This window comes from Capricornis sumatraensis, chromosome 11 (genome assembly GCF_032405125.1).
Source record: "Capricornis sumatraensis isolate serow.1 chromosome 11, serow.2, whole genome shotgun sequence".
In the NCBI taxonomy this organism is placed as follows: Eukaryota; Metazoa; Chordata; class Mammalia; order Artiodactyla; family Bovidae; genus Capricornis; species Capricornis sumatraensis.
Window position 1 is genome coordinate 85,321,508 of NC_091079.1, and position 144,179 is coordinate 85,465,686.

The 144,179-nt window shown below is 40.6% G+C and overlaps 1 protein-coding gene and 1 pseudogene across 5 annotated transcripts; both read right to left on the bottom strand.

The window, feature by feature from the left end:
- Positions 1-34,138: 34,138 nt before the first annotated feature.
- MTDH (metadherin) lies at positions 34,139-91,358 on the bottom strand. Of its 5 annotated transcripts, XM_068983257.1 has the most exons (13): positions 90,975-91,358; positions 75,214-75,315; positions 61,532-61,616; positions 60,659-60,835; positions 59,179-59,244; positions 57,481-57,717; positions 54,929-55,018; positions 52,886-52,984; positions 46,622-46,746; positions 43,487-43,594; positions 41,116-41,256; positions 39,124-39,280; positions 34,139-38,445 (listed from the first exon to the last, which is right to left on the bottom strand). In XM_068983257.1, exons 1-13 carry the CDS (start codon positions 91,356-91,358, stop codon positions 38,375-38,377), a joined length of 1,842 nt encoding a protein of 613 aa, XP_068839358.1. In that variant the 3' UTR covers positions 34,139-38,374. The 5 variants fall into 5 exon arrangements, with proteins under 5 accessions (XP_068839358.1, XP_068839359.1, XP_068839360.1 ...); XM_068983258.1 differs by lacking the exon at positions 54,929-55,018; XM_068983259.1 differs by lacking the exons at positions 54,929-55,018; positions 59,179-59,244.
- Positions 91,359-94,974: 3,616 nt separating this feature from the next.
- LOC138088349 (small ribosomal subunit protein uS11-like) lies at positions 94,975-95,459 on the bottom strand (annotated as a pseudogene).
- Positions 95,460-144,179: the final 48,720 nt, after the last annotated feature.

A 144,179-nucleotide genomic window follows, 5' to 3' on the forward strand; every position in this document is an offset into this window, starting at 1 on the left:
CCAAATTCAAGTTTTGTACCAGCTTACTTTAAAATTCGTCACCTCATTCGAAGAGTTGACTCATTGGAAAAAAACCCTGATGCTGGGAGGGATTGGGGGCAGGAGGAGAAGGGGACAACAGAGGATAAGATGGTTGGATGGCATCACCGACTTGATGGACATGAGTTTGGGTAAACTCCGGGAGTTGGTGGTGGACAGGGAGGCCTGGCGTACTGTGATTCATGGGGTTGCAAAGAGTCGGACATGACTGAGCGACTGAACTGAACTGGACTGAAACATAAACTTAATTAAATTTACTTCAGACTTAGTCCGTCCTAACCATGCACAACGGAGAAGGCAATGGCACCCCACTCCAGTACTCTTGCCTGGAAAATTCCATGAACGGAGGAGCCTGGTAGGCTGCAGTCCATGGGGTCGCTGAGGGTTGGACACAACTGAGCGACTTCACTTTGACTTTTCACTTTCATGCATTGGCGAAGGAAATGGCAACCCACTCCAGTGTTCTTGCCTGGAGAATCCCAGGGACGGGGGAGCCTGGTGGGCTGCCGTCTATGGGGTCGCACAGAGTCGGACACGACTGAAGTGACTTAGCAGCAACCATGCACAAAACTCTTTTTCCAGGGTCCACAAACCTCATCACTTTCTGTACCCATCTTGAAACAGCCACTGTAAGTCAGAGCTCCTTTCTTTTCCCTTCATAAAATGGAATTCCATTTCTCATAACTTCTTTACTGAAAACACACATCTTACTTTCCCTAAGCAACCAAGAACTGACCTTTATATTAGCATTCAATATAATGGTGAGATAAATACCAGTGATAATTTCTAAAAACATTTGCTTTCTTATAAAGAACATCTCAGGTGATACCAAACATAATAATATTCTCAAATACTTTTTTTTTTTTTAGTAATCTTTTAAATAAATAAGCTTCTATCACTTAACTTAAATTGGCAGAGCTTTAGAATTTTAAGTTATCAAACATCTGGACAATCCTATTAATTAGACATTTCTAAAATATGATTACGGGCGGTCCTAAGATGGCAGAGGAATAGGACAGGGAGACCACTTTCTCCCTCACAAATTCGTCAAAAGAACATTTCAACGTTGAGCAAACTCCACAAAACAACTTCTGAATGGAGGCAGAGGACATCAGGCACCCAGAAAAACAGATCATTGACTTCAAAAACAGCTGAGAGGCAGAATGTCAGCACTGATGACACCACCCCTGAGGGGCTGGGGGCAGAGGAATTTGGAGCCGAGAAAGGAGAGGAGTGAGAAGGGAATCACACGCTTTAGCAAATCCCAGGAGAACAAGGAGGCCCGGCAGCTGTGAGCCAGAAGGCTTCCTTGCCCAGGGCTCTGAGAAGCAGTCGGGTTTGCCTGAGTCAGCAATCAGGGGTCCCCAGAGACAGGAGAAGGGCCTCGGGGAACTGGTGGACACAGATGCACCCAGGGACCAGGAGAAACCCAGGTCAGTAGGCCGACGGGGTGGGAGTGGGAGGGAGAAGGTGGTAAGACGAAAATGTTGACATAGCAAGACTTCCCCCCAAATAGCTCTCCTGTCAAGTACAATTTTGCTTATAAACCTTTAGCAGCTTTTTGGTTCCTTCATAATAGTGGTCTTAAGTTGGCAAAAATAAAATAAAATACGATTAAAGTTTTATCCCAAAGTTTTTATCACATTTACTTTTATCTTGAAGTTTCATCATGTCCAGAGATTCTCTTGCAAAAGATTAGTAAGGTCTTATTTATTAAACCTAAGTACAATAAAGTATTATACTTAATTCTGTGACTCTTAGTGACCTATATATTAATTTGTATCAACAAAATTAAACATTGATATCAGGTATCAATGGTGTTGGAGAAGACTCTTGAAAGTCCCTTGGACTGCAGGGAGATCCAACCAGTCCATCTTAAAGGAAATCAGTCCTGAATGTTCTTTGGAAGGACTAATGTTGAAGCTGAAACTCCAATACTTTGGCCACCTGATGTGAAGAACTGACTCACTGGAAAAGACCCTGATGCTGGGAAAGATTGAAGGCAGAAGGAGAAGGGGACAATAGTGGATGAGATGGTTGATGGCATCACCGACTCAATGGACATGAGTTTAAGCAAACTCCGGGAGTTGGTGATGGACAGGGAGGCCTGGTGTGCTGCAGTCCATAGGGTCACAAAGAGTTGGACACGACTGAGTGACTGAACTGAACTGAACTGATCAACTTAATATTGAATATTTCCCAGTTCACTCGAACCTGAAAGTCGTCTTGGCCAGTTTTCTTTAAATGTCATCGCTTTTTATTAAAATTAAATAGAGCTCTTTGTAACTCCAATGCTAAAAATACCTTTTAGAATTAGAGATATCTCATATGTATAATGTGTACACGGACATAAACAAGCTAGCGATCTCATGTCTTTATTAAAAGCTTAGATATGAACTAGGTATTACAATATTAATATAAACTTACTAGCTGACAAACAGTTGGAATACCTTAAAGTTGCTTGCTCAGATGATTAAGGCTTACTATCTATCTATAAAGTTTGGCCATGGGAACCTTTTAAGGTTGATTTAAAACTGCTACTTTCTTTTTTCTTGGTTTTTCAGGTCTTGCCTTCTTAATTGGGCTTAGTCTAGGTCCTTCGTGGTCTGTATTCACATTCTGATTTATACATTTGCAAGACAAAGGCAGTTGTTTCATTTTTCAAAGAATGGTTTTATCACCTTAAAGTAACTAAAACCAGCAGTAAGATTTTTGTCAAACTGAAATGCATGTACAAAGTTCTGTTTTCTAACTTTAGAGCTTTAATTTGTCACATCTTTAAAGGTTTGTACGTGGCATTTAACACGTACAAATTTTCTGCGTTCATAAATTAAACCAAGGCAAAAATCATAATTTTTTGTATTTATTAACTCTTACATGTCAAGTTTCCATTTTACTTATTTTGTATGAATCAAGTGACTGTTGGTTTCCTGGGTACGTTTAGTTAATGTTTCCTTAGTGGCAATCTGTATGCCTTGTTTATCGCAGTGAAAGTGAAAGTCGCTCAGTTGTGTCTGACTCTTTGTTTCCCCATGGACTGAATTCTCCAGGCCAGAATACTGGAATAGATAGCTTTTCCCTTCTCCAGGGGATCTTCCCAAACCAGGGATCGAACCCAGGTCTCCCGCATTGCTGGCAGATTCTTTACCAGCTAAGCCACCAGGGGGTATTTATCCCAAAATGTAAGTAAACAAGAACTGTCAGGACCTTACACAAAGCCCATTTAAATATATCAATTTATATACCTTAATCTAGATTCCAGCAAATTTTGTATCTTTCGCTTTCATAACAATCCAATCAACAAGCTTTGGTCTTAGGGGAGAGTTTAGAAGGCCTTTGCTTTTTGTTCCTTGTCTATTTTACCTACTTTTATATAAAAGGCTCTGGGATCCCCAGAGTTGGGTAGAGACGAGGAAGTCAGACCCTTAGCCCAACTGGCCTTGTCAGCAACAAATTGGCACTCACCACGTGTCGACAGCGACAACAACAAAGGGTCTGCCATGCGCCTCTGGAGAACCCTGCGCTGTTGACCTTCAACACCCCTGAGGGAGTTCAGGCTGGAGCGAGGCACTCTGTGCTGCAGGGAATCTGGTGGGAAGTAATAGCTAGACCTTGTTTGTTTTTTTCCAATTTTTTTGTTAATATTCTTAATTGCTCTTTTTAGCATCTGTAAGGCCCATTGAGAAGGGTTCAGTGAAGCTTCCTAAACCAGTTTTTCCCATTCAAATAAGCTCTTAGGTTAATTTGACTTTTGCTTTATGCTATGCTAAGTCACTTCAGTCGTGTGACTCTCCAGGACCCCCCAGACTCCTCTGTCCCATGGGATCCTTCAGGCAAGAAAACTGGAGTGGGTTGCCATTTCCGTCCCCTTTGCTTTATAAAACAATTGTTCATAATGCATAGCTATTATTTTGATGAGGTAAAAAAATTTTTTCTTTTTAAAAAAGGAGTTACCACAATGAATTAAAAAAAATTATTTGGATGGTTATTTAGAATGGAATAGGTAAAATAGACACTTATGTGATTAAAACAAGATTTGATATTACTATACTACCTAAAGTGGGCTTCCCTCATAGCTCAGTCGATAAAGAATCTGCCTGCAATGCAAATTCTAACTTTGTACCCATTAAAGAGTCTCTTCAATATTTAGGGTGAAATTTATTTTCTCTTTATTTATTTATTTTAGTTAGGTACTTGCAAGTATGAGCTCCGTTCCTTATATCTTTCTACAGTGTAGCCACCTGGCTATCTTTCAACTGAGCCCCAGGTCAGTTCAGTTCAGTTCAGTTCAGTTCAGTCACTCAGTTGTGTTCGACTCTTTGCGACCCCATGAACCGCAGCACACCAGGTCCATCACCAACTCCCGGAGTTCACTCAAACTCATGTCCATTGAGTCAGTGATGCCATCCAACCATCTCGTCCTCTGTCGTCCCCTTCTCCTCCTGCCTTTAATCTTTCCCAGAATCAGGGTCTTTTCCAATGAGCCAATTCTTCGCATCAGGTGGCCGGAATATTGGAGTTCCAGCTTCAGCATCTGTCTTTCCAATGAATATTCAAGACTTATTTCCTTTAGGATGGACTGGTTGGATCTCTTTGCAGTCCAAGGGACTCTCAAGAGTCTTCTCCAACACCACAGTTCAAAAGCATCAATTCTTCTGCCCTCAGCCTTTTTTATGGTCCAACTTTCCCATCCATGCATGACTACTGAAAAAAACATAACTTTGACTAGATGAACCTTTGTTGGCAAAGTAATGTCTCTGCTTTTTAATACACTGTGTAGGTTTGTCATAGCCTTTCTTCCAAGGAGCAAGTGTCTTTTAATTTATGGCTGCAGTCACCATCTGCAGTGATTTTGGAGCCCAAGAAAATAAAGTCTGTCACTGTTTCCATTGTCTCCCCATCTATTTGCAATAAAGTGATGGGACCAGATGCCAGGATCTTAGTTTTTTTCTCTCAGCCAAGATGGATGCCAGCGAGGAGGAGTCTGGGAGGTTGGTACGACGTATGGATCAGCATTGTTGTGGAATCCGGAGTCACAAAACACACCTGGGAGGACACTCAAGACAGTGGAGTACAGTTTATTATACCAGCGGGTTCACAGGGAATCAGTTCCCAACAAGGACCCTGATGTTTCTGAGAGGCTGAGTTTTATACCCCCCACTACATGACTGGTTACATGTTAGCAACCTCTTTATTGTATATGATTGAGTTTTACAACAAGTAGGTGCTCAGTTCAGTTCTGTTCAGTTTAGTCGCTCACTCGTGTCCAACTCTTTGCGACCCCATGAACTGCAACACGCCAGGCCTCCCTGTCCACCAGCAACTCCCGGAGTTCACTCAGACTCACGTGCATTGAGTCAGTGATGCCATCCAGCCATCTCATCCTCTATCGTCCTCTTCTCCTCCTGCCCCCAATCCCTCCCAGCATCAGAGTCTTTTCCAATGAGTCAACTCTTCCCATGAGGTGGCCAAAGTACTGGAGTTTCAGCTTTAGCATCATTCCTTCCAAAGAACACCCAGGACTGATCTCCTTTAGGATGGACTGGTTGGATCTCCTTGCAGTCCAAGGGACTCTCAAGAGTCTTCTCCAGCACCACATTTCAAAAGCATCAATTCTTTGGTGCTCAGCTTTCTTCACAGTCCAACTCTCACATCCATACATGACCACTGGAAAAACCATAGCCTTGACTAGACAGACCTTAGTCGGCAAAGTAATGTCTCTGCTTTTGAATATGTTATCTAGGTTGGTCATAACTTTCCTTCCAAGCAGGAAGCGTCTTTTAATTTCATGGCTGCAGTCACCATCTGCAGTGATTTTGGAGCCCCCCAAAATAAAGTCTGCCACCGTTTCCACTGTTTCCCCATCTATTTCCCATGAAGTGATGGGACCAGATGCCGTGATCTTCATTTTCTGAATGTTGAGCTTTAAGCCAACTTTTTCACTCTCCTCTGCTAGGAGAACAAACAGTTAAGGTTAAAAGGTGGGGAATAATGATTATACATCAAGGGGATATGTCTCCATGGTTAATCTAACTGGGGCAGCCTGACCTCAACCACAGTCTCTGTTTGTCATCTGTAGGGAGGGAAGTCTCCAGGAGACCTGGTTTTCCCTAGCGACGGTTCCTCACTCTTGGGCAGGGGTCAGGCCCAGTTCACATCCCGTCCTTAAGACGAATGACAGGCTTCAAGATGGAGTCTCTCCTGCTTTCCTCACACTGGCCCCAACAGCATCTCCTTTTAACCTCCCCCAGTTCTCCCAGTTGGTGGTGGCTTGTTAGTTCCATGCTCCTTACCAGGACCTCCTGTCATAAAATAATTGGTGCAGATGGTTACTATGGTGCCTGGCCAGGGCGGGTAGATTCAGTCAGTGCTTCTCCCAACAAAATCACAGAGTAAGTCAAATCCCTTCAAGTAGGCGTCCTTGGCCTCTGTAACACTGCAGGGCACAAAGTAGTTTGCTCCCCACAACCATCTCCTGAGGAGGCGAGGAGGGTGCGGCACTGTCCCTAATAAGTGGGGGTTCCCTCATGGGGAGGCGTGCTCCCTGGCCCTTTACGGTCCTCCTTTGCTGGCTTTTCTCCACTTGTCCCTCTGTGACCTGCTTACTTGTGTGTTGCCTCTTTAAGGGCAAGTTTTAAAGTGAGGGATTGATTTGAGAGAGTTCCTTGTTGACTGAGGTATCCCTATGCCTAACACAGTGCCTAGAACATTGAGGTGCTCAGCACTGCAAAAGGCAAGTGTAGCAGTTGACTGTTGAGTTAGAAACAGAGGTGACTCCTGTGTGCATCGTCAGCTTAGGCACACCTTCTGTATAATATGGGCAACACTTTTGACATGGATCCCTTTATGTATCTAGTCATTGAAAAAAAATTTGACCACCTAAATCAGGCTGATTACTAGTTCTAGATGCCAGAGATACAGCAGTGAGCTAAACAGACATGACTGTTTAGTCTGTACTATGTTTAGAATAAATTCCTGGCAGCAGATCTAAGCATTGCTGGGCTCACCTTCCTCTTTCCTTCAGACTTTAATTCTATGCTTTTTACAGTAAGTATTCAATAAATCTCAATCGAGCCACTGATTGAAACAAGAAGGACAAAGTGGGAGATTTTAAATGTCCTCATTATCATCCCAATTTCCTCTTTAAAATGTTACTCGGTCATTCTTTCCTTTTAAGTTTTATAGCCTTAAAGAAATGAGCAATTGGATGGATAATAAGGGCTGGATTATAAATTCTAATTCTCTTTCTTGGAATGTATCTTTGTAACACCCTGTACTATTTTCCTTTGGTCTTTGGATATTGTAGAAATTTATACAGAACAGGATTTTAGAGTGAGTGGAGCCCCACAACATCCCACAGTATTTTCTCTCCTGGCTCCACTGCCTCAAGTCTAAGGTCTAGCATGCATAAAACCCCCAGCCATCATCACCTCTCTGTACAGATTCTTCAAAGACATTTTTCCTAAGCCTGAGGTCTAAGAAAATAAATAAATTTACCTCCCACTAGTTACTGAAGTAAAAGTAACATTTTTCTATTTCTAAACATATTTATTTTTAATTGGAGGATAATTGCTTTACAGTATTGTGTTGATTTCTGCCATATAGCAACATGAATCAACCATAGATATCTGTATGTCCCCTCCCTCTTGAACCTCCATATGACCTAACGATCCTTCTACTGGGCATATACCTGGAGAAAACCATAACTGAAAAAGACACACGTATCCTAATGTTCACTGCAGTGTTATTTACAATAGCTAGTTCTTGCCTGGAGAATCCCAGGGACGGGGGGAGCCTGGTGAGCTGCCGTCTCTGGGGTCGCACAGAGTCGGACACGACTGAAGCGACTTAGCAGCAGCAGCAGCAGCAGGACACGAAGGCAACCTAGATGTCCTAGATGAATGGATAAAGAAGGTGTGGTACATACATACAACGGAATATTACTCAGCCATAAAAAGAATGTATTTTTAAATTTTTAGTCATATATATATATTAAAAATGTTTGTTTTTTTTTTCTGCTCACTTGCCTTTCTTATGGTAATGGTGACAAAAGTGAATTAAAGCATGTGTCCTAATTTGGGAGTCTCTTAGCCAATGTATTACTGGTCTAGTGGTGTCAGTGTAAATGGGGTAGAAACATGAAACTGAGTCTCTAAAACAAGCTACCACCATTGAAAAAATATACATTATTTATCTGTCTTTGGCAGTGCTGGGTCTCTGTTGCTACGTGCGCTTTCTCTAGTTGCAGTGAGTGGGGGTTACTCTAGTTGCAGCGGGTGGCCTTCTCACTGCGGTGGCTTCTCTTGCTGTGGAGCACACTCTAGAGTGTGTGGGTTCAGCATCTGTGGCACATGGGCTAAGTTGCTCCCCTGCGTGTGGAATCTTCCTTAACTAGGGATCAAAGCCATGTCCCCTGCTCTGGCAGACAGATTCTTAACCACTGGGCCAGCAGGAAAGTCGGATACCATCATTTTTATTAACGAGTGTCAGCGCAATAGGGTCTAAACACAAAATGATTTCTTTTGTTCCATTCACGCCTTCCTTCATTTTCTGTTGCATCTTTCTTTCCTGTTCCGTAGAAACATTTCTAGATTTCATCACTCTCCAGTCACTTCTGGTGACAATAGTCCAGTCCTGTTTACAGCTCCTGTTAGGCTTTACCCTTTATTCCCCACTTCCTCTCCCTGCCTCCAAGTACTCACCAGGTTTATGGCTCAGGGATGTGGAGGCAGATGGAGCTGCTCTGTGCGTGCTCGTCTTGTCTTTCCCAACTGCAGCGGAGGAAGGAGCTTGTGATCTCTCTTGGGGATTCCCTCCTCTTCTCTACTCCAGTTTCTCCAATGTGTTAGAGTAGCTAGATGGTAGAGACAGGTTCTGAGTGTTTTCTTTTTCTGATTGCTTAATCCTCTCCTAGGGGTCATGATGGTTCATTTTAAGTATCACCTTGGTTAGGTCATGATGCCAGTTATTTGGTCAAACACAAGTCTAGATGTTGCTGTGAAGGCAACGTTTAGATGTGATTAACATTGAAATCACCGCACTTTGGGACCTCACTCGTGATCCAGTGGTTAAGACTTCTTGCTTCCAATACAGCGGGCTAAGGTTTGAGCCCTGGGAACTAAAGTCCCATATGCTGCTCAGCTCCCGTCCAAAATCAGTCCAGTATGAGTAAAGCAAATTACCTTCCATAATATGGAAGGGCTTCATGCAATCATCTGAAGGTCCTAAGAGCTAAGACAGGTCTCCACAAGAAGAACTCTGCTTGTAGACTGCATTTGACTGTCAAGACCACAGCATTGACTTCTGCACGACTGTCAGCCTGCCCTGCTAGTTTCAGACTTGCCACTTTCCACAATTGCATGAGCCAATTCTTTAAAATAAATCTCTTTCTCAGAAATGAGGTGTGGAGCCATGAAGAGATATGGAGGAACTTCTGTATATTATTAATTGAAAGAAGACAAGTTGAAAAGGCTACCTACTGTATGATTCTAACTCTATGATGTCCGGAAAAGGCAAAACTACGGGGACACTAAAAAAAGATCCGTAGTTGCCAGAGTTTGCAGCTGAGGGGTGACTAGGCAGAGCACAGAGGATTTTTAGGGCAGTGAGAATACTCTGTATGAGGCCATATTGGTTTGCCATGTCTCCAAACCCATATAATGTGTAATATCAGAGTGAACCGCAAGGGAAACTGTGGACTTTGGGTAATAAAGAGGCATCCCTTGTCCTCCCCCCAGCAAACGTGTCGCTCTGGCGGGAGATGTTGATAATGGAGGAGTCTGTATGTGTATGTGGGGTGGGGAAAGTGAAAGTTGCTCAGTCGTGTCTGACTCTTTGCAACCCCATGGACTATAACGTCCATGGGATTCCTCAGGCCAGAATACTGGAATGAGTAGTCATTCCCTTCCCCAGGGGATCTTCCCAACCCAGGGATCAAACCCAGGCCTCCCGCATTAAAGGCAGATTCTTCACCAACTGAGCCACCAGGGAAGCAAGTGGAGCGAGGAGGCAGGAGTGTATGGGAAATCTCTGGATTTTCTGTTCCCTTTTGCTGTAAACCTAAACCCATCTCTAAAAATGTAGTCTTAATTTTTTACAAAAATTATATATATATATATCACATACATGTATGATGCTCCTTAAGGCTGTCAACTGGTTGGATATGGCCCACCCTCACTATTACACACGCACACACACACACACACACACACACACACACACACACACACACACACTTTGCTGGTTCTGTTTCTCTGGAGAGCTCTGATGAGCAGTCTTCTCTGCCATCACTGACTTGTCTGTGCCAACGACGTCCATGTGCAGCGCAGTGAGTCAAATCTTCAGAAGAATTTCTCTGGGAACCCCTCTTCATTTGGTCGGAGTGGTGGTGAGGGACCCACTCCGTCCACCCCGCAGAGACGGCAGGGGAAGCCCGCTCTGAAACAACAGCGTTCTCCTCTTGCGACTCTTCCTAACCCCCCTCCCTCGTCTTCTTGGGTGGGGGTGGGGACTGACACCGTGAAAGGGTGGAGACTGGGATGGTGCCGTGGTGACAGCAGTTCTCTTCAGAACACATGGTACTCAATGCTCCTTGGTCCTCAGCTGTAGGCCTCCGTAGTCACTTCTTCAGTAAAAGTCAACTCAGCATCAGTCACAGTAAGTTTCCAAGATGAGACAGGCATTCCTTAAAAAAAAAAAAGAATTTCAAGTTCAAACATATTTGTGAGCTACTCAGTGAAACAGAGTTATACACTTAAAAAAAAAAAGTTGTTTGACTGCACTGGGTTGCAGCATCCGAACTCTTAGTTGCGGCATGTAGGACCTAGTTTCCCGACCAGGGATCAAACCCAGATCCCCCTGTATTGCAAACACAGAGTCTTAGCCACTGGTCCACCAGGGAAGTCCAAAACACTTGTTTAAATGTAGGGTTTTTCTGAAACTTGAATATGCTGATGAAAGACAGACTCCTAAGGGAGGAGACAGTATACAGGAATTCCTCAACTTTGACTCTGAAACAAAATTTGAATTAGTAACTCCCAGACAGTGTTCACACAACAGTGACTTGGGAAATACTGATTTAGCAAGATGACTGAGATGCTGGTTCTCTTCCTTGAACCTTTGTAACTGTACAACGTCTCTGGAATTTGGGACTGTTACTTTAAGTTTCTTTTGGGCTTCCTGGGTGGCACAGTGGTAAAGAATCTGCCTGTCAATGCAGGAGTTACAGATTCGATTCCTGGGTTGTGAAGATCCCCTGAAGAAGGAAATGGCAACCTACTCTAGTATTCTTGCTTGGAGAATTCCATGGACAGAGGAGCCTGGCAGGTTACAGTCCATGGGGTCTCAAAAAGTTGGACACAACTGAGTAACTCAGCACACACTCTAAGTTCCTTAAGTTAGCTTTTATGAGCATCTGAGATAACAAATGGGGCTTCCATGTGGCACTAATGGTAAAGATGTAGGAGACACAAGAGACGTGTGTTCAGTCCCTGGGTTGGGAAGATCCCCTGGAGGAGGACATTGTAACCCACTCCAGGATTCTTGCCTGGAGAATCCCACGAACAGAGGATCCTGGTGGGCTATAGTCCATTGGGTCACAGAAAGTCAGACAAGACTGAGGTGACTTAGCACACATTCACGAGATAAGAAACATTAAGCACCTACTACAGAAAAGATGTTCCATATATGATAGCTATGATTGGGTGCAAGATTCGATGCACATGGAATCAATTCATAATCCATCCTACCATCAGCAAGTTTATTTTACTGATGGTGCTTTGTTGGGGTAATAATCAAATGCGTGATGTGTTGTTAAGTTAAAATTCTAAATTGTGTTTCACAAACCTTTCTGTTAAAATCACTCTTAATTTTTCCACGTTTCAAAATTGGTACGTGGAGGAAATCTGGTGCATATTTCCTAACTCCAAAAAAATCTGCACAGTTTTTCTACCAGTCAAGTGAATTTTAAAGAGGTTGGTGAAGGCACACAGAGTGGGTTAAAGGGTAGAAAATTCAATTCCCTTTTACAAACATGCAGTGAGTAAACACAACTTCCTACAACAAACAAACAAGGAAATCCCACACCTGAGAAACCCTGAGATAAAAGGAACCGAGATCTGGTTAGATTGCTTCCATCCTCTGCCCAGCCCCTCTCTCACGTGGAGAGAGGGAACAGTGAAGGGGGATTGTTTCCTTCTTGTGGGGAAGGCTGGAAAAGAACTGCCAGTGATGCTAATCCAAAGCCTACGCAGACCAAGGTTTGCCCAGATACAGTTCCTTCATCTTTCCTTTTATGCCTTGTGAGACAGTATAGACTGGCTGAAAAAATAGTATTTTTCATTATTTTACAAAAACACTTTATATTTCATGCGATTTGTTGTTCATTCACTAGGTTATCTCTAACCCTTTGCGACTCCACGGACTGCAGCATGCCAGGCTTGCCTGTCCTCCACTGTCTCCCACAGTTTGTTCAAACTCATATCCATCGAGTCGATGATGCCATCCAACCATCTCATCCTCTATTGTCCCCTTCTCCTCCTGCCTTCAATCTTTCCCAGCATCAGGGTCTTTTCCAATGAGACAGTTGCATCAGGTGGCCAAAGCACTGGAGTTTCAGCTTCAGCATCAGTCCTTCCAATGAATATTCAGAACTGATTTCCTTTAGGATTGACTAGTTTGATCTCCTTGCTGTCCAACGGACTCTCAAAACTCAACACCACAGTTCAAAAGAATTAATCTTTTGGTGCTCAGGCTTCTTTATGGTCCAACTCTCACATCTGCACATGACTACTGGAAAAACCCTAGTTTTGACTATATGAACCTTTGTCAGCAAAGTGATGTCTCTGCTTTTTAATCCACTAGCTTTTCTTCCAAGGAGCAAGTGTCTTTTAATTTCATGGTGCAGTCTACAATCCACAGTGATTTTGGAGCCCCCCCAAAATAAAATCTGCCACTGTTTCCATTTTCCCTCATCTGTTTGCCATGAAGTAATGTGGCCAGATGCCATGACCTTAGTTTTTTGAATGTGATTTATGTGATGAACATTTTGGACTCCATATCTACATTATGGCTGGATGTTTTCTGCCTTACACAGCATTGATGTCAAAAACTATATAATGTTTAATCATTAGAGTTCAAGTTCTCAAAGAGAAAGTTTCTGGCAAATAAAATATTTAAATTTATGATGATAAAGGACAGAGTATGTATGCACTTTCCAAGAAGGGCTTTTACCCTGAACTGATCACTGTTTATATTGTTGACGACTGCAAGGTATCTGACTTGTAATATTCTCCAGCCCTTTCTCCAGTCAGCTGTAAATTGGCACTTGCCGATCGGGTTTCCCTTGTGGCTCAGCTGGTAAAGAATCCGCCTGCAATGCGGGAGACCTGGGTTCGATTCCTGGGTTGGGAAGATCCCCTGGAGAAGGGGAAGGCTACCCACTCCAGTATTCTGGCCTGGAGAATTCCATGGACCGTATAATCCATGAGGTCATAGAGAGTCGGACACGACTGAGCGACTTTCAAGAGCATTGCCAAGGACTGAAGAACAAGGGGGTTTGCTGTCTCCTCTGTGGCTCAGATGGTTAAGCGTCTGCCTCCAGTGCCGGAGACCTGGGTTCAATCCCTGGGTCAGGAAGATCTCCTGGAGAAGGAAATGGTAACCCACTCCAGTATTCTTGCCTGGAAAATCCCATGGAGCAAGAAGCCTGGTAGGCTACAGGCCATGGGGTCCCAAAGAGTTGGACACGACTGAGCGACTTCACTTTCACTTTTCTGTGGAGACTGAGCCCTGTGCTGCTGCAGGGGTTGACCTTCAACACCCTCTGAGGGAGTTCAGGGTGGAGTGAGGCCCTCTGTGCTCCAGGGAATCTGTGGACAGGTCTTTAGATAGTAGGATACTTTTAGGAACAGATTTCATAAGACCAATCCTTGCATCTTTTCATATCTAGAAAGAAAGAAAGTGAAAGTCACTCAGTCGTGTCTGACTCTTTGTGACCCCATGGACTGTGTAGCCTACCACGCTCCTCCGTCCATGGGATTTTCCAGGCAAGAGTACTGGAATGGGTTGCCATTTCCTTCTCCAGAGGATATTCCCAACCCAGGGATCTTACCCGGGTCTCCCACATTGTAGGCAGATGCTTTACCATCTGAGCCACCAGGGAAGTCAAATGAACGGAGGAGCCTGGTAAGCTACAGTCCATGGGGTCGCAGAGAGTTGGACGTGACTGAGCAAATTCACTTTCACTTTCATATCTGGGAAAGCACTAAATCCCTTCATGATAACATCAGATCCTTGTGACTAGCAGAAAACCTTTTGTAAAATGAGTGCTTCAATCAGGCAGTTTAGTCGCTCCGTCATTTCCCACTCTTTGTGACCCCATGGACTGCAGTGCACCAGGCTTCCCTGTTCATCACCATCTCCCGGGGCTTGCTCAAACTCATGTCCATTGAGTTGGTGATGCCATCCAACCATCTCATCCTCTGTTGTCCCCTTCTCCTCCTGCCTTCAATCTTTCCCAGCATCAGGGTCTTTTCAAATGAATCAGTTCTTCACATAAGGGGGCCAAAGTATTGGAGTTTCAGCTTCAGCATCAGTCCTTCCAATGAACATTCAGGACTGACTTCCTTTACGATGGACTGGTTGGATCTCCTTGCAATCCAAGGGACTCTCAAGAGTCTTCTCCAACACCCCAGTTCAAAAGCATCAATTCTTCAGCACTCAGGTGCAGAGGAGATGACTATTCAGAACTTTCTATTCAGTTCAGTTATTTCTGTGATTGATAACAGACCAAATCAACCATCCCCAAGTGCATTTTCTGGTCTATTAAGCAGCAGCAGTATCTATTTCAGAGACCAGAATTTACCTGGGTCTAAAACAAATTTATTTTACTAATGCACATATTCAAAAGCAGAGACATTGCTTTGCCATCAATGGTCCGTCTAGTCAAGGCTATGATTTTTCCAGTAGTCATGTATGGATGTGAGAGTTGGACCATAAAGAAAGCTGAGCGCTGAAGAATTGAAGCTTTTGAACTGTGGTGTTGGAGAAGACTCTCGAGAGTCCCTTGGACTGCAAGGAGATCCAACCAGTCCATTCTAAAGCAGATCAGCCCTGGGTGTTCTTTGGAAGGAATGATGCTAAAGCTGAAACTCCAGTACTTTGGCCACCTCATGCAAAGAGCTGACTCATTGGAAAAGTCTCTGATGCTGGGAAGGATTGGGGGCAGGAGGAGAAGGGGACGACAGAGGATCAGATGGCTGGATGGCATCACCAACTCGATGGATGTGAGTTTGAGTGAACTCGGGGAGATAGTGATGGACAGGGAGGCCTGGAGTGCTGCGATTCATGGGGCCTGGCATGCTGTGATTCGTGTCCGCAAAGAGTCGGACATGACTGAGCGACTGAACTGAACCTGATGTTTAACAGAATTTGAACTTATTTTCAAAATAGCTTATTTTAAAAGCTTTGTTTTGGGGGAATGTTATATGGCCACTCTGGAAAATAGTTCAGCAGTTTCTAACAAAATTAAACAAGCAATCATCAGACAAAACAATAATTTCACTCCTGAGCATTTATCATAGATGGACAGAAACTTGTGTCCACACTAAAATATGTACACTAATGTTCACCACACCTTTGTTCATAATAGTGCGAATCTAGAAACAGTCCAAATGTCCTCAGCGGATGGATGGTTGAATAACCTGTGTACATACATGCCATGTGATGCTGTACAACAGGAGGAAACTATGGATACAGTAGTTTGGGTGGATCAGAAGGGAATCATGCTAAGTGAACAAGCCAGTCCCAAAGGTATATGCAGTATGATTCCATTTATATTACCTTCTTGAGATGATGAAATCATAGAGATAAGGATCAGAGTATGTGTTGTCATGGGTTAGGGACTGGAGTGGGGCTGGAGAAAGTGTGTGTGATGGTAGAAGGGAAAACTTGTGAGATGAGGCCATTGTGTAGCTTAATCGGTGCTGATTACACAAATCTCCGGGGGTTCTCTGATAGCTCAGTTGGTGAAGAATACCCCTGCAGTGCAGGAGACCTCGGTTCTATTCCTGGGTCAGGAAGATCTGCTGGAGAGGGACAGGCTACCCACTCCACTATTCTTGGGCCTCCCTAGTGGCTCAGCTGGTAAAGAATCCGCCTGCAATGTGGGAGGCCTGGGTTCGATTCTTGGGTTGGGAAGATCTCCTGGAGAAGGTCAAGTCTACCTACTCCAATATTCTGGCCTGGAGAATTCCATGGACAGAGGAGCCTGGCAGGCCACAGTCCACGGGGTCGCAAACAGTCGGACAGGACTGAGTGACTTTCACTTTCACACGAATCTCTGAGTGGTTCAATTGCGTAATGTTAAATACACACACAGAAGGACACCTAAAACTGAGGAAATCTGAATAAAGTGGTGGTTGATACCAATGTCAATTTCCTGTTTGCCACATTGTACTGGAGTTTTGCAAGATATTGGCTTTGAGGGAAACTGGGGAAGGGATCTATTTTATTTCTTACAATTGCACATGAATCTACCATTATCTAAAAAAAAAAAAAAGAGCTTCATTGAATTAAATGCTTTGCTTATAAAATTGAAAAAATTGCAGAGCAAACAGTTCTTTCAATTCAAAAGACTATTACATAGCACAAAATGTTTCCATCAGTTCCTACTGAGGAATGACATACATTGCCAAAGAGAACTGTAGGCCTAAGGAAAGTTATAAATCACTTGTGTTTTACTGAGGAAGCAATTTGGTGTCAGTAACTTCTGTAAGTCAATACGAGCGTTAAGAACAGCACATAAAGTGAAAGTAACCTAGATAAATGAATAAATTCTAAAAATGGGCATTTAATCTCTGTTCATATTCCTTAAGCTCAGAACTGGGCTCTATACTGCTGCAGGTCCAGACTACAGATTTGCACATAAGCAATGTCTATGTTGAGACTTTAATGATTATTCCCGTCACACTTCAAAATCGTCTCGCGAATGGCTGTCCAATTCCTAACGGTATTCATGGCACCATGGGGGCCCAGAAACGTGATGTACAGAAAAGGTCTCAGAAAATATAGGAGCCTGCAGAGGAAGACAGGGCAACAGTGACACGGAGTGTAATGGATCCAAGTACAGGGCCGTACAGAAAGGAGGAGGCAATCTGTGTGTGTGTGTGCACGTGTGTGTCTGTATTTGTGTGTAAAAGTTATGATTGAATAAGGACTGAGGAGATCAGGAGAGGATTCCAAGAGATTTAAACTGATCTTGAACATAGTTCTGGAAGTTTTGGCCACAGCAATCAGAGCAGAAAAAGAAATAAGAGGAATCCAAATTGGAAAAGAAGAAGTAAAACTCTCACTGTTTGCAGACGACATGATCCTCCATATGGAAAACCCTAAAGACTCCACCAGAAAATTACTAGAGCTCATCAATGAATATACTAAAGTTGCAGGATATAAAATCAACACACAGAAATCCCTTGCATTCCTATACACTAATAATGAGAAAGTAGAAAAAGAAATTAAGGAAACAATTCCATTCACCATTGCAACGAAAAGAATAAAATACTTAGGAATATATCTACCCAAAGAAACTAAAGACCTATATATAGAAAACTATAAAACACTGATGAAAGAAATCAAAGAGGACACTAATAGATGGAGAAATATACCATGTTCATGGATCAGAAGAATCAATATAGTGAAAATGAGTATACTACCCAAAGCAATTTACAAATTCAATGCAATCCCTATCAAGCTACCAGCCATATTTTTCACAGAACTAGAACAAATCATTTCAAGATTTGTATGGAAATACAAAAAACCTCGAATTGCCAAAGCAATCTTGAGAAAGAAGAATGGAACTGGAGGAATCAACTTGCCTGACTTCAGGCTCTACTACAAAGCCACAGTCATCAAGACAGTATGGTACTGGCACAAAGACAGACATATAGATCAATGGAACAAAATAGAAAGCCCAGAGATAAATCCACACACATATGGACACCTTATCTTTGACAAAGGAGGCAAGAATATTCAATGGAGTAAAGACAATCTCTTTAACAAGTGGTGCTGGGAAAACTGGTCAACCACTTGTAAAAGAATGAAACTAGATCACTTTCTAACACCGCACACAAAAATAAACTCAAAATGGATTAAAGATCTAAATGTAAGACCAGAAACTATAAAACTCCTAGAGGAGAACATAGGCAAAACACTCTCAGACATAAATCACAGCAGGATCCTCTATGATCCACCTCCCAGAATTCTGGAAATAAAAGCAAAAATAAACAAATGGGATCTAATTAAAATTAAAAGCTTCTGCACAACAAAGGAAACTATAAGCAAGGTGAAAAGACAGCCTTCTGAATGGGAGAAAATAATAGCAAATGAAGCAACTGACAAACAACTAATCTCAAAAATATACAAGCAACTTATGCAGCTCAATTCCAGAAAAATAAATGACCCAATCAAAAAATGGGCCAAAGAACTAAATAGACATTTCTCCAAAGAAGACGTACAGATGGCTAACAAACACATGAAAAGATGCTCAACATCACTCATTATCAGAGAAATGCAAATCAAAACCACAATGAGGTACCACTTCACACCAGTCAGAATGGCTGCGATCCAAAAATCTGCAAGCAATAAATGCTGGAGAGGGTGTGGAGAAAAGGGAACCCTCCTACACTGTTGGTGGGAATGCAAACTAGTACAGCCACTATGGAGAACAGTGTGGAGATTCCTTAAAAAATTGCAAATAGAACTACCTTATGACCCAGCAATCCCACTGCTGGGCATACACACCGAGGAAACCAGAATTGAAAGAGACACATGTACCCCAATGTTCATCGCAGCACTGTTTATAATAGCCAGGACATGGAAACAACCTAGATGTCCATCAGCAGATGAATGGATAAGAAAGCGGTGGTACATATACACAATGGAGTACTACTCAGCCATTAAAAAGAATACATTTGAATCAGTTCTGATGAGATGGATGAAACTGGAGCCGATTATACAGAGTGAAGTAAGCCAGAAAGAAAAACACCAATACAGTATACTAACACATATATATGGAATTTAGAAAGATGGCAATGACGACCCTGTATGCAAGACAGGAAAAAAAAGACACAGCTGTGTATAACGGACTTTTGGACTCAGAGGGAGAGGGAGAGGGTGGGATGATTTTGGAGAATGGCATTCTATCATGTATACTATCATGTAAGAATTGAATCGCCAGTCCATGTCTGACGCAGGATACAGCTTGCTTGGGGTTGGTGCATGGGGATGACCCACTGAGATGTTATGGGGAGGGAGGGGAGGGGGGTTCATGTTTGGGAACACATGTAAGAATTAAAGATTTTAAAATTTAAAAAATAAAAAATAAAAAAAATTAAAAAAAAAACTGATCTTGAAGTGATTGCCTATATGGCTCTTTAGAATGAAATACAATATAATAAATTGAATTATAAATTTCATCCTTCAGTTTCATTTGCCATATTTTAAGGGCTTTCAATGAACCATATGGCTAGAGGCTTCCATATCTGGCAGTAGGAATATAGGACATTTCTTCCATTGAGAAGTTTCTATAGGGCTGTGCTTGGTTGGATTTCAACTATAGGTAGCTGGGGAAGGGTATTGTATTTTTTATTTACTTACAAATTTATTAAAATGTATATAGGCGTGTGTGCATGTGTGTGACTGTGCTTAGTTGTGGCAGCTGGGATCTTTGATCTCTGGTGTGGCGTGTGGGATCTGTGGTTGCAGCCTGCGAACCATTAGTTGCATGTGGAATTTAACTCCCTGACCAGGGATCGAACTCAGGGCCCCCTGCACTGACAGTGTGAAATCTTAGTTACTGGGCCACCAGGGAAGTCCCAAGGGAAGGGTATTCTAGGTGGAGCAGGTAAAGAAGAGTTAGGAAGGGGTATGTGCAGGGAAGCAGTGGGCGTGAAGTTAAAAGGTAGCTTGGAATCAGATTTGTGGAGTGTCTGGAGGAATGGAAGGTTCAGGAGTGTGAAGGATAGCACCTACCATTTTTTGATCACCCAGTGATCATGAGATATTAGGAGACAGAGATTTTCCTTATCCTTTTCTGCAGCCACATAGAATGCCATCCTTGCTAGAATGCCATCTCTGCATGTAATGTAAGTTATTCAACCAACACCTCCTGATGGGTATCTGGACTGTTCCCAGTCTCCCAGTTTAAGGCAGTGCCTAATGTCTAAGGCATTTTATATTTTAGGCAATGTCCTCTTGACACGCCACTGGTAGCTACAGCTCCAGCCTAGCTACCAGCTACCACTCCAGCCTAGTACCATTTTTCTAGTTCTTTCTTCTTGGAAAAATGGCAGTCAGGGTGAAACAGGGCAGAAAGGGATAGGACACAATCTTAAAAAGAATGGCAGAGCTATAGGACATGACAAAAACCAGTTAGAACTAAGTAGGTTCAAGATGGCAGAAGGTTTGACTTTCGGTGGACCCTGAGCCTCATTATATGTTCATTGTAATGTATTAGCATATGCTAAACAGCACATCCATGGGTAACATGAGAGTTCTGAGGCTGACCATAAGAAGTCAAAAAGTGAACAGTAGCTCGACTCCTGGAAATCCCTGTGCCTTCCCCCAAATAGTTGAAATAACCCTCCCACTCATTAACCTAAGAAATTTTCCAGCCCCTGTAAATTTACCACAGTCAGTTCAGTCATTCAATCGTGTCCAGCTCTTTGCGACCCCATGGACTGCAGCATGCCAGGCCTCTCTGTCCATCACCAACTCCCAGAGTTTACTCAAACTCATATCCATTGAGTTGGTAATGCCATCCAACCATCTCATCCTCTTTTGTCTCCTTCTCCTCCCACCTTCAGTCTTTCCCAGCATCAGGGTCTTTTCAAATAAATCAGTTGTTCGCATCAGGTGGCCAAAATATTGGACTGTCAGCTTCAACATCAGCCCTTCCAATGAACATTCAGGACTGATTTCTTTTAGGATGGACTGGTTGGATCTCTTTGCAGTCCAAGGGACTCTCAAGAGTCTTCTGCAAGACCGCAGTTTAAGAGTATGAATTCTTTGGCTCTCAACTTTATTTATGGTCCAACTCTCACTTCCACACGACTACTGGAAAAACCATAGCTTTGAGTAGATGGATCTTTGTTGGCAAAAAAAATGTCTCTGCTTTTTAATATGCTGTCTAGGTTGGTCATAACTTTTCTTCCAAGGAGTAAGGGTCTTTTAATTTCATGGCTGCAGTCACTATCTGCAGTGATTTTGGAGCCTCAGAAAATAAAGTCTGTCACTGTTTCCACTGTTTCCCCTGTTTCCCCATCTATTTGCCATGAATTGATGGGACCAGATGCCATGATCTTACTTTTCTGAATGTTGGGTTTTAAGCCAACTTCTCCACTCTCCTCTTTCATTTTCATCAAGAGGCTGTTTAGTACTTCTTAGCTTTCTGCCATAATGGTGGTGTCATCTGCATACTGAGGTTATTGATATTTCTCCTGGCAATCTTGATTCCAGTTTGTGCTTCATCCAGTCCGGGATTTCTCATGAGGTACTCTGTATATAAGTTAAATAAGTAGGGTGACAATATACAGACTTGATGTACTCCTTTCCTGATTTGGAACCAGTCTGTTGTTCCATGTCCAGTTCTAACTGCTGCTTCTTGACCTGCATACAGATTTCTCAGGAGGCAGGTCAGGTGGTCTGGTATTTCCATCTCTTTCAGAATTTTCCACAGTTTGTTGTGATCCACACAGTCAAAGGCTTTGGTGTAGTCAATAAAGCAGAAGTATATGTTTTTCTGGAACTCTCTTGCCTTTTCAGTGATCCAGTGGATGTTGGCAATTTGATCTCTGGTTCCTCTGCTGCTGCTTCTAAGTCACTTCAGTCGTGTCCGACTCTGAGTGACCCCATAGACGGCAGCCCACCAGGCTCCCCCATCCCTGGGATTCTCCAGGCAAGAACACGAGAGTGGCTTGCCATTTCCTTCTCCAATGCATGAAAGTGAAAAGAGAAAGTGAAGTTGCTCAGTCATGTCCGCTGGTTCCTCTGCCTTTTCTAAATCCAGCTTGAACATCTGAAATTAACCACAGAAGTATCAATAACCTCAGATATGCAGATGACACCATCATTATGGAAGAAGGCAAAGAGGAACTGAAGAGCCTCTTGATGAAAGTGAAAGAGGAGCATGAAAAAGCTGGCTTAAAACTCAACATTCAAAAAACTAAGATCATGGCATATAGTCTTCATGGCAAATAGATGGGGAAACAATGGAAACAGTGACAGACTTTATTTTCCTGAGCTCCAAAATCACTACAGATGGTGACTGCAATGAAATGAAAAGATGTTTACTCCTGGGAGAAGAGCTATGACCAACCTAGACAGCATGTTAAAAAGCAGAGACATTGCTTTGCTGACAAAGGTCTGTCTAGTCAAAGCTATCATTTTTCCAGTGGCCATGTATGGATGTGAATGTTGGACCATAAAAAATGCTGAGCACCGAAGAACTGGTGCTTTTGAACTGTGGTGCTGGAGAAGATTCTTGAGAGTCCCTTGGACCCAAGGAGATCCAACCAGTCCATCGTAAAGGAAATCAGTCCTGAATATTCATTAGAAGGACTGATGGTGAAACTGAAGCTCCAAAACTTTGGCCACCTGATGCGAAGAACCGACTCACTGGAAAAGACCCTGATGCTGGGAAAGATTGAAGGCAGGAGGAGAAAGGGACAACAAAGGATAAGTTGGTTGAATGGCATCACCAACTTGATGGACATGAGTTTGAGCAAGCTCTGGGAGTTGGTGATGGACAGGGAAGCCTGGTGTGCTGCAGTCCATGGGGTTGCAAAGAGTCAGATGAGACTGAACTATAAACTAACCATAGTGTACTTTGGGAACCTCCCACCTTCTAAGACGGCCCACCCTGTCTGCGGGGTCTGGTTCTCTCTAAATGAATCCACTTCTTATCTATCTGTTTGTCTCTTGCTGAATTCTGTGACGAGACATCATGAACCTGAGTTTCATTAAGTCCTGAGACCGGGTGTTTGACCTCAGTTAAAAGTGGGTTCGAGCCCCATTCCGGGTTCTGGCCAGGTTCAAGTTCTGGCCTATGGGTTCACGTCCCATCCGAGTTGCACGGTTTCAAGTGGATAGGGTGGGGGTTGAGAAAGCTCTGTGTTCTGGTAATAATCGCCATCTGCGGTGGTTTCAGATTCCTCCTTCAGATGTTAAACCTGCCCCGTGGGAGGCAATGGTGGGCACAGGGGGCCAGAGGGCAGGGGGTCAGTTGTGTCTCAGCGGCCAAGTCACTTGCTTGGGCTCAGAGATGCTCTCCGTGTCTCCGCAGCACCGCTGTCTTCTCCAAGTGCTGCTCTGCAACGTCTCGCTGCCGCTGAGGGTCCTACAGAGACTGCCCAGTGCTCTGAGTTTGCACTGAAGCCCTGCGAAGCAGTAGGTTGCCGTGTTTGTGAGTTTCCAGTCCCTGTCAGGGTGCATCTTCAGCCATTCTCCCTGTGTCCTGCCTCAAAGGACACACAACACGCCTCCTTTATGACAAGGCTCGTGCCTTTGTCTTAGTCCCATCCTGCAAGTCTCAAAGCAACTTTTATACTTCATATCTTAAAAATCTTACTTATAAGTATCTTGAGTTTCTGGATTTGCTCATGAGATGCTATTTGTAATTTATTTAAAATGCTTCAGCATGGACAGTGTGATATAAATACGTGTGTTAGTTTGAGCTACTCCAGGGGAAGCTGGTTACTCTGATTACAGTGATAATCAGCTAGCATCGTATCAGAAAGATCCTGCTCCAGAGAAATTTACCAGAAATACTTCCATTTTCCATATCCTTGGTCAGCACTGAATTTGTCATTTGCCCTTCTACGTTGCTTACTGAGGCTCTTGATTTGCCACGAGTGTTATTTTTATAATAGAGTTTTTATCAATGGTTTTTCATTATACCTGACTTTTGAGTCAAACAAGCCTTTTTATTCATCCACATTATATTGGAATTCATCCATATTCTCTTTAGTATTTGGATAGTGAGGGTGGGGGCGATGTTTCATGCCATTCCATTTCTATAAGTTCAGTTCGGTTCAGTAGCTCAGTCGTATCCAACCCTTTGCGACCCCATGGACTGCAGCACGCCATGCCTCCCTGTCCATCACCAACTCCTGGAGTTCACCCAGACCCATGTCCATCGAGTCAGTGATGCCATCCAGACATCTCATCCTCTGTCGTCCCCTTCTCCTCCTGCCTTCAATCTTTCCCTGCATCAGGGTCTTTTCAAACGAGTTAGCTCTTCGCATGAGGTGGCCAAAGTATTGGAGTTTCAGTTTCAGCATCAGTCCTTCCATTGAATATTCAGGACTGATCTCCTTTAGGATGGACTGGTTGTATCTCCTTGCAGTCCAAGGGATTCTCAAGAGTCTTCTCCAACACCACATTTCAAAAGCATCAATTCTTCGGCGCTCAGCTTTCCTTATAGTCCAATTCTCATATCCATACATGGCCACTGGAAAAACCATAGCCTTGACTAAACAGGATCTTTGTTGACAAATAATGTCTCTGCTTTTTAATATACTGTCTAGGTTGGTCATAACTTTCCTCGCAAGGAGGAAGCGTCTTTTAGTTTCATGGCTGCAGTCACCATCCGCAGCGATTTCTACAAGGATGGAGACGTTGCCACTGCAGTTGCCCGCTACCAGTGCACCCTGAGGGGAAAGCAGGAAGGAGAAAAACAGGAAGCACTCTGTGCTTTGCATATATTGGCTCCTCCATAGTTAAGATGCCTATCTAGGGGAAAATTTCAATAACCCCAGATTCTTGCATCTTCCAACCCATAATCTTTGAGATGCCTGTTCTTTGTAATCAGCAGTTAATCTTTACATTTTCGACTACATGCTTTTGCAACGAACAAGGTTCCTATATATTGTAACTTCTTTACTTCTTGGGAACAGTTCTTCAGAGCTACCTGAGTGGCTGTCTTCTAGGCCACAGTCCTCAGGAAGTTCCTAGAATAAAACTTAGCTCACAGCTTTTACCTTGTGTGGATTTCCTCTCAGTCAAATGTTTTGACGATCATGAAGGAACCCAGAGTAGACGTCTCTCCTTTACCTGAACCCTACGAGGATCTGGAGCGTTAGTACTGATCTCAGGTCTCCTTGGCCTGCAGCAGCTTGAAGCAGGATTTCAGTTCCCAGCCAGAGACTTAAGTCAGGCTGGAGCAATGAGAATGCTGAATCCTAGCCCCTAGACCACGTGGGCCAGTGGCTAATGATAAGGTCCTGGCTGGTCAGCTTTATGGAAATAAATTTCCACAAAGAGATGGAAAGAGACTTCCCTGGTGGCACAGTGGATAAGAATCCACCTGCCAAATGTGGGGGACACAGGTTTGATCCCTGGTCTGGGAAGATTCCACACGCTAGGAGCAACTACGACCAACATGCCGTAGCTACCAGAGCCTGCACGCACAGTTACTGAGCCTGCACGCTGCAATCAGTGCCTGTGTGCCGGGACCCATGCTCCGCCACAAGAAAAGCCACCGCAGTGAGAAGGCCACGCACTGCAATGAAGAGTAGCCTTTGCTCACCCCAACTAGAGAAAGCTTGCTTGCAGCAGCGAAGGCCCAGTGTAACCAAAAAGTAAATAAAATAAACAAAACACAAAGCAGGGAGACAGGAAGGTAGCGTGTTTATTAGGAGTATATGTGTGGACAGACACACGGATGGACTCAGAGTCACACCCTTGTGGTAGTTTAAATCAGTTTTATGGGGCATTGCTTTTGGGTTCCCTCTTGACCAATCATCTTGCTCTGCCTGGTTTTGATTCTGCCTTTGGTTTATCTCAGATCCTTCCCTGTGTGCGTGCACATCTCTTCTTAGCCAAGATGGATTTCCAGGAAGAGGCCGATTGGTAGGTTGACATCACATATTATGGGGTAGCGCCTCCTCCCTTTCTGACTCCTGAGGAGCCTTTCTGCACATGGGTAGTTGGGAAGGTCTTCTTGACCTCAAGCGTGAATAATATATGATCTGTTTATCTCTTATCTGGGCAGAGCTCAGCTCCTCTCTGCCCTTGCCATTACTATTATCTTAAAGTCTCCACCAGAGGCAAAGTCCAGCAATTTGTCCTGTTCCTGTTGTTAATTCTATCTGGATGTGTAAACTATAAATGGCTGGCTATAAATGTCTAGCCTGGAGCCCATCTATCTCCTGCCTCACCACCTGCAAGGGTCACTTATGTCCTCCCACCTCCTTGCTGGGTCCAGACAAATTTGGGTGAGTCACTTCTGGGTCTTAGCTCTCCCAATTACAGGCAGACAGTCTTCAGTTTTATTCAGTGATGGATTAAAAAATACCTGATTCCTTACTTGAGAGACACTGAGGAGGGTTTATTTGGTTGAAAGATACTGGGGATACCTGAATTAAAGGACACCAGGGAAAAGTGCCCCCAGTGGAAAGACACTGGGATTTGCTTAGCTGAAAGACAGATGGTCTGGACTGGGTGATTAGGTAGGAAGCCAGTCAAACATCTTTCCTGAAGAAGGGGCATCAGAAAGCCAACCTCCAACTAATACCATACCCAGGTATATAATTTATACTTGTGAATATTTAATAGGATACTTCCCATGTGGCTCAGCTGGTAAAGAATCCACCTGCAATGCAGGAGACCTGGGTTCGATCTCTAGGTTGGGAAGATCCCTTGGAGAAGGGAAAGGCTACCCACTCCAGTATTCTGGCCTGGAGAATTCCATGGACTGTATAGTCCATGGGGTCGCAAAAAGTTGGACACAACTGGGTGACTTTCACACACACATAATCACACACACAGTAGGGAACGAGGGAAATTGTACCCTAAAAATGTCCACGATGGGGCTCTTTTTGACATTTCAAAACTGGTGTTTTAGTATCTCATTAGGGAAAGCTGGTTGATAAAACAACTTTGTAAAACTCTGACCTTAAAGGAACAAACATCCTTCTAGGAGGAATTTGCAGTTCTTCCTCTGGGCCTTTAAAATGATTTTTTAGTTACTCGCTCACTTAATTTTGGCAGTGCTGGGTTTTCTTGCTGTTGCTGTGCAGTCTCTTCTCTAGTTGAGGAGCTTGGGCTTCTCCTGTTGCAGAGCCCGGGCTCTAAGGCTCTCAGGCTTCAGTAGTTGTGGCAGTAGTTCAGCAGTTGCAGCTCCCAGGCTCTAGAGCACAGACTCAACAGTTGTGGTGTACAGGCTCAGTTGCTCCGTGGTGTGTGGGATCTTCCCAGACCAGGGATCAAACCCACGTCTCCTGCATTGGCGGGTGGACTCTTTACCACTAAGCCACCAGGGAAACCCTACAATATTTTTTAAATTAAAATTAAAAAAAAAAATTCTAGCTCATTTACAATGTTGTGTTACTTTCAGGTATACTGCAAAGTGATTCAGTTATAAATGTATATATTCTTTTTCAGATTCTTCTCCATTATAGATTCTTAAGTGTTAGTCGCTCAGTTGTGCCCGACTCTTTGCGACCCCATGGACTGCAGCTCACCAGGCTCCTCGGTCCATGAGATTTTCCAGTCAATGATACTGGAGTGGGTTTGTCATTTCTTTCTCCAGGGGATCCCCCCAACCCTGGGATAGAACCCAGGTCTCCAATGGCATCCCACTCCAGTACTCTTGCCTGGAAAATCCCATGGATGGAGGAGCCTGGTAGGCTGCAGTCCACGGGGTCGCACAGAGTCGGACACGACTGAAGCGACTTAGCAGCAGCAGTAGCAGCAGCTCCTGCACTGCAGGCAGATTCTTTACCGAGTGAGCTACAAGGGAAGCCCAGTAGATTCTTACAAGGTATCAAGTATGTCTTCTGTTGCTATACGGTAGGTCCTGGTTGTTTATCTATTTTGTATATAGAAATGGATATCTGTTAATCCCAAACTCCTAATTGATCCCTCCCCCTCCCTCTGTGCCTCTGATGTAATTGTTCTGCCTGATCTTAGGTGTTTTGTGTTTTGAGAATATAGTCTTTGCCATCTGGAAGGGACACACACAGAGTACATTTGGCAGCCCGTTGAGTAGACCAGGATTCTGAGCAGTTTTTTTTTCTGTCTGTCTCTGCAGCTTTCAGGAAAATCTGTTATAAGGGGCCTTTGTCATCTCAAACTTCGCTATACCCACCTGTGCAATGAAAGGCTTTACTATTTTGGGGAGTAAACATTTTGAATCTGTTATAGAACATAGGTTCGTGTGCCTGACACATAACGAGGCCAAACAAACCAAAACGTCAGAGTTCGGAGCAGAGAAAGGTTTATTGTCGGGCCAAGCGAGGAAAGTGGATGGCTCGGGTTCAAAACCCCTGAACTCCCCAGTGATGTTTTTGAGGAAAGTTTTTGTAGGCAAAATTTGGGGTGAGAGCTGCAGGGTGTGTCGTTTTCTTGATTGGCTGGTGGAGAGGTGACCGGCTCAGGAGTGATGACACCAGGGGAACCTGCCCTATTGTGTGGGGCTTTGCCTGTGAAACAGCCTTGCTTGGGATTTTTCCCTTTTGGACTAACCTTGGCCATTTATTTAGCCTCCCTGACCCTCCCTGAGCTCCAAAGGGCAGATTGACAGTCTCATCCGGGAAGGGAGGAGAATCAGAGGGAGAGGAGGAGCCATCCAGAAAGCAGAGAGGGGCCTTGGGGCAGGGTCCCGGTTTCTCTCCAGACTATACAAAGCAATACCTTTAAGGTTTTCTGCAGGAACTAAGGCCCCACCTAGAGGGAGGGTGGTAACTTCAGGCTGAGAGCAAGATTCCTGGAGGACCGCCCTGATACCTCAGGACTTGATGGGTCCAAGGGCATTATACTGAATGAAAAGGCCAATCACCAAAGGTGGCATGCTGAATGATTCCAATTATATGACATTCTCAGCATAACAAGCAAGTGTTAGTGATTGTGAGGGGATAGGGATGAGGGTGGGAGAGGGAGTGTTTGAGTATAAATGGTGTTGCATGGAGTCGCTAAGGGTCGGAATCAACTGAGCGACTTCACTTTCCCTTTTCACTTTCATGCATTGGAGAAGGAAATGGCAACCCACTCCAGTGTTCTTGCCTGGAGAATCCCAGGGACGGCGGAGCTTGGTGGGCTGCCGTCTATGGGGTCGCACAGAGTTGGACACGACTGAAGCGACTTAGTGGCATCAGTGTTGCAGGAAGGGGGACCCCTCTCAGGGCCTGAAAGTGGGCTCTTGCCTAACACTTGGAAATGAATTGTCCGAGGAGACACACAGGCTGACAAAGCAAGAGACTTTATTGGGGAAGGGCACCTGGGCAGAGAGCAGGAAGGTGAGGGAACCCAGGAGGACTCATTAGCCACGTGGCTTGCAGTCTCGGGTTTTATGGAGATGGAATGAGTTTCCAGGTTTTCTCTGGCCAATCATTCTGATTCAGGGTCCCTCCTGGTGGTGCACAAGATGGATGCCAGCGAGAAGGATTCTGGGAGGTGGTGTCTCCTTTTGACCTTTCCCGAACTCTTCTGGATGGTAGTGGCTTATTAGTTCTGTGTTCCTTACCAGGACCTCCTGTTGTAAAATCACTCTCACAAATGGTTACCATGGTGCCTGGCCAGGGAGGGCGGCTTCAGTGAGTGGGCTCCCCCTGACAATAGGAAGCACAAGAGAGTTCCTTTGTGGTCAGGAACAGTTCTGTATTTGGATTGTGGTGGTGATTACACGAATCCACATGCAATAAAGTTGCATAAACTGCACAAATTACATATTGAAGGAAAAGCTGGTGAAATCTGAACAAAATCTGTTGATTGCACCAACAGAATCTATTTCCTGGTTTGCATATTGTACTGTTCTTGGTGAATTTAAGGTTCTTGCCTTGTCTTGGAAAGAATTCGGAGACGAAGCAGGGAGGTTAAGAAAGTAAAATGAGAATTTATTAAAGCAAGAATAGTCTTATCAGAGGGAGCGCAGGCAGAGAGGTGAGGAACTGCTGCCCTGGGTTTCTTTGGAAAACCGGTGATGAGGAGCATACGAATGAAGAGGTGGAATAGTCACTGGGGAACAAGGGGTTTGGGTGCTATATTCCCTGATTTTCATCCCGGCTCCATCTTCCCAAGGGGAGTGATGTGGAAAGCTCAGCCTCTGTGTACACTGGCGCCAAGTCAAATCTTAGAGGCAGAGTTTTGGGTGAAGTAGGAAAGGATAGCTCTATTACATTGCCAGGCAAAGGCGGACACCGAAGACTCCTGCCTCAAAAAATGATGTGTCCCAACCCAGGGGAGTTTGGTGACAGGTTTTATCACAATGGTTCAAGGGAGCAGGATTGCACTCCCTTCATCTCAAGTGGCTGGTCTCCTAATATTTTTTTTGAGGTGGTGGTGGGGGTGGGTTGCTGCGCTCAACACCATACACAGAGAAAGGAGCCTGGTGGGCTACAGTCCTTGAGGTTACAAGAGTCAGACAGAACTTAGTGAGTAAACAGCAACAAGAAGCAGCATACAGAACTTCCCAAAGACCGAACCCACGCCCCCTTGTACTGGTAGGGCAGAGTCCTACCCAACCACTGGCTCACCAGGGAAGTCCCAGTCTCCTAAACTTGATGAACTTGTGTGCGTCAGTTGCTCAGTCATGGCCGACTCTTTGCAATCCCATGGGCTGTGGCCCGCCAGGCTCCTCTGTCCATGGGACTCTCCAGGCCAGAATTCTGGAGTGGGTTGCCATTCCCTTCTCCAGGGGATCTTCCCAACCCAGGGATGGAACCCAGGTCTCCCGCATTGCAGGCAGATTCTTGACCATCTAAACCACCAGGGAAGGCTTGCTGAGCTTCTCTGGGACCTTTAGTCTTGGCTGCCCCTCCCATGATCAGCAACTGTTGGAATCTGCCCTTTGGAATTCAGGGAAGGTCATGGGGGCTGGAGTCTTGCCTACCAGAAATTGGGGGGAAAAAAGCGCCTCTGTGCCTGAGAACCCCACAGGGCCGCATCGGTTTCAGGAGGACGGATTTTTGCCTTTATTTAGCTTAGATCAAAAGTGTCATGGAATCAGTGCAAGATGGATACTTATCTGCAAGGCTAATTTTATTGTAATGAGAGCATAATGAGCAAAGGGTTACCTTGGGCTGCAGGAGATTCCGCTTTCCTCCACCTTTCTTTGCTTCAGGGAACCTTATCACCCAAAATGTGTGATTTCCTGTCAGTCTGGAGGTTCCTGCTCTTCTTTGTTTGCCCAGGTCCTCCTGCTGTTTACGGAGATTCTTGATTTCCTGCCACCTGGTCCCTGTTTGCATTTCTCTGCTCCACAGTTTTTTTTATTTTTTCTAGTTCCATATTTTTGTAAGAGATTGCAACTGGGGGAATTGGGTGAGGGGACACAGGACAGCCCTGGACTATTTTTGCAACTTCCTGTGAGTCTATAATTATTCCAAAATCAAGCATTTTGAAGGTTTAAAAAAAATTGTGTGCAGTTGAATATGCGTATCTTCTCTTTCATAGCTTTTAGGCTTCCAGTTCTTGGTTAAGAACATCTTCCCATATAACGTGATATACATTAATTATTTCTCCTAATGAAACTGGAAAAAAATTCCTTTGTAAGAAAAAGAAAAAAAGAGTATCTCCTCCACCGTTGAGTTGTACATGTAGTTTCCTATACTGTCGTTTAAGATTAAAAAAAATTTTTTTTCGGTCTTAAATCCAACTGGGGTTTACTTTCATATGTAAGGCGTGATGCGATCCAGCTTTATTTTCTTTGTTGTGCCATGCCACCTATTAAAGAAATCAACCTTTTACCACTGAAACTAAAGCACCACCTAAACTGTAAACAGAATTACCATGAATGTATTTCTGGATTCCCCATCCTGTACTTCCAACCTATCCTCTTACTGATAACTTATTAAATTGCACTGGTGTAGTGCTCAGTAAATTTTGAACATCCGTATGTTTGGAGTTCCTCACATTGCCGACGTTCATTCTCCAGTATCCCTTGCTGTTTGGTACACACGGATGGGAGCGTGCTTCTGCCCAACGCTATGAGAGGAGGGAGGGAGAGAAGGCCTGGGCAGAGCCAGTAGTGGACATCCGTGGCTGGCCGCCAGCAGTGCAGAGGCAGCCCTGTGGCGTCAGGAGCCAGTCCTGAGCATCGGCAGAGGAGCTGGTGGGTGGGTTGTTTTTGTTGAGCAGCCCCTGAAAGAGGCCAGGTGCTATTCCTGGTGGCAAGGGAATCTACACCTCCTGTGCTTCCAGATTCTTTTTCAACATAAACTAGCCAGAGCAGACTGGGTTTTACAGCTGAGAACCCTGATAGTTTATTCTCATAACTGGTATTCATGAGCAGGGTCCCCTGTCCCTCTCCTGTAGCCGCCCACTACTTTTTCTCACTTCATTTTTTTCACATTATTTGTTTTCAGTCTTTGAGGTACTTAAAAATCTGTTGCAGTTGCAGTCTTAACTGGAGTTGAATTTAACTTATATATTTGGGAAATATTGATATTTTTGCTTTCCAAATAAAGGAGGACAGTTTTTCTTTTGTTAGATTGTTATTCTGACCTTCAAAAAGACTAGTTTTCATTTGGCCTTGTATCTTTTTTGAAACATTTAGTTCTAGATATGGTAGTTATGGAAACTCCCTGGCAGTCCAGTGGTTAGGACTTGGCTTTCATTGCCAGGGCCTGAGTATGTTCACAGAACTAATGTCCTGCAAGCGCGGGGTGAAGCCAAAAAATGAAAGGGCAGTCTAGTGGTTAAGACTGCTGCCTTCAAATGGAGGGGGTGCAGCAGGTGCAACCCTGGTCAGGAAGCTAAGTTCCCATGTGCCTTATGGACAAAAACAAAACTTAACAACAGAAGCAACATCTCTAACAAATTCAATAAAAACTTAAAACTTAAGAAAAATGTGGACAAAAGATTGTCCACATTTAAATATTTGGTAGCTTTAGTGGTGATGTAGTTTGTTTTCCATTTCCTTTTGTAGGCACTTACTCTAGTACAGAATATTCTGTTTTTGTGTATCAGCCACTTTAGTGTATCTTCTTTCTGGTGCGCATAAGCTTTTTATTGCCACCTCTTGGGTTTTCTAGGTATGCAATCAGGAAAAAATGATTTCTTTCTTCTTTGATGTTGTACCAATTTAAAATTTTTCTTAACTGCTAACACGTTAAGACAATGTTGACTAGCAAGTAAGTAACCCTGCCTTGGTTTGACTTTAATGAATCTGACATAACTATTTCTCCTACTTTAAGTTTTTAAAATTTAATTTTGGAATAGCTGTTGGATTTAATACTTCAGCTTAGTGTCATGATCATGTACTTTTTCTGCTTTAACTTTGTGATTAAATGGTTACAGATTTCCTGCTATTGGATGGATCTGTTTAATTCCTTTGAAAAATTTCTGGATTTTGACTGCTAATAACACAGATGCCTCCATTTCTGGCATTGGATGCCCCTTTCCTAGTTTCGGTGCTAAGGCAGGTTTTCTGCCATTGTTCATTATTGTGGTCACTTCAGTTTTGATGACAAGTGAGAATAGCTCCAACTATTCCCAGCAATTTATTTTAAAATCATGGAAGACAGTTTAGAAATGATTCATAATTCTAGTGTCTCAAGGAGCTCAGAGCTCCGGTTGATCTCTGTTGTCTGTCAGAAAGTCAGTAGCCCGGCACACCTCGCAAGATGCCCTTGCCTTAAGCAGGACGCACACGGCTATTCCGAGCCTGGGGGAGCACCTTCTAGCAAAGAGCCTCGCTATCCTTCCTTGCGGAAAGGCTGTCACGGGAAGTGTGCATCCCACAACTCCGAGGGCACTCTTCGCGCACGGTGATTCACTGGGTACCTACGCATATTCATCCCAACAATTTCCCACCAGATGTCGGTGGGACAACTTTAGGAAGCAGCACCAGTGAGGCTGTCAAGACAGCCTTCCGAGACCTGGTACCGTGTGTTACCTGGGACCCCTAGTCAGATCTGGTACCGAAAAGGACCTGTGCCAACCCTGGGTATCTGGGAGCAGCTATTTCATCCATGCCTTCGCAGTCCCCCTCCAGCACTCCCCACCCCTGCAGCTTGGTCCTGTCACCAAAGATCGAGCTCACCCCCAACAGCCCCTACTGGTAACGTTCTATTTCTTAAGCAGAATGGTGGTTTCAGAGGTGTTCATTTTATTATGCTTTATAATTTATGTACATGTTACATATATTCATTTTGAAGGCTTTGATACAATAAATAAAAAAGGAAAGCACACATACAAATAAGAATGCCATTATCAGGGAGATGACCTTGAATCTGCTTAGTTTTCTTCAGATTAGCCTGTTCATGAACCTCAGTATTGTTAATTATTATTAGGTAGGTAGCAAACATTTTACAAGCACCTCATATACCTGTCTTGATGCTAGGATTAGCAATCTTTTATTAAAGTATTCTGAATTGTAATAATGCCTTTTAATTTTTAGAAGATTATACACCAGGGTTAACTTCCCTGCAAATTGTTATAATCTATACTTGCAGTGAGCGTGTGATAGCAGGCTAGTAAGTTTCTTTAAATTTCTTTCAGAATCTATTACATATAAGTTAGCATCCAAGAAATTTTAAATTTCTGCTCAATGGGAAAAGCTAACCTGACCTTGAAAGTGATGCTTGGCTGCATAATATACACGATATATATCAACCTTGTGCCAGAAGACGGCGAGCTGTTCCTGATAGCCCGCTCTCTGCTGCTTCCTCAGTCATGAAACCTGAATGTTAATTTGGCCCGTGACAGCCCAGGATAGAGACTTAGTATTTCCCATGCCCCTTTGAAGCTAGGAGGATGAAGTGATTGCGTGGATAAGTCTGTGTGGTGTGAATAACTTGCTAAGAAGAGCTCTTAAAGGAAGGGGGCAGAAATGCTGAGAGGGGGTTTCTAACTGGTGCAGCTGTCTGCAGTCGTGACACGGATGCTGCATGCTGAGAGCGCCGAAGAAGAACACAGGAGGATGGACCCTGGGCGCCTGGTCCCGCCGAGGGTCAGAGCAGCTCTGCACTGCTTTCTCAGACGGACATGGAAGAGAAATAAACTTTTAAAATAATGATGCCAATTTGAGTCTAATTTCCTTAAAAGGGTTGACGCGAGTCATACACTGCGCCTGGTGAGTTACATCTACTGCTAAGATGATGGAAGCTGTTTCCCACAGACAAGGGTGTGTCACAAACAGGAGAGCTCAAGAGATGCTTCACTCTGAACACTTCTGCCTTTTCCAGTGGTTAAAACCTCCAAGTGCACCTATGGTTTCAGAGCATCAAGAACATTTGAAACATATAGAACCTCGAGTTTAGAAACATTAACATCAAGAAGTCACTGCCTTTAAGACTAGCTTAGGATGCGCAGTCCCCTCCCATAAGAGAACTGTAACGAGCAATTTAAACAAAACAAAAATGGCTTCTTTTATTTACAATACTCAATGCATTTTACAAATAACATATTTGCATTCCCTAAGTCTGTTGGAAGGTAATTCCAGTTTGTGCAATGAGTTTATAGGAAAGTCTTAAGACATCTATTAGACATCTTAAGCCTAAATTCTAAAATTTCAAAGACATTTCACACTATTTATTAAGAGGATTGTTTTTAAGAAAAACTAAACTCTGTAGTTAAATACTGCCCTTCAATATCTTTAACCCAAGTACAAACTGGATTAGTCTCTGAAATAATACCAATAGATTCAGATGACTTATTCCCACTCCCCATCCAATAAAATGCATGCACAAAGGAAACACGGTCAATTACATTGATGACATTTTATTTCAATACTTGTTTTTTGGACTCTCTCAACTGTTTTGCTCAATGTAGGGTACAGAGTGATAGGATTCCAGTCTGGGGAAGTCCTAACCCATTACTCCCTGCTCCAGGACAAGAAAGATTTCCATTAAGTATGGGGAGACAGGTCAGGATGAATGCAAGTTTTATTTAAATAGTTTCTCTAGGAGGCTTTGTCTATAATCAGAATAAGGATCCCCTTCAGGCCTGATAACAGTTTTAAAGGGGTCACTTATCTCCCTACTAGTGGCCAAGCCTCCGAAGAACAACAATTCTCCTCTCTTCCCCTCTTCCCTGTATTTTAATGTCTTTTGCGTTGATGCTGGAAAAAAATTCCTCTGGTTCAGATGCCAGAAACTGCTTTCATGTCATAAACATTTATGGAACAAGTGGAGAGTGATGAACAATGAATGATATTTTAACTGTGCAACAGAATGAACTGACAGTAATTTTAACACTCATAGCTGCCATCTCTTGGAATATAAAAGCCATGCTCTAGTTCTTGAGCCACAAAGAAGGGATGGGTATTTATTTCCATCTCGGATCCACCCCAATTTAGAAGGGCACTTCTCCGTCTCTGCACCCATCTCCCCTCAAAAGAAGGTGTTTGTAACACCCGGCGTTGGTGGTTCAATGAGAGATACTAAGATGGAGAAATAAAAAGTCCGACATTTGACACAGCCAACACAATTCTAAGATAAAGAAATGGTGAGGTAGAGTTGAGAGAGTTCAATTTAATTTTTTGAGCATAGATCTTTTGGCACATTCTAAAATTACACAGACCTCCTACTGAATTCGCCTTTGCTGATACCTTTACAAAGTGCTGCAACGCAGGAATCCTTGGATCTCTTTAGGAAGCAGCTATATAAAGCTAATACAGTCATTTCAAGAAACTCACTCCTGGCACTTTAGCTTATTTACCCCGATACTGAAGCAAATAAAAACAATGCTACCCATTTGTTGAATTTATTTAAACAAATCAATTTAGAAATATCATAGAATTAAACAAAACTTCTGACATGTAAACATACTGCCGTGTTCCTGAAACAGATGTTAACACCTGATAAAAGTTAATAATCGCTTGTTAGGAAAGCTGTCCATTAATAAGGCCAGTCTTCAGCAAAACTGAAACCATTTTGTTTCTTTAGCTTTCCGGTGTGACAATGCAATACTATCAAACCACAATCAAACAGAAGAGACAGAACTGGATGGATAGAGCAGTACCATTGGTTACAGCTGTTAAAACAGTTTCATTCTGGCGCCACAGAGAAACAATTAAGCCAATCACATCAAATAAGTCATGGCTTTTTTTCTTTATCACAATTCACTAAGTGGTGTTAATTATGGTCCTTGTCAAACACGTTTGGTAAAGGCTATTTACAGTGTACATGGCTGAGCATGCACTATTTATAATTACAAAGATACCTGCCAGTTTATTACAATAGAATTACACAGTGCCTGAAAATGGTGAAACTGTCTCACACATCATTTAAATCAATACAGTTTCAAGCAGGAAACGTTCCTTATTTGATCACGATTGCAATAATTACATGAAAATTCTTATAAAAACACGAATCCCCTTCAAGAAATTGATGCATATTCTACGCACTACAGGTTAAGGCAGTAAAAAAATGTATTCCTGATAACTGGAGGTCTTGACAATGTCAATTAAAGCTGTCTGACTCTAGTTTTTCATTCTCCATCATGTACTCAAAGTTCTGTCTGTATAACTAGTTTGTGAAAGATTTCACTTGTAAAGTCAAAAAAGTATTAGTAACGAAGAAGAATTGATGCTGGAAAAAAGTAATTGCTAGGGAAAAAAATATAAGTTGGATTTTGCCGGAAAGTTTTCAAATCATACACAAGAGCATTGTGAGTCTGAACCTTGAAAGTATAAAACAAATACATAGAGTTTACCTTTCTTAACTTAAAATATACTGTACTTTGAACAATTCAAGTAAAGTAAGACTATCAAAAAATAACTTCATAAGCCATACAAGTGTCAACTGCGTTTTCAATGTTTTAAGAACATTTTAAAAATTGTAAACTAAACCATAACAGTTTAGTTAAATAATAAATGACTTTTTATTTGCACTTGTGATTTCTTTAATACAAATTGCTACCAACAAATATGTAAAGATATGGCAGATTATGCATTTGATCAAAGCACTTTGATTTAAGCGTAAAACAGATTCAAATGGTTTAAGTTCCGTGCATAAGATCCAAGAAGCTGCCTACTAGTTTGCAGGCAGCCTTCTCTCTAATCAGAATCCTTTATTCCTTAGCTGCAGATGAGATAGGGCACAATCTGTTGTAAACAGGGCACTGCTGTAAAACCAGGATGATAATCTTAAGATCGTTCTTGTTACAGGGACCTTCCCCAAGTGTCTTCCAGCACTGTAGCATGTTCTGCTGACCTCTTAATTTCATAAATTAACGTTCCTTTGATTCCATTTTTATGGTGGTTGTGTTCACAGTTTTGTTTTAAAAACTGGTTTAAATTTATATAAAACTCTGTACATGTTCACAAATTATTGCATAAACAGCATAATCTTCAAGACAGTGTTTGCAAACACATGTCCAATTCAGGAAGAAAAAAAATTCACGTTTCCCGTCTGGCTTTTTTCTTCTTTTTTATTTGTTTGGGAGATTCCCAACTAGTTTCAGACTTGGCTAAAAGGAAAAAAAAAGAGAGAGAGAGAGGGAGAGAGAAAGAGACATCAGGAGGATAGTAAATACTGTTCTGTTTCAAAAATATAAAAGAAATGTCAATAAAAACATGCTTTGAAATCCACTGATAATGCCTCAAATTTTACATTCACATTTTCAAGTTCTAGTGACAGGTTTTTAGGTTATTCTCCGGCTGCCCTCCTCTCTCCTTTTCCTCAATTCCAATGTATTATGTGGTTTAAGCACACAGATGATAGTTCATCATTTTGACCTAAAAAACCATCACTTACAAGACTCAATCTAAGCAGTAAGAGTGAAAGTGGGTAAAATGGACACTACAGGTAGCTGAGGGGAGAAAAAGGCGGGGGAGGAGGCACGGTTTTAAGGACTTGTGCACAGAAAAAGGGAGGGACCCGGAGAGTAGGAGCAGATCCCAGCGGCTCCCTTGTGTATGTCCTTAGCCACCTACTCTGGCCTACTTTAGCTCCCTGGTCCTCACAACTGAGCTCTGCAAGGTTCCAAGGAATCTAGGCTTTGCAAAGGAGGAAAGGGCTGCTCCAGTAATCCTTTCCTGGGGTCACAAAGAGTCAACTGAACTCAGTAATCCTTTAGACTTCCAAGATAGTGACACCTATAAACAGTACAGAGAACACCAAAAGAACCAAAATGAGGATTACTTACTCTGTGAAGGAGGCACGCTATTTTGCTTAGTATTTGACTTGGATTTATCTGTTTCTTGTAGCATCGGTGGCACTTGGGAAGAGCTTTTGTCAGAATCATTTTTTGATAAAATAACAGATGGCTCGGTAGAAATAGCAGGTGGAAGAGTCTTGATAGGCTATTTTGAAATAAAATTATCTTAGGTTTTCATAAAAAAATATCAAATGTCATAGTAATAACAAGAGGCTGCTCAGCTGAAATACAAAGATAATGAATAAATCTTTTACCAGCAGAAGCACTACAACTCATGCCTGCCCTCTAGTGACATATAACCAAATAAATCTTTAACTACAATATCCACAAATACAGACTGAGATAAAAATGATTAAATGTGTAAAATTACAGGATGTCTACTGAATCTCAAAGAGGAGTGAATAATTCAGTTTTCATTAACTTTTACATTTGTCTTTTTCATTACAAATAACAGGATTTTTTTCATGTGCTTGAATGGTTCCATCTATTTTCCCACAAACTCTCACCTCCTCAAAAGCTTTTTTTGTAAAGTTAAAAATATCAACTTTCTGAACTACCAGTAGTGACATCTCCTTTTCTCCTTCTCATGAGGTAGGGATATCTCAAGTAGCAGCAGCAGCAACAGCTTCAGTTTTCTCCCCAAGGAAAAAGATGGCCTCAGATAAAGCAGACTACAGCTACTAGTCCTAATCTATTAAAGCAACTAGGAAAACTCAGGTTCAAATCTTCAGAGTTTTATTGAGTCTGGTAGTGAAATTATAAATGCTTAGGGCTGAACTTGAGTCTTGCTTCTCCTCTCCAACCTGGGAGCAGAGCAGTCAACTAACTGATTTGCCAGAATGAGGCTCAAGACAGGTAAAGGACAGAAACTCTGGTATGTGGAGTGAGGCTGGAACAGTCAGAGATCATCTCACCCTTCAGCTCTACCTGTGATGATGATTTTGAATACAGAAACAAGGGTAAGTCCTACTTCTCTTGCCCCTTGTTCTTCCAGGCTCCATGAATTCAAAAAAGCAAAACAAGAAAGGAAACAAAGAGGAAGATGTGCGTGCCTAGGCAACTACCAGGACTCCTTTCTATTTCAGGTATCTGAAGCTGCATTTACGTTGCTTGGTTCAGTTTTATTAATGTTCCCTGTATTTATTCCAAAGTTTTAGTACTCATTTTAAATCTCTTCCTACCCTCCCCATCGTCTCACTTCTCTATATTAAATCACAGAAGGACTCAAATACCCTTTACAAGGTGACTTCTGAAAATGACTTAGCAAAATGTCACACGACCCTCTGCGGTCTTAATATTAAAAGCTGTTTCATTAAATATGTAAGTGCCATAAAGGCAGGGATATTTTTTTCTGCTTTGTTCTCTGCTGTATCTCCAGAACTTTAAATAGTGTGGGAGATTCTCAATACACATTTTGAATGAGAACCATGCACAATTTCATAGTTGTTAATATTTCATATATTTCTAAATGATACAACTTACCAAATTAGAAATCAGACTTTAAAGCGCTATGGGCTTTGTGTCACTGGTCTAGGCCTTTTATAAAATGGTCCCTTCTGACATATCAAAATTTTCCACAGATGGCACACATTTTAAGATACTGTCACTACATTAAAAAAAGCTACATTTTAGAGACTAGACCTCAGTCATAATACAGTATGTGCTTGCTTTAGGGAAAGCACAACTCCTCACGTTTTCTGTAAGCCATGTATCTGTCCCTTGCATGCCTATATATTTAATAAGAAAAAGAAACCGTCTAGTGGCTTTCTCTAGTTTTGCTTCTGACAGTTGTAGGACTTGGGCCAACTTATTCAACTTCTCTAACCTCATTCATATAATGGGTTGTACCTTTTCTTTTCGGGTTGCTATGAGGGCAATTTGGTGTATTAAAAATGTTTAGCACAGTGTTTCAAGAAAATATTAGTATTGATACAATTCTCCAGTCATCAAAATTTTATTTCTTGGATATCAAAAAGTTACCTGGCTATTTTTGATTAGTGCATCAGCTGGATCACTAGTGCTTATGGTCTTCAAAGAAAAAGCTTTTTCCTGTTTTGGACGGCCTTTAGAGGTATTCACTGGAAGCTCTTCTCTAATCTCTTTTTCTAATTCTTCTGTGTCCTACAGAGAAAAGCAGTGCATTAGATGATATAAATCATTTCTATGAATTAAAATATACTTGGTTTATCATATCAATCTCCAGAAGATATTTCTCAAGAAGATAATTTTATTTCAGAAACTGCCCAAGTAGCTTAAAAGAGCATAAAAAAATTATTATTCAAAGATTTTAAAAATCTCTGGTATGTTCATCATTCCTGTTTTCTTCAGGGATTTAAATCTTCTGTTAACTAAAAAGCAACACACTCACAACCTCAAATGGGAATCATTTAATTTACTAAACCGAACAAAAAACTAGAACTTTTTCCTTTTAGAAAAATTACATGGTGAATTAGTTGATATTTTAAGACTTTAGAAATAGCATTTCACTTAATGACTTCTTCAGGCCTTGAAGAAGTCATTAAGTGAAATGGTATTGGAAAATCCCATGGACGGAGGAGCCTGGTGGGCTGCAGTCCATGGGGTCGCGAAGAGTCGGATACGACTGAGTGACTTCACTTTCACTTCACTTTCATGCATTGGAGAAGGAAATGGCAACCTACTCCAGTGTTCTTGCCTGGAGAATCCCAGGGACGGGGGAGCCTGGTGGGTTGCCGTCTATGGGGTTGCACAGAGTTGGACACGACAAGTGACTTAGCAGGAGCGGCAGCAAGGCATGAAATATATATACCTAAGTGCATTTTCTAGATAAATTAAGCTTTCACAGTAGAAAGGACATGGATAGGCATGTCATAAAATATCAAGGACAAACTTTTGATTTCCTCAAACTGTAGTTTTCTCAACTGTAAAATAAAATTTGTGTAGATAAATTCTAAGGTCCTTTCCAAGTTTAAACATTTTCATTCTTAGGCCTTTATAGACTTTTAAGAATACATTACATGTTTAGGTATGTGAAAGAAGTTATGAATAAGAATATATTAAATATGACATCATTGTAAATGGTAAGAAAGAAAAAAAACCCAAAATGTAATCACTTATGCGTAGCCTACCATGTGCTATGTACTTTACAGAACTTCACAGATCTCATTTAATTCTCAAAAGCAACCTATGCAGTTAAGTAACTTGTGCAAAATACAACAAACAAAAAACAACTAGTAAATGGCAGAACAGAGATATGAATACAGACTGACTGACTCTCTTATTTACTGTATATAAGTGAGTTAAATACACTTAAATATATTTAAGTGATTACATACTTATTCACTGTATTTAGAAACACAGGACTTCCCTGGTGGTACAGTGGGTGAGAATCCACCTGCCAATAAAGGGGACGCGGGTTCAAATCCCTGGTCCGGGGAGTCTCCACATTCCTGGGAGCAACTAAGCCCATGTGCCACACAGCTACTGAGCCTGTGCGCCCAGAGCGCGTGCTCTACAGGAGGCCACCACAGCGAGAAGCTGGCACCACGACCAAGAGCAGCTCCCAACTGCCCCATCAGTCTGTGCGACACAACCAAGACCCAGTGCAATAATAAAAAAGAAAGAACACCATCAAAGGAACTTTCACAATTTAATTAAGTGGGAAAATCACTATGTAGCCTGTTCTCTAAATATTTTGGCTATCTCCTACATTTAAAGGAATGAAAACAATTAGCCACAAAGTTATAGATGAGAAACAAGATTTTCATAGGCTGCAATGTAATAGTGATACTGCTTTCAAAAACAAAGTCATGCATATTTCTAGTAATCGAGTACACCTGAAATTAACCTTTGTTTTCATCTATATTAAAATCTAGAAATACCTTCCCAGATAGGAAAAGACCAAAGAAAAAGTTTCTGTTAAAAGCCAAAAGTACCAGGCAAGGGTACCAAGTACAGCAGCCAGCGAGCTCAGACTCACGTGTGAGATGCCCCTTGTCACGCACACGGTTTTCATAACTGTACTGAAATTCTGATGGGCTAAACTCCACTGCCCAAAGAATTTCTGCTGTGTGAAATGCCGTAACCTCTGTTCATTTCACCATAACATAAACCCAAGTGCGCTAATTTAGAATTTTAGTCAATTGCTTTTGGTTTACATCTTTGATATGATTTTCTTTAGAGCAATAATCTTTTTAGTACAGTATGATATATAAAGTCTTTAAAACATTCTATGACTTTTCAAACACTAAGTAAATCTGATGTCTTACATCCTGTCTTTATATCTCTACATTTTCTTAGCATCTGCAAATGATCCTTTCACAAGTCAGTAGTAGGTGCTTCAGGAAGGATGTCTGTTGTTTTGATACTTTACCTGTGCAAGAGTATTATCTTCACCTTGCTTCTTCTTTTTCTTTTTTTTCTTTTTAGATTTTCCAGTTGGAAGAGCTCCCTCTCCCTTTTCTTTATCATCATCTGAAACCTGATGTTAAAAGCAAAAGTACTGAAATGAATCAATGAAGTTTTCTTTATTCAGAATTTAGGAAATAATTTATTAGGTTTAGTCTTTTTCTCCCAAATTCTACATATTAGTAATAATAAAACTGATCTTAAATCACACAAAAAATAACAAAACTCTTCTTCACTCTTCTATTTGTTTAAGATAAACACCTTTCTCTTACATCTTTCATTACTCACTACATGATCAATTAGAGCTGTGCGAACCTTGGTTTTTAAAAGTTCATTTCATAGGTCATTCATTTTATTTAAACACAGAGCTATCTGGATTAAAACTGAATTTGACCCTGTTAAGACAACAACAAGGTACAGAGGAAGAGAAAGTATCTGTAAATCATATAGCCAACAAAGGACTTGTATCCAGATTATATAAAGAACACTCAAAATTCAACAGTCAACAAACAATCCAGTTGGAAAACGTGCAAAAGACATAAACAGGTATTTCACAAAGAGACTAGGAATGTTCTGCATCTGGCACTTATTTTGGGGGCTATGCCGGGTCTGCACTGCTGTGCGGGCTCTTCCCTAGCTGTGGCGGGGGGCGGGGGCTACTCTCAAGCTGCGGTCTGGGGGCTTCAGTAGTTGTAGATTTTGGCTCTCTTTTGTTTCGCAGCATGTGGGATCCTCCCAGACCAGGGATGCAACTCCTGTCTCCTGCATTGGCAGGTGGATTCCTCACCACTGAGCCACCAGGGAAGCCCTAGAAATGTTCTGAATCTTGACTGTGTCAGTGTCAAGGTCCTGGTTGTGATACTGTCCTAGAGTTCTGCAAGATGTAATCATTGGGGACCCCTGGGTAAAGGGTACAGGTGTTTTTTCTCTGTATTATTTCTTGTAAGCACATGTGACTCTAAAATTACCTCAAAAGGCTTAATTAAAAAAAAAAAACCAATGTGAGAAGGAATGTCATTAATAATAATACTGTGCATGACAAAAATAGCAAATTAGAATCTTGGTTAAGAGACATTCAGTCCAAGTCGGTTACTAGCTGTGGAGAAAATTCCACAGAAGTTTTTACCACAGGCTCATAATGATGAAAATATCATATGAAAAGATGCATCCTCTGAAGGATATTCAGGTCACAAGGACTCTACTCTGGGCAGTCTGCTTTTCAGCCAATTTATAATCCATCCATAAGAGAAATGTGGTTCCTCATGGTAGAACACTATTTTTTGTTCATGGGAAAAAGGCTGAAATTAACATCTTTTAACTCATGAAAAAATGGCATTCTGGGCTTCCCTGGTGGTCCACTGGTTAAGAATCCAGCTTATAAGGCCTGCAGGGGACATGGGTTTGATCCTTGGTCTGGGAAGATCCCACATGGCACTGAATAGCTAAGCCTGGGTGCCACTTTTCTTAGGCAAATCTACAAAACACCCCGCATCTAACATATCTCAAACTGAACCAACCACCCTTCCCCTCAGTTAACTAGCTTTTGTTTTCTCTGTTGGGAACACCACTTTCACCATCCCAGTTACCTAAGCATTCTGGAAGTCATTTTTGATGATTCTCCAATCAATTCTAACCCCATGTTCTGTTGATTTTGTTTCAATTTAGTTTTCAAACCTCTCCCCTACTCTGTATACCATTCTTACCACTACTGTACAGGTCTACTAAAACAACGTGTAAACTGGTATTCCTGCCTTTATTCTCATATGCCTCTATTCCTTTATCTACAGGGATTACCAAAGTAGCAAAAAAAAACCCAAAAAACAAACAAACAAACAAAAAACCACCCTACAAAAACAAACAAACAAATCCCACAAAAACAAAACAAACCACTTTAAGATTCTCCCATTATTTATAGGACAAAATCCAAGGTTTTTTGCATAATATTCAAGGTCTTATAGAATCTTCCCTCTGCTTTTCTCTCCAGTCTCATTTCTGACCCCTCTTTGCTATACATTATGCTCTTACATCTGGGATGCCTTTGCTAAAACTCCAAAGTGCTTTCACAATACCTAATACATTCTAACATTACCTTTATCTTCCAGAGCGCTGGTCTCCTTCCTCTCCTCCCTACCTGGAGTATAGGCTCCTTGAAGGCAGTAATTCTATTTTGTTTCTCTGCTAGCACAGTATCTGACCTATGACAGATGCAATTAATCTTTGCTGAATAATAATGGCCCTATTATCTTCTCTGACTTTTTTCTTTAATAGAAAAACTAACCAGCAGAAAAGTTCAATCAGTAGCTTAGTGTCTCTTGTAAATACCACTTCCATTCTTTTTCAAAGCTATCAACTTAGTTTATTATCTCCTGCCCTGATTTATGTAATCAAAATAGTACAAAATAGGCTCCAAAATCAGTCTTCTCAATTTTCTGCAATATCCAGCCTAGTTTTTCTAACCCGAGCAATGACCAGGTTATCCCTGGTTTGAAGGCTGTCCTAGGTTCTCATTACTTACAGAATTCTATAAAACTGTAGCAATGTTCATCATTCGTTTCATCTATTTACTAAATGCCAAACATGTTGCTAGAGTTACGAAAACAGAACTTCACAGTCCCTTTCCTTAAGGAACGAAGCCTCGGAGGGGAAGCCTGACACAGAAACCACTGATCCTACCACCAGTCCATTCCACGCGTGTTTATTATTCCTCCCCATCAAACATGTTACTTTCCTGGGTCCCTTTCGCATAATGTTCTCAGTCTTATCTTGCTATGAAATTTTCCTTCATTTTTTAACTGAGAACCAATCTGCTTTTATCTAAACACACCAAGAGTTGGTAGGCTGATATAGTAATTCTGGTAAGAGGACAGGAATTGTGCATTTGTTTTCTTATCAGTATATAATAGTGCTTTTCACATAGAATCCTCAATAATCTGTGGAAAGAAGAAACAGTAACAGAGAGAAGGCATGTGACCCTAAGATGATTGAAGCTAGTATGATTAGAACGCCTCTCTGAAGCCAATTCTACCCCTGGATACGTTAATAATTCCAATACAGTTGGATGCACAGAGAAATAAACATATCTACCGATTCTTTTACTCACTTTTTGATCATCAGGAATTGGTTCCTGGGACTTCAGAAGTGAGGCTCTTTCTTCATCTACCCAGTTCCCCCACTCTTCTGCCGGCGCATTCCAATCAGAACTGGGATCAGCAGAAGACAGACCATCTAAAATTTAACAGTGTGAATCAGGTATCTGTCATTTCTGCCAAAAACCAAATGCAAAATCCCAAATTCTTTATGTTGAACTAAGCTGTAATTTTATACTATTACTCTTCTTCCTCCTAGTAACACAATGGTAAAAACCTTTCCCCAACTTCTGCTGGGCACATTATATGACTAGATGGAATGACTAAGAAACTCCAGAAAATGTATTAATTAACCATTTATTCCATTCTTCCTACTTCCTTTATTATCAAAGGAACTTTGTCTCCTGAATTTGCTTTCTTTTCATTGTGTACGTCTAACTATAAAAAGGACTTGGTCATTTTTTTTTTTTTTTTCTGATTCTCCCCTCCAGGGTACAAAATGAGTCTTTAACAAAAGTGCCAAAATCACGCTCTTCCCCTCCTTATGAACTATTTCAAGATTAGGTTCTTCTTCAAGTTCACCAAATCATGCAGAATATTTAACTTCTTCCTTTTCTCCTCTTTTAAAAAATACTTAACCTGTACCTTACAGTTTTTTTCGGATTATTCAATGCTACTTACATCTTTCCAAATATGTGAGTCATTTTTAGGGCTTCTATCACCCTATTCTCAAGAACAATTTTTTTTTTTTTTAAGAAAAAAATTTTAACCTAGACTTTCATATACATCCATGTATACACCCATGACTACTTACTGTCAAGATAACAGAAGTTAGGCTTTATTTCTAAATGGTTAGCAAGTCATCCTAACATTGTTCTTTGCTGGGGGAAAAAACCCCAAAACCAAAAAATATAACCCTGACTTTTGCCCAATTAATGCCAAATGCTACTTTCCCCAAATATTAAATTCTTATATACTTCAGTCTGTTTCTGGAATTTCTGTTCCATTCATCTATTCCTGGGATAGTGGCATACAAAATGTAACTCTGTATGCATTTTAACATCTAGAAAAACAAATCTGCCTGCATTTCTCTTATTTTCTTAACTATTCTTATTTTTCCACATGAATTCTATTATTTTTGTTTAGAGGGGAGGTACTATGATACATCTTCATGAAGACTTTTAAAAAGTCTATGTTTCAGAAAAATATGTAATGATCTGGGAAAATGCTCATAGGAAAAAAAAGGCAGACAAAACCACGCATCATGATCCCAAATTTCTATGAGGAAGAGATTAAGGAATACATTAATAATAGATACATCTTAACAATGGAGTTACAGGAATTTCATTTACTAGAATTTCAAGTACTAGAACTTGAGCTAGACAGGTAACAGAGATACAAAAATGAGTATGACAAAAGGCCTTCCCACATGGAGCTCACAGTCAGTCTACTCAGGGATGAAGGACAACAGACAGTTAAGTAGAGTGACAGGTTCTGTTATGAGAAGCGCAGAAAGGGAGAAGAGGGACTAAACCAGTGGAGGATGGGGAGACTGAAAACGTAAGAATTTATGGTCCAGTACAGGAGAAGCATGGACAAGTGATTACTAGTGTGAAATGTATTACAAAAAAGGAAGTTCCTGTCTACGTTTCTATATTTACTACTACAAGCAGGTCTCCAGAGCCAGTATACATAGTAACAGCATAGAGGTTAAGACTCTAACGTGTCTTAGAGGCAAACAGACCTATATCTGAATATTGCTCTACTACTTAATAACTATGTAATTTGGATCAAATTTCTTAACCTTAACGGGCTATGTACTAACTTCATAGGATTGCTGAAAGGATTCTATAAGATACGTGGAAAGCAGTTCAGGACAATGCAGTAAGTGCTTAATAAATGGGATCCACTGCTTTTATACATTATCGATGACTTTAACAATAGAAAGCCAGTTTAAAAGTTATCAGGCATATACAATTAATTTATTTCTCACAATCCTATAAATCTCCCAGTAAGATACACTTGGTTATGTCGTAATGAGTAAGATACACTTGGTTATGTTGTAATGCAGAAGCCATTTTTATAAGTAAAAATGGATCTAGCAGATGTCTGGAACCAACTGCTCACCTTACACCAAGCATTTATTAACAATATTTTTAGGAGATTTGAATGTCAAAGTTGTCAATGATTTTGCTTAACCCTCACAAATAAGAAACCTAGATTTGGAAAACTGGTGTTCATATACCAAGTCTCTTAAAGCCTCTTATCAGGAAAAAACCCTTTGTCAAGAAAAAAAAAGAAGTTTAAGCAAATGGGGCTTCCTTGGTGGCTCAGTGATAAAGAATCTGCCTGCCAACGTAGGAGACGGGTTCAATCTTTGGGTCAGGAAGACCCCCTGGAGAAGGAGATGGCAATCCACTCCAGTATTCTTGCTTGGGAAATCCCATGGACAGAGGGGCCTGGAGGGTCCATGGGGTTGCAAGAGTCAGACACAACTTAGCGACTAAATGAGAACATAAACTCTTAATAAATATGGTAGTGGTGCAGGGGTGGTGAGGGATAAAAATCTAATAAAGTATTTGGTAAAATTATTATTTTTTAAAGGTTTAGACAACCATAAAGCTTGAGGAATAACTGAAGCCCACACTTCAACTTCTACCAGAACAGTAACAGAAGCATAAATTTCTCCTGGCTTTATTAAAGCTTTATGGTGATTTTTTTCATGTTTATTGATTTCAGGTTGGTATACTTATCTATTTTTTGCAGCTACGTTGTGTGGCATGTGGGATCTTAGTTCCCCAACCAAGTACTGAACCTGTACCCCCTGCAGTGGAAAACTACTGGACCACCTTTTAAAATTAACTGGAGATCAAATAAAACTGCTTCCTGCCCCTGCCCCATTTGTAGGATTTTAGTTCCCGGATCAGGGATTGAACCTGGGCTCTAGACAGTAAAAGCACAGAATCCTAACCAGGGAATTCCCCAAATAAAACTACTTTAAGACAACAGGTCAATCACCTAAGCCTAAAAACTGTCACCAGGTGACTTCTCAACGGATAATTCTTAACAGTTCACGGGCCTAATGTAAAACTTCTTAGACAGTTTCCTTGAAATTGTGTAGTATAGTTTCATTCACAGCATAGTTCTCTCCTATTTCTCATTTCTTAAAATTCTTCCATTAGTTTTGCTAAAGTGTTTCTAAAGAACTGTATTAGCTGTCTTTTCAAAATGGTAGGGATAGCTCTGCATTTAGTCTCCTTGTGAAACAATGTTTTAGGTTTAAGCATCTCACAGCTGTTCTCCTTTCTATTTCAGTAATAAGATGGCTGTCAGTTGTTTCTGGTCAAAACATATTTCAGCATTAACTCTAATAAAACAAAACAATTACGTTAGAAAGACATTCTCCAGTGTTTGTATTAGACAATACAAATTAACCTCACTGAGTTGACTATGCTCCTAAAAGACAATCAACAGTACCACAACACTCTGAATATCTACCATGTATCAGGTAGTGTTCTAAGAGCTTTAAGTTTGTGAGGGAAGAAATATTATTTACAGATGATGAAACTGAAACACAGAAAACAAGGTAGCTAAGATTCAAACTCAGGTAGTCTGTCCTCAAAGCTCACGCTCTTAACCTCTTCACCATGGGGCTGTTAATTCTTTCACTCTGATGTGTCAACAAAAATAAAACTCTATTCAAAATCTGACTTTTTATAGGGGTTATGATATTGTTCCTTTATGGTAAAGATAAGTGACTAAGCCGCCTTTAAAAAATGTTACTTTCCGTACTTTAGCATCTTAATTTTATTTTTTAAATTATTTCGGCTGCAAGGCAGGAACTTAGTTCCCTGACCAGGGATAGAACCTGTGCCTCACGCAGTGGGAATGTGGAGTCTTAACCACTGGACCACCATGGCAGTCCCAGCATCTTAACTTTCTATGCAAGTGCTTCGGTGAATCCAGTGCCTTTCTGCCAGATAATGATGTCTATGCCTCAAACCAGAGGGTCAGTATATTACTCAAATCACACTGTTAAATAATTCATATACTTTGTGGGATCAGTAATCTCAAATACTTCATGAATTCTATACATTTAGGAGGAATGACTAAATTCACTGAGTACCAAAATTAGTACATTAAAGAACGTAACACAAAATATAAAATTCACAGAGAAAATGTGGTTAAAGAGGAACTGAGGACTTCAAAGACTGCCGAAACAGCATAACGAACAAAGAAACTGTTCTTAACACTTATTACTTGAAGAATAGAGTCCCATGGATATGTTTATTTCAGTATCTTATTTATTAGCCAATTGTGTTTTTTATACAAGGATACAAAAGTAGAGCTACTGTGTCCAAGCAGTGAAGCCTGGAGCCCTGCTTCCTCAGTTTTCCTCAGCTTTAACCCACAGCTGCCTACGACACCTCAGTGCTATTTTCTTACAATCACTACCCATCAGTCCTATAATCATTCCTCAAGTCTATTTTGCACATAGCTGTTCATTCTTCCCAAAGTACAGGTAAGGCTTTTTTTCCCCTCTAAAAATTGCTTTCCATCCTTATAATCCTTTATTTATCTGACACTTGAACTTTCACGTTCATTCAATATCTCATTAAAACCTCATAACACTCTATGGAAATAGATATGAGAGACTATTTGCTCTATTTTACAGGTCAGTTAATCTAGATTCCAATATAAGTGACAAAATTCAAGACATATGAGTTACTACTTTTTAAAGTCAGGATTAGAACTAGGATCTACCTTCTAAACTAGTATTCTAGTCAGAATACTAATTTATAGAATTCATGAAGTATTTGAGATTACTGATCCCACAAAGTATACATATTATTTAACAGTGTGATTTGAGTAATATACTGACCCTCTGGTTTGAGGCATAGACATCATTATCTGGCAGAAAGGCACTGGATTCACCGAAGTACTTGGACTGCCATGGTGGTCCAGTGGTTAAGGCTCCACATTCCCACTGCGTGAGGTTAAGGGCAGATCCTAGTTCTTACCCTTACCTCCCTAATGTTTAGTCAGCAGACGGTCAAGAATCTGCCTACAATGCAGGAGACCTGCGTTTGATCCCTGGGTGGGGAAGATGCCCCGGAGGAGCAAACAGGAGCCCACTCCAGTATTCTTGCCTGGAGAATTCTATGGACAGAAAAGCTGGCAGGCCACAGTTCATGGGGGTCACAAAGAGTCGAGTTAGAGACGACTGAGCAACTAACACTCAGGGCTTTTCGCAATTTACCTTTCCAACCTCATCTCCCTCAACCTCTAAGAATATGCTTCAACTAATCGAACAGAGACCAGTCTAAGACTAATTTTCAGACTATGTTTCAAACTTACCTTCATGATACTATCATCACCAAGGCTGTACATGTAGTGGTTAAGAGCATAAACTCTGGAGCCGGACTACTAGTTTGATACCTGCTCCTCCAACCTAACTGTGTGGCTGGGGAAAATTAGGGAACTTTTCTTTGTCTCAGTTTCTTCATTTGGAAAGTGTGGGGGAAAAAGTAATACCTACAATAGAACTGTACTAAACAAACTAATAATATACCTAAGACTTAAACCGCTTAGATCAGTGTCTGGCAGTCAGACACTGTGTTTGCCGTTGTTATCAGCACTGCTACTGAACACCTGTAAAACGCAATGCACTAAGCACTGAGAGAAAGAAAGGCAGAAAGAGTTCCTGTCTTCAGAGGGTTTTCAATTCTGAGATGTGAGGTTGTGGGGGGAAAAAATATTTTTTTAATATGAAGATGGTATGAGCTTTCTGAACATAGAAATCACATTCTTTTCCCCTTCCTCTTTTTTGTGACTCTTGCCTTTAACTTTCTTATGCTTCTATTGGAAATTAGACTAAGAAAATGGTTTTCTACCAACATAAAAACCTGCATACCTCACAAGTTCAAAGCCATTCTTATATATTGTATTCATTCTAGTATATTAAAACTAGGGAAATAAATAGAATATTTATTTAAAACAAACAATTTTAAAAACTATAAAAACTACAGTGCAACTATAAGAAAACTTCATGTTTAAATATTGCCTCAATCACGAAAACTGAATTTAGTTTTCTTTTTTAAATTCTACAGGTATTTAATAATTGGTTTATAAGTAGTATACACTTGGTATTAAGTTATATTGCTATGACCTAAAAGGTGAAAAATTAACAATTAAAATTAAAACATAAACATGAATTCAGGGTGCTAGAAAGAAAATTCTGAAAACAAAAACAAAAGCAAACTGATAAAAGGACATACTTAACCCAGACCATTCATCATCGATATAGGGTTGATTACGGCTAACATCCCACTGATAATCAGAAGTGGTAGACTGAGAAACTGGCTCAGCAGTAGACCCTTAAATGAAAACGAATGCAATAAAATTAAAAATGGAAATTTCTAATGATGTTTCATAACAATAGTTCTATACTTTGCACACGAAGATTTAATTATTTTTCATTTCTCCTAAAAGGAAAAATTCAGACATTAGAAAAAGAGTTAAGATAAAGTAGAATTGAGGGTAATTTTAGATTAAGCATGATAATCACTAGATTGCATTCACTGATCAGAAATCTATTTTTTCCTTAGTACCAATCCATTAGATTTTATTTTTTATAATATATACTTCAAATTGGATATCTCCAAATTTCAAGTCAAAAAAGGTTTTAATGAAAAGTAATAAAGCATTAAAAAAAAAATCCTAGATGTTTCAGAATATCCCTATATCCTTAGAACCCTGAAGGAGAGAACTAGAAAATGTCTGAGTTTGCTAGAACTTTCTAAGGAAAAAGACAAAAGAAATAGATGATATTTAGAGAAGTGAGGCAGAAAGAAGCCAAAGAGAATTGAGAGAGTTTTGCCTGCGGTTTAGAGACCAAGTTAAGTTCAAGTGCACTTAAAGAGAAGAGAAAATTATCTCCTAAATTTTTCATCTTCATTTCTCTGGGAGGTGGGGAATAGGTGTGGTGAGTGGGGGTCACACAGCCCATAAGCAGTGTGATGAAAGCTGTGGTCAGACTACTGTCCAGGACTTACACAAAATTCTGCATACAGTTTTCAGGGCATACACATTCAAAGACGTTTGGCTCTACTGCCATAAGCTCGTTTTAGCATGGAAATGTAAAGCAGCGCTTCTCCATCAGGGATTTATATACCCTGGACCTTCTGCATCAGAATTTGCATGTGTTTTGGAATCCTTCTTAGGTGACTCTGATACTCACTTTGGATTCAGAGCCACTGATATAAAGAGTTAGGAAGAGTATGTTTGTATAAGAGACTTAGCCATAATCACTTCCTCTCAAAGAAGTCCTCACAGATTTTCAGTTGGTTGTAGATTAGCTTATTAGCTTACCACTAACATGCTTGACATAAACTCAAAAAAGTTACATATTTTAAAAATAAACCTTAACAAGTAGAACAAACCCTATGAAACTCATATATAATTAGCACATTAGTTGCTTAGAAAGACTATAGTAACACTGTTGCTATTTCTTTAGCAGCTTTCTCTGAATATATGGAGAGAACAGCATCTGTGTTGTACAAAGTCACCAAGTGAAGGAAGATATTAACTTGTACCTCTGGAACTACAATGTAGCCTGTAAGACCAGGGGTTGGCAAATCACAGCTCATAAACCAAATCTAGCCACCCCCCTTTTGGTATGGGCCCAGGAGCCAAGAACAGTTTTTATATTTTTAAATGGTTGAAAGAAAGTCAAGAGAACAAAATTTCACCCTGATACACTCATCTGGTTTATGTATTGCCTCTGGCTGCTTCCCTGCTACAAAGGCAGAACGGCCCACATGGCCTAAAATATTTATTATTGGGCCCTTTACAGAAAAAGTTTGCTGACCTCTCTTCTAGACTAGTGACTCCAGACGCTGTGGAACTACATGATCAGCACACTGGGTCCATGAATTATTATTGATAAATGGCATATCTATGTAAGCAATGCTGGATTGATGGTAGTTTGGTTAGTAATAAAGGAATAAACTAGTACAGAAGTGTCACGACTTTGAAGGAAGGCTTTCTATTAATATCTGCATTCGTCTGCACGTGCGCCAACATGCTTTCAGTTATGTCAGGCCACAGAATCTTCCTATCTACACAACAAAAGGATCTAAGCACCAGCAGGTAAGAGTTTAGGTCTTTCCCTTTCCGTTTCAAGGCCTTTGCTACTTTATATTGTTTATCTATAATTTATGTGGCTAGCAGTACTCGACTGATTATTTTTTTCAAAGAACAAGTGCTAAAATTAAACAGAAAATTTTTTGTTAACTAAATGAAAGACTGTTTTCACATACCAGAAACAGCAGAGTTAAGTGTGAGAGATGCAAAAGAAGCAGAATTCTGTTCAGAGGTATTCATTCCCCTATCCACACTAGACCAAGCAGCTGTTAAAATAAAGAACGTCACTTGGAACCTTCAATTTGCAATGAAACTTGAAAGACACGTACAGATTTAAAACTATGATAATAATATTTAAAGATACCCGGAGAAACCAGAACCACCTAGTATAGCAATAGCAACTGTTTATTGAATGTCTGTTATGTACTGGGCTCTTGACACCAAATACCTCTAATCCTTAGGGCAACGCTGCTAGGCAAAGTTTCAGAGCAGTTAAGTGACTTGCTGACAGAAAACACCTGAGCCAGCTGGAGCCAGAGCCAACTTTCCAAGTCCATGTGTTCTCTACCATGGCAACGCAGCTGATCGTGCGCCACAATGAAGCTGCTACGAGCTTGGACCAGGCACTGAGACTGGGTACCTGACACTCATTCTAGCCAATCCTTTAAACTACTTAAACATGAGGTTCACAAAGGTTCAATAACTAGCCTAATCGCCATAAAAGCTAGTATGTGGAAAAATAGGGATTCGTACCAAATACTAGGAACATGCTCATTCCACTATACCATGGTATCTTCTCAACATTTTTAAAGCAATTTCCTACTTACATATGAGTATTTTAAGGCTCATATACATCTATGAGGGCAGTCACAATATGCCTCTTCTCAGAAACTAACTGCAACTCTCATTTAATACAGTTCCTTTCAATTTCAATAAAGGTCCTAATCCATCTAGGCAGGAACTCTAATCTGGTGCTTAATTTTATCTACAGCAACATTAAGCAAGTACTACCATCTAATTTATGTCCTAATTATGATAACACTACATAGCTTTTACAAGTAAATTACAAATATCTCAAAAGGTCATGGTTCTTAAGATTACTTGATTAAACCTGACCATTTCTTTTATTCAGTGTGAAAGGATGCTTTATACCATAGAAAGTTACTCTTTTATCACTGCTGAAATGAGGCTAGGAATTTAGGGACTGTCTTACAAAACAAATTTTGATATTTCTACACAATTTTTGGACATTGCAGGGGAAGACAGAACAAGCTTAAGAACAATATTAGCAAATGATCTGAGGTCTGTTTCTTGGGGATGTTGTTCAACATGAGTTTTTCTAAGCTTCTAAGTGATGGGAAAAGCATATAATATAGGAAGAAACAGTTTTTTCTACTTAAACACTAAAAATTCTGTAAGTATCAATCCCTCAAACTAAAATAAACCTGCAATGAGCGTAACAGAAAAGATGTTTAATGCACAAGGAATTACAAATTAAAGCACAAAAAACAAGAGGCCATTACACAAATGGGCAAAGAACATGAATAAACAATTTATGAAAGAAATAGAAATGATCAAGAAAGTTGTGAAAAATATTCAACCCCATTAGTGGTTTAAAAAAGCTAATCAAAATAATTTATGTATTTTTTCTTATTAAATTAGAAAAGATTAGAAAAAGAGAATAGTCAACCTTGGTAATATACATATGATAAATGACACTCATACTGATGCTGACAGTTTAAATTAGAACTTTCCTAGAAAATACTTTTGACAACATGTCGTAGAGCATTGCAAATATTCATATTTCCTTTAATCCAATAATATCACTTTGAAGAATCTATCCTAAAGAAGTAACCCCCAGCAAATACACTCAGTACATCATTTATATTTCTTTTAAAAAAAGAAAAGTTATTTCTCTGATAATGTGGGAACAGTGATAGTCTATGCTATGCTTACACAATATATTATAGGATCATTAAATGAAATACGGAAAGTAAAGAAAATGTTTGAAGTACAATATTAAGTGAGGGAGGAGGAAAACAAAAATGCACACATGATCTGGATTATGGGGGAAAAAAAAAGAAAATACTGAGACTGTACACAGGAAAAAGAAAAAACACCATAAGGAAAGGCTGTCACTGGGTGATATGATTAAGAGTAGGTTTTTCCTTCTCTTTTTTGCAGTTTTCCACATTAAATATGCATCCCTTTTCTATCACACACACAACCTGAAATTAAGTTGCTTTTAACTTGAAGGCTCTAATAGAAATAAGGCTCTAATAGTCTTTATCTTTAGAATCCAGGGGAAAAATTAATTACCAACAGTCATTCTGTAGACTGTAAAACAGTATATAAAATTGATGCTAGAAACGGTACCTCCATTTATTACTTTTATTTAAACTCAATAGTAGTACTGTTGAAATTAATCAAGAAGTCTGCTCACACATTACACTTATTATAAAACCAAAAATACACAATTATACTAGTTAGCCACACTGATAATCAAATGTGATAAAAGCACATGAAAGCATTAAGAGTAAATAATAAATGCTATTATTCAGTTATTTAGTTCCCAGTTTGCTCCATGTGAAGGATCTGAGTTAATCATTTTCTTTCTGTATAGCTTGACTAATTTTACTACCAATGGATCTGTTTTTCATTCTTGGAAAATTTTAAATGTACCAGATAAGCATTTTAAAGTAGCTTAAAATTTTCTAACAGCTCTTACCAATGCCAGAAAATATTGATCGGTCATTCCAACTCCTTCCCCAGTCTTTTCCATTTGCATTAGCGTCTCCAGTGTCTTGACCCCAGGCAGATGGCTCGGTTTTCCTCTTGCCTGCAGAAGCAGGTGAAACAGAGTTCCACTTCTCCTCACCTGCACTGATCTGTGAGGAGAGTTTCATAGACTTTTCATTCCAGCCTCCTCCATTTATAGTGAGGTTTTCATTCAATCCTGGAGAAACTTAAAGAAGAGAAAACAAAGGTTAAAAATGGATACATGACTCCTTGTTAAAACTGGGATATTTTCAAATTTCCGTAATTGCTTGGCTTACATTTATCACTCATTTCCCCCCTACTGTCCTCTAAACAGATCAAGCTTTAAAGATAAAATAAAGGATCTGAAAAGTGACATGACCACCATCGTTGACTTTTAAAAAATACAAGTAGGTTTGAACTTATATATATATATTTACTCAGTAATAATGTTTTCAAAAGCAGACTGACCTGCTCAAAAGTGCAACAGAGCAAACAGGAAAACGAATATTCTGGTATACTCAGAATACTCACCCACTAAAAACACAAAGGCTTCTCCTTGGCTACATGCTCTTTCCTTAAATGTTTATCCATATATATTATGTCTAAGGCAGTGATTCTAATACCTGGCGACACATTAAAATCAAGTGAAAAATTTCTTAGATGTAGACACTGGAGTTCGAATTTCAGTAAGCTCTGGGAGTTGGTGATGGACAGGGAAGCCTGGCATGCTGCAGTCCATGGGGTCACAAAGAGTCGGATACTACTGAGCGACTGACCTGAAAACATTAGAACCTCAGCCCAAATCAATCAAAATCTAAATTACTAGGGGTAGAGCCCAGGCATCAGTATGTTTGTGTGTACACATTTACATGCAGGTATCCATACATACGTGTAAAGCACATACACACAAATATACATAGGTGTGTGTATATAAGTACATGTTTCTTTTTATATACATGTGTGGCTTTCTAAGGTTCCTAGATGGCTGTAATGTGTAGCCAGGATTGAGAATGAAGGAAGCTGAAAGTATTCAGAACAAGTCTGAAATAAGAAGTTGCATTTCTGAATTTTTGTTCTACTACAAACACTTCAGTTTTTAGGTAACAAGATACCACTCTCTACTTAATCCAATCTTTATCATAAATCAATAAATAAAATATATTTTCTATTTGTGAAGTACTGTATAATTTTAGACTACAGTCCATTTATTATGAAAGCTTTGATATTGTTCAGGAAGCAGTTTAGAAGATTAAAGGTATTAGGGTTTCTTATTTAATAAACAGAATAAAAGCCTTTTATCTAATATATGCCTATATAAAACCCAAGTCCATGGGAAAAAAGAAATCTTTTTCTCTGTTGGCTTAAACAATACAAGCAAGAATCAAAATTGCATATAAACTATTACTAAAAGAATGTTTTTTCATACAAGGGAGAGGGATGAACAATGAGAATATACTAATGTACTGTTAGAAGTGGGAGTGACTTTTCTGTTTATCTATTTTCCAAAATCTCTGAACTATGATTACGTTACTTTAGTAATTAAAATCATTTCTAAGACTTTTTTTTTTCCTTTCGGTGTCATTCATGTGAGGAAAGAGACATATATCTATGTTTCTATTAATACTTTGATGGGCCTTCAATTTAAGTTACATGTAATTTCTCTCACCCTGAAGTGTAGAATCTCCTTTTCCAGACTTAAAGTTGCTAACTTGAACATTTAGATGAGAATCACCTGGTTGAAATAAAAATAAAATTTATTTAATACTAAATAGGCTATTATGCACATTAAAATTAGGAGTAACATACAAATTAATTTTTTTACTAATTATTTATAATAAAAATTGTTCCTTGAAGTACTAAAGAAAGTCTTATACTGGAAAAGAGTTTTACTCACAACATATTTCACATGTTCTTAGGAATTGAGTTCTCTAGTTACCATATTCTTAGTCAACTAGAATGCCAATAAAGGACCTGGCAAATTGCCCAAGTAGATATAGCGTCTCCTGTTCTACAATGGTTATCAAGATTCTTTAAAGGAGGAATTGGAGAACTGGGCTCTGTAATTGGATTCAACTTTGCCACCTCTCAACAATACCAGCTAGCTGCCTTTTCAACAATCCTGGAAGCAAACACATCAACTTAAGAACAATTTTGCCAATATCTGGACCAGGATTTAGGAAATATGGCAAGAGATGAGACCACACATTATAACAAAGACACTACTGATATTTCTCTGACACTAAAAAGCATGATGGTCATAACATATCAAAAAATCAGCATGACACAGGACTGTGCTAGCAAGGAAGGCATGCAGCAAACAGTGAAAAAGGGCCAGCAACACAAACACCATAGCAGGGCTATCAGGTGACAGTGAGAACGGGCAAGCAGGGATCAATGCTGTGCCACAGCAATAAACTCCACCAATCCAGGCAGCAAAAAAGTAAAAGCTATCAAGGCCAAGACACAGGTCTGAAGATAAGGGGGAAGTGCTGGCGATTAATGAAAAGGTAAAGGCAGGAAAACTAGTGCTTTGAAGCAAGATGAACAGCATCACTGCAGACTGATGTCTCCAGGGTCAAAATGACAGCAATGGAAGAATTACCAAGAGGCCATCAGTATCGGATAGTGTGAACATTTGAAAACTTGGGAAAAGCATTAGCTCAATAATGTTTGCAGTTCCAGTCTAGCTTTATCAAACACCTATAGCTTTCTCAAAGAGTTGGCGTGATAAGAAATTCAGATAGAACCCACACTATCCAGAACATGCTTGTTTCATCCTGGAATGAAAGCACCCAACATGCAGAATGGTGACAAATCATTTCATTAAATGAATGTCCACTATAAAAAATGGAGACGTTAAGAGAGCTGGGTCAAGGCAACACACGTGAGAAAAAAGCAGCAGTCACTTTCTCATGTGACTCAAGGCAGAAAGGCAACTTTAGTTTAATAGGTCATTCATTAGCCAGTATGTAACTGCTGGTATCAGGTAAATCAATACGTGGTCCACAATGCTCTCACGAAGAAGGGTATATCAGCACAATGAGGTAAGCAGTTCAAAATAGCCAGATTTTGATAAAATGATATTTTGTACATCTGATTAAAAGGAATTGGATTTGATGTATCACTCTTATGTTCTACTAATATACCTTTATTCTTCTTGGAACCAACAGGAAATGATGCAGTTGTAACTTGCTCGGTGGTAACTGTGATGGTATTTTCTATCCCAGGGATAGTTGAATCCAATGAACCAGAATCAGACTGCACCTTATCACGTTTACGCTGCTGTCGTTTCTCTCTGTGACTAATTTTAGTTTCCCAGGCTCCTGACATAGCCCCAGAAAAAAAAATGTTATTCAGTAGGGGGAAGACAAAAAGGCTGTAGTTTTTTGGGGAAAATAGGGTGGGGCACCTGAAAGATCATGATAAATTTAGATATTAAATTAAAAACCAAGAGTGCTGGTTATATTCATTTATCCTATGAATTTATTCTAATTGTGCTGTTTCAGGCAGCTAATTGCCATTATTTATTCTGATAATTTTGATCAGATCTGTCATCTATGGTTTAGAAAAAAATTGATATAAATTATCTTGTATCTTTTTTTATTTTGCTGGGTAGAACTAGTAGGGGAGTGTTATATATGCTATGGGTTTATTAGGTCAGGACAATAAATGGCTTACTTAAAAATTTTGTACAGAGTCTTCTAGGGATGGTATTTTTAAGAACAATGGGGAAAAAAACCAAGCCACACTTCTAGGAAACAAAGACAAAATGAATGATTTTTAAATTGCTCAAGATATTGAGCTAGACCTTAAATTTCAAGGCAGCTCCCTTTAAGGATAGAACTATTAGATCCTTAAATAATTTAGGGGAAAAAGTGTCTCCTAATACATACATTAAAATCTAGTTACTCAACAGAAGAGCTAGATACAAGATTAAGCAAAACAAATGCAGCTTTTATATAATGCACCTTGGTTAAAAAAAAATTTTTTTTCTACAGTCCTTTCACTTGCTCAAGTACCTTCATCAACTTCCTTTCCATCATGGCGTGAACTGTTTTGCACTGCTTTAGCATCTGACTTTGATTTCTTCTTATTTTTCTTTGACTGAAAATAAAATAGAATGTTACTTAATATTTCATTATGTTTTCAAAAAGGTAGAAGTTAGTAAAATACATAATGAAATGTATGATGCTGACAACCAAAAAAACTTAATGTTTGATTAAAAAAACAACATATTAAACGGCAGTAATAGTACAAGGTTATCATTTATTCAGTCATTACTATATGCTAAGTACACTTAATTCTTTATTCCTTAAAAAAAAAAATCACTGGAGACAGTATTATTCCCATTTTAGAGATGAGAAAACAAAGATTTAGAGATGTTCAATATTAAATAGGCTGTTCTGGGTCACATGAAGTTAATGGATTAGGAAATAGGTCTATCTGGCTCCAAAGTTTGTGCTTTTAGACATCGTGTTATCCTACCCTAAATCATAAATAAGGTACTATACCATGGTGTTTTCAGCACAATAAAACAAAAGGCTACTGCGAGTGGTCAGAAAGAAAATGATGTACTGATTAAAAACAGATTGCTGGCATATTCTACGTATAACAAATTAATGAGTCAATTGCACAAAGCAGCTAATATTTTGTCAGTTCCAAAGCAGTGTGAAAATATCTAAGATTTGAATATGGTACACATACAGTAATTCATTCAAGAAAAAACACCTACATGCATACAAGATATGGACATTTTTAGAATGGCCTTCCAATTCCCTTCTGCTAATATTTTCTCCTTTCAAAAGCCTGCTAAAAATTTCACAAAGCCATGATAAGTGTTTCCAGAAGAGAAGTACTATTCATAAAATACAGATTTTGTTTATACTTGTTAATTTATACTTGTTTACTGCGATTGGCTATGTATGTACTATTGTACACTATCAAGTTTACAATGGAAAAGAACTGGGTAAGCAGTAATGACAGTTTGAGTAAGCTATAAATGACAGCTAACTGCTTTTCTTATTAAGAAACTATTGACAAATAACTTCAAGTGACATCAGAATATATAAAAAATGATTACAATTTTTTCTTATACTCTCCACAGTTGATTTGCATGTTTCTTTACATGTTCCCATCATCATGACCATGTTTTAATGTTCTGCTTTATTACATCTACCAAACCAGGCTCATATCCACTTAAAGAAAAAAATTTGAGATTCCATCTTTTCAAGTGCACAACTCAGTGGTTTCTGGTATCTTCGAAGTTGTACAACTATCACTGCTATCTAACTCCAGAACATTTTCACTGTCCCCAAAAAGAAACCTGGAGTCCATTAACACTCACTCCCCACTATCTTCTCCTCTCTGGTCCACTGACCCACCACTGACCTACTTTCTGTCTCTCACATTCACTCTTAAGCAAAGATAAAACACTTGAATTACAACCTAGAGCAAAGGTCAGCAACGGTTTTCTTCTTGCTCTGGCTGTGTCACTTGTGGGATCTTAGTTCTCCAGCCAGGAACTGAACCCGTGCCCTCAGCAGTAAAGTGCAGAGTCTTAATCACTGGACTGACAGGGAACTTCCAGCAAACATTTTCTATAAAGGATCACACCGTAAATATTTTAGGCCTTGCAGGCCGTATGGTTATATATGTAGCAACCAAATAATCCTGCTGCTGTAGCATGAAAAGCAGTCACATACCAAACAGAATGAAATGGGTGTGGCTGTGTTCTAGTAAGTTCTATTTATAAAAGCAGACATATCTGGCCGAACTTGTTGGCAGGGGGGTGGGGGGTGGGGGTGGGGTGTGTGGTCCAGAGTTTGCTACCTCTTGGTCTAGCAGAGTACTGTCCAACAGAAGTATAATACAAACCACAAACATGATTTAAAAATTTTAGCATATATTAAGAAGTTAAAATATGTAACACTAATTTTTATATTTCACCCAACACACTATCCAAAACACTATCATTTCAAAATGTAATCAGTATTAAAAACTATTAAGATGGGCTTCCCTGGTGGTTTAGCAGAACAGAATCCACCTGCCAATGTGAGAGATGCAGGTTAGATCCCCAGGCTGGGAAGATCCCCTGGAGAAGGAATGGCACCCACGCCTGCATTCTCGCCTGGGGAAATCTCACGGACAGAGGAGCCTGGCAGGCTAAAGTCCATGGGGTCACAAAAGAGTCAGACGTGACTTAGTAATTGACAACAAAATTAATAAGATTGTATGAAAATAAAGAATGTTAAATAGCCATATGTGGCAAATGGCTACCATATTGGACAGTGTATACCTACGAAAACTAGGTAAGTACCCCAACCTATGGAAAAAGAAACTGGGGCCATAAAGAGATTACATAAATTGCCTAAGATATAGGGTTATTAAGTTTTGAAACTGAGACTAAAATCCAGTTCTGACTCCAGAGCCTGCCCTGACAAATCTTTCCTTTCTGCCTCTCTACATTTAATGCCAAATATAAATTCAATCAAGTATTGGTTATGTGATTTGAGGCTGAATCACTAAACCCCCTTCCTCAATGGTCATATGGGACAAAATCTACTCACTTCACATAAGGTTCTTTTAAGTATTAAACAGGATGTGAAAGCAGACTGCTAACTACAAAGCACTGCGCATGAACTCTGACCTTCCCAGCCCAGGGATCGAACCCAGATCTCCTGCTTGCAGGTGGGTTCTTTACCAGCTGAGCCACCAGGGAAGCCCTAAGACAGGGAAGTTATACAAAAAGAACAGAAATTGTATTCACATTGAAATATACTATGATTTGTTATTAAAACAAGGTCTGCAGAAAAGCAACGAAAATTATCTTGACTTAGGCTTCCATCTTGTTCAATTTCACTATTACCTTTAAAACTAACCTCATTTTAAAAAGTAACCTCTCCCTCAGATGAGACTTCAGTTCAGTTCAGTCGCCCAGTCGTGTCCGACTCTTTGCGACCCCATGAATCGCAGCACGCCAGGCCTCCCTGTCCATCACCAACTCCCGGAGTTCACCCAAACCCACATCCATTGAGTCAGTGATGCCATCCAGCCATCTCATCCTCTGTCGTCCCCTTCTCCTCCTGCCCCCAATCCCTCCCAGCATCAGAGACTTTTCCAATGAGTCAGCTCTTCGCATGATGTGGCCAAAGTACTGGAGTTTCAGCTTTAGCATCATTCCTTCCAAAGAACACCCAGGACTGATCTCCTTCAGAATGGACTGGTTGGATCTCCCTGCAGTCCAAGGGACTCTCAAGAGTCTTCTCCAACACCACAGTTCAAAAGCATCAATTCTTTGGTGCTCAGCTTTCTTCACAGTCCAACTCTCATATCTATACATGACCACTGGAAAAACCATAGCCTTGACTAGACAGACCTTTGTTAGTACTGAGTAACATATAAAATGCTTTATAGAGTCACAGGTCCACACACTAATTGACTCAGCCATCCTAGTAAGGTGAATCTTTTACTTCTGATCAGCTCCACTACAGCTAACAGTTGAAGGAAAACTGAGAACGTAAGTTCTGCCTGTTACCCATAGTTCCCCCTCCCCCAACATTGTTGTAAGCTCCACCACTGAGCTGGGTAAATTCTTAAAGTAGCTTCTCTTGAATGGTATTCACGCAAATCAAGATTTATTAAATACCTACCATGTGTCAGACATTGTTTCAGGAGCTCAATATATATAGCTAAATAAAACTTTCTACTAAAAAAAAAAACAACAAAAAAACACTTTCTACTAGTGGAAACTGTACTATAATAAACTAATATGAAAAACAGACATGTAAATGAGACGTAAGGAGAAATTCTTATCTTCAAGGGCTTCCCTGCCATTGCTCACTTCCCAATATTATTTATACCAGTCCAATTAATTTATATTTCCATTACAAAATTTGTACCATTTTGTATCATCTATAAAGTCTACCTTCCTTATATGACATATAAGGCCTTCCACAAATTAATCTCAACTTTATACTTTTATTCACATACATGTAATGATTTGGTTCCAAAAGGACTGTCATCTCTAATACTCCTCTCTTTGCCCAAACTCTACTGACCATGAGTTTTCTCTCAAAATAAAGTACAGTAGCCTGGGTGCTTTAGGGTGACTTTCTTTGTACCCTTTTCCATGTATCCTCCTCCCCTACTGATGGCCAAATCCTAAAATGATGTTCACTATTTTTTCTTAACTCGGCTCAAGTTTCACCTCATCTGCTTTATCCCTGACACTTTCCTGTCCCCTAATTAATTAATAACTTTTAACATCCCTAATAAAGGTGCGAATGACTAGCCATATATAAAACATGTAGTAAAGCTTAATTAAGAAAAAAAAAAGCAGTATAAACAGAAAGCCTAAAATTTTCTTCCTTCATCCCAGTGGATACTTTTGGAGAGCACAGTCTTTAAAAGCACATGCTACAGTAGTTCTAAGATGACATAATCTGCTCTTAAATTCACAGAACTTAAATATGAGCTGGGAATCAAATAAAACACACAGAAATACTTCCATTACTAAGCTCATCTTTCAGTCTTAACATAGACATTTCTAATATTAGACAATACCCAAATAAATGCTATTGTTTATTAGAGAGGCAAAAGGTACACCCTGACAGCAAAAGCAAATCTACTTAAATGGCTAACTGCTCTCTTAAAAGATATTGCTATTTTAAAGAACTGCAAAGTATAAAGAAAGGCAGAACAGTGCCCAGTTAATGCTAAAAAGATTAACTTAGGGAGAATAATCTAATATTTGTATTGCATCAAAACTATCATAAGAATACTGAACAAATTTTAAGTGAAATGATATTTTATTTTGCAACTAGCTATTAACACACAAGGGAAGTAGCTAGGTTCTAAACGTAACCCTTAATTCAATTTATTCTCTAACTTGGAAAGTAACTGGTCCTTAAAATTTGGGGAAACTGACTTAATATTTACAACTCTATAATTATCTAAAGTCTCTGCTGGCAACGTTAGGGGTGATAAAGTAAATACAGCACACAAAAAAGGAATTCTGAGCATTTTCTAAAGGCTAGAAATGGATACTGCAGTGTTTTGGTCTGCCGACTAATGGCTGGTACATGAGGTTTTTCATTTACTCATGGCAAAAACTTTTTTCTGAGATTTTTGTTCTGCTTCCATTATATCAAAATTTCTTTCTTTTCAAACCACTGTCAATGGTGACTGGTTTTAAAACTGTACTTGTACAATATCATTTACATGTGGAATCTAGAAAAACGGCAGAGATGAACTTATTGGCAGAACAGAAACAGTCACAGACGTAGAGAACAAACATGGTTACCAAGGTGGGGGGAGTGGGACAAACTGGGAAACTGGGATTGACACTGCACTACCCTGCACTGCTATTAACTAACAAGAACCTACTGTTCAGCACAGGGAGCGCTACTCAACTATTTGTGGTGACCTAAATGGGAAGGACATTAAAAAAGAGTGGCTGCAGGTATACACACAACTGATTCACTCTGCTACACAGCAGAAACTAACAACACTGTAAAGCAACTATATACTCCAATAAAAATTAATTTTAAAAAATCAGGAAGAAAAAAAGTACTTGATGGGCCTTCCCTGGTGGTCCAGTGGTTAAGACGCCATGCTTCCATGGCAGGGGGTGCACATTTAATCCTTGGTCAGGGAACTAAGATCTGCATGCCACGAGGCGAGGCCAAAAATAAAGTAAAAAAAAAGAAAGAAAGAAAGAAAGAAATGTAGTTGACAAAATTTAAAGTTGTTAGTGAAATTTATTTTGAAAGTTTTAGCAAATGCCACCTGAAAAGTATGAAAACGATTGCTTCAGGATCAACTTCATCTACTTTCTACCTAAACAAATATGGCACGTCCCTAATTTTATACTGCTCAACATTTTGGCACTATTTTCCTCACTTGTCTCAAACATACAGGTGAGCTGTGCCTGGTTAAATAGTAAAGGATAAAATGAAAGTCCCAAAGGCATATGAATTCCATTTCTCTACTCCATCTAAACTAGCAGTTCTTAATTTAACTTAGTAACTTGATGACAGAAAATCAAGATGAGATTATGAAAAAATGTCACAAACCTTTTTAAAAGTAGAGAGGCCTGCAACTGATTTCCCCCATTTTGAGGAGTGGGTGTGACTTAAACTAGACTCAGGATCACCCCACTCACTACTATCCTGATACATTTTTCTGAATGGAAGAGTAGAGTTGCAGGTGTCAGGAAGTGCACACAACTTGCACTTTAACTCTTCTCATCCTGGTTATTTTCTTTCACAGCATTTATACTTGCTTGTTTCTAGTTGTTTTCCCCACTAAACTTCATGAGAACAGTGACTCTTTTATCAACCTTTTTATCCTGTTTTACTAACCATTATATTGCTAGAGCCTACAATGCTGTATTTTGCACACAGAAGTGTTCCATTAATGTTCGGTTTATTAATGAAAGGGCCTAAAGACTGAATTACAAATAGCCCTATTTACCCAACTTTCACTGCTCCCTCAAATAAAATCTGAGCTATTTGTATACTTGATTCACCAACCAAGCCATTAAATTATTTAAATATATTTGGTGTTAGCTCATAAGTTACGGTACATTGCATAAGCCGCATGGTTATCAACTTATAATCTTAAAAATTTATGAAACTTTCTTAAGAACTTCTTTTATGGAGCCCTTAACTCGTTCCCAGATTGGGCTCTCCCATTTCCAATTTTTTGTTGTTGTTCAGTCTTTCAGTTGTCCAACTCTTTGCAACGCTATGGACTGCAGCACACCAGACTTCCCTGTCCTTCACCATATCCCAGAGTTTGCTCAAACTCATGTCCATTGAGTAAGTGATGCCATCTACCCATCTAGTCCTCTGTCGCCCCTTTCTCCTCCCGACACTTCCATCTTCCCCAGCATCAGAGTCGTTTCCAATGACTTGACTCTTTGCATCAGGTGGCCAAAGTTTTGGAGCTTCAGCTTCAGCATCAGTCCTTCCAGTGAATATTCAGGACTGATTTCCTTTGGGATTGACTGGTTTGATCTTCCTGCAGTCCAAGAGACTCTCAGGAGTCTTCTCCAGCACCAGAGTCTGAAAGCATCAATTCTCTGGCAACCAGCCTTTTTATTGTGCAGCTCTCACATCCGCACATGACTACTGGAAAAACCACAGCTTTGATTATACAGACCTTTGTTGGCAACGTAATGTCTCTGCTTTTTAATATGTTGTCTTGGTTTGTCATTGGTTTTCTTTCCAGGAGCAAGTGTCTTTTAATTTCATGGCTGCATTAACTGTCTGCAGTGATCCTGGAGCCCAAGAAAATAAAATCTATCACTGTTTCCATTGTTTCCCCATCTATTTGCCATGAAGTGATGGGACCGGATGCCATGATCTTCGTTTTCTAAATGTTGAGTTTTAAGCCAGCTTTTTCACTCTCCGGTTTCACCTTTATTAAGAGGCTCTTTAGTTCCTCTTCACTTTTTGCCATAACGGTGGTGTCATCTGCATATCTGACGTTACTGCTATTTCTCCTGGCAATCTTGATTCCAAATTGTGATTCATCCTGCACAATAGGGTGATCCATTCTTGCTTCAATCTAATCACTTTAAAAAACAAGTTCAGTTTCACTTTTGAACCCCCTACCACTTCCTGCCAGACAGAACTACAGCATCATGGAAAAACAATGTGCTAAGGCGGTAGTCCTGGTTCTAGTCTCAGTTCCACTGTTTGTTAGGCATTCAGACTGAAAAGTCTAAAGGCAGAAATGAGGGTTCTCTTGGTTAACCTTAAAGAAGGCCTTGAAAATTAATTCCTTGGGTGGAACCCAAATCACAAAGCTACAGACTGTGGTACAAGGGAGCCTGGAAGGTCAAAGAGTCCAAGACTTAAAGAGAATCAGATGATATTAAAGCAGTCCAGATAACAAGACATTTTAATGAACCCAAAAGACTATATTAAGAGTTTAAAACAAGGGTTCAGGGGGAAAAAAGAAAAAAAGAGACCAGACAGGCTTTGTAAACTACAAGACCTCTTTTGCACTCACTCAACTTTGCTGCTGTATTGCAAAAGCAGCCACAGACAATACATAAATGAGTAAGTCTGTCTGTGTTCCAATAAAACTTTCAACAATAGGCAGAGAGCCTCATATGACCAGTTGGTCTTGGTTTGACAATCCCTGGTTTGAAACTACAGTTTCTAAGATACATTATGGAAGATAAAACAAATGTATGTAAATTCCCTGGGCATGCAGGTTTTACTCTATTTTGCTAAGAGCTGCTACAGTTTATGCTTGTATAAAATCTATGCTGCCTCAAAATAATTTTGTCTTTGGTTTCTAAACACTAATTACTCCTCACACATCTTGGTCATAGGATAATCTTTTATACTCTTAAAATGTGTTGAGAATATTGAAGAGCCTTTGTTTGTGTGGGTTGTGTCCACTGATATCTACCATTATAAATTTAAAATTTGTTTAGATGTGAATTAACTTATTTCAAAGTATAATAAAATATACTGTATAATTGTACCCATATAAACAAACTTATTTTCCGAAACAAACATTTTAGTGAGAAGAATGTCATGTTTTACACTGTGCAAATATCTTTTGCATCTGCCTCCATTAAAAAAAAACAAAACCCTGGATTTGCATATATGTTTTTGCGTTAATTTACTTTGATACATTGTTTGATTGAAGCATATAAAAAATATAGCTACGTACATGCAGATACGTAACTGGAAGGAGTAGTTTTTCAGTAGTTTTCTACATAATAGTGCTATTTTTTTTGCATTAAAAAAAATATAGTTGTAAAGCAATTAAGTATAACTGCTTTACAATGTTGTGTAATTGTGGTATTCTTGACAGTACACCAAAGATTAGTAGTTGCAAGGGGAGGACAGGGAAAACAGGGAGCAACTGCTAAACAGGCACATGTTTTCTTCTTGGGAAGAGGAAACTGTTTAAAGATTAGATTGTGGTCACAGCTGTACAACTCTGTAAACACACTAAAATTGTACACATGAAAGAGCTAAATTATATCTCAGAATAAAGCCATTTAACAAAAAAGAATGAAAACCAATGTGTCTGGAGCTTAGAGAAGTAGGAAAAGACTTGAGCTACAGTGCCTTTGATTATATTCAAGATTGTAGAACAAGAACAATGAGAAGTCACAAAGGACTTTAGATAGAAGAAGGAAAAAATATTACACCAAAACTTGTCAAACGTAGTTTCTTAAAAACTGTTGCAATGTTGAAGTCGAAACTTCGTCAACGAGCTTTCTATACTACATTAAAATCCACTGATCTTGCACCTTAAATGAATCTTTTACACTTGTCTAATTTTAGAACATGCAATCATTGAGCATTTGGAAAATACTGATTTGCTGAGTTACGCTAAGCAGAGCATATACATCTCTCAAAAGGTTAAAAAGCATTCCATTATATGCATTATCTTAAAAAAAAAATTGTTAACATCACCACTGATCTCATCATAAATTCATTAAGTACTGGGACGTTTTTAAGCTCATGGCGGTAGACATTTTCCAAATTTCTAATTTTTACTTGGAAACAAAGCGTTTTTCAACAATACTATCAGTTGTTTTCCTTGAAGTGTCCTGACTATTTTTGAGAAAATTCTACAAATACTGGAGTCTAAATAACCATGGCCTGCTTACTACTTGTTCTCTCAGGTGAAAATGGAGTAACAAGAACTAAGTGGCTAGTCCAGCCTGCAACTCAGCTGCACTGGTGTTTTTCCTCAAGACAACCACTGTTTTTCAGTACACAGCATACTTTATGCATACTTCCCATTTCATCATACAGAATAATTAAAAGGCATGTATTCAGAGGTCAAGATCTAATAAAATTATCATTTTTATAGATTCATCAAGGATACTTTTCTAGTGGAACAAGGTTTTTTTACACTGTAAGTAGACTACTGTAAAGAATTCAACTACTATTAGTTTGGTGTCACTGACTTTGTTTGTACTACAGAGTCAATAGTTTTGCTCACTGTTGCTTTTGGACCATTAATGCAAGAATTAGAGTAAAAAAGACAATGTTTCAATTATTAGGAAAACAGTTTTGTCTTCTGGGACCCAAAAAAGGTCCTAGGAACCTCTGCCCAGGGGTCCATGGGCCACTTTGAGAACTGCTATTTCAGAGAAATTGACAGACCATTCCTTACTACTATGTGATCCTGGGAAATTCATTAAACTCTTTTCAATTAGCTGTATTAAAAAAAAAAAGATCATACCCTCCTCCCCAGAGCTGTACCTTAGGATTAAGAGATGTGGAAATACTTTGTACACTGTGTACATCACAAAATGTAAGAAGCTGTTAATACTTATAATGAATATTTCAGTAGGACAATCACTGACTTCGTCCTCAACAACCTGATGGCGACTAAATGTTATACATTTTTGTGTTTGTTATTTTTCTTACTAACCACCTTTATACTTCTATCTTAATTCAGACCTTTACAATCATGGATGCAATGCTGATTCGTTCATTATAAATATTGCTGAACATATCTAAGTTTTTATCACACCCCCACCCCACCCTGACCTGTCAAACTTGATTGGCCTTTCCCTTGAGTATGTCTAAATATATTCTTTTGTTTAAATGAACAATGACTGTGTTCACTTGTTTCTCTCCTCTGCCAAAAGTGGCCCCCACTTCTACTTACTGAAATACCATCCCCATCCACAACAGTCCAATTAAGTCAATCTTTTCTGGCTACCCAAACAGGATAATCCTTCTCTGAATACCTGGCACTCAAGGCATTACCTGATACCTTCTCTTATGTTTGTCTTTCCTGAACAAGGCTGTAATCTCTCTGAGGGTAAGTACATCTTCTATTTTTCTTTACTCCCTTTCAGCATCTAGTAGCACAATACATTCAGCCCGGCTAATGGACCAATGTATATTCTATTAGAGACCAGCATCAATGAAGCACTGGCCTTCAAGCACTTTTGGGTCAAGCACTGACCCAAATGAAAACCTGGTGGCTTAACTTGCTTTATGCCCTCAAGATCTGTAGCTCGTCTTACCTGCTTTCTAGACAAAGTTTTATCTATAAGGCTTACTCAAGTGATGGGCTTCCCTGGTGGCTTAGTGGTAAAGAATACACCTGCCAATGCAGGAGATGCAGGTTTGAACCCTGGGTCAGGAAGATCCCCTGGAGAAGAAAATGTCAACCCGCTCCAGTATCCTTGGCTGGGAAGTCCCGTGGACAGCGAGCCTAGCAGGCTACAGCCCAGGGGTTCACAGCACGACTCAGTGACTAGGTAACAACAACAAACAAGTGACGAGACAAGGCATTCAGTATCACTGCACAGAGTCCAAGTGCTTTATGTGCAAACTGTATTTCTCAAGTTGCCTAAGGTGTGGGTCTGAGACAAAAACAAATATATAATAATATATATTAAGGTACATAATAGATCTAAAATGTTTATTTATAAAAAAAGACAAGAAGTCTGAAAAAAACCCCACATATTTAAAACATAAAAGCACACAGCACAAAAAATTAACTGAAAAGAGCTGGACTGAACCAAGTTAAAAAGGATAAATTTTAGATGCAAAATGGAAAAAAGAAACACCAGCCATGGGTTGTAGCGTTTATTATTAAGGAAAAAGTCAAATCAAATAGGCAACTAACCAAAGGCAGAAGCCTTGAACTGAGAAGGCAACAGTGGCTAAAAGGAGGTGGTTCTGCCAAGTGATCACAAAGTGCACGGGCTTTGGCATCAGAATGAGCTGGGTTCAATTCCTAGTTCAGAAACTATTAATATACATGAAATTAGAAAAGTCACAAAATTCCTCTATACTTCAGAGCCCTTATCTGTAAATGGGGCTAATACTATTTGCCTGGAGGAGTTTTTGAAAGGATTAGAAATAACACAAAGCAGTAAAAAGCATAGACTTTGGAGTCAAGATGGGTCTGACTATACTTCTAATAGCTTAGGTAACTTAAACCTCAGGTTTCTTATTTTTAAGATAGGTATAATACCACCTCCTTAGTGTTCCTTTAAGGATAACTAAAGTAACACGTATATATATTCTAGAAAGCCTTAAAAGTACACTCAGTGAGCACTCAATAAGTTGTTCCTACTATATGAGTAAATACATTTACCTCATCTTGCACAGTGCCGGCCACATTATAGATACTTAACAAATGTCAACTATTACAATTATTTTCTAACATAAGATATTTCAGAATGACTTTAATCATCCTGTGGTTTTACATCCTGATACATACAATCTATATGTGATTAATCAGAGACAAATGGTAGCTGATAAATTATTCCAACTACAGATTTTTCAGGAAAATTCAGGGAGTAGAAGCAGGAGTTAGGTATAAAATGCTCACTAGCAGAGAGAAAGCCCAGGAATAAGGAAACATTACATGCAAGAAGTATAAATCTATAAAGCTATATTAAACATATAAACTATTCACAGTGTAAATTCACAATTCCTAAACTGTATGCTTATTTGTTAATACAAGTAATTTTCTATTTATTTTACTGCCAAAGGACAAGTCAGGCATATATTTAATTCTTTCCCACAACCATCCTTCATTTTAAGCTATCCTACCTGCAGTTATCTTGGCCCTAGACCAATTTCACTGGATTACAGGGGCAGAATTGATCTCACCAGTTCTTCAGTGTTACTTTGCAATTACAAGCGTTAAGAAACTGTATCAACCACTTCACACCACGATTCTATGGGGCAGGAGCTACAGTACCTTGGTTTCTAGAAACTACTTATTACCTGTGGCTGCTTTTTTGTTTGCTTTCCCCTGAAAAGGAGTTATGTATGCACAGGGTTTAAAGAAAAAAAAAAAGAAAAGAAAAGGGTGTGCATGTGTGTGCAGTTTTTTTAAATTTACAAGAAGTTTGGTAATAATAAGAGAGTGCCTAGAGGAGACAGCAGCTTCTAATATGGTAGTCCTCATATTATAAGAAATCTGCAAAAGCTGGCACACAAGTTCATCTCTTTTGTTGTTATGCCACTGGTCATGTATGCAGTTTTTAATATACCAAAAGGAATTAAATAAGAAGTCTCTTGCCCACAGCAGGAGGTACCATTGTTAAGTTTCTTGTACATTTTGCCTACTTACAAGCTAAATTAAGTCAAACAAAAATGGGTCAGTTCTAACACTAGCAACTAGAAAATGAATAAAATCCCAGGGATGTATCATTTATAGGGTATACACTGTCTTATTTGAAAATTTAACAGTGCACACCCAAATCTTTTAATAATGACCTGAGTATAGAACATTTTCCTTTGTTAAACAAAGTCAAATTGTATCTAGTAAACAGATGATTATGCTGCTATCACAAAAGAAATCTACTTTAACACTACAATAGGACAATTTTGTCAAGCTTTTTAGGTCAGATGTGCACTGTTAGCAAAGGTAACACAATTTTGTTTTCCTGTAAGAAATATGTAACATATCTGGAACCTTATTCATATAAAAGATGTTCAAGTCATGAATAAGTTGTCTTTGGCAGAATGCTTAATAATGCCACAGCAACGTTTAGAAACACATAGTGATACATCCTTCCTTAAAAACACACAACTTACTTAAACCTTCACTACCTATCCATCCACTACGATAAGCTCACATTTTTAGTCTTCCTTAAATGGGGGGGTGTATATGTAACATTTTGTATGTCACTCTCTTTATTAAGAGCCCTGCATATAATGTCATAGGCTCCCAAACTTACCTTTTCGTTTTTCTTGTCTGACTCTACCGGCTGCTTTGCTGTTACACTTCGAGGAGTTCGGACAACTTCTTCCTCAGCCACTTCAATGGTCCGTCCATTTGGCTGCATAGCAACAAAAATGGATGCTGTTACCAAACTGCCCGGCAGATCAAACCAAAGATCTATACTCAGGAAATAGAATCAGTGATCAAATTCTACCCCAACCAAAACTAAAAAGACTTTTATACAGCTGTGTCATCTAAGACGTGTCAGACTACCATTTCTAGGAACTTGTAGTGTAAAAAAGAATGAACTTATAAGCGAAATTTGTACCACAAACTTATATTCTGATTTCACCTAGGCATCAGTACCTCCAACAAAAAATAATGGAATGGAAGCAAGAACTAAATGGTACTTGCACTCTGACCACCAACTGGCTGTGTACTCGGAGTATTTCATTATCTTTGAGTATTATTTCTACATCTGTAAAAATGATAGGTCTGATCTATTCAAAAGTCCACGAACGTTTTTGGTAAAGGGCCAAACAGAAAATATTTTAGGCTTTATGAGTCGTGTAGTCTCTGTTACAACACAAAACTCTGCTAGCACAAAAATAGCCAGAGATGATACATAAACAAATGAGTGTACCTGTGTTCCAAAGAATTTTATAAACATAGGTGGAGGGCCATATTTGGTCCAAGGACCATAGTTCATTGGTCTTTGTATTAGATAATCTCTAATGTCCCCTGTAATCCTACAATCGAATGGCTATACTATTCTATGATTTAGAAGCTTTGCTAACCCAATGCCACAGTTTAAAAAGGCTATCTCAGCTTTCCCAACATCTCTAAAACAAAATGATAGCACTGAGAGATTTTCATGAGTAGAATGAAGTCTGTGAACACCAATCCTAACTTTTAATCAGAATCACTAGTTGGTTTTTTTTTTTTTAAGCATTTCTGAGCCCCATCGCCAGAAATGTACTTAGATTCAGGACCCTGAAGAAAAGGACTAGGAATCTGTATTCTAATCTCTTCTTTCTGGATCTTACTTCTTTTCACTTGCCCATTCTTCTCATATTCAACACAATAAGTTAATAATCAATATACTAGTTTCAATTGCTTCATTCTCAGTTCTTGCAGAACAAACTTTCATCAATTACTTATTATAGCAGAGCTATAGTCAAGAAAACAATATGAACGTGCAAAGGTTTCTAATGTGACATTACCTACATTTGTGCTAAATTATCAGGGATATGCAGTTGGAAAAAAGAGACAAGATTTACAGCAGAAAAATCAAAAAAGCTGTCTTTTACTTGATTAAATTCCTAGTTAATCCAAATTTAATCTGCTGAGTTTTGAGCAACTTGTTAAAGGCAGACGGCTAATGCTGAAACGAGGTGTCCTTACTCTTGGTTTGGTTTTCTTCCTTCTGTGCTGCTCTGCTCCTTTAATGCTATCCCTTCTCATTTGTTTATGTATACTGGGGGGCAGGGATGAGGTGGGGTGGAGGAGACCATGCATAGAGAATGGTCAGAAACCCTAGAAAGGGACTTGGACTTACAGCCATATCCACATCAGGAATACAAAACTTTTATTTAATTCTATCAATACTTTCCAGTATCACCACCTTACCTGTCAATTCTCACATGCCATTTATTTCAGACCGTCCTCTCTCTAGCCAAACTTATTTTTTCAGGTTTTCTGGGGTCATCCTCACCTTTCTATGTAAGCTTTACTCCACCTGAACAGTCTCACAGCTTCAAGTCCACACAGTTCCCCATCTTTTTCCTTGGCAGCTCACAAGCCTCATATACGTGAAGCTTCATTTAACTAATCCTTTCAGGAAACTATCATAGTCACTTATAATACTTCCATTTTACTCATGTAAATGACTAAATTGAGTCATTTTATATACTGGGCCTTCTTGGTGATTCAGTAGTAAAGAACCCACCTGCCAATGGAGGAGACAGGTTCAATTCCTGGGTTGGGAAGATCCCCTGAAGAAGGAAATAGCAACCCACTCCAGTATTCTTGCCTGGGAAATCCCATGGACAGAGGAGCCAGGCAGACAACAAGTCCATGGGGCCACAAAAAGAGCTGGACACGACTTAGGGACTAAGCAGTAACAACAATTTATATACTAACTGTAAAAAGGTGAAATTAAGTGGTTAAAAACTATTAAAAAACCACCAAACAGTTATAGGAAATTCCTTTGAGACAACTGCAAACATGTTCAGAGCCACCCAAGTCACAGATGAAACCATCTCTCCTTTTGAACAGTCAGAAGTCCTCAGTCAGTGGTCAGGAATGCTCAGTGTCCATTTTATAGGCTTCCAATGGTCAGCAAGCCAAAGGTGGTCCCACGCTCCAACCCCTGCTGATTCTCCTCCCTTCTCTGCAACATCGACTTGTGTAGTGGCTAGAACTGCAGCTGTTCCTTCTGGTCTATGCAGATTTTCCAATTTTCCACTGTCTCTTGGGCTTTATATAGGCTTCATAATTATTGGGACTCCAAAAGTCATCAACAACTCCCTGCAAATGCCTGGTATCATGCAATACTGATAAAAAGCCTCCTATCCTGAAGAAAAAGTCAACAGCAGGAAGAAAGGATACACTATTGTGGTTGTGCCTCTCTTACCCACCACCAATAGCACTAATCTGGTCTCGTATTCTGCACCACTGGTCAAGAAGGCCTTGTCCTGGAAAAGCATTGTTGTTGTTCAGCTGCCCAGTCGTGTTTGACTCTGCGACCCCATGGACTGCAGCATGCCAGGCCTCTCTGTCCCTCACCATCTCCCAAAGATTGCCCAAATTTATGTTCAGTGTATCGGTGATGCCATCCAGCAATCTCATTCTCTGACGCCCTCTTCTTCTGCCTTCAATCTTTGCTAGCATCAAGGACTTTTCCAATGAATTAGCTATTTACATCAGATGACCAAAATACTGGAATTTCAAATTCAGCGTCCAGTCCTTCCAATGAGTATTCAGGGTTGATTTCCCTTAAGATTGATTGATCTTCCTGCTGTCCAAGGGACCCTCAGGAGTCTCCACCAGCACCACAGGACATCAATTCTTTTGCGCTCTGCCTTCTTTACAGTCCAGCTATCACAACTGTACATGACCACTGAGAAGACTACAGCCTTGACTATATTGACCTTTGTCAGCACAGTAATGTCTCTGCTTTTCAACACACTGTCTAGGTTTGCCATAGCTTTCCTGCCAAGAAGCAAACATCTTCTGATTTCATGGCTGCAGTCACCATCCACAATGACTTTAGAGCCCAAGAGAGGAAATCTGTCACTACTTCCACTTTTCCCCTTCTGTTTGCCATGAAGTAATGGGGTCAGATGCCATGATCTTAGTTTTTTTTAATAATGAGTTTTAAGCCAGCTCTTGCACTCACCTCATTCAACCTCATCAAGAGGCTCTTTAGTTCCTCTTTGCTTTCTGCCATTAGAGTGGTATCACCTGCATATCTGAGGTGGTTGTTATTTCTCCCGCCCGTCTTGATTCCAGCTTGTAACTCATACAGCCCGGCATTTCTCATGATGTGCTCAGCGTATAGGTTAAACTATTAGGGTGACAGCAGACAGCCGGGTGGCACTCCTTCTCAATCTTGAACCAGTCAGTTGTTCCATGCAGGGTTCTAACCGTTGCTTCTTGGCCCACGTACATGTTTCTCAGGAGACAAGTAAGATGGTCTGGTATTCCCATCTCTTTAAGAGCTTTTCACAGTTTATTATGATCCACACAGTCAAAGGCTTTGGCGTAGTCAATGTTTTTCTGGAATTCCCTTGTTTTCTCTATGATCCAGCGAATGTTGGCAATTGGATCTCTGGTTCGTCTTCCTTTTCTAAACCGAGCTTGGACATCTGGAAGTTCTTGGATGGCATAATGCTGAGCCTAGTATGCAAGATTTTAAGCATGACCTTACTAGTATGGGAGATGAGTGTAACTGTCTGATGGCTAGCACATTCTTTAGTACTACTCTTCTTTGGAGTTCGGATGAGGATTGACCTCTTCTGGTCCTGTGGCCACTGCTGGGTCTTCCAGATTTGCTGACATATTGAAGGCAACACCTTGAGGCATCATCCTTTAGGGTTCTACTGGAATTCTGTCACATCCACTAGCTTTATTAACAGCAGTGCTTAATGCCCACTTGACTTAGCTCTCCAGAATGTCTGACCACACCTTCCCAGTAATCCAGAAAAGCATTAACCACATTTAAATTAGTAAATCCCTAAATAGAAGCATGAAGGCTTCCCTAGTGGCTCAGTGATAAAGAATCCACCTGCCAATGCAGAAGACAGGTTTGATCCTGGGTCAGGAAGATTCCTTGGAGAAGGAAATGGCAATCCACTCTAGTCTTCTTGCCCGGGAAATTCCATTGACAGAGGAGCCTGGTGGGCTACAGTCCATGGGGGTCACCAAAGAGATGGACACGACTTTAGTGACTAAACAACAACAATAAATAAAAATGTATTATGTAGATTTGCTCACATGAAAAGAACTAATCACAAACTAACACTTCAAATCAAATAATACTTCCACGCTCAGTTTTACATGAAAGTAGTTTCTCTAGTCATGGAGCCTTAATATATGCAATGTCGCTTCTACAGATTAGAATTACATGAGCTTCTCTCTGTGCCCCAAGTTTAAAATTCTCTGGAAAATTTTGAGGTGTTTCCCTCTAGGGCCAATCCAAGTTAATTTTATATATAGCATCCAACCTATACTTTAAATTAAACCACTCCAAAATATCCTCCAAATTTGGTGAAAATCAACCAGTAACAGAAAATAAAATTTCTTATGTGGATAAACTTGTAGACAATGCCATGTCAGCCTTAATATTAATACATTTCCTCAAATCCCAGCCCAGATCTTTCTTAAAAATACATTAGCAAAAGAACGCGTGGCGTGTGTGTGTGTGTGTGGTGTGTGTGTGTGTCTTGGGAGGGTGATAATGCAGAATGAAAACACCCAGCTGACAATCAGGAAAATAAAAGGGAGGAGGGGGCCACACAGCAGGGGAGAAGGGTCTTATTTAATAACAATTATTTCAAGGAAATAAAGTCCTTCACATTAGTTTCCAATTTATTAATTTCATACAATTCTTTACACACTAAGTACTTTTTAGTACAAGGCATTGGGCTAGGGGCCTCAGGGACACGGACATATGAAAGAAATCTGCCCTCTGGGAGTGATAAAGTTCAGAATAAGAAGGTATGCTTAATAATAGACTTCTACTCCATTTGAATGACCTTTACATATTTGTTAAACTGATTCTAAATATCAAAAGAACCCATAGCTGGGACTTCCCTGGTGGTCCAATGGTTAAGAATCTGTCTTGTAATGCAGGGGACTTGGTTCCAATCGCTGGTCAGGAAATTAAGCTCCAATGGGCCGCTAAACAACCGAGTCCTTACTAGAGCGCCTGTGTGCCACAACTACAGTCCATGCTCAGCAACAAAAGACCCCACGTGGCCCAGCAAAGACCTGATGCAGCTGAATAAACACATAAATATTTTTTAAAAAGAATCTAATGCTACAATAAGCATATATAAGGTTTAACATTTGACACTCCTATTACTCCTTCGAAGGAAAGTTATGGCCAACCTAGATAGCATATTCAAAAGCAGAGACATTACTGTGTCAACAAAGGTCCGTCTAGTCAAGGCTATGGTTTTTCCTGTGGTCATGTATGGATGTGAGAGTTGGACTGTGAAGAAAGCTGAGTGCCGAAGAATTGAAACTTTTGAACTGTGGTGTTGGAGAAGACTCTTGAGAGTCCCTTGGACTGCAAGGAGATCCAACCAGTCCATTCTGAAGGAGATCAGTCCTGGGTGTTCTTTGGAAGGAATGATGCTAAAGCTGAAACTCCAGTACTTTGGCTACCTCATGTGAAGAGTTGACTCACTGGAAAAGACTCTGATGCTGGGAGGGACTGGGGGCAGGAGGAGAAGGGGACGACAGAGGATGAGATGACTAGATGGCATCACTGACTCGATGGACGTGAGTCTGAGTGAACTCCGGGAGTTGGTGATGGACAGGGAGGCCTGGCGTGCTGCGATTCATGGGGTCGCAAAGAGTCGGACACGACTGAGAGACTGAACTGAACTGATTTTCACTTAATTATGTAAATTTTTATTTTTAGTCACAAAATGTAAAACCCATGACTTCAAATTACTTGGAAACTTAACTTTCAAAACTAAAAGGGTAGTCTACTAACTATCAAAAAAAGTGAAATATGAAAAGTCTATGGGGTTTGGAGTGGACAACCTGGGATTAAGGTCCAACTTCTATATTTAATCACTGTGATTTTAAACATTTTCCTTGACTTAATCCTCAACTTCATCATCTGTAAATATGCAGAAAATATGTAATTTGTCTTGTATAGGTTTCTTGCTAAAGTAACTGAGAGAACATGCGAAAGCATACTTTACATGTTCAAGAAACAGTTTCTTTCCTTCAATATCCTTTCCTCTCCAAAGCTACGAAGGCCCATATCCTCATCCTATGTTCCAGCATTCAAGTCATTTTTTCATATTAGCAAGCTCAAAATGAATGTTAAGTTCTGGTGGTCAAGAGCCTTAAAAAACTGTACATGTATCCAATGGGCCCAATGCTGCAGACACAAATTCTTTTGGGAAGTTAACAGAATACAAATGATGAGTAAATATAGCCTCTCACAGGCTAGAAATAGTCCAGGCTTGCTTGAGAGACATGTTGTACTATCTTTTTTCTTAAAAAGCTGCTTATAGTCTGTATTCTAAAAAAGATTACACAATATTCACTTGATTTCATTCACTCAATATCCATTAAATGAACCCAGCAGAGTAATAAGCAGGGCTGTTAAAGCCTTGAAACGAGACAAGTGAGGCACAATCCCTGTCCTCACAAAGCTTAGACCCCAGCAAAGGAAGACAGGTATAGCTCAGAAAAAAAGCCAGACAAAAGGTATACTCTGCCCTGGCTCCCCACCTCCCCATCCCCCGCCTCTAAAAGGAGAATAGTGTGTGTTTTGAAGGAAAGCTGAGATCACGGTTGAATCCCCAATGTCTATCACCCTGGACAAGTTACTACTTGGCTGCAGTCTCAATTTGCTTAGCAAGAAATTATACTTTGCATACTGGGAAGCACAAGTATGTCCATGATTTAAAAAAAAAAGGCAAGACATCATGGAAACTCAACAGATAACAACTTTAGCTGACAGACCTAGAAACTTCCAAGTATTTGCCATGTCTTGTCACTTCATGGCAAATAGATGGGGAAACAATGGAAACAGCAACAGACTTTATTTTTGGGGGCTCCAAAATCACTGCAGATGGTGACGGCAGCCATGAAATATAAAGACGTCTGCTCCTTGGAAGAAAAGCTATGACAAACATAGACAGCATATTAAAAAGCAGAGATATTACTCTGCCGACAAAGGTCTGTATAGTTAAAGCTATGGTTTTTCCAGTAGTCATGTATGGATGTGAGAGTTGGACCATAAAGAAGGCCAAGAGTAGAAGAATTGATACTTTTGAACTGTGGTGTTGGAGAAGACTCTGGAGAGTCCCCTGGACTGCAAGGAGATCAAACCAATCAATTCTAAAGGAAATAAATCCTGAATATTCATTGGAAGGACTGACGCTGAAGCTAAATTTTAGCTCCAATTCTTTGGCCACCTGAAGTGAAGAACTGACTCCCTGGAAAAGACCCTGATGCTGGGAAAGACTGAGGGCAGGAGAAGAGGATGACAGAGGATGAGATGGCTGGATGGCATCGCCAACTCGATGGACATGGGTTTGATCAAATTCCGGGAGATGGTGATGGACAGGGAAGCCTGGCCTGCTGCAGTCCATGTGGTCGCAAAGAGTCGGACATGATTGAGCGAGTAAACAACAACAACATTTGCCATGTGCCAATCACATGCATTATCTCATTTAGTGGACAAGACTTGGTCAGTTTCTTAGTTTTAGTTAGGAAGAGTGCTGATACATATTCAAGGTAGAACAATTTCTTGTCATTTATTTAAAAACACAAACTGTGTGCTTCTTTCTGTCAAATGCTGTGCACTATCAATTACATAAGCTAAACATTACAGTACACAGCTTCACTCACAGTAATTTATCTACTTGCTTTTAAATTCAACCTCAATTTTAAACTCTTAAAAACTAGAAGAATAATCTTATAAATATGGCCTAAAAATCAAATTTGTAAAAATCTTGCTATGTATCTTGAGATATTTCCTTTAGGATAAAGATTCTTGCACAGGCTTCCCAGGTGTTGCAGAAGTAAAGAATGTGCCTACCAATGCAGGAAATGCAACAGATGTGGTTCTGTCCCTGGGTCAGGAAGATCCCCTGGAAGAGAATGGCAACCCACTCCAGTATTCTTGCTTGGAGAATCCCATGGACAGCGGCGGGTGGCGGGCTACAGTCCATGGGGTTGCAGAGGTGAATACGGGAGCACACAAAGATCCTGCACCTTCTGAACAGCTAGCCAAAACTAAACCCTCTTCAGGAATTCTAAAACATCTTTTTGTTGAACCTAGAACATCAAGGATGCTCAAAGCTACTTTTATAAATGATACGTAATACCAATCATATGGCCAAGTTATGCTAGAGAATTTTTGAAACACTAAATAAAGCATTGGTTTTTAAGGTTTTATATCAGATGGGTACTGAGATAAGGATTACAGGTGATACAGTGGACACATATCCATGTAGTTCTTTCTCAGATGGATCTGAGAAAGTAGTTTCTGAGATCATCTGAGAGTAGTTTCTCTCCAAACTACTAGCACCGTTGGAGAGAAAATAGAGCAAAAAACTAGTCAGGAAATCTCTGGCAAGCCAGGGGTTAGGACTCCATGCTTTCACTGCCAAGGGCCCAGGTTCAATCCCTGGTTGGGGAACGAAGATCCCAAAAGCTGTATGGTATGGCCAAAAAAACGAAACCAAACAAACACAAATTAAATACCAACTCCCCTCCACCCAAACAAAAAAAAAACTTGTCAAGCAACACCAACTCCTCACATCTCTTGATTTTGTTTGAATAATACTAATTTAAAAATGCTTTCAAGGCTTTCACAACCTTGAAAAGTAGTACATTACCCAATAATGCTGAAGTGCAACAAAAACAAGTACTCAGAGGGTTTACTGCTGCTCTTGGTATCTGAGATGAACACAACTGTTAAAGGTCTTTTCTGTCACAACTATTAAAGGTCTTCTCTGCAGCACCTCTGGCAGAAGAAAATGACAGGATGAAAAAGTCCTGTCATATGACCAAACAAATGAAGGCAAAACTCTGGAGCTGCTGTAAAGGTCATTATAATTTTCAGCAAAAACTTCTGACTTTTAAAAGTAAAATTTAAAAGCAATAAAGTTGTAACTCACTGAGAAAATCAGATTTGTTCTCTGAATGCAGTGTAATATCCTGGAACATGCTATCAAAACCAGAGCGGTATAATGATAATAACAGTGAGTTCTTAAGCTAGAAATCAGGATATTGTTTTGCCTTTGAAATGGCCTTTGCTCTATGACCTTGAATAAGTCAATCTCTCTGAATCTCAAGATTCTTTTTTTTTTTTTTTTGGTAAAATCAGGGATATTTGTTTTACTATTCCTCAGAATTTTTAAATTAAATGAGTATTCAAGGCTTAAAACATTAGCAACTTAAAGGGAAAAAGAAATCCTATAGATGTCATGTAACTTTAGTGATACCTGAGATAACAGGGCAAAACCACTACCTATGAATAAAAGACATATAATCTTATTGAGAGTATCTTAAAAGACAAATTTATTTAGCTCAATAACAGATTAGACCATCCAGCTAAACAGTAAGATATCATTTTAGATCATTCAGCATTTAATTTAACAAATAGTTACCAAAGGCTCTAATATGCCAGTCACTGTTTGCCATCTGATAGCATGGCTTATAAGAGAAAAGAAAACCCGGAGCAAAAGTAAATGGAGAAGTTAATAAACAATTTACAAACTATAACAAAGGAAACACGAAAGACTGAGACAGAAAATAGAAGGGGATGCCTATTTCAAATAGGGTGATTAGGAAAGTATTTTCTAGGAGGGTGAGTTTCAAAGTTAGATCTAAAGGCTGATTAGAACAGTGGGTCAAGTTTGCAGCACTGGGTTCTGAAAGAGCATGAGGAAGTGCAAAGGATTACTGTGAAGGTAGCAAATGAGAGGAAGCTGACTCAAGTTTGCTTAGAAAGAAAAGCAGCTGCTGAGCCGTACAGGAAAAAAGTTTAGATTTTAAATGCAAAAACTACTAAAATGTTGGTTTTAGACAAGATGGCGATTTGCTTTTAAAAAGCCTCGTTACTAGGGTGTTGAGAAATGACTGGAGGCAGCCGGCAGAAGCTAGTGCTGTGCGAGTGAGTTACGGTGGAAACAGAATGAGAGTAGCTGGACTAAATATATATTTTGGAGATAAAAATGATGGTACTTGCTGAAGGACCAGATATGAGGTGAACAAGATGAAGATATAGGAAAAGGGAAGAATCAAGAATGATTCTTAAGATATCTGGCCTGAATAACTGAAGGAAAGGCAGAGTCATTTACCATTTACAGTAATGGGGACAACTGGGAGAAGGCAGGGTATTATGAGTGCTGTTCTGAAGATGTTAAAGTTTTTGAGATAAACATCAGGTTTCCTACTGAAGAAATCAAGTATACATCTAGACATGAGGTTCTGGAGGTAGGCCAAACAGTCCAGTCATTGTTGTTTTAGTCAGTCAGTCACGTCCAGCTCCTTTGCGACCCCATGGTTTGTAGCCCACCAGGCTCCTCTGGCCATGGGGTTTTCCAGGCAAGAACACTGGAGCAGGTTGCCATTTCCTTCTCCAGGGGATCTTCCCGACCCAGGGATTAAACCTTCATCTCCTGCATGGGTAGTCAGATTCTTCACCAGTGAGTCACACTAGGGAAACCCATTAGTTCAGTTATAGATACAAACAAACAGTTGATTGCCATTATTTGGAGATTCCATATCCACAAATTTGCCTACTAGCTAAAAGTTACTTCTAACCCCCAAATCAATACTTGTCATTCTTGGACATGCATAGAGTTACAAAAAAAATCTGAGTCATTCTACAAACACATTCCCAGGCGATGCTCTGTTTTAGCTCTCATAAAAAATAAATATATAAAAGAGAAACTAACTCTAACTGGGGAGCTAGAGAAAAGCTTTACAGCAGAGGGAGCAATGTAGCTGGGCCATTTAAGGATAGGTAGAAATTAGCAGAGATACAGAAAAAGGGGGCCTTTTAGAAGAAATCATATGAATAGAAAAAGGTAGTATGAATAGAGAGACACTGACATCTAGCTAATGGTAATGTCTTATGGGTAATGTGCTCAGTTGTGGCTCTTTATGACCCCATGGACTGTAGCCTGCCAGGTTCCTCTGTCCATGAAATTTTTCAGGCAAGAATACTGCAGTGGGTTGCCATTTCCTTCTCCACATATGGGTAATGGTAAGAGATAAAATCTAAGATGGGATTAGATCATGAAAAGGCTTGAGAGCCATGCCACTGAATTTTATTCAACAGGTGTTGGGGAATTACTGAAAAGATGTGAACTCGAAAGTCACATGATTAGAGTTGGGCTTCCTAGGTGGTGCTAGTGGTGAAGAAAGAATTCACCTGCCAGTTCGAGAGACATAAGTGATGCAGGTTCGATCCCTGGGTCGGAAAGAATCCCTGGAGAAGGGAATGGCTACCCACTCCAGTATTCTTGCCTGTAGAATTCCATGGAGGAGTCTGAGGAGCCTGGTGGGCTACAGTCCACAGGATCGCCAAGAGTCAGACATCACTGAGTGACTAACACTTTAAAAGATTTAACTGGCATGAGTGGGTAGAAAGGATTGGCAACAAAGGGACTGGAAGCAGGAGAACCAGTTAGGATGCTGTTAGGATCACCAGCAAAAGGTAATACAACCTGAAAGTAGGGCAGTGGCAGTGAAACTGGAAAAGAAGTAACTACTACAAAAGACACAGCTTACTGTCAGAATAAGCTACTAGCTGCAGACAGATGGCCCTTACAAAATTTACGCCATATGAGGCAAACACAGCCATTTTTCACTGTAAAAATAAAAATAAAAAGGTGGCTCACATGGATGTCTTCTAGGCATAAAAAACAGAAGCAAGCTGCATACAATACTTTGGTGGGTCATTTTACTGTATTATACATTCAATAACGACTTGTCAAGTGCCAACCACTATGCACGGTTATACAGTAGCAAATAAGACAAAACACTATTTATTGAGCTTATAGATATTAACAATTGTACTATGGAAAATCTTTATTAAAAATGAATTTTCTTTGATGATGATCTTGGTTACCTGCTTCCAGTTGAAACACAAAGCAATAACTGCTAAAGACCAGCTATTTGAGATGTTGCTTAGTTGCTAAGTTGTGTCCAACTCTTTGGGACCCCATGGACTGTAGCCCACCAGGCTCCTCTGTCCATGGTATTTCCCAGGCAAGAATACTGGAGTGGGTTGCTGTTTACATCCATCTAAATCACTGTACAGGTTAAGTCAAGAAAAAAATATTTACTGAGTGTCTACTTAATACTCATGATGAATGAGGTGTCAAGAAAAATACATGTAAGAAAACAGTGGTAAGCCCAGTGAAAAGTGTCACCCCCTTCACTTTTAACAGGGGAATGAACACAAAAACCTATGGCAAGGTATTAGGGGATAAAAAGCAAACGAATACAAGAATTAAAAAAAAAAAAGCTTATGAAAAAGATTTTAAAAAGCTAAATGACATCTACTCTATACATAAAAACAGGCAACTGGAAACAAACTGAAAATTTGAGTTGTGAAATCTGGAATGATTTAAGAGAAAACTTAAAAAGGACAAAAATAAATTCAGAATGTCCTTTCAAAAAAACTGTAGTTGACATCCCTGAATCCACTTGAATCAGAATTAAGCATATCCAAAATGTTTATCAGAATGATGTAGTAATAAAAGATGGATTATAAGATTAACATGTCTGCACCTAGAAATCTCTCTTACACTTTGAATCTTATGGCACTACTACACTCGATTTTCAAATAGGCAAGGGCGCTTGTTAAAAAAGCAGATTCCCTGGACCTAGCTCCACAGACTCTGAATTTGTATCTGTAGTTGGACTCAGGAATCTACATGATTTAACAAGCATTCAAATAACTACTGCAAGTAGTCAGGGTGAATAGTCTGAGGAATGCTGCAGTGTTTTACCTCAAGTAAGATGTTCAATTTATAAACATGACAAGCTAATGGAAGCAAGGTTAAATGCCTCACTCAAGTTTAGAGTTCCAATTCCTGCCAGGCCTACAGAGTTAAAAGTCTTCTACCCTCAAGCCTTTGCTATTTCTTCAGCCTTTCCCAATATCCAGTTCCTCCCCATTTCAAGTCAAATTCCATGAAAGGTTTTTCCTGGCTACCTGGGTCCTCACTAAGGTTGCACTGTTAAGTTTCTGATTTTTTTCCACAACTGGAATAAGAAGTTCCCTGGGGAAAACTGAGCTTTTGCTTTTGTATCCCTTTCACTGTAAGACACAAGAATATGGTTTTCCTTTTTTACTGCCTTCAATTTGCAAGCAGTATCCTGCTTTTCCCCAAACAGAAACTTGAAGCATATGAATACTAACCAACTAATAACTAACTAAATGGAAGCTTGGATTTCTCAACCCTATAAAGCAGCGTTTTTCTATAGGTCACCCCTCAAATCAAATGTGAAACGTATTTAGTAAGTCACAAATATCATTAAAGAACAACAGAATAGTGTGTGTGGGGGGGTATTGTAAAATGTTTTCTTTTCGTTGTGGTCAAAACTTTTGAAAGCCACAGTTTTGTAAATGTTGATAAACTTCTCCAACACATCTTTACTGTTAGGTAGGCAAACATATTTGCTTTCGCAATTAACACTGAGCCACCCTGTCAGCCTTTCCATTCTCTGTTCTCCAAAGCTAATAATGGATTTATTTATTCATTCCCCCTAGCACAAATACTAAGTTTGATGAGCATTTTTCACAGCACAAGTTCCACAGGAGCCTGTCTGTCTTTCTTCTTCGGATGGGTCATCTTGTGATGCACTTCCAATGGGCTATTAGCACCCGTCTGTTGACCCAAGTCTGTCTGAAATTCGAGAGGCGCAAACAGGGCTTTGAAATGTTCACAACCTGTTTCATCCATACCGGTCCTAGGCTTATGAATGAATGTGATTGTTTTCAAGATCACCTTCTTTCCTATTTTGGAGCCAGGTTTCCACCATAACATTACTTTCTGGTAAACATTGATACTCTTTACAAATTTAAATATAATTACATAGCTTCCAAATCACTTCTATTTTCTCTTCTCCTAACCTAAGGCAGTAGTCATACTAACAAAGTTGTATCTGTTTCTAGTTCTTATACATATCTTGCATCCTCTTAACCAGCAGGTCTAATCTAGACCTAATAATGCATTAATTGTGACCTGTCACAGCTCTAATACAGTGTCATCTTTTGTATTGTTACCAACCATATTCTCATGACTTTAGCTTGAATTCAAATCTGACTTCCTCCATAACTTTGCTAAATTCCTCCAAATCCCTCCCACTCTCTAAACCTCATTTACACTGTTCACACCTCTACAGCACCTGTCAGTCCACAAAATATTAGAATTATTTTTGAATCTGTCTCCTATATTAGTTTCCACGACTAACTTTCACATGCATACCGCTCACTGTCCAGCAAAAAACCAGAGGGCATTTCACATAGAACCTTACTGTGCTGAAAAGGTGAGGCGCTAAAACCAGTGGCTGCAAAAACAGGTTAGGAGTTGTTTCCAATTTTGCACACCCTCCATACTCTGGTCAACTATACGCTATTTTTAAAGAAGTAAAATAAAACCATGAAAGTTCTAATGGGAGAACCATGGGGGACATGGCAATCAAGGCTGCAGAAATAAAAGGGGAAGGCACGATAAGACGGTCGTGATGCTCTCTGCCTTTCCACACGTGGTCCGGTAAATGGGCGCCTGATCCCTCTTCTCAGCCCGGCACCATTCTGCTCTGTCATCCTTTTTACCCTATTTCAAAACCTCCCACACCGCTCCGCTGAAGTTGCCTTGGCGCCCTCTCAGAGTGCCCTGTACCCCAAAGTACGTTAGAAGACAGATTCCCTCTTGCCGGGCTCCTGTTCCGGCCTCCAGCGGCCACATGCGCCAGAAGCAGAGTGGGCAACCATTTCCCTTCTAGAGCCCTAACTAAAACGGAAGCGTGTCCAGACCTGGGTACCTTTAATCCTCCAGTAAGCCCCAGAGTTTTTAGGTCACCGTTATCTCCTCCACCGCCTCCCACCTCGGCGGGACCTGAAGCACGCAGGCTCTTGGCTTCCAGGCGCAGTCTTGCCACAACTTCCCAACGCCACCCTAAGGTCCCGTCGGCCTCCGCACACACAGGCAGCCTAACCCAAGTAGGCCTCGGGGCGGGGGCGGCGGCTTGGCATGTCATCCGGGCGGTCAAGGGTCCCCAAACTGTCTCGACCTCCGGGCGGCTTTTATTTAAACGTACCCCCAAGACAGTCTAACTTCCTTCCTCCAAAGCGTTCTGCCCCACCGGGTCCTATACTTCCTGAATTTCCACCATTCCCCAAGAAACGTGTCCACCGATCGCCGCCTCCGCCTGGGAGGCTGCATCCCGGCTCTCGACTATGCTCCCTCGGTCCCCTTTGCCGGATTCCCGGCGGGAGCGGCTGGGGTTTGGCCCCCCAACCCCCGACCACCCCGCCGCTCCTCCCCTACTCACTTTGGGCTTCTCCGGCAATTTCTTCCGGTTCTTCTTCTTTTGCTCCTCGCTCCTGAGATTCTTCAGCACGCCTTGGTCGTCAGCGGCCGGGGCCGGCGCGGCCGCCGCCGCCTCCTCCCGCTTGCGGGGCGGGCTCCTCCGCTTCTTGCGGGCGCCGGCGCAAGCCGCGGCCCAGCCGTAGCCGAGCAGGAAGAGCAGCAGCAGCCCGAGCGCGCCCGTGCCCACCAGGATCACCCAGCCCGGGTAGCGCTTCGGCTCCAGCCCCAGGTCGAGGCCCAGCTCGGTGCGCAGAAAGCCCAGGCCGACCGAGAGCATTTCCTGCAGCCGGGCCGAGCCGTCCTCGGCCCGCTGGGCCAGCTCGTCCAGCCAGCTCCGTGTAGCCATCTTCCCTCCCCGTCAGGGGGAGCGGGAGGACTCACGGGATGACGCCGGGCCGCGGAGACGCCGTGGAACAGTCGAGGGAAGCGAGGACGCGCCGGGGCCCGACCGCCTCAGGCCCAGCGCATTGCGGCCGCCCCTCGCGCCGGAGCCGGGGATCGGCCGCGGCCGCTGCCAGGAGGACGAGGGGGTACTCCCCCGGTTCCCCCCTCGTCAGAGCCTCACTCCGCCGCCGCCAGAAGGAGGGGGACGGCGGGAGGGAGTGTCTCCAGTGGCGGCCGCTAAGCGGCGTCTCCGCGCCAGTGCCGGGCGCCCGCTGTCCTCCCTCGGCGGAACAATGGCGGCTCCGGCCGCGATCCACGCAGCGGGAGGCGACGGGGGGCGGGGCGGGTCGCGGGTCACGTGGACCCCCCAGTGGGCGGGGCGTAGGTGTCACGTGGGCGCGGGCGAGGCCGGGCGGGGCGGAAGCCGTTGGAGGGAGCTCGCAGCTGAGGAGGTCGGCGGGCACGTTTTCCTGCGTCTGCCGGAGGCGCGCCGAGCACTGGGGACCGGTGACTCTGGGCCGGAGGTTGGGAGGGGTTCACTGGAGGAAGCCTCTGCGGAATGGCTGGTGGCCAGGAGCTAGGAGACGTGGCGCTTTGAATGGGTTTAGGGGAGGGGCTCTTGAGGAAGCCTGGGGGCCGCGGCGGGCCGGGGAGGCGGGGGAGCGGGGCGTGCAAGAGGGTAAAGAGCTAGGATGTGAAAGCTGGACTCTGAAGAAAGCTGAGCGCCGGAGAATTGATGCTTTTTGAACTGTGGTGTTGGAGAAGACTCTTGAGAGTCCCGTGGACTGCAAGGTGATCTAACCAGTCAGTCCATCCTAAAGGAGACCAGTCCTGGGTGTTCATTGGAAGGAATGATGTTGAAGCTGAAACTCCAATACTTCGGCCCCCTGATGCGAAGAACTGACTCATATGAAAAGACCCCGATGCTGGGAAAGATTGAAGGCGGGAGGAGAAGGGGACGACGGAGGATGAGATGGTTGGATGGCATCACCGACTCAATAGACATGAGTTTGAGTAAACTCCGGGAGTTGGTGATGGACAGGGAGGCCTGGCGTGCTGCAGTCCATGGGGTTACAAAGAGTCGGACACGAGTGAGCGACTGAACTGACTGAGGAACTAGGTCACGGGGTGTAGGTCCAAGTCGCCCTAGTAGCTGTCTGCTTTTCTCCGTTCTTTTTCTGGGAGTAGTGTTGGGGTGGAAGCAGATTCTACTCACTGGATCACGGATCCAGCTAGACGCTTCCAGAGTTGGGCTCAGTTAAGTCCGAAGCCGGGCACTCTTCTTTCGGGGCCTAGGTTTCGTTCACAAGTTAAGTTTGTCTCAACTTACCCATGTTGTGTGTCTACAGTTTGCCTGCCTGACCAAGGGCGCTTTCGCGTGGTTTTCTCTCCTTCGCTCCTGGCTTTCGTTCCTGTCATTCGCCAGAACTCAAAAATTGGAAGGCACGTGGGCAGTATTATTTTCCTATTGCAGTTTAATACGAAGTAATGTGAGGCATATTGGATTGTGTTTTACATGTAGATGAAGTAGTTCCTTCGTTGCGTTCTATTTTAAGCTTTTGTGGAAGATCACAGATAATTTCCAATAATCTTTTTTGTATGCTGCGTTGACCATATCTGGGTAACATTAGGAAGAAGTGAATTTTCAGATCTTAAAAATACAAAGATGATATTCACGGCTGCCTTAGGGTTTTGACATTATATTTCCCTATGAGAAAACTTAATGTGTTATCGTTAAATGATAATTAGCATTTTTAGCAAGTGTCTTAAAGTGAACTAAATACAGGCTTTCTCAAAGAATAGAAAGGGGAGTAATATTAATAAGTACCGAATGCCAAAAATGTATTTAGGAGTATTTTGACCTACTTTGCAACTGTGTTGTAACGCATATTGTGATTAATGAGTGAAAAGGAGCTTGGTAAATAATAAATTGTTGCTCTAGCCAAGCTTTATACAGACTTGTAATTAAAGACTGTAGTTAAAGATAGTGTAAATTACAAGGCCAAAAACTTGGAAGATGTAATTGGAACTACTTTATCTCTAAAAGGTTCCAAATTCCATTTATATTTATGAAAGTAGGTTTACAATTTTACATTTATGCTTTGGTTCCAGAGACATGAGGGATATCTTTCCTAAGAAGCCCATTCTAGGCGAACACGTGAGGGCTTATGAATTAAGCTATTATACAGTAATAGTAGCTGGATATTCCAGTTCTTCGGCAGTCTGGCAAATACTGATTATGTAAAATCCTATCACCTTTTTTTGTGTGTGTGACTCTCCTTTGACCTGAAAATGTTTACTGTATATGGTAATACAGATAATAATAATTTTTCACATATAGCTTTGTGTCTTTTAAAGTAAGAACAAAAATGGATTCATACACTAATTACTGTTTTACATTTAATGACAAACACAAAGTGACATTTTAGTGACATATTTAATGACATCAGCATTCATGTCACTTGATAGAACCCAGCTGATAAAACTCACCAGGAACATACTAGTAGCCCCACAATGTTAGGTTTGTTAACTTGCTGCAGAATGAAATTTAGGTAAAATTTAAATGAATCAGTGCTTTGAAAGATTCAAAGCAAAGCAAGTGGTGTCTAAAAGAGATAATATCAAGCCTGGCCTGGAATATCCTAATTCCTTGAAAATGGTGAAGTTAAAAGAAATGTTAGATGTCATTGCTGAAACCTCTTTTCTTGAAGCAACTGGGTTGGAAATAAAGACTACTAATTGGGAGTCAAAGTGACCCATACAATGGAATACCACTCAGAAATAAATACATGAAGCGGCATAGGTGAATCTCAACATAAATATACCGAGTGGAAGAAGCCAGGCCAAAAAGAGTATGTAATGTATGATTTCATTTATATAAAACTAGAAAGTACAAACTGATCTACAGTGACAGCAAATCAGTGGTGATTTGGGAAGGCAAGTGAGAGCACGGAGTGGTGGGAGGGAGTGATTACAAAGGGGCACCAGGAGACTTTGGGGAGTGATGGATATGTTATCTTTATTATTCTGGTTTTATGGGCATATGGGTTTTATGGGTTTATATGTGTCAAAACTTACCAAATGTGTACTTTAGATATTGTAGTTTATGTCAGATATACCTCAATAAGACAGTTTACAGTTTTTTGAAAAGTGACCTACGTGGAAGGAACAGCTGCATACAGGAGTGGCGTGCTCCATGTTCACTGATAGTATTTTTAACAAAGTTTTTACCAATCTATAATTTTAAGGTTTCTCAGCGGTATATACTTGATAATTTTTTTTAACAGGTTTGCACAATAAATACTTATTCTATGATCTGGCTCTACTATATAGTTTATTTAACATAGTTTATTGTTAGATAGGTTATTTACAAGTTTTTTTGTTGCTGTTTTTGTTTTTTGCCATTAAATGCAATTCTGTCATGAATACGCTTGTAACTGAATAGCTTTGTGAATACCCATAAGAACTTCGTGAGGATAGAATCCTGGCACTGTCATTGCCTGAGCCATAGCCCACAGCAAGTAACACTTTTAGTTTGAGAGTTTTTTTTGGTTTTGTTTTTACATCAAGGCAGTTTATTAACAAAACAACAATCTGAGGAGTCCTTTTCTCAGATTGTGGCCATGGAGACCCCTCTTCCTGTGGGTGCTGTCGGAGGGGATGGGGGTAACATTCTCAATCCGCCCAGTCTTCATCCCTGAGCGGGCAAGCGCTCTGAGCGCTGAGTGGGCTCCTGGTCCAGGAGTCCTGGTCCTGTTTCCTCCTGTGGCCCAGAGTTTGATGTGGAGGGCAGTGATGCCCAGCTCCTTGCATCTCTGGGCTACATCCTAGGCAGCCAAGTTGGCAGCATATGGAGAGGGCTCATCTCAGTCTCCACCTTAATCCAACCAGTTACACGGCAGATGGTTTCCTTGCCTGAAAGATCGGTGCCATGGGCAAAAGTGTCGATGAAGGATGCAAAGGTGTGGCACACACCAAATACATTTTCTTCTTCTTCAGCCACCCGAGGGCCAAGGCTGATGGCCTGTTTTTCTTTTCCCCTGCAAGGTGCCATTTCTGCACATCTCCAGAGTCTTATCACTGGAAAGAGCTTAGTTTGGAAGTTTTAAGAGACCTAAAGAAGTTCTGCCTAAAGCCTCTCATTTCACAGAAGGGAAGAAAGATGCTTCAGAGGGCTAAGGGTTGTACCACAGAATCAGAGTGGCTGGATTTGTAGTAGAACCCAGTGTTAACTGTTCTTGACCCCTTGGTTTCTCCTCTCTTTTCCGTATACCCAGTGATTAATTCTTGGGATTAGTGTGTTTGTGTTTGTTTGCTCAGACTGCCAAAACAAAATTCCATAAACTAGGTAGCTTAGACAATGAAGATTTCTCAAGCTCAGGGGACTGGTTTTCTTCCTGGCTTCCAGATGGCCACTTCCTTGCTGTGTCCTTGCATGGTGGAGAGAGAGCCAGTGAACTCTGATGTTTTATAAAGATACTAATCCTGTCAGATTAGGGCCCCACCCTTATGACTTCATTTAACCTTAATTGCTTCCCTAGAAACCTTATTCCAAGTAACAGTCATGTTGGGGTTAGGGCTCCAACATGTGACTTTGGAATGGGGACAAACTTTCACATTTCAGTAAAGCTTCCCAGGTCCCACAGTTGGTAAAGAATCTACTTGCCAATGCAGGAGATGCCAGAGACTCAGGTTTGATTCCTGGGTCCAGAAGATCCCCTGGAGGAGGAAATGGCAACCCACTCCAGTATTCTTGTCTGGAAAATTCCATAGACAAGCCTGGTGGGCCACAGCCCATGGGGTCACAAGGAGTTGGACACATACACACACGTGTAGGTTACACATGAATATATAGTGTTTTTATCTCTTAAATTAGGTTATGGGTACAAGAGTGCCCCTTATCTCTACTTTTTGTATACCTGAGATACTTTGTAATTAAATTTAACTGACAAAAATGACAAAAGCTATAGTTTGCGCAGAAGCTAGGCAAAATAATGGAGGCTCCTGTGGCTATAGGGTTGTGGGGTTACCATACCTTATGGTGGGGAATGGTATACTGGACCATGTCTATGGGTATCCCTTTAGGCCTTTTAACCCCTTTTGCTCTGATTTCATGCTCAGAATGCCACAGCCATTTTGTAATGAGGCATCTTTATTGTAAGATGAGCTGACTTAAGTAATCTGATCCTCTTTGAAGTTATATTTACTAGTGTAAATCATACATTCTCAGTGGAGCAATATTGTTCCCACAGGGGATTTCTCAGTGTTGGCTTTGGGGGCTAAAAAATTGTTTTTTAGTGTACAAAGTACAGATTTAATACACTACATGCAAAGATACACAATATATATGTGACATTAAAACTTCATAGGAAAGTATCCAAAAAGGCCCTTAGAGGAGTGATAATGAAAAACTAATCGAAAAATACTGGTGCAAAGGAAGAAACTGGCAGTCTTTCATCAGTTAGATGTCTGTGGCTTTAGTTAATCAGTTTCTCCGGATCATTAACTCAATCTTTTTTTTTTTGGCTGTGCCAGGTCTTCATTGCTGCTCAGGCGTTTCCCTAGTTTTGGGGAGGGAGGGCTACTCTCCAGTTGCCGTGCGCAGGCTTCTCTTTGTGGTAGCTTCTCTTGTTGCAGGGAACAGGCTCTAGGCTTGCAGGCTTCAGTAGTTGCTGCTCCCAGGCTCTAGAGCACAGCCTCAATTGTTGTGGCCCATGGGCTCAGTTGCTCCATGGCGTGTGGGATCTTCCCGTAACAGGGATTGAACCCCATGTCACCTCCATTGGCAGGGAGACTCTTCACCACTGAGCCCCCAGGGAAGCCCCTGTTCAATCATTTCTTCACTGGACGTTTATTGAATCCCAGCTCTTTGGTTTGAATGCATGCTGCTGCTGCTGCTAAATCACTTCAGTTGTGTCCAACTCTGTGCGACCCCATAGATGGCAGCCCACCAAGGCTCCCTCATCCCTGAGATTCTCTAGGCAAGAATACTGGAGTGGGTTGCCATTTCCTTCTCCTTAAAAATCTCAGAGCCTAGTGAAGACGATGGACCCTTTCTTAAATGGCTTTAATGCAGGAGAGTATCACTACAGTAAACTGATTTAAGCATGAAGATTGTACTGGATGCTGTGATGTACCTCCCGGGTCCTGCTTTGGTAATGAAAGAATTTTCCCCCAACTCTGGGAATGTCGCCAGTGAATTTGAGGTTCTTCACTGAGAAGTCAAAGATGAAGAAGAAAGGTTAAGAAAGTAAAGTGACAGTTTATTTAAGCATGGTTTCTTGCCAGCTGGCCCCTGCCCTCATTTCTCTGCTCATACCTAGCCACCTGCCTACTCTAACAGGAGTATTACCAGGGGCCATCTCTTAGGTGTCAGATTTTGGGTAAATGACTGAGGAAAACTTCCTCAGCAAAGGTCATGTCCCCATTCAGGGACAACCTACATCCAGTGACTCATCAGCCTGGGGCTGCACAGTCCTGGCCTTGTCCCACCCTGGGTCAGTTTTGAAAGACCATCCCAGCCCCACAGTACTCCTTGAGCTTGGCTGAGGATTGTTGGTACTGTATCTCAGCCTAGTTCTCGCCCTACTCAGTCCCATTTCCTTCTTTTCCTCCCCCTGGTATTCGTTCCAAGAGCGCTTCCTTATATGTTCATCTAAAAGTCTACTTCACGGAGAACTCAGTCTATAACAGTTTGCTGAGGATTTACAAAGTGATATCACCAACAAGGGAAAGGTTATTTTTGCATTTGAAGCAGTGGAACACTTTCAAATACTATATATTTAGGTTCAGTCTAGGAGGATGAGTGGGATGTTGCTACGAAGAGAAGGAAGAGAGTGGAGAGGAGTTTCCAAGCATGAGGACCAGCAAAAGGGAAGGCTTTGGGACATGAGAGAGCATGGGACGCTTGGATTATGGTGAGTACTATTCTATAACTAGTGATGGAGTCCTTAAGATTTTGTGGAGGGATTTGAAGAAGAAGGAATTCTTAACAATGACTCTTAGGTTTCTCACTTCCAATTGGATAGATGGTGGTGCCATTCATTGAAATGGGGAATATTGGAAAAGAGCTAAGTTTGACAACTTGAGATTAGTAGCTTTGTTTTATACACATTGATTTTGAGAGTACAAATTATCCAGATAAGTTATCAAATAGGCAGGTACACATGGATGTGGACTCCAGGGGAGAGATGAGAGCTGTGGATACCCCTTAGTTTCCTTGCTCTGTTCACACTCATTTCTTAATCACTGATGCTTTCTGCTTTTACAAACCCTTTGCACCGTGTATGAAATTCATTTGTTGCTTTTCCTAGTTAATTTCCACTTATTCTTCCTGTCTCAAGTGAAACATCATTTTCTCCTAGGTGCTGTGCCCAGCATTGACCAGGTCACTCCTCATGTCGTGTATATTTATGGCCCCATGAAATTTCATAGTACTCATTGAAATTATTTCACACTTATTCATGTGACATTTGCAGAAGACTCAAAAAGTTTTTGAGAACATAATATACCACAAACACTGCCATTTTGGACTGAAAGGGACAGAGTAGTGAAGAAGGTATGGAACTTCCAAAACTTTACTGGCAAGAGGCAGGCTGAGAAAATTACTCAGTTGCAAACTGCACTACTTTTCTTGAGAAAGAAATGGAGACTCAGAGCGTAAAATCAAGAGTCCAGAGGGTGGAGTTAGACTCACGGAGAATTATTCTAGACTTTCAAAACTAATCCAGGAACTTCCAAATTTTCCGAGCTATGTTTCAGGATTGCTATGGACAACTGATGGCTTTGTACCTCTAATTTCCCCTCAGTTTGAATGGGAATGTCTGTAGCTATTTTCCTTTGCTGTAGTACCATTGTATGGTGGATGTCTAAGGAGAAGAAAACTTGTGTTTAGTTTCACAGTTCCCTCAAATTGAGAGAGACTGTGCTGCAGGAGATATCATGAACAAAACTACACCTAAGGAGCTTCATCTGTACCTGGACCTGATTTAGATGCTGAAATCCTGGATCTGAGCAGATGCTCTAATGGGATGGATATACTGAGGGCCTTAAAAGAGGATGAATGTGTTTTGCATGTAGAAGTGATGTGAGTCACTGGGGACCAGAGGGTGGACTGTGGTTGGCATTTTTCAATATGTCCCCAGTGATCTCTGCCTTCTGGTATTTATGACTTTGTGTAATCTCATCCCCTTAAGTAATTTCCTTCTGAAAACCAATAAGCTACCTTAACATTGAGAGAATGTCATTTCTGTGATTCAGTTACTAAAGATTCTGACTTCCATCTGGCAAGGCGCCCTTCTCCCTTCATGACTCTGATGAAGCAGGTTGCCATGTTGAAGAAGCACAAGTGGCAAGGAACTGAGGGCAGCAGCCAGTTGCAAACTGTGGCCCTCAGTCCAACAACCAGAAAGGACCTGACTCCTGCCAACAACCACGGAAGTGAGCTTGTAAGCAAGTCTTTCCTCAAGTGACCCTTCAGATGAGACCTCAGCCCTGGCTCATGCCTTGGTCGCAGCCTTGAAGAGACATTAGAGGATCTGGAAAATGTGAGCTAGTGCACGGGTTTTAAGTTGCTAAGTTTGTGCTAATTTGTTACACAGCAGTAGAACTGATGTATCTACGATAGTGTCAAAGTTGGAAAAGATGGGCAAAAGTCAGTGTTTGCAGGGCTATGGGGGAACAGACATTCTTGTACAATGTTGATGAGAGAAAAGAGGCACACAGCTTTCTGAAGGCAGTTTGGCAACATACACATTTTAAAAATCCAAATCTCAAAAGGCAAATGATTTTTTGATTCAGCAGAGTCCATTGCTAAGAAATTGTCCACAAGAAATAATCAGACCAATACACAAAAGTGGAATCACACAGTCATTACATTGTAGTTTACAATCTCAAATATTGGAAGCAACCAAAGGAAGTGATTGTTTGAATGCATTGTGACATATATAAGGATAGGAATATTATGCAGCCACTAAGGAATATGACATATCTATGTGTATCAATTATTCACTGACATGAAAAGCCTACCTCTTAAGTGAAAACATCAGCTTACAGAATAACATGGGTATCAGACCATTACAATTTTAGAATATGTGTGTGTATATACATGGATTGAGAAGCATCTGGAAAGACAGTCCCTCAAATCTGTACAGCAGTGTACAGCAGTAGGATTTTTTTGGAGGTTTTTAAAAAAGCATTTTTCTTTATACTCTTCTAAATTATTTGAATATTTCCTGTGAATATATGAGTCACTCAGTTATGTCTGACTCTTTGTGACCCCATGGACTGTCACCTGCCAGGCTCCTCTGTCCATGGGGATTCTCCAGGCAAGAATACTGGACTGGGTTGTCATGCCCTCCTCCAGGGGATCTTCCCAACCCAGGGATCAGACCCAGATTTCCCACACCGCAGGTGGATTCTTTATCATCTGAACCACCAGGGAGGCCCATGTGAATATATCCTATCCTTTAAATCAGAATAAGATAAAGGTTTTGTTTTGTTTGCTTTTTTGAAACTTTACCTTCAGGGTGAGTGTGTAGCACGTAATATAAACAGCCTCAAAAACCAAAACAGAATGGCACATCTGTGCATCTGTACCCAGAGAAGTCACTGAGTTTTGGGTACATTTTAATCTGAATGGTGACTAATGATACAAGGGAGACATAAACTGTGAAGCATACAAGATTATTAATTGTCTCTGTGCCAGGTAAACCCGAAGCATCTGTGCGCGCTCAGTCATGTCTGACTCTTTGTGACCCCATAGACTGTAGCCTGCCAGGCCTCTCTGTCCATGGGATTCTCCAGGCAAGAATACTGGAGTGGGTTGCCATTTCCTCCTCCAGGGGGATCTTCCTGACCCAGGGATCAAACCTGCGTCTCCTGCTTTGGCAGGTGGATTCTTTACCTGTATGCCACCTGGGAAGCCCAAATCTGAAGCAGTGGGAGCTATTTTGTATGGTACACATTTGGGCTTCACCCATGGCAAGGTTATAGCAGGAATCTGCCTAGAGAGCCCAACTTCTGTCTTCTGAAATATTCTTTCCTTCCTTCTTCCTAAAAGGTTTTATTCATCTTTCAAAAATTGGAAAAAACTTATTATTGACCAAGAGAAAAATTTCTCTCAAGAGGATAATCATTTTCATGTATATATATATATATAAAGTTTAGTGTAAATTTAAAATGCCTCCCTGAAATGCTTCCTAAGAGTTATAATATTTACTTAAGTATTCTGTTTCATTTAGGCCTATTTTGCTGAATAATGCCACCACTAAACTTTAAGATATGCTGATTCATGTCACAACCAGTAGCTTCGAAGTTTTCTGTTAAGTTTTCAGAGGTATTTTTAAACTTGTGAAAACTTTATTACTAAAAGGAAAAACTTTTTAAAAATGTGGTGAGTCACCTCTGCTGGATGAGAGAAAAAAAAAATTCCTCAAACCTCATTTAAGACCTAAGGTTTGTAAAAATGAGTAGCTATTTTGGTGGCTGAGCAGAAAGGAAAGACACAGGTGTCCATTCTGGCAAAGACCAAAATCTTTATGTAAATTAGTAGCCTCAGATACTCAAAAACTGACCAAAGAATTGATATTATAGTGTTCTTGCCTGGAAAATCCCAGGGATGGGGGAGCCTGGTGGGCTGCCGTCTGAAGTGACTTAGCAGCCACCTCAGATACTCAAAAACTGACCAAAGAATTGATACAGTAACCGGAAAGGTAAACTTGGCAGTTATTAAGCTATATCTAATAAATCCTAAGTTTGATGCATCACTTGGACTCAGTGAGTTTTTGTTTGTTTGTTGTTTTGTTTTTTCTCAGGGTATGGTGCAAGTTCTGTCTGTGCTGTGACTCTTTTTCCTGATGAGTTATTTTGTGGGTGCATGTAGAGAATTTTACTTCCCTGACGCTGAGGCCTGGTAGGTAGAAAACAGGGCCTGTTTGGTGAGAATGAGAGTAATGACTTGGTCAGCTTGGGCTGCCTTGTAACAGAGGACCAGAAGCTGGATGGCCTAAACAACAGAAATTTATTTTCTCATAGATCTTGTGACTGAAAGTGTTAGATTAAAGTGCCCTCAAGGCTGTTTCTGTGGAGGCCTCTCTCCTCGGCTGCAGACAGCTGCCTTCCTGCTGTGCCTTCACGTGGCCTTTTGACTGCGTGTGTGTGGGGAGAGAGGGATCTCTGCTGTCTCTTCCTCTTTGTTTTGTTTGTTTGCTTTTTGGCCGTACTGCGGAGCTTGCAGGATCTTAGTTCCCCAACCAGAGATCAAACCCGGGGCTCCCAGCAGTGAAAATGTGGAGGCCTAAACACTGTTCCGCCAGGGAGTCCTTCTTCTTCTTATAAGGACCTTAGTCCTGTCTGATCAAGACCCCACCCTTATAGCCTCACTTAACCCCAGTTACCTCCTTAAAGGCACTGTCTCCAAATGCAGTCACACTGGGGGTTAGGGTTCCACTGTAGGAATTTCAGAGGGGACACAGTTTAGTCCATAACACAGGATAAGATCTGGGATTGTTCTTTGGAGTCTTTAAAGGCAAAAATACCATAAAATTGGTTTGCTGGTATCTCTTATTAGAACATAAGCACCATGGCGGCTGACTTGTGTACTGTGGCACCCCTAGCACTTACTGCACTAGGCACTATTAATATAAACATTTGTTTACCTAATGAATGAACAGATGTGGTGACTGAAGAGTAAGATGGGGTGGAGGCTGTTGGCAGTGATCTGGGATGTGAGGTACCCAGTGCCCAAATCCAGTGGTGGTGGAAATGAGATGAAGTGTGACATGTGACAGAATGTGAGATAAAGGGGAGAGAAGAATCATGGATGATTGACTTTCTGTTTTTGAGTGACATGGTGACCATGAATCCATTAGCGGCAAAAGAGAAGTTGAGACAGGTTAATTTATTACCATAAATCCTCATTTTGTGATGAGATCCTGCCCAAGACTTATTTATATTTTGTGAAACTGAAAGACCTTGTAGCTTCTTCCAGATGCTCTGTATGACTTCTCTGAAGGCTATGTGATTTCATTCTCATCCATCAACATTTAACTTACCTGACTTACCTCTCCCACCCAATTTTGGTAGCCCAAAGAGGATTAGAAAGACTAGAGACACACATTTCTTCTCCTCTTCTAATAATATTACTTCTATGTTTTATTTGTCTTCTGTGTTTTATTTGTGGTAGTGTAATAGAAACAGATTATGGTCTAACTGACATCACAGTGAAACAAAACTTTTAGCACTAGTGCTCTTTATTTTAAAATTATTTCTCTCTTTTTTTTTTTCTGACTGCTTCCTTGCCTTTGTAACTCTCAAATTTTTCTTTCTTACTTAGTTCTCTAGTTGAGTTATGTATGAGATAAGTTTGCATCTCATAGCAATATACTTTCTGAAATTGATATAAAAATCTGTTTATATCAGAAACTGTTTGAACATGTCCATTATCTCTTCTGAACAAATTTACCTTCAGTTCAGTTCAGTTCAGTTCAGTTCAGTCGCTCAGTCATGTCCGACTCTTTGCAACCCCGTGAATCGCAGCACGCCAGGCCTCCCTGTCCATCACCAACTCCCGGAGTTCACTCAGACTCACGTCCATCGAGTCGGTGATGCCATCCAGCCATCTCATCCTCTGTCATCCCCTTGTCCTTCTGACCCCAATTCCAACCAGCATCAGGGTCTTTTCCAATGAGTCAACTCTTTGCATGAGGTGGCCAAAGTACTGGAGTTTCAGCTTTAGCATCATTCCTTCCAAAGAAATCCCAGGGTTGATCTCCTTGAGAATGGACTGGTTGGATCTCCTTGCAGTCCAAGGAACTCTCAAGAGTCTTCTCCAACACCACAGTTCAAAAGCATCAATTCTTTGGCATTCAGCTTTCTTCACCGTCCAACTCTCACATCCATACATGACTACAGGAAAAACCATAGCCTTGACTAGATGCACCTTTGTTGGCAAAGTAGTGTCTCTGCTTTTGAATATGCTATCTAGGTTGGTCATAACTTTCCTTCCAAAGAGTAAGCGTCTTTTAATTTCATGGCTGCAATCACCATCTGCAGTGATTTTGGAGCCCAGAAAAATAAAGTCTGATACTGTTTCCACTGTTTCCTCATCTATTTCCCATGAAGTGATGGGACCGGATGCCATCATCTTCGTTTTCTGAATGTTGAGCTTTAAGTCAACTTTTTCACTCTCCTCTTTCACTTTCATCAAGAGGCTTTTTAGCTCCTCTTCACTTTCTGCCATAAGGGTGGTGTCATCTGCATATCTGAGGTTATTGATATTTCTCCCGGCAATCTTGATTCCAGCTTGTGCTTCCTCCAGCCCAGCGTTTCTCATGATGTACTCTGCATACAAGTTAAATAAGCAGGGTGACAATATACAGCCTTGACGTACTCATTTTCCTATTTGGAACCAGTCTGTGGTTCCATGTCCAGTTCTAACTGTTGCTTCCTGACCTGCATATAGGTTTCTCAAGAGGTAGGTCAGGTCAGGTGGTCTGGTATTCCCATCTCTTTCAGAATTTTCCACAGTTTATTGTGATCCACACAGTCAAAGGCTTTGGCATAGTCAATAAAGCAGAAATAGATGTTTTTCTGGAACTCTCTTGCTTTTTCCACAATCCAGCGGATGTTGGCAATTTGATCTCTGGTTCGTCTGCCTTTTCTAAAACCAGCTTGAACATCAGGGAGTTCATGGTTCATGTATTGCTGAAGTCTGGCTTGGAGAATTTTGAGCATTCCTTTACTAGCATGTGAGATGAGTGCAACTGTGCAGTAGTTTGATCATTCTTTGGCATTGCCTTTCTTTGGGATTGGAATGAAAACTGACCTTTTCCAGTCCTGTGGCCACTGCTGAGTTTTCCAAGTTTGCTGGCATATTGAGTGCAGCACTTTCACAGCATCATCTTTCAGGATTTGAAATAGCTCCACTGGAATTCCATCACCTCCACTAGCTTTGTTCATAGTGATGCTTTCTAAGACCCACTTGACTTCACATTCCAGGATGTCTGGCTCTAGGTGAGTGATCACACCATTGTGATTATCTGGGTCGTGAAGATCTTTTTTGTACAGTTCTTCTGTGTATTCTTGCCACCTCTTCTCAATATCTTTTGCTTTTGTTAGGTCCATACCATTTCTGTCCTTTATCGAGCTCATCTTTGCATGAAATGTTCCCTTGGTATCTCTAATTTTCTTGAAGAGATCTCTAGTCTTTTCCATTCTGTTGTTTTCCTCTATTTCTTTGCACTGATTGCTGTGGAAGGCTTTCTTATCTCTCCTTGCTATTCTTTGGAACTCTGCATTCAGATGCTTATATCTTTCCTTTTCTCCTCTGCTTTTCGCCTCTCTTCTTGTCATAGCTGTTGGTAAGCCCTCCCCAGACAGCCATTTTGCTTTTTTGCATTTCTTTTCTATGGTGATGGCCTTGATCCCTGTCTCCTGTACAATGTCACGAACCTCAGTCCATAGTTCATCAGGTACTCTATCTATCAGATCTAGGCCCTTAAATCTATTTCTCACTTCCACTGTATAATCATAAGGGATTTAATTTAGGTCATACCTGAATGGTCTAGTGGTTTTCCCTACTTTCTTCAATTTAAGTCTAAACTTGGCAATAAGGAGCCCATGATCTGAGCCACAGTCAGCTTCTGGTCTTCCTTTTGCTGACTGTATAGAGCTTCTCCATCTTTGGCTGCAAAGAATATAATCAATCTGATTTTGGTGTTGACCATCTGGTGATGTCCATGTGTAGAGTCTTCTCTTGTGTTGTTGGAAGAGGGAGTTTGCTATGAGCAGTGCATTTTCTTGGCAAATCTCTATTAGCCTTTGCTTTGCTTCATTCCGTACTCCAAGGCCAAATTTGCATGTTACTCCAGGTGTTTCTTGACTTCCTACTTTTGCATTCCAGTCCCCTGTAATGAAAAGGACATCTTTTTGGGGTGTTAGTTCTAAAAGGTCTTGTAGGTCTTCATAGAACCATTCAACTTCAGCTTCTTCAGCTTTACTGGTTGGGGCATAGGCTTGGATTACCGTGATATTGAATGGTTTGCCTTGGAGACGAACAGAGATCATTCTGTCGTTTTTGAGATTGCATCCAAGTACTGCATTTCAGACTCTTTTGTTGACCATGATGGCTACTCCATTTCTTCTGAGGGATTCCTGCCCACAGTAGTAGATATAATGGTCATCTGAATTAAATTCACCCATTCCAGTCCATCTTAGTTCGCTGATTCCTAGAATGTTGACGTTCACTCTTGGAATCTCTTGTTTGACCACTTCCAATTTGCCTTGGTTCATGGACCTGACATTCCAGGTTCCTATGCAATATTGCTCTTTACAGCATCGGACCTTGCTTCTATCACCAGTCACATCCACAACTGGGTATTGTTTTTGCTTTGGCTCCAACCCTTCATTCTTTCTGGAGTTATTTCTCCACTGATCTCCAGTAGTATACTGGGCACCTACTGACCTGGGGAGTTCCTCTTTCAGTATCCTATCATTTTTCCTTTTCACACTGTTCATGGGGTTCTCAAGGCAAGAATACTGGAGTGGCTTTCCATTCCCTTCTCCAGTGGACCACATTCTGTCAGACCTCTCCACCATGACTTGCCTATCTTGGGTGGCCCCACACGGCATGGCTTAGTTTTATTGAGATAGACAAGGCTGTGGTCCATGTGATCAGATTGGTTAGTTTTTTGTGATTATGGTTTCAGTGTGTCTGCCCTCTGATGCCTCTTGCAACACCTACCATCTTCGGTTTCTCTTACCTTGGACGTGGGGTATTTCTTCACGGCTGCTCTAGCAAAGCGCAGCCGCTGCTCCTTACCTTGGACAAGGGGTATCTCCTCACTGCTGCCCCTCCCGACCTTGAACGTGGAGTAGCTCCTCTCAGCCCTCCTGCACCTTGGACGTGGGGTTGCCCCTCTTGGCCGCTGCCCCTGACCTTGGGCATGGCTAGCTCCTCTCAGCCGCTCGTGCACCGTCGCAGCCTGGTGCTCTCAGTCACCACCCCTGACCTTGGGCGAGGGGTAGCTCCTCTCGGCCAGGTGTGCTAGAAACTTAAAATATTGTTAAATATAGATTTAGAGTAATTTGTTTATATCTGCTAAGAGGATTTAGCAACAGGAAATCATTTATCTTGAATGACTGGAATGTTTTCTTCTAGTTTGTGCCCTAATTGTTTCAAAAAGAATCAAGTTCAGTATTCAGGTGCACTTTCTCTTAACAGACAATGTTAATATTCTATACAAGTTGACAGCACTGTGTGTAACCTTGGGAATAGGGTTTGTTTTACCCAACTTGAATTTTTATAATTAGCTGATAAAATGATCATCCTGAGCTATGCCTGATTTTAACACCCACCCATTTTAGCAAAGTTGCCATCTCTCTTTGTACAGAAATGTATGTATTTCTTTGAGTATTTTATTGTTCCTTGATGGAAATGCTCTGCAACAGCTAGAGAAAATGAAATAGCAATTAGTAAGTAAAAGCATAAATTATAAATGTTAAACTAATGAAATTATAAAGTGTTTCAGTTAGGGTACAGAATAAGCTACTGTTAACAAAGACAGGTGTTTAAACAATATAGAATCATATAGAATTTAATAGTCTAATTAATTTCTTATATAACATTGTTATGTAGGCTCCTTCTATCCTGCAATTCAACCTGTGGCCCTAAAATATGAGCCTTATCTGCATGGTCCTAGATGGCATGTCACTAGGCACTAAGAAGGGAGAAGAAGGATAAAAAGATGCATAGGATAAAAAGACACAACTTCTGGGTCTTCGCTGGGGGTCCAGTGGCTAAGACTCCATAGTTCCAATGCAGTTGAAGTTCAACCGCCGGCCAGGGAACTGGATCCCACATGCCACAAGTGACCCATATTGGCCATCTCCTGAAGCTCCAGAGTCACGGTGGCTTGAGATGTTTGATACCAGACCTGGACTAAGTAGCTGTATGCTTGGGCTTCTGTGAGGAGTCCTCCAAGTCTTATAGGACGCATTTCATTTAGTAGTCTAGGGCAGCCCTTAGGGACCTCTGACAGCTGTGAGGTGCCATAACTTCCTTCTGGCTTCTGTGGCATGAATTTTTTTTTCTTTTTTTCACTGAAGGCATTCCTTTAGGTTAAGCCATAGCAGTGAAGATATTGTCTGTGAATATGTTTTCTGGGAGGGGAAGGGAGTGGGATATTGTACCACTGGCCTAATTATTTAGCTCATAACCAGTTATAACTGACCTGTTTATCCCATTACCTGGTTGGCACTCAGAGGATAAAAGAAGCTTGAGTAAGTATTTTGGCAACAATACAGTCTGAATGACCATTGGCTGTTTTGAGGGTGATAAGCTAAATTATGCAGAGTATATCATGCAAATACTGGGCTGGATGAATCACAAGCTGAAATAAAGATTGCTGGGAGGAATACCAACAACAACCGCAGATATGCAGATGATACCACTCTAATGGTAGAAAGCAAAGAGGAACTAAAGAGCATCTTGATGAGGGTGAAAAAGGAAAGTGAAAAAACAGGCTTAAAACTCAGCATTCTATAAGATGATGGCATCCGATGGTCCTATCACTTCATGGCAAATGGAAACAATGACAGACATTATTTTCTTGGGCTCCAAAATCACTGCAGGTGGTGACTTGTTCAGTCGCTCAGTTGTGTCCGAGTCTCTGACGCCCCATGAACTGCAGCACTCCAGGCCTCCCTGTCCATCACCAACTCCCAGAGCTCACTCAAACTCATATCCATTGAGACAGTGATGCCATCCAATCATCTCACTCTCTGTCGTCCCTTTCTCCTCCTGCCTTCAGTCTTTCCCAGCATCAGGGTCTTTTCAAATGAGTCAGTTCTTCGAATCAGGTGGCCAAAGCATTGGAGCTTCAGCTTCAGCATCAGTCTTTCCAGTGAATATTCAACACTGGTTTCCTTTAGGATTGACTGGTTTCATCTTGCAGTCCAAGGGACTCTCAAGAGTCTTCTCCAGCACCACAGTTTGAAAACATAACTTCTTCGGCACTCAGCTTTTTTTATTGTTCAGCTCTCACATCCATACATGATTACTGGAAAAACCATAGCTTTGACTCTGTGGACCTTTGTAGGCAGAGTAATGTCTCTACTTTTTAATACCCTTTCTACGTTTGTCATCGCTTTTCTTCCAAGGAGCAAGCATCTTTTAATTTCATGGCTATAATCACCATCCACGCTGATTTTGAAGTCCAAGAAAATAAAGTCTGTCACTGTTTCCATTGTTTCCTCATCTATTTGCCATGAAGTTATGGGACTGGCTGCCATGATATTCATTTTTTTGAATGTTGAGTTTTAATCCAGCCTTTTCACTCTCCTCTTTCACCTTCATCAAGAGACCCTTTAGTTACTCTTTGCTTTCTGCCATAAGGGTGGTGTCATATGCATATCTGAAGTTATTGATATTTCTCCCTATCTTGATTCCAGCTTGTGCTTCAACCAGCCCAGCATTTTGCATGATGTACTCTGCATAGAAGTTAAATAAGGGTAACAATATACAGCCTTGACCTCTCCTTTCCCAATTTTGAACAGTCCATTGTTCCATGTCCAGTTCTAATTGTTGCTTCAGACCTGCATACAGGTTTCACAGGAGGCAGGTAAGGTGGTCTGGTATTTGCATCTCTTTAAGAATTTTCCACAGTTTGTTGTGATCTACACAGTCAAAGGCTTTAGCGTAGTCAATGAAGCAGAAGTAGATGTTTTTCTGGAGTTCTCTTGCTTTTTCTATGATCCAACAAATGTTGGCAATTTGATCTCTGGTTCCTCTGCCTTTTCTAAATCCAGCTTGTGCATCTGTAAATTCTTGGTTCACATACTATTGAAGCCTAGCTTGAAGGATTTTGAGCATTACTTTACTAACATGTGAAATGAGTACAGTTCATTGACTGCAGCTATCAAATTAAAAGATGCTCTCCTTGGAAGGAAAGGGATGACAAACCTAGATGGCATATTAAAAAGCAGAGACATCACTTCATTGACAAAGATTCATATAGTACAAGCTGTGATTTTTTCCAGTAAATATGTATGAATGTGAGAATTGGACCATAAAATAGGCTGAGCACCAAAGAGTTGATGCTTTTAAATTGTGGTGCTGGAGAAGACTCTTGAGAGTCTTTTGGGCTTCAGGGAGATCAAACCAGTCAGTCCTAAAGGAAATCAACCCTGAATATTCATTGAAAGGACTGATGCTGAAGCTGAAGCTCCAGTATTTTGGCCACCTGATGTGAAGAGCTGACTCAATGGAAAAGACCCTGATGCTGGGAAAGGTGGAAGGCAAAAGGAGAAGAGGGTGGCAGATGAGATGGTTGAATAGTATCACTGACTCAGTGGACATAAATTTGAGCAAACTCCAGGAGATAGTGGAAGACAGAGGAGCCTGGCGTGCTGCAGTCCATGGGGTCGCATAGAGTTGGACATGACTTAGTAACTGAACAATAACAACAAAGCTAAGGAGGGCAGGGTCTGGGAACTGCTTTGTATAAAGATGACTACTGGTGACTGTTGCCTCAGAAAAGTAGGAATGGCACACAAGTTTCATCCAGTGAAACATTCTCCAGGACTTATCCTGCTCTGACCTCTCTTAGGCTTAGAATGTCTGGGCTGGAAACACCATATATTATGATGCTAGAGGTTTACTATATTAAATATTTTTCCTCCAAGGATTCATTCAGCTAGTTTCTTTTAGCTAGTTATGTCACTGCATTTTTGACACCATAATCTTTAAAAAGGTATATTTCGATAATTATGAATTTGGGTAAAACTTTTATAGTGGGTATGGCCAAGATCAAGCTTTGGATGAGCTCAGTGTGTCTCTAGGAGAAGGCAATGGCACCCCAGTCCAGTACTCTTGCCTGGAAAATCCTATGGACGGAGGAGCCTGGTGGGCTGCAGTCCATGGGGTCACGAAGAGTTGGAGATGACTGAACGACTTCAGTTTCACTTTTTACTTTCATGCATTGGAGAAGGAAATGGCAACCCACTCCAGTACTCTTGCCTGGAGAATCCCAGGGACGGAGGAGCCTGGTGGGCTGCTGTCTGTGGGGTCGCACAGAGTTGGACACGACTGAAGTGACTTAGCAGCAGCAGCAGCAGCAGTGTGTCTCTATGACAGACCTATATCTTGTGAATAGGATAGCACTTTAATGATATGTCTCTTTACCCAAACTAAATAAGTAAAAAACTACATTTATTTATGTGCAAATATTTTTATAAATCTTCATGGATTAAAGGTAGTTCCTTTAATAATGTAAGATAAGCTGTCAATCAGTAGAAAGTTCACTGGACCTAAATCCAGAATTCCTCGGTTGTTGTCACAGGTCTTGCCAAAGTGATTTTGTGTGTTTTTAGTGGGTGAGATACCTAGTTAATAGTTTACAATGAGAAATGCATCTTCAGAACATTCATATCTATTGACCAAAAGATGAATCAGGATATTTGGGAATAGGCTTAATATTATTTCTGATGTAATTTCTCATGATCTTAAATATATATAACAGAGGTTTAGATAAGATAATCTTTAAGGTTCCTTTCAATTTTAAAAATTCCTATTGTACAGGTTACATCATATATCTACATCGCCTTTCTTCTCCGGAAAGGAGAAGCCTCACATAGAACTTACAAAGTAGATGGTTCAGTGCCAGGCACTCTGATAAGCACTTAATGTGAGTTATTTAATCCTTGCAATTGATGAAGTAGGTATTCTTATTATCATCCCCTTTTTATCACCAGATTAAGATGATAAACAGGCTTTACATAACTTTTTCATTATCCAACGGCCAGTGAGTGGCTGAGTCGAGATTTTGAACACAGGCCTGTGGGACTCCAGGGCTTGGAAACTGAAGTCTGTGCCTCTTTGCCATCATATAGTTGAAGTCTTAGAATGTTTAGAGCATATAAATACTCTGCCCAAGAGCAATAAGTAGACTGACTGAAAGTTTTTATTTCTTAACAATTAAGTATCAGCAATAGTTCTCTGGATATTTTCTGTTCATACATTATCATAAGCTTATAAGATCTGAAAATAGGATAAACTGACATCTGAATACAATGGCAAGATAAATCCAGATTAAACAATCTTCCTCCAAATCTAATGAACAGAAATAGTGAAAAGTAAAGGCAACAATTTATGAAAGAATGGCATCCAAATGAAGGAGAACAATTTTACATAATTGCTCTTCAAATAAGCTTCAAATAAAGATGGCTAAGGAGAATGTGAGAGGTTTTGGGGTGGGTCTTTTTTTTCATACCCACAGGAATAGTATTGAGAAGCCTGATAATTTTTATTTATGCCTTCTGACTGGACAAAAGCAGTCTTAGGGAGTGTGTAGGTAGCCCCGAGAAAAGGAGAGGAAAATGCCTCAAGTGTAGCCAACCCTACTTACTCTTGAGAAAGGCCTCCATGTCATCTGAATTTTCAGGTTTCTGTGGGGAGCTGGATGAATGAGAAAATATACCCACAGCTGCGTGGGGTGGACACTGGTGCAAGACGTTTAACTGGACTTCACAGGAGAAGGCTTCTCCTGACCCGGATGCTCACTCTTCTCCCACTGTGCCCTCAGGCTAGAGACACTTGGCTTGAAAGCAACTCCACACATTAAATTAGCTCCAAACGGGGCAGACTGATTGGTCCTAAATAAGGTGGAAGCATTAGAACAGACCAGATAGGACTTTAGGACACAGCTGTCCAGTGAAAAATGAAAAGGAATGCAATGACCAGTACGCAAACTCATTAGGCAAAAAGCAGGAAGAAAAGATGAAGAGGAGAAGAAGAACAGAACCTGGTATAAAAAGAGAGAAGTTTTAAGGGGGAGAATGGGTTTTTTAAATAAAAATATACCCTCTCTAAACAAACAAAAAGATTTACTGGGAGTGCTTTAAGGTGTAGAGGAACTTTATAATACTATTATTTTATAACACTGAGGCCCTCAAATGAGGTAATAAAAGAACTGAATAATATGAACACAGAAATTTCTGCACTAAAGAAACGGAGACCCCACAGAGCACCATAATACAGTTAACAAGTAATTTAGGAAGAGCAAGAACAGGATGGACAGCGAGTGAAAATAAAATTAGTGATGTGGAGGAAATGCTTGCAATAATCTGTGAATGCAGAGAAAAAAGGATAAAGATTAAAGTATGCAAAAGACGAGCGATATGGAGGTCAGAGACGATCCAGCACAGACACCAGATGGAATAGTAAAAGGGGCTACACACTTAAGAAACGCACTTTCTCTGAAATTAACAAACTGAATCCTTAGATATGAGGGCAGATTGTATGCTGGAAAAAATTGATATAGCATCATGAACATCAAGACATATATTAAGCTATTTATTGACTTTCAAGGATGAAAGTGAAAGTTGCTTAGTCATGTCCATGTCCATGGAATTCTCCAGGCCACAACACTGGAGTGGGTAGCCTATCCCTTCTCCAGGGGATCTTCCCAATCCAGGGATCAAACCCAGGTCTCCTGCATTGCAGGCAGATTCTTTACCAGCTGAGCCACAAGGGAAGCCCAAGAACACTGGAGTGGGTAGCCTATCCCTTCTCCAGGGGATCTTCCCAATCCAGGGATCAAACCCAGGTCTCCTGCATTGCAGGCAGATTCTTTACCAGCTGAGCCATAAGGGAAGCCCAAGAACACTGGAGTGGGTAGCCTATCCCTTCTCCAGGGGATCTTCCCGACCTAGGAATCAAACCCAGGTCTCCTGGATTGCAGGCGGATTCTTTACCAACTGAACTATCAGGGAAGCCCAACATTCAAGGATAAGGAAAGAAATTTTTAGCTGTTCAGGAAGAAAAAATAAGTCACCTATAATGAAAATTAGGCTTGCATTAGACATCTCAGCAATATCCAAGGACATGTTGCAACGCCACAATATATATAAACTTCTGAGGAAAAGAGAGTGTGACCTGGCTGAACAACTGGGTGTAAAGTTAGCAAGTAGGTCTTGTCAAGCATGAAAAATATGGGGAAAATAGTGTTTAGAATCTAGTGTGTAAGAAATACAAGGAGTCTTCGAACAAAGAGACAAAGGAAAAGCCACTTGATGTTGAAATTCAGCCCAGGAAGTGAATGAAGCTCAAGAATTAAAAACTGGTAAAAAAAAACAAACCAAAAAAAACCCAGAAATGGGCACTGGATCTGTTTTTTAAAAGAACAAAGTCTGAATAACTAGAAGGACCACTATTATGAACACAATGCAATGGTTACTAACCTGGCAAAGTAAAATGTATTATAAGCACTAAAAAATGGAGTGAGGGAGAGTAGAAAGAGCAGGCGAGCATCACCTCATCTTCAACATCAGGGCGTCATGCTGTCTAAAATGTAACGTCAAATTTAAAAGGGTGTTTCCAAACCTTTGATGACTTTTTATAATCTCTTTACTTAACTTGAGAGCCAGGGAGACAAGCCTGCGTATGTGTGCCAGAATTGCTTACAGCTGTATTTTGCTTTTGTCAAGGACGGTTCAGTGTTTTCACGTATTTTAAAGTTTGAATATCTTTAGGTGGGGCCAAAACTTGTCAGTCAACTCTTATTTTCCACCTTATTTCACACATTTAGGAGCTGCCTAGCCCTGCTGTTGAAGGACTCTTTAGGAGCTATTAATAAAGTTTCCTGTGGTGAAGAATCACTTATCTGAAGTTCAACAATTCCTAGAGTAAGATGAAATCATAATGGACCAATAGATATATGCCTCCCATTTGTTTGGTGAAGCGTCTTTTTCTCTGCATACAAAATGGCATTTCCCCTAGTTTATAATGACAGAGACCTGTCTCCTGTCAAATGGAAGCGCTACTAGCCCCCGTTTTTCTTAACTGGACTGCCACCCAGCCTATGGCTCCAGTGCAGTCATGAGTGGTATACAGAGAGCGACTTTCATGAAAGGTCCCTTTTACTGTGCAGGAGCACTCCAGGGAGACTTCTTCTTATGCTGTGTCTCACTCTATTTAAAGCCTTGTGGGCTTAGCTGTTGTCACCTCCTAGCTGTTTCTTTGGCTCGGTTTTAACTTTCAGCCCTTTAAATAGAGCACAGTTTGAGACTGAAACAGAGCCAGAAGGAACAGCTGATTGGCTGTGAAGGCCCCCTTGGGAGTTTCTGGTGCTGGCCTTAGAGGCTGAGCTGGTTGTTCTAAGAAAAACTGTGTGGGCAGTCCCAGGGTCTACGCTGATGGCCTCAGGAGAGGCATCAGATGGACATTGGAAGGACTGGTACTCAAGCAGGAGACCAGAGATTAGGCACTGAAAAACAGTTGCAGAATTCTTAAGTTAGAACTTCCACATACATGTTCTGCAGTAGTTTTGTTAGGGGAAACATTGACTGAAACCACCCTCCCGGGCCAGGCACCATGGTAACCATTTGTGAGAGTTATTTTACAACAGGAGGTCTGGTAAGGAACACAGAACTAATAAGTCACCACCAACCAGAAGAGTTTGGGAAAGGTCAAAAGGAGACACCACCTCCCAGAATCCTTTTCGCTGGTGTCCATCTTGGCTGAGCAACGTGTGCACCACAAGGAGGGACCCTGAGTCAGAATGATTGGCCAGAGACAACGTGGAAACTCATCCGGTCTCCATAAAACCCGAGACTGCGAGCCACGTGGCAGAGCAGTTCTCCTGGATTCCCTCACCCTCCTGCTCTCCACCCGGGTGCCCCTTCCCGATAAAGTCTCTTGCTTTGTCGGCTTGTGTGTCTCCTCAGAGAATTCATTTCTGAGTGTTGGACAAGAGCCCTGGAAAGGGTCCCCCCTTCCTGCAACAGTTCTTTAGCAATCTGTTGAAGACAAAAGATACTACATTCAAAAAAAGCAAAACTAGCTTGTTTAAAAAAAAATAATTTTTATTTCTGGCTTCTCTGGATCTTTGCTGCTGCGTGCAGGCTTTCTCTAGTTGCAGCAAGTGTGGGCTACTCTCTAGCTGTGGCGAATGGGCTTCTCATTGTGGTGGCTCCCCTTGTTGCAGAGTGTGGACTCTAGGTGCATGGGCTTCAGTAATTGTGATTTGTGGGCGCTAGAGCTTGGGCTCAGTAGTTGTGGCACATAGGCTGAGTTGCCCCTCGGCGTGTGGAATCTTCCTGGACCAGAGATCAAACCTGTGTCCTCTGCCTTGGCAGGCGGATTCTCAACCACTGGACCACCAAGGAAGTCCTAAACTACCTTTTTATTTAAATTAAATCCTGCAGTAATCAAGAGAGAGAGAGTCCTGCCTTTCATATTTAGGTTTTAAAGTTCTAAATGTTTCCATATTTAGAACACATTTCATGGGAAAGAAGAATGGCTGGGCTGTATAACTGTGGCAGTGAGAACTGGCATGGGAGGGGGTGGGGGTGGGGAGTGAGGTGGGAGGGGTTAGGTGTGAGCCCCACCCCATTCTCAATGTTATCATCATACAGTCGTAACATGTGAAAAGAAGAGCCAACGCTTCATGCAGTGTGAAGGGCTCCATTCTACATCTAATCCAGAAGCAAAGTTTGGGTCTGGGTTAGGTATGGGAACAGAGAAGGAGTCCAGCTTGCTCACTTGAATGGTGGATAACCTTCACCCTGGGCAAGTTGAGGGGTTTGAACACAATGTTTCGTCACTTGCACACTTATGGCTTTTTCAGGTAATACCATTAGAGTCAGTGTTTCCTCTAATAAGATGAACTTCCTCTGTCTCAGCAGTGCTTACAATGGCAAGTCTTTTAGGATAAAAATACTGTCTCTGAAAGCACCATGATAGATTGTCCAGTGCAGACGGGCTTCTTGTGCTGAACATTTTTGTTACGGAAAAAAGTTCATGAATTTGTGTAAAGCTGATTACAATTAACCTATAGATTAACTTCAAAGTTCAGCACTGAGGAGGTGTTGATAAATTGCTTACAATGGTTTGGGCATATATATGGAATAATATATTTTAAACTGGATACTGAGAAGAAATCTCAAAGGAAAACTTCCCCACATTCTGTGTGCCACTCTGTGATATCCTTTCAGTTTATAACCGAGGCTGCTATCATGCAGGAAAGTACTATCCACATTTGCTTGTATTTAAATAATGTAAATTGGGAAAATTTGATTTTTTTAAGCTTCTGAAGCCATTTGTTATTAATAAGTCTTGTGAATTTTTGTAAAAGTCAAGAAAAATTGTTTTCTCTTGCTTTTTAAGTCAATGTTCCATTAATTTACAAATTCAACAGATTAAATTCTCCTAAATAAAACTAGTTTATTGAATTTCCTGAGACATTTCAAAGTACTATTACAAGTTTAATTCCATAGCATCAAATCTTAAGATGCCATCGATTGTGAGATGAGCCATTATTTCTCATAGGTTCATGAAAGGAAAAATACTGCCAGTACTATCTTATCACATTGCTTATAAGTCACACTGAGGTTGTAGATTTGTTAAAATGAGAAAAAAAGAAGTGTGGTCTTGGTATTCATTATTGCATATCTGAATATCTCAAATAGTACAAATGCAGGGCAATTTACTTGTTAGGTTTCAAACAAAAATCTTTCTAAGCATTTAAGCAACTCTTGTAAATCTATATACATTAAATTAATATGCATGTTATGGCTTGAATATTTGTTACCCCTCTCCCTCCACCAAATAATTCGTATGTTGAAATCCTAACCCCCAAGGTGAAGGTATTAGGAGGTGGGCTTTTAGGGGTGATTAGGTTATGAAGGCAGAACCCTCATAAATGAGATTAGTGCCCTTGTAAACAGGGCCCAATTTACAAACCAGGAAGTGGTCTCTCACTGGACCACCTAATTTGCTGGCACCTTGATCTTGAACTTCCTGACCTACAGATCTTTGAGAAATAAGTATCTGTTGTTTATAAGCTGCCCAGTCTATGCTATTTTTGTTATAGTAGCTTGAACAGAATAAGTACAGACTTCTAAATGTAGTATATCTCAAGTGTTTAAATACTGTTTAGAAATGTAAACAAATTGTTACACTTTCTAAAATAAGTAAAAAAAAGACAGATGGTTTAAATATTGTTTATAAATGTAAACAAATTGTTACACTTTCTAAAATAAGTAAAAAAAAAGACAGATGGAATATTTCAGTAATTCATACTGCTAATATGTCAGTTTCTGTAATATGTCAGATTCTCTTAAACATTTCAAAGACCTTAAATGCAAATATACCAAGATTTTCTTGATGTTTATAAAACTTAAGAATTAACAATAGGTTTGTTTACTTCAAATTTTTTTTTCAATTCATTCATTTCAAGGCATTCAAATTCAATGCCTTCTTAGTATTTTCAAATCGCTTACCCACTGAGCATATTTACTCCTTCCTTTGGGCTGCAGTTACTGGTTCTCAAACACCCCCACTGTATTATAAATTATATCAGTGGTTCTCAAATTTTTTTGTTTTTTTTTTTTTTGGTTCTCAAATTTTTGGTGTCAGGACCTTTATATACTCTTAAAATTTATTGAGGACCTCAGAGGGATTTTGTTTATATGGTTATTGCTATCAATATTCACCATAAAATAAATTAAACATGAGAAATTTTTTAGAAGTTATAGATTCACTTAAAAACAACAATAAACCCATTACATACTAATTGAAATAACATAATTTTTATGGGAAAAATTATCTTTTCCAAAGCATAAAACAAATTTTAAAAAATATAAATGTTTGGCTGTGCTGGGTCTTTGTTGGTGCACACAGGCTGTCTCCAGTTGCGGCAAGCAGGGACTACCCTCTTTCTCACTGTGGTGGCTTCTCTTGCTGCAGATCACGGGCTCTAGGGTGTACAGGCTCCATTACTTGTGGCGTGGGCTTCACTGCCCTGCAGCACGTGGAATCTTCTCAGACCAGCGATCCAACCTGTGTCCCCTACATTGGCAGGCGAATTCTTAACCGCTGGACCACCAGAGAAGTCCAAAAAATTCTTTAAAAAATTTGAGGGACTTCTTTGGCGGTCCAGCGGTTAAGACTCCACACTTGGAATTCAATGGACGTGTGTTCAGTCCCTGTGTGGGGAACTAAGATCCCACGTGCTACATGGGGATATGCCAAAGAAATATAGTGAGAAGAGTGAGAAGAAAAATATAGTGAGAAGGCATTGTTTTACATTTTTGTAAATCTTTTAAGTGTCTGCCTTAATTAAGGAAAATTGGATTCTCATATCTGTTTCTGCAGTGATATCGCAGGTCATGTAGCTTCTGAAATACTTCACTGTATACTAATAAGGACTTCCCTGTAGCTCAAACAGTAGAGAATCTGCCTGCGATGCAGGAGACCGGGGTTCGATCCCTGGGTTGGGAAGATCCTCTGGAGAAGGGAATGGCAAGCCACTCTAGTTCTTGCCTGGAGAATCCCATGGACAGAGAAGCCTGATGGGCTACAGTTTGTGAGGTCACAAAGAGTCAGACACGACTGAGGGACTAACAAGAATAAGAGCCTACAAACCAGTAAATACTAATAAGAGAATGAGAGGAAAGGCAAGAACTTATTAGTTTTATTATAAAGATAGTTTTGACCTTGAATCCTCCTGAAAGTGTCTCAGACAGCCCTGGACCACACTTTGAGAACCACTGAGTTAGGTATAATACTGGCTTAAATAATCAGGCCACAACCTGGGTGCTACATAACCAGGATAATTCTACCCAAGCCACAGGTTGACATGCTGAGCTTCCTCTCGCAGTAGATTTGCCTGCTGTGTCAGTGGGGGCCAGTCTATGCCTTTCATCATATGTCCCTTAGGCATCTTTTAGTTTTCAGCCTTTTTGAATTTGTTTCAACTTTTCATCAGCTGATTTAGGAAGATGGAAATCTTTTTACTGCATGATTGGAACTCACTGAGCCCTGTACTTTCTCATCTTGACTCTAATACTCCGCTTTGCTGTCTAGTTGGACTGTTGACCATAATTCTGTAATCAGTTTATTGGTAGGGCCTAAAGTCCTTTTCTCTCTCATATAATAGTCAAGCATCAGGACACCATTACGCTGGATAACTATATACTAGAGAAGCCGTAGAAGTAATTCCTTCATTAGGCAAGAAGTTGGACTAGACTAATGATCTCTTGAGAAACCTGTATACAGGTCAGGAAGCAACAGTTAGAACTGGACATGGAACAACAGACTGGTTCCAAATAGGAAAAGGAGTATGTCAAGGCTGTATATTGTCACCCTGCTTATTTAACTTGTATGCAGAGTACATCATGAGAAACGCTGGGCTGGAAGAAGCACAACCTGGAATCAAGATTGCCAGGAGAAATATCAATAACCTCAGATATGCAGATGACACCACCCTTATGGCAGAAAGTGAAGAGGAGCTAAAAAGCCTCTTGAAAGTGAAAGAGGAGAGTGAAAAAGTTGACATAAAGCTCAACATTCAGAAAACGAAGATCATGGCATCTGGTCCCATCACTTCATGGGAAATAGATGGGGAAACAGTGGAAACAGGGTCAGACTTTATTTTTTTGGACTCCAAAATCACTGCAGATGGTGACTGCAGCTGTGAAATTAAAAGACACTTACTCCTTGGAAGAAAAGTTATGACCAACCTAGATAGCATATTCAAAAGCAGAGGCATTACTTTGCCAACAAAGGTCCGTCTGGTCAAGGCTATGGTTTTTCCTGTGGTCATGTATGGATGTGAGGGTTGGACTATAAAGAAAGCTGAGCACCAAAGAATTGCTGCTTTTGAACTGTGGTGTTAGAGTAGACTCTTGAGAGTCCCTTGGACTGCAAGGAGATCCAACCAGTCCATTCTGAAGGAGATCAACCCTGGGATTTCTTTGGAGGGAATGATGTTAAAGCTGAAACTCCAGTACTTGGGCCACCTCATGCAAAGAGTTGACTCATTGGAAAAGACTCTGATGCTGGGAGGGATTGTGGGCAGGAGGAGAAGGGGACAACAGAGGATGAGATGGCTGGATGGCATCACGGACTCGATGTATGTGAGTCTGAGTGAACTCCGGGAGTTGGTGATGGACAGGGAGACCTGGGGTGCTGCGATTCATGGGGTCACAAAGAGTCGGACACAACTGAGCGACTGAACTGAACTGAACTGAATGATCTCAAAGATTCCATATGCTGCTGTTCTTCTTTCAACCCTGAAAAATGGAAGATTGTTCTGGGGAGCACTGGAGATCGAGCTGTCTGTTCTCTTGCCTGATATCCATTCTCTTCTTTTCCCTTTGTAACAGAATCCCAGCTGTGTTAGATCCTTACTGTGTCCAGTTAAAAAGGCAAAATTCCCTGGATCCTTTGTAACTAGGGGTTGCCTCGTGATCTAATTCTGGCCAATGAAATGTAAACAGACGGCCACAGGTGAGGGTTCTGGGAAAGTATTTTCCTTCTGAAAAAAGGAACACACTTGGAAAATTTGTGTCTTCTTACTTCTTCCTTTCTGGGAGGTAGATGTGCTACCTGGGGATGGGGTAGCCCTCATATGACCATGAAGAAGAAAGCCACATGCTGAAAAATGAGCCCGAAAGCTAAAGGAGGCTGAGGTCTTGATGATCTTGAATAAATGCATGAGGCCTAGTCTACATCCTTTTGGACTTCTCATTTCATGAGAGAAAGAGCCTTTCTTTAAGACATTGTAATTGAGTTTCTGTTACATGCAGGCTAAATGTACTCTTACATGTCAAATCCATCTGCTACTTGTTAGCTGTGGCCGCTGATGCGTTCTCATAGGACTTTAGCCTGTCATCTCGCCACTGGAGTGTCCTGGAAGAGGTTAATACCACGGTGCAGGGCAAAGAGCGGCTTCAGCATCTGTCAGAAGAACCCTGGCTCTGTGCCACTGGCTGTGTGACCTCGGGCAAGTTACTTAATCCCTTTGAGTCCAAGTCTTCTCATCCATTGAAATGAGGCTAAGATTTAATATCGCCTGGGTTTTGTGAGGATTAAACGAGGGAACAAACAAAATCCCTAGCACAGTGCCTTGTGAGCCAAAGTAGGTACTTGAAAAACGCAGGCTCCATCTCTTTCTTCCTGTTATGGATGTAAATCAGTTCCATTCTCGATATTTCAGAACTGTCTCCTACCAGTTTGAAAAGAAAAATTTTGGTATACTAAAATAGAGCCGGATTTTAGTACACTACTGCTTAGGCAAATATTTGTACAGTAGGTCAGATAGGGTGGGGTTGCCGGTGACAACTGGCAGGCTGTGCAGATGACAAAGGTGGTGTCCTGATGATCCATGAAACGCTGAATGGTGACCCTTCAAGGGTCAGAGATTAATAAAAATAGTGATAGCAGCTGATGTCTCTTAAGCACCTACGAAGTGCTAGTCACTGTGGTAAGTGTTTCACCACATATTTAATCTCGTTTTTAACACTCAAGAACTATAAAGCAGCTGCTTTTATTTCCAGTTTATGAATAAATAAATGGAAGCTTAGAGAGGTTAAATGAGGTGTCCAAAGTCACCCAGTGGTAGCAATGGGTCTAGACTCCAGCTCTGACCAACTCCAAGGTCATACTGCTAAGTAGAACTAATTGATGAGATGTAAATCAGTGGGGAGCTGAGGTTGGTTGTGAGATCATATTACTGTACGTACAGTTCAGTTCAGTCACTCAGTCGTGTCTGACTCTTTGTGACCCCACGGACTGCAGCACGCCAGGCCTCCCTGTCTACCACCAACTCCCAGTGCTTGTTCAAACTCATGTCCATTGAGTCGGTGATGCCATCCAACCACCTTATCCTCTGTCATCCCCTTCTCCTCCCACCCTCAATCTTTCCCAGTGTCAGGGTCTTTTCAGTTGAGTCAGTTCTTTGCATCAGGGGCCAAAGTATTGGAGTTTCAGCTTCAGCATCAGTCCTTCCAATTATTCAGGACTGATTTTCTTTAGGATGAACTGATTGGCTCTCCTTGCAGTCCAAGGAACTCTGAAGAGTCTTCTCCAATACCACAGATCAAAAGCATCAGTTCTTTGGCACTCAGTTTACTTTATAGTCCAACATACATCCATGTGTAACTATATATACATCTCTTCTCAAATCTGTGTTCAGTGAAGTCACACTGGTAGCTAGAAATCAGTCATGGTGAACATATTGACACCTATTTACACCAAAAATTGGTAAATGCTACAAATCAGCTCTCTTTGACTTCCCAGCCCTGAAAGCTGATTGTTATACCCTTACCAGCACATGGCTGAATAGGATACAGCTGGTGTTATTAAAAAAACAATGATCAGGAAACAGTGAGTCTAGAGAAGGGCAGGTGTTAAAGCATGGAGGAAGTGAGGGCAGGGAGGCCTCTTGAACATTTGTCCTGAGCTGTTTACCAGTGAGATAGATTCCTGTGAACAGAAGAATAGAAGAATGAATGATCCTTGGGGGCACAGAGAGAAGGGAGTGGAGCTGGGGTGAGGGTCTGAAGATCTCAAACAAAAAGCATGCGATACACTTTTCCCCACTTACCCCTTGATCCTCTTTTTTAGCCCCTTTTCTCTGCTGATCCTTTTTTTCCCTTTTAATATTCATTTGTTTATTAATTTGGGCTGTACTGGGTTTTTGTTGCTGTGTGCGGGCTTTCTCTAGTTGGGGTGGGCAAGGGCTGCTCTTCGCTGTGGTGCGTGGACTTCTTATTGCAGTGGCCTCCCTTGTTGTGGAGCACAGGCTCTAGGCAAGTGGGCTCAGCAGGTGTGGCGCACTGGCTTAGTCACTGCACAGCAGGTGGAATCTTCCCGGACCAGGGCCCGGACCTGTACCCCCTAACGGGTGGATTCTGAATCACTGGACCACCAGGGAAGCCCTGTGCTGATACTTAGGTGTCACATTTAGAAACATAAAGAAAATAGAATCCATTTTCCTGTGAAGCAAAAATATACACAGGTAATTGCAATGTAATGTGAGAAAAAAATAATAAAAAGCTCTGCACCTCAATTCTTAGTGGGATGGGAATTTGTCAAAATTTCTGCAAGTAAGTTTTTTTAGTGTTTCACGGATCTTCTGAGATTCCTTTATTATGATGGATTATGTTAAAAACAACAAAGGCCCAAGTCATACAGATGTTGTGTTCTCAAGTCATGGTGTAAATGTGCACAGCTCTAGAGACCAAGGTACCCCGTTAACATCTGTTTGTCCAGGTAAGTTGCTGAAGATTTCCAACTTTAGCTCTTTGTGGGTGACTTTCTTCTCCCTTTCAGAAGCCTTCATGTTCTCTTCAGGTTGTGAATTAAGAAAGGATCTTGTATATTATTCTTACTGTTTGTTGATAGACTGCATGCCTATCCCTACTATGTACCATTTCCATCACTGTGTTTTTTAAAGACACTTTTAGTCATTTAACTTCAACCTTTTAATAAAAGGATTTTTCTGCTGCTAAAGGGACTTCAGCAAACTGTAATAACCCATAGTGGAAAAGAACATGAAAAATAATGTATATTTCAAGAATTTTGTGAGAAGTTGTTAAACACAGTTAATTATTAAAAGCTTATGTATAACTAAATTGTATTAAAACAAAGATAATAAATATGCAAAGTTCCTTGCTTCCTACTTATTATACTACAGTATACCATTATTTATACTCTGCTGCTGCTGCTGCTGCTAAGTCGCTTCAATCGTGTCTGACTCTGTGCGACCCCATAGACAGCAGCCCACTAGGCGCCTCTGTCTCTGGGATTTTCCAGGCAAGAATACTGGAGTGGGTTGCCATTTCCTTCTCCATATTTATACTCTAAGCTTATTTATGTCTGTTAGGTCCCTATGGTGAAGAATTAGGTAACAGTGAGCTACTGGTGCATCTCTTTTCAACTCAGCTCTGTTCTCCATGTAACCTGGTTGTCACATTGATAGCTCGAAATTGGGGATGGCTCTTTCTTGGAAATTTAGACCACAAAATCTGCAAATGCTACAGATCAGGGCTTGATTTATTGTTTTGTTGATTTTTTTTTAAGCAAAATTTCTATCAGGATATGGCCAAGGTAGAATAGTTTTATGGTAGTAATGAATGAACCTCGAAATCTCAGTGGCTTTGCACAGTGAGTTTATCATAGGAAGTTTGATGAAACTGGTGACTTTCCAGGGTACCTTGTCCTCATGATCTGCAACTCCAGGCTGCTCATATCTTGTGAAACTTCATCTCAACATATGATCTCCATGACCTTCATGGCTGGGGAGGAAAGAGCTGGAAGGTGACACTGTCTAATATACTTCCTCCTGGAAGTGACATATTTCTCCCCCCAGGCCACTGGTCAGAGCCAATCTCATGACTCTGTCTAATTGCAGGCTTGCGAGGTAGGTTGGAAAATTTGGGAGGCAACAAGGATATCTTGGTGAGTTTTCTGGTAAAATAAATGTTCACATTTAGGGTCCATTTTTACATTCTCTCAAAGTGCCCTACACTTTCCTTTCTGGGAGTCATCAGAATTGTAATTACATTAGTTCCTCATGTCTATTACTGCCTAATTGTCTATTGAGTAGTTTCTCTCTCCTAGAGCTTCAGGTGGACAGGGACCACCTTATCCGTAGCTGTATTCCCTGGGTCCAGCACAGTGCTTGGCATATAATATGGTGGCTTGTCAAGTTTATTGTTATATTTTTTAAGTGAATGAATAGCTGCATTGCTATATGAAATGTACATAATCTACAGTTCCTATGGTGTGAGAGTTATGTGAATGATAAATAAGTGCTTTTAAAAATTGAAACTAAAGAAGACAGCACCTACATTATCAGTAATCCCATAAAGTGATGGTGAATCCAAGCCAGGCTTTAGCAATACGTAAACCATGAACTTCCAGATGTTCAAGCTGGTTTTAGAAAAGGCAGACGAACCAGAGATCAAATTGCCAACATCTACTGGATCATGGAAAAAGCAAGGGAGTTCCAGAAAAATATCTATTTCTGCTTTATTGACTATGCCAAAGCTTTTGACTTTGTGGATCACAATAAACTGTGGAAAATTCTGAAAGAGATGGGAATACCAGACCACCTAACCTGCCTCTTAAGAAACCTGTATGCAGGTCAGGAAGCAACAGTTAGAACTGGACATGGAACAACAGACTGGTTCCAAATAGGAAAATGAGTATGTCAAGGCTGTATATTGTCACCCTGCTTATTTAACTTCTATGCAGAGTACATCATGAGAAACTCTGGGCTGGAGGAAGCACAAGCTGGAATCAAGATTGCTGGGAGAAATATCAATAACCTCAGATATGCAGATGACATCACCCTTAAGGCAAACAGTGAAGAACTAAAGAGCCTCTTGATGAAAGTGAAAGAGGAGAGTGAAAAAGTTGGCTTAAAGCTCAACATTCAGAAAATGAAGATCATGGCATCTGGTCCCATCACTTGATGGGAAATAGATGGGGAAACAGTGTCAGACTTTATTTTTCTGGCCTCCAAAATCACTGCAGATGGTCACTGCAGCCATGAAATTAAAAGACGCTTACTCCTTGGAAGGAAAGTTATGACCAACCTAGACAGCATATTCGGAGAAGGCAATGGCAGCCAACTCTGGTACGCTTGCCTGGAAAATCCCATGGAAGGAGGAGCCTGGTGGGCTGCAGTCTGTGGGGTCGCTAAGAGTCGGACACGACTGAGTGACTTCACTTTCACTTTTCACTTTCACGCATTGGAGAAGGAATGGCAACCCACTCCAGTGTTCTTGCCTGGAGAATCCCAGGGACGGGGAAGCCTGGTGGGCTGCTGTCTCTGGGGTCGCACAGAGTCGGACACGACTGAAGCAACTTAGCAGTAGCAGTAGTAGACAGACAGCGTATTAAAAAGCAGAGACATTACCAGCAAAAGTCCGTCTAGTCAAGGCTATGGTTTTTCCAGTGGTCATGTATAGATGTGAGAGTTGGACTATGAAAAAAGCTGAGCGCCGAAGAATTGATGCTTTTGAACTGTGGTGTTGGAGAAGACTCTTGAGAGTCCCTTGGACTGCAAGGATCTCCAACCAGTCCATCCTAAAGGAGATCAGTCCTGGGTGTTCATTGGAAAGACTGATGTTGAAGCTGAAACTCCAATACTTTGGCCACCTCATGCGAAGAGCTGACTCATTTGAAAAGACCCTGATGCTGGGAAAGATTGAGGGCAGGAGGAGAAGGGGACGACAGAGGGTGAGATGGTTAGATGGCATCACCAACTCGATGGACATGGGTTTGGGTGAACTCCGGGAGTTGGTGACGGACAGGGAGGCCTGGGCGTGCTGTGGTTCACGGGGTTGCAAAGAGTCGAACATGACTGAGCGACTGAACTGGACTGAACTGATGGTGAACTTGGTTTGCTGTTATAGTTCTTTTCTTTTAACAATAACAATTCAATGTCTATTATTCCTCCAGTTGCATATAAAATATTGACATTTGCTCTTCAGTGGAAAATATTGATGAAGTAGAAAATATACTACGATAATTTAAGTTGTCCTAATTTACCTACATATATGCTACTGTATATTTTCTCAGTTTTTATTGTTCTTTCTTTTTTAACCCCTTTGGGCACTATTAGATAATCTATGGAGAAGGCAATGGCACCCCACTCCAGTACTCTTGCCTGGAAAATCCCATGGACGGAGGAGCCTGGTGGGCTGCAGTCCATGGGGTCGCTAAGGGTCGGACACGACTGAGCGACTTCACTTTCACTTTTCACTTTCATACATTGGAGAAGGAAATGGCAACCCACTCCAGTGTTCTTGCCTGGAGAATCCCAGGGACGAGGGAGCCTGGTGGGCTGCCGTCTATGGGGTCACATAGAGTCAGACACGACTGAAGTGACTTAGCAGTAGCAGTAGCAGATAATCTATGTGGGTTTTAAAATTTATTTTATTATTTAAAAAATTATTATTATTATTGTTTCTGGCCATGCCACATGGCTTATGGGATCTTAGTTCCCTAACCAGGGATTGAATGCATACCCTAGGCAGTGAAGATGCAGAGTCCTCACAACTGGACCACCAGGGAATTTATTAAGGTTTTTACAAAGACTATTTGAATTAGACACTGATTGATTCTGAATTTACTCTCTTAATTTTTTACCTTTTATTACTATGTGACAGACCTGAAATTCAGTAAAACTGTGATAAAGCAACCCTGGTTGTATGTCTTTTTCAATGGGGAAAGGACAATTGGAAATCTATACCCCACACGCTCTCTCCATGAATCTAACAGGATTTACAAATCATCTTTTTATGATCAAGTATTTTATCTCTGGTGTCTGAGAAATCCTTGTGAAAATTGTATCTTTGTTTCTTAGAATAAAGAATTAGGCTGATTTCTTGCAGTGTAAAAAGTTATTTTTTCCCAGAACAGAATGTTGAGGACAGATAACAGTTTTCAACCTCAAAGCTATATATTCAAATCAGGGGCATAATGTCTGGGTGGTTAGATATGAACAGAATCATAAAGATAGCTTTCTTGAGTTACATTCAGGGAAAAAGGTCATATTGGCCCTAAATTAGACCAGGGATAAACTCCAGACTAATTTTTTTAAACTGGTAATAAAGTATTCTAAGCTTGATTCCTTCTGTTTCTGAAAAGCCTTCCTTCAATCTTGACAAGACTCTAATTATTTTGAAGTGGTGGATGATTTGAAGTTGATGTCACTCTTTAACCTCACTAGTAGTTCCACAGGTAATGTAAAAATGGACAAGCAATCCAGTGCTCTTGTCAGCCTGACCAGTGTGTGGCTGACACTTCTCTTTCTTCCAGATGGTCTCGCGAGTGGGCCAGCTGGGCCTCTGCCAGCATCTTCTGATTACTATTGGAAGTGAACCAAACTTCATACATCAGGGGATCTAAGAAGCAGACCGTTCTCCATTGTTTAAATTTTTCTATTCAAATTCATATTCCCTTAAGGACCATATGTCCTTTTGCCTGTCTACGAGTATTATGCCTGCTTTTTCATTCCCTGAAAGGCTCAGTAATACTTTTGGGAGGGATAATGTGTTGGTTCAAATAGGCTTTTTATTGTGAATAGCAGTAGTGATACATTCTCTTTGGCATGGGTTGGACACGCTATTGTTTACCCGATTATTTTTGTTATGTATTTTGGAGATTTAAAATTTTTTAAAAATGACTGAAACCCAGATGCCTACTTTCCCCAAGGACTACTTCTGTTCTCATTTCATGCAGAACTAGACACACGACTTAGCAGCATTATACAATCTTTAGAAAATCCACTATAGGAGGGTGGTTAATAGGGTGAACGGAATCTTTGTTCTGGCTGTGGGGCCTTCAAAATGTTAATGACCCTATAGAAGCCTCAGTTTCCTTATCGCTAAGATGAAGATGATGGTAATAGTCCCTAACTCACAAAGCTGTTGTCAACATCAAGTGAAAAAAATTCATGTTAAGTGTTCAATAGATTGTAGCTGTTCATTAGTAGGTAGTATAAAGTTTACAAATGTTTCATTAAATAAAATTTGAAATGTATAAAAGTAGAGAGAAAAGTATGATGTACCCTCATGTACTCATTTCCGAGTTTCAATGATGATTATTTTGTGGCCAATATGATTTCTCATTATTTCCCATTCCTTTCCTCAGCATTCATTTGAAGCAGATTTCAGATTTCATGTATTTTTTACTTCTAAATATTTTAATATATGTTTCTCAAGGATAAAGAGAAGCCTCATGTTTTTAAATATCATCAGTAATCTCATAAAGTGATGATGGGCTTGATTTGCAGCTACAGTTTTTTCTTTTAGGAATTTAACATTTATTATTCTGATAACATATATAAAATATTGACATATTCTGTTCAGTGGAAAAATTGATAAAATAGAAAATCTGTGTAAAATAAAGTAATAATAATATTAATATTGATTAAATTAATATAACCATAAATTTTTAATCAGTTCAATCACTTAGTCGTGTCCGACTCCTTGCGACCCCATGGACTGCAGCACACCAGGCCTCCCTGTCTATCACCAGCTCCTAGTGCTTGCTCAAACTCATGTCCACTGAGTCGGTGATGCCATCCAACCAACTCATCCTCTGTCGTCCCCTTCTCCTCCCACCTTCAATCTTTCCCAGCATCAGGGTCTTTTCCAATGAGTCAGTTATTCACATCAGGTGGCCAAAGTATTGGAGCTTCAGCTTCAGCATCAATCCTTCCAGTGAATATTCAGGACTGATTTCCTTTAGGTTTGACTCCATTGAATTAATAAGATTAATACCAATTTTAATGTCATTTACTATCAATCCGCTGTTCAAATTTCTAATCTGAAGTCATAATTTAAAAAAAAATCAGTTTACTTGTTTGAATCTGGATCCAGTTAAGGTCTACACATTGTTATTGTTGATATGTCTAAGTCTTTTTAATCTGCAGATTTCCTTATCCCCTTTGCTTTTCTCCTTGCAGTTTAATTGTTGAAGAAACTGGTCATCTGAACTTTGCTAACTGCTCACCCATAGCGTGTAGCCCGTTTCTTTTTCTCCAATGGTTCTTGCTAACTGGTTGTTAGACCATTCTTTTTTCTTTTATTTCTGAATTGAAATATAGTTGATATACCTTATTATGTTACTTTCAGGTGTAGTGATTTGACACTGGCTTACATTTTGAAATGATCACGACAGTATGTCTGGTAGCAATCTGTCCCCATACAAACAATGTTATTACAATATTATTGGCCATATTCCTTATACTATATATTATATCCCCATGGCTTATTGATCTTATAACTGAGAGCTTGTGCCTTGCAATCTCCTTTACCTTTTGCCCCCAACTCCCACCTCCTCCCCTGTGGAAACCACCTGTTTGTTCTCTGTATTTATTGTCTCTCTTTTTAATTAAAATTTATTGTATTTTTGTATAAGAATAGTTTTTTAATTAAAAAAATTAATTTTGAAGGGCTTCCCAGGTGGCTTAGTGGTAAAGAATCCACTAGCCAATGAAGGAGATGCAGGTTCAATTACTGGGTTGGGAATATCCCCTGGAAAGGAAATGGCAACCCACTCCAGTATTCTTGCCTGGGACATCCCATGGCCAGAGAAGGCTGATGGGTTACACTCCAGGGGGTGGCAAGAGTTGGACGCAAGTTAGCAACTAAACAATGAAAACACATAGTTGATTTACAATTTGTGTTAATTTCTGTATGGCAATTATATATATATATATGTATACACACACATATATATGAGGTATGAATATATATTCATATTCTTTTCCATTATGGGTTTTGCAGGTTATTGGATATAGTTCCCTGTGCTATGCATTGGGATCTTGTTGTTTGTCTACTTTTTATACAGTAATCTGTATCTGCTAATCCGAAACTCCTAATTTATCTCTCCTCCTCTTTCCATTTTGGTAACCATAAATTTGCTTCCTAAGTCTGTGAGTCTGTTTCCGCTTTGTAAACAAGGTCATTTGTATTATATTTTAGATTTCATATATAAGTGATATCGTATATTTGTCCTCCTCTTTTTGACTTCCTTTGCTCGTATGATAATCTCTAGGTTCATCCGTGTTGCTGCACATCTTTGTTTTCTAGATTTCACATACAGGTGAGATCATATGGTGCTTGTCATTCTCTGTCTGACTTATTTCACTTTTAGCATAATACCCTCTAATCTTTTCATGTTGTCACAAATGGCAAGATTTCATTTTTAAATGACTGAATAATAATATTGCATATTATTATTATATTCAAATATATAAAGTAATAATCTTTATTTAAAATGACTTTATATAAAGTAATAATAATAATCTGTATCTGTTTATCTATTACCAAATACTTAGGTTGCTTCCATATAGTGGCTATTATAAAGAATGTTACAACAAACGTTGGCGTGCACAAATATTTTTGAGTATGTTTTGGTTTGCTTTGAGTAGATATCCAGAATTTAATTTGCTGTATCATGTGGCAGTTTTATTTTTAAGTTTCGAGGAAACTCCATACTGGTTTACACAGTGACTGCGCTAATTTACTGTCCCATTAACAGAGTCGGACACGACTGAAGCGACTTAGCAGCAGCAGCAGTAACAGTGTGCAAAGACACCCTTTTCTCCATATCTTTGACAACACTTGCTATTAGTTGTCTTTTTGATAATAGCTATTCTGATAGGTGGTACTAGTGGTAAAGAACCCATCTGCCAATGCAGGAGATATAAGAGACATGGGTTCAGTCCCTAGGTGGGGAAGATCCCCTTGAAGAGGGCATGGCAACCCACTCCAGTAATTTGCCTGGAGAATCCTTTGGACACAGGAACCTGGTGGGCTACAGTTCATAGGGTGGCACAGAGTCGGATACAACTGAAGCGACTTAGCACATACACATTATGACAGGTGTGAGGTGATATTTCATTGTGATTTTTCATTTTTGCATTTCTCTCATGATGAGTGATGTTAAACATCTTTTTGTGTGCCTGTTGGCAATCTGCATGTCCTCTTTGGGAAAATGTCTAGTCAAGTCTTCTACCCATTTTTAAATCAGGTTGTTTGTTTTTTTGATGTTGAGTTGTATGAGTTTGTTGTATATTTTTGATAATAATCCCTTATTGGATATGTAATATGCAGTATCTTCTCCAGCTGTGTTTTCATTTTGTTGATAGTTTTCTTCACAGTGAAAAAGTTTGATGCAGTGTGGTTTGATTATTTTTTGTTGTTTCCTCTGCCTAAGAAGACATATCAAAAACAGCATTGCTAAGACTTCACTTTCACTTTTCACTTTCATGCATTGGAGAAGGAAATGGCAACCCACTCCAGTGTTCTTGCCTGGAGAATCCCAGGGATGGCAGAGCCTGGTGGGCTGCTGTCTATGGGGTCTCACAGAGTTGGACACGGCTGAAGTGACTTAGCAGCAGCAGCAAGACATTAAAAGGTGAACTATCTATGTTTCCTTCTAGGAGTTTTATAGTTTTTGCATCTGTTCAGATGATCATATGAATTTTATTCTTCATTTTGTTAATGAGGTGTATACTGTTGATTGGTTTATGTGTATTCAATCAACCTTGCATTTCTGGGATAAACCCCACTTGATCATGGTATATGATCCTTTTAACGTATTGCTGAATTTGATTTGCTAATATTTAGTTGAGGATTTTTGCATCTATGTTTATCTGCAGTATTGACCTATAATTTCTATGGTACACGTGTATGGTATCTTGTGCATGGTATCTTTGTCTGGTTTTGGTATCAGAGTAATGCTGGCCTTGGCTAATGAGTTCAGAAGGGTTCCTTCTTTAATTTTTTTGGAGTATCTTCAGAAGGGCAAAGGTTAACTCTTCTTAAATGTTTTGTATAATTCAGCTGTGAAACTATCTTGTCCTGAGCTTTTTGTTAGATTTTTAAAAAATTACTGAGTCAGTTTAATTTTTGATAGTTGGCTTATTCATATTTTCTATTTATTCCTGATTCATTCTTGGAAGATTGTATATTTCTAGGAATTTACCCATTTCTTTTGGGTTGTCCATTTTTATTGGTGTATAATTGTTCATAGTCACCTCTTATATAAGATTCTTTGTGTTTCTGGGGTGTCAGTTGTAACTTGTTTCATTTCTTTTTTTTAAGTATCTATTTATCTTTTTTTGGCTGTGCCGAGTCTTTGCTGCCATGCAGGCTTTTCTCTCACTGCTCTGAATGGGGCTAGTCTCCAGCTGAGGTGCGTGGGCTTCTCATTGCGGTGGCCTCTCTTAGTGTGGAGCAGTCTCTAGGCACACAGGCTTCAGTGCTTGCGGCACATGGGCTCAACAGTTGTAGCTCCTGGGCTCTAGAGCACAGGCTCTGTAGTTGCGGTGCAACTAAGCGCATTGCATAGCTGCTTCATGCCGCTTTGGGTCTTAGCTGCTTCACGGCGTGTGGGATCTTCCCAGATCAGGAACTGAACTCATGTCTCCTGAATTGGCAGCCAGATTCTTCAACCCTGAGCCACCATGAAAGCCCTCTCTTTTATTTCTGATCTTATTTGTATGGGCCCTCTATCTTTTCTGCTTGATTAGAATGGCTAAAGATGTATCAATTTTATCTTTTCAAACAAGCAGCTCTTAGTTTCATTCATCTTTTCTGTGTTTATTTTAGTACATATTTAATCAATTTCTACTCTTATTTTTATGATTTCTTTCCTTGTAACTGGGTTTTCTTTGTTCTTCTTTTTCTAGCTCCTTTAGGTGTAAGATTAAGCTGCTTATCTGAGATTTTTCTTGTTTCCTGAGGTAGACTTGTGCTGCTATAAACTTCCTTCTTAGAACTGCTTTTGCGGGATCTCATAGATTATTCATCATTGTGTTTCCATGTTCTCTTGTCTCCAGGTACTTCTTGATTTCTTCTTTGATTTCTTCAGTGACCCATGGGTTGTTTATAACATATTATTTAGACTCATGTATTTGTTTTTTTGCAGTTTTTTTCCCCTTATAGTTGACTTCTAGTTTCATACCAGAAGTTGGAAAAGATGCTTGATATGATTTTAGTCTTACTAACTTTACTGAGACTTTATTGTGGCCTAGCATGTAATCTATCCTGGAGAATGTTTCATGCATACTTGAAGTGTGTAGTCTGCTCTTTTGGCATGGGATGTTCTTTATATATCTATTAAGTCCATCTGATGTAATGTGTTGTCTAATGTTAGTATTTTTCTGTTGATTTTCTGTCTGGATGTGTTTATAAGTTTTTAGTTGGTGCTTACCATGAGGTAAACACATCATTAAGTTGATAGTTAAGTTTGAATACGTTCTAACCACCATACCTTTTCACTCCCACCCACATACGTTTACTCTTTGTGACATCATATTTGATATCCTTTTTATATCCTACTTTGTCCTTAAGCTTCCTTCTAGCTTTAGGTGGTTGGTCCTCTACTATTACTGTATGTTTGTCTTTACCAATGACTTTTAGAAAATTATTTGTTTATGTATGTATTTAAATGGCTATTTGGGTCTCAGTTGCAGCATGCAGACTCTTAGTTGAGGCATGTGGGATCTAGTTCCCTGACCAGGAATTGAACCTGCGGCCTCTGCATTGGGAGTGTGGAGTTTTAACCACCGGACCACCAGAGAAGTCGCACCAGGGATGTCCCACTAGTGACTTTTTATGACTTCCCTATTTCTAGTTCTGGGCTTTTCTGCTTAGAGAAGCATCTTTAACATTTCTTATAAACCTGGCTTAGTGGTGGTGAACACTTTTAGCTTTTGCTCTTCTGTAAAACTCTGCATCTCTTCTTCAAATCTGAATGGTAAGTTTTCCAGGTGGAGTATTCTTGGTGGTAGGTTTTATTCCTTTCATCCAGTCCCTTTTGTCCTGCAGATTTTCTACTGACAAGTCAGCTAAGAATCTTATGGGTGTTCCCTCATTCAGAACTATTTGCTTTTCTGTTGCTACTTTTAAAATTCTCTTTTTATCTTTAAGTTTTGACATTTTAATTACAGTGTGTCTTGATGTGGATCTTGTTGGGTTCATCTTGTTTGTGACTAACTGTGCTTCTGGAATTTAAATGTCTATTTTCTTTCCCAGGTCAGGGAATTTTCTGCTATTATTTCTTCAAATATGTTCTCTTGTCTTTTTCTTGTTTCCTTCTGTGCCTACTATAATATTGGTACATTTGATATTGTCTTAGAGGTCTCAAGCTATCTTTGGTTTTTAAAAATTGTTTTTTCTTTCTTTTTTTCTTTTTTTGCTCAGCTTGGGTGACTTCCACTACTCTATCTTCCAGATTGCTGCTCCTTTCCTCTGTATTATATAATCTACTATTGATTCCTTGTAGGGTATTTTTGGAGAAGGCAATGGCAACCCACTCCAGTACTCTTGCCTGGAAAATCCCATAGACAGAGGAGCCTGGTAGGCTGCAGTCCATGCGGTCATGAAGAGTCGGACACTTACTAAGTGACTTCACTTTCACGTTTCACTTTCATGCACTGGAGAAGGAAATGGCAACCTACTCCAGTGTTCTTGCTTGGAGAATCTCAGGGACGGGGGAGCCTGGTGGGCTGCAGTCTATGGGGTCACACAGAGTTGGACATGACTGAAGCAGCAGCAGCAGCAGCAGCAGGGTATTTTTAATTTCAGTTATTGTATTCTTCAGCTCTGTTTGTTTCTTCTTTTTATTTCCTCTTTGTTGAAAGTCTTACTGTGTTCATCCATTCTTCTCCTAAGTTCAGTGAGCGTCTTTATGATCATTACCTTGAAATCTTCATTGGATAAGTTGCTTATCTCCACTATACGTAGTTCTTCTGAGGTTTTGTCTTGTTTCTATGTTTGGAGGGCTTCCATGGTGGCTCAGCTGGAATGTGGCAGATCTTGGTTTGATCCCTGGGTTGGGAAGATCCCCTAGAGAAGGGAATGGCTACCCACTCCAGTATTCTGGCCTGGAGAATTCCATGGACTATAGTCCATAGGGTCACAAAGAGTCAGACATGACTGAGTGACTTTCAGTTTCATTTTTTCTTTGTTTGGAACATAATCTTCTGCCTCATTTCCCATAGCTTCCTGTGTTTATTTCTACATGTTACATTTGGTTACATTTCCCAATCTTGGAGATGTGGCCTTAAGTAGAAGAAGTCTTGTGGGCCCAGAAGCATGTTCCTCTCTAATCATCAGAGCTATATGCTCTGAGGGTGCCCTCTGTGTGAGTTGTATGCATCTTTCTACTGTGGTGGGACCAGCTACCATGGGTGCACTGGTAAGGTTGGCTCCCAATTAGCTGCAAGGTTGTACCTTGTCCAGTAGCTGTGGGCCCACTGGAGGGTAGGGTAGTATTTCTGCATGGTTGGCAGTGTAGCCCCAGTTCCAGTTGAGGGGTACACAGGACTGCTCCTAGCTTGCTGGGGGCAGTCCTGGGTCCCTGCATGGCTTTCTGCAGGGCTCAGAGGGCTTTGGGCTGGTGCCAGTCTGCTAGAGGGAGGGGCTGGTTCATTGCATTGCTGGCTGTGCAGCCTGGGAGGCTCAGTGGTAATTAGATTTTTGAAGCTTTGTTAGATTCAGATTGGAGTTTTCTGCAGGACCCCTTCATAGATCACATGGTCCCTCTACCTGGAGGTACCTGACATCTCATTTAAATATATTCTAACGACCAGTGTCACCTCTTTGGGATGGCATTGATGGTTAATGCCTAGATCCATTAATTCACTTGAAGTTTCAGACTGGTGGTATTCTAATTCTGTTATTCATTGTTCCTTTCTTAGTTGGAATACTATTTGGCCACAAAGTAGTAGAGTTTACATAGGAAAGTCAGGATAAACATTTGATTCTCTTTATCAGTGTTCAGAATGATAAGCCAGTTCACTAGTATCCCTCAACAGTGACCAATACATTTTATTTTGCATTACTATCTTTACAAACTCATGAAATCAACATATTTGATATATTTAAATTCTTTTCCATTATTATTCATATTGATGCTCAATGGTTCCATCTTTGGTCAAACCGATGCCTGAGCCCCACTGACATGACTCTGTAGTTATTGACAACTTCTCTGTTGTCTGACGAGATGTTCTAAGCTCACCTTTTATCTCTCTGTCCCTAGAATTAGCCCTTTTTGCGTGCTTGCATGCGTGCTAAGTGGTTTCAGTTGTGTCTGACTCTTTGAGACCTCATGGACTGTAGTCTGCCAGGCTCCTCTGTGGGATTCTCCAGGCAAGAATACTAGAGTGGGTTGCCATTCCCTTCTCCAGGGGATGTTCCCAGCACAGGGATCGAACCTGCGTCTCCTGTGACTTCTGGCATTGCAGGTGGATTCTTTACCACTGAGCCACCTGGGAAGCCCCAGTCCTTTCTAATGAGCCCTTATTTCTTTTAGTGGAAATACTATTTTAAGTTCACAACTGGAGCACTAGGGTGCTTATTTCTACTTTTTTTGGGTCCTTGCTTCTAGAACTTTCATCAGACAGAGCTAAGAAATATAGTTTTTGTTTTAAAGAAAAAATGAGTCATTTGTTCATTATACTGATACTTTATATTCAAATTTATGACTATAGGATTTTTACTTAATCTCTTCTAGTTGATTTATTTTCTTTTTTCTGTCTATGCCAAGAATCCCAGTGCTCAATAATGCTGGATATGAGAGAATCTGAGCATCACATAATTACTCATTTGCTTATTCCCAAGTTATAGACACAACAGCTCAGACATTGACAGTTCACACTTCAAAACCTTTAAGATTTTATTAGTTTTTGTTTTTAACAGTCCCTTCTATCCATAGAGTGTATCCCACAGGGGATGTCAGTCAAATTACATGTTTTTAAGTCATTTAGAATAGTTCCTCTCTGGTGGTTATGCCCTCATCTGGATATACAGTTATGTTCATTTGTTTCCTTTCATTTTTTGTTAAGTACTGCTTTTTCTTTAAGTAGAAATTATTTAAATACTTACATGATCTCAGTTAAATCTGTTAAACAAGGCAGATCTAAAGAAGTCTAGCTTGTGTTTTTTTCTTTTCTACCTCATTTCCTACTTCTTTCATAGTAAGTATTATTATTTTTATTTCATGATTATCTTTTTTGTTGTTTTAAAATGTAATCATTTATATTTTAAAAATGTAAGCACATATATTTTTATACTGTGTTCTCCTACAGGTCTAGCATACTATTCTTTACTTAACAGTGTATCGCAGAGCTTATGATAGCTGTCTAGAAATAGGGCTGCTAGATATGGGAAATGCAGATTTGAAGGCAGAAGAAAAAAGAGGGTTTGTTTCATTATTCCCTTCAGTATCCTCTCCTCCTTGGTACTTTCTCTGCCCCAGTAGGAGCACTCTGCACGATCCAGGCTCCCTGCTCTTTTTACTCTGCCGAGCTCACCCCCTCCTCCCTCTAACACTCTTGACCCTTTCCCCCAGTCAGCAAAGACTCAGCTCTCAGGGCCCTGTCATTAGAGCCACTGGGAAAATAAATCAATAAGTAAGAAAGCAAACAAATATATATTTCAACTGGACATATGATACATTTCAAACACAAGTTTTTGATCTTGAAGATATGTAACAACAAAACTCAAATTGCAATGCTCATGTGGATAACCAGTGACGATAAAGACCTATACAATTTAAATCTTCTGCATCTAAGCCATTGAAATCTGTGGCTTTGGCTTATAGATAAAAATTATTTTTTAAAAGAGTCTAATTGATTGGAAAGTAGGACTATTGTCCTTTAAACAAACTCCACAGAAAGAAATCAAGTTAAGTGTGATCACTTACATCAGCTAAAAAACTAAGATCATGGTATCCAGTCCCATCACTTCATGGAAAATAGACTGGGAAACAATGGAAACAGTGACAGACTTTATTTTCTTGGGCTCCAAAATCACTGCAGATGGTGACTGCAGCAATGAAATTGAAAGACGCTTGCTCCTTGGGAGAAAAGCTGTGACAAACCTAGACAGCATATTAAAAAGCAGAGACATTACTTTGCCAACAAAGGTCCATGTAGTCAAAGTTACGGTTTTTCCATAGTTATGTATGGATGTGAAAGTTGGACCATAAAGAAAGCTGAGTGCCAAAGATTTGATGCTTTTGAACTGTGGTGTTGGAGAAGACTCTTGAGAGTCCCTTGGACTGCAAGGAGATCCAACCAGTTCATCCTAAAGGAAATCAGTCCTGAATATTCATTGAAAGGACTGATGCTGAAGCTGAAGCTCCAACACTTTGGCCACCTCACGCGAAGAACTGACTCCTTGAAAAAGACCCTGATGTTGGGAAAGATTAAAGGCAGGAGAAGAAGGGGACAAAGGAGGATGAGATGATTGGATGGCATCACTGATTTGATGGACATGAGTTTGAGTGAGCTCCGGGAGCTGGTGATAGACAGGGAGACTGGGCGTGCTGCAGTTCATGGAGTTTCAAAGAGTTGGACACGACTGAGTGACTGAACTGAACTGAACTGAACTTACATCAGCAGTTTTCAGCGCTCTTGTCCTCCTGAATATCTTCCTCCTGCTAAGCTAATCTGGTTGCCATCCTAACCGGGAATAACTTGCTCATCTCGATTTCAGTGCCATGAACACTTGCTTTCCACACTTGGAATGTCTTCTGTTTCCATCCACTGCCTTCATCAGCAGTTGGCTTAAAACTCACATTCTCCAGGAAGCTTGTCTGACCTACTCCACTCTGTTAGGATCGTTTCTGTTCCCCATATAACCTCAAATGTAGAGTTGTCAGATTACGAAAATAATAAAACAGGATGCCCAGTTAACTTGAATTTGAGATGAATAATGAATACTTTCCCCCCTTCCTTTTAACATGGGACATGTTTACACTAAGAATTAAAATTTTAACCGGGGGTCTTGCACTTTATCTGGCACCTCAAAGTCTTAAAAAACAAGCAAGCTCCAAATATTGTTACACTTGATTATTTTGTTGCTCTCAAAAATTTCCTGTGAGTTACTTTATGTGTGTGCTTTGCCAAGTAGATGACAAACTCCTTGCAAGTGGAAATTGTCTCTGGTGTTTGTAGTCCACCCCTCCACGACTTTGCTCTGCACACTGTGCTAGTCATAAGTTCCAAGTTAATGTTTGATAAATGAATAAATCCTCAGAGTGACCTTTGTTTTGATTAAAAGGAAATTTTTGAGTTAAACATAATATACTATAAAAACTAAATTATTTTAAAATCTAAATTGCTAAGGTTGATTTAGAATAAAATCAGAAGCTATTATTATTAATGATTTACATTCTAGGATTTTTATCAATGAAATTATATGAACAACTCTTACTAAACATTATAAAAGTTGTGTCAAGTTGTGAGTCCTTTGTGTGAGTAGAAGTTATTTTCATTTACTGTATTTTATCCTTACAAAACTGTACCATTATCTTACCTGCAATATACACGTATATGAATTAAATTTGGTGGCTTCACTTAAAAAAATTGTACTAACGGTTACTTCCATCATTTTAATCACTAAGGCAATGCAAAAGATTGCCTTATGCAAGAACCAGTATCTACGTCATATTCTCAACATCAGCAGAGGGAGCCCAACTTCAGTTTTGCTGAGAATTCACTGACTTCTACTTCCAAAGGTGCAAATGTAGAGGTTTCTATTTGAAGGCCATTCATTCGTTCTTAGTATTGAGAATGAGGGCATAGGTGGAAAAGCTAATTGAGATAACTCCATAACCAGTAGCAAGTTTATGTTGGCAATCGAGTGGGGTGCAATTAAAGCTAATGCCATGAAAAACAGTTTAATTTGCTGTTAATTCTCTAAACAAAACATTCCCTATACATGTCAGGAGTTTGACACGTTAATCTTTGTTTCTGGAGGAGCTGGCAAGGTTGTAAAGAGAAAACCCCAGGGGAGGGAGCTGAGGAATGTTTCTTCACTGGGACAAAGAATACAGAAGGACAGACAGAAAGGAAGAAGGGATTTTGAGGGAAGGGTGGTTGGTGGAAGAGGAGAGGACCTCTTCTTTTTATCTTGTTCAATCGCTCAGTCGTGTTTGACTTTTCGCCACCCCATAAACTGCAGCACGCCAGGCTTCCCTGTCCTTTACTATCTCCCTGAGTTTGCACAAACTCATATCCATTGAGTCAGTGATGCCATCCAACCATCTCATCCTCTGTTGCTCAAAGGAACTAATTGGGAAATGGTGTTTAAAACAAACAGAAAAAAAAAAAAAGCCCCAGAGAAACAGTGTAACTGGAGGGAACCTAAGAGCAGAATGCAGTTTTCTCTAACAAGAAATTGTCTGGGGCCAGTGGGAGGAAGAGGAAGCCGGACTAGACTGGAAGGCGCACTTTTCAGCGCACCTGGAGGACTGGTGGGCTGTGGCGGGGGTGGGGAAACCAGCTGAGCCAGGCGGGCGTGGAAAGCAGAGCTGACCCCGGCTTTGGACTAACCTGGGCTGGGGAAGATCCTGACGACAAGCTGGAATTAAGGGTGGATATAAAGGAATGTTCAAAACAAGCTCTGGCGTGGTGAGAGGTGGAATCAAATTTTAAAAGAAAGTAAAAGGGAAAATGATTAGATATGTTGTAGACTTTGTTTTAAAACTTGATTTTTTTGGTTGTTGGTATTAAATAAGAAATTGAAAAAAAGATTTTTTTCCCCTGGAAACCAGAGTGGAAGATATAGTTCCAGATCTCCACGTATTTCTTTTTGTTATTAAATAAGAAATTGAAAAAAAAATTTTTTCCTGGAAACCAGAGTGGAAGATATAGTTCCAGATCTCCACGTATTTTAGCATATAGAGCCATCATCAGGATTTTTCCTCCAAATTACTAGGAGCTTTAATTAAAATATCACCTGTAATTTCACCACCCCGATATTGTCAATATAATCAATGTAACAGTTTGATATGTATCCTCCTGGAAAAGGCACGTGTCCATATATAGATATTTTGGATATTTAAAAACAACGATGGGACTTTCCTGGTGGTCCCGTGGTTAAGCACTCACCTTCCGATGCAGGGGAAGTAGGTTAGATACCTGGTCAGGGAATTACGATCACACATACCGTGGAGCAACTAAGCCCGAGTACTGCAACAAGAGAAGCCCGTGTGTCGCGACAAAGATCCAGCACAGCCAGAAACAAAATGATAATTAAAAAAAAAGACCATAGTGTCACACTGATAGTTGCTATCACAGTGGTAGTTAAGAGCTGCTGAGAGCCTCAGTTCAGTTCAGTCGCTCAGTCATGTCCGACTCTTTGCGACCCCATGAATCGCAGCACACCAGGCCTCCCTGTCCATCACCAACTCCCGGAGTTCACTCAGACTCACATCCATCGAGTCAGTGATGCCATCCAGCCATCTCATCCTTGGTTGTCCCCTTCTCCTCCTGCCCCCAATCCCTCCCAGCATCAGAGTCTTTTCCAATGAGTCAACTCTTCGCAGGAGGTGGCCAAAGTACTGGAGTTTCAGCTTTAGCATCAGTCCTTCCAAAGAACAGCTAGGACTGATCTCCTTCAGAATGGACTGGTTGGATCTCCTTGCAGTCCAAGGGACTCTCAAGAGCCTTCTCCAATACCACAGTTCAAAAGCATCAATTCTTCAGCTCTCAGCCTTCTTCACAATCCAACTGTCACACCCATATATGACTACTGGAAAAACCATAGCCTTGACTAGATGGAACTTTGTTGGCAAAGTAATGTCTCTGCTTTTGAATATGCTATCTAGGTTGTTCATAACTTTCCTTCCAAGGAGTAAGCGTCTTTTAATTTCATGGCTGCAGTCACCATCTGCTGAGAGCTTAGTACATGCTAAATGCTCTTGTTGGGTTTTTTTTGAAATACTGCATTTGATCCTCACAACAACCCGGTGAGGTAGTAATATCATTCCTATTTTGTAAGTGATGCTCAGACAGGTTAAGAAACGTGCTCAGATTCACACAGCTAATAGTCGGTATTTGATCGCTGACCGTCTGACGCTAGAGGCTTTTGATCCTTATAGCAAATTATCTTCCTTATCACCATTGGATAGTCTGCTTTCTTTTCAATTAAAAACTACATTTAATGGACCTCCTTCTCTGTCAATACAGAACTTCATCATTAATAAATCGTCACAATGTATGTACTCAATCTTCCATGAGTGGACAGTTTCGGTGGTTTCACTTTTGCTATTGTACGCATACATCTGTATTCATTTATTCCATTATTTTAATAATGTATTCCTACAAGTGGGATTTCTAGGTTAATTGCTTTTTGAGAGTAACACTGTAATTTCATTTTGAGAAAGAATTTCAGTGAGTGTTCCACCAGCATTGGGTTCTGAAGGCTTTGCAAGCTAGCTTTGAAGCGGGACTCACACGTCAGAGACTCACTGCTGCCACCTAGTGGCACCATCTCTAAATTGTAGTAGCAACATTCGGAGGTCGTTCAAGAACTCTCCAGGGAAGATGTTGAGCAAAACGTCCTCAATTTTTCGTTATGATAAATACTATTGTGATGATTATGTTTATTCATATTTAAATTCACTTCATTTGGGAATAGAGTCATAGAAATTCTATACACTGTCAAAGGTAAAAAC

Excerpts from the sequence above, each read along its gene's own strand:
- MTDH (XM_068983257.1), bottom strand. The coding sequence starts at position 91,358 with ATGGCTACACGGAGCTGGCTGGACGAGCTGGCCCAGCGGGCCGAGGAC. Across the intron at positions 75,316-90,974 it reads AATTGCCGGAGAAGCCCAAA|CCAAATGGACGGACCATTGA; the intron begins GTGAGTAGGGGA and ends GTTGCTATGCAG. Across the intron at positions 52,985-54,928 it reads ACTTAACTCTGCTGTTTCTG|GGTCTACTGCTGAGCCAGTT; the intron begins GTATGTGAAAAC and ends TTTTCATTTAAG.